Below are 144,179 nucleotides of genomic sequence, written 5' to 3'. Positions count from 1 at the left end.
AAAATGGGTATGTTTGAAGGAATAGTGGTTCCAACAATGTTATATGGTTGCGAGACATGGGCTTTAGAGTTGTGCGGAGGAGGGTGGATGTGTTGGAAATGAAATGTTTGAGGACAATATGTGGTGCGAGGTGGTTTGATCGAGTAAGTAATGAAAGGTTGAGAGAGGTGTGTGGTAATAAAAAGAGTGTGGTTAAGAGAGAGCAAAAGAGGGTGTGTTGAAATGGTTTGGTCATATGGAAAGAATGAGTGAGGAAAGACTGACAAAGAGGATATATGTGTGTCAGAAGTGGAGTGGCGACAGGAATGGATGAAGGCAGCAAGTATGAATATGTACATGTGTATATATGCATATATCTGTGTATGTATATGTTGAAATGTATAGGTATGTATATGTGCATGTGTGGGCGTTTATGTAAGTACGTGTGTATGAGGATGGGTTGGGCCATTCTTTCATGTGTTTCCTTGCACTACCTTACTGATGCAGATGGCAAATAAGTATAATATAAAAAATAAATATATTACTTATTCATTTATTATACTTAATCGCCGTTTCCCTTATCAGCGAGGTAGTGCCAGGAAACAGACAAAGAATGGCCCATCCACTCATACACATATGTATACATACATGCACATTTCCATACATGTACATATCCACACATACACATATACATAAATGTCCATACACATGCACAGACATATATACACATGTACATATTCATACTTGCCTTCATCCATTCCTGGTGCTGCCCCGCTCCACAAGAAACAGCATTGCTACCCCCTGCTTCAGCGAGGTAGTGCCAGGAAAACAGACAAAAAAGGCCTTATTCGTTCACACTCAGTCTCTAGCTATCATGTGAAATGCATCGAAACCACAGCTCTCTATCCACATCCAAGCCCCAAAGACCTTGGAAAGTCTCTAGTTGTCATGTGTAATGCACCGAAACCACAGCTCCCTATCCACATCCAAGCCCCACAGACCTTTCCAAGGTTTACCCCAGACATTTCACATGCCCTGGTTCAGTCTATTGACAGTAGGTCGATCCCAGTATACCGCACCGTTCCAATGCACTCTATTCCTTGCACACCTCTCACCCTCCTGTATGTTCAGGCCCCAATCACTCAAAATCTTTTTCACTTTTTGCACGGGAAAGAGTAAATTTGAAAGATGTGTTATACTGGAGTCAACATGCTGTCAATGGACTGAACCAGAGCAGCTGAGGCATCTGGGATAACCATGAAAAGTTCTATTTGGTCTGGTTGTGGATAGAGAATGTACGTAAGCAGGTGTGGCCTTTTTTCTTCTGTTCCTGATGCTACCTCGCTGATGTGGGGAAAGTGATTAAGTATGAAAAAATTATTTATATATACTTGTCTGCCATTTACCACATCAGAAGTAGTGCCAAGAATTGAGAAAGAAAGCCCACATTCACTTACATCCATTCTCTAGTTGTCATGTGCAATGCACTGAAACCATAGCACCCTATCCACAACCTGGCCCCACAGACCATCCTAAGCCATAATATTCTCTGGCCACATCACATGCCCTGGTTCAGTTCATTGACTGAACATCATTCTCTGTATGCCACATCATTTCAATTCACTCTCATTCCATCCATGCCTTTAACCCTCTCGCATGTTCAGACCTTGATCACTCAAAATAGTTTTCACGCCATCCTTCTATTTCCAGTTTGGTGTCCCTCTTCTCCTTGTCCCCTTCACTTCTGATACATATGTCCTTTTTGTCAACCTTTCCTTATTCATTCTCTTTATATATCCAAACCATTTCAGCACATCCCCTTCAGCTATCTCAATGACATTCATCTTATTACCACACACCTCTTATACTTTTATTACTTAAGTCAAACCACCTCACACCACATACGGTCCTCAAACTCTTAATATCTGCACATCCACATCTATAGCCCATGTCTTACATCCATACATTATTGGGACTATTATACCTTCAAACACATCCATACCTGTCCCCCTTCCCCATTAAGACCTCTTTCCACACATCCCTCAATGATCTAAAAACCTTTGCCCTCTTACCCTATGATTAACTTCTCCCTCCATGATTCCATTCACTGCCATGTCCATTCCCGGGTATCTAAAACACTTTACTTCTCCAAATATTCTCCATTCAGAAAAACACCTCAACTGATTTGTTCCTCTGCTGTATCAAATCCGATAACCTTGCTTTTCTTCATTTCCACCCTTCAAATACTCTCCCAAATTCAGACACCAGCTGCGGTTTCTCACTTACATCTGCCACCACTGCTGTCTCATCAGTAAACATCTGAGTCACTTCCCAGGCACCCCCTCACCCCAAACAGATTGCACGCTCCCCTCTATCTCCCAGATCCTTGCTTTTATTTACAACACTCCGACCATAAACTTACGGTGACATTACATACCCCTGCCACAAACCTGGAAACTCTCTCTCCTCTACCTTTTCACACACGCTGTAAACTCGATAAAAACTTAACTTCTCATTGTTTCTTGTAGCTTTCCCCCAACGTCATATATTCATAAGACCTCCCTCAAGGCATTGCTATCAACACTATCACATGCTTTCACCTAATCCATAAAAGCCACATATAAATCCTATAAATCATTCGGTCTCTTTGCTCCTCACACACATTCTTTAAAGCAAACACCAGATCCACACATTCTCAACCACTCATGAATCAACACTGTTACTCCCCAGTCTGATGCTCTGTTCATGCCTTCATCCTTTCAATCACCACTCTCCTATACAACTTATCAGGTACATTCAAAAAACTTATACGTTTATTCTGTAGTTTGAACACTCACCTTTGTTCTTGCCTATATAAAATGGCACTATACACGCAATCCTCAGGCACCTCATCATGATTCATGCATATGTTGAAATACCTAACTAACCAATCAACAACACATTCACTGCCATTCATAAGAAATTCAACTGCAGTACGCAAGGCTTTCACCACCTCTTCTCACCTCTACAAACCACTTCCCATGACTTGCTCACCCTATATTTACCATCCTATCATCAAACACATTCAATAGTCCTTCAAAATACTACATCTTTTCACCTCATCACTATGTTACTGTTTCTTCGTTTGCCCCTTCACCGATTGTCCCATTTGTTCTATTTTTTCATCTTATTTACCTTCTAAAACTCTTATTCTCCCTGATATTTTACAGATACTCATCCCAATTCTCATCTGACCCCTTTTTCAGCCTGTGCACCTTCCTCTTGACCTCCTGCCACTTCCCCTTGTACATCTCACAATCTAAGAAACTGGTAGTCCTGTTTAGATGTAGAAACTTCTCTTCTCTTCTGCTTATACAGAGATTGATTTGTTTGGAGTATTGCTCTTACATTTGGGGTGGTTCTAGATCTGCATCTTTACTTGACGAGTTGAGTCAAAAGCAATCAGCCTTATAAACTTTTCCAGGCTAACTTCCAAACTTGACCTCCTTACCATGTACCGCAATGTTAGTTCACTTTCTCTCTTCTAAAGTAATTACTTTGGTTTGTGCTCCCGAGAACTGGCCATCAGCAACTCAGGGGTAGGCCGTTTTGATACCTGCTTCTTTTCTTGCAGGTCGAAGCTCTGGAACTCTCTACCATCTCATGTCTTTCCAGTAATTGTGACCTAACACATTTCAAGACTAAGTTTTTCACTTTCTCACAAATTCATAAATACTTTCCCTTGTCTTTTCTTTTTCTGTTTCATAATTCTCTCTGTATTTCAATTACGGCCTTGGCCTTGATGTGGACTTTTGTCCATTACTGGAGCCTTCACCATAAAAAAAATGACATGATTCACTTAAACTTCATTTCAGACATCAAGTTATCAAACCTAGACAGCTGGTGCTACATACCAAGTAATATTACTGCTTGAAAAAAAGGGGGAGGGGCTTAAAGCAGGGAAATAAGTTGCGACTGTTGCTGCAAGGTACTTGCAAACATATCATCAAAAGACATAACTTACAATGCATAACTCTACTACACTTAATAAAAACAAGATTATGAAGATTCAACTTTATTAGCAAAAAACTAGCAAAAAGATTTCTTCATAAAAGTGTATATAACACAGGTTACACTTGATAAATATATATCCAACCCAACAAAATGAAGAACTATAAAGTATAAGTTCTCAAGTAGTACCATCATACACTGAACTTGTCTTAAATCACATGAATTTTATCAAAAAGAGAAGATTAGTGTGGAGTGTTAATCTGTGTTCACGTAAAATTTCTTTTAATAGGGCCCAAAATTTCTTTACAGAAACCTTCTTACTTTCTCTTCAGCATATTTGTAATGGTCATTATTCTCACTTTCTCTAATCAAAGGAAAATCAATTAATGTGGCTTCCTTGTTTTCTCCTCAGCATATTTGTAATGAAGGTCCTTACTGTCCTGTTCTGTGATCTTAGTCCAGCCATCCTCCTTGATGTGGTAAACTGGAAATATACATAAAAAGATGTTAAAAAAAATGCTTTTTGGTGCTTCAGGAAACAATTGACAAACTTATCAAATATCAAAGAGAAGCATCATAGATGTTATCCAACACAATAAAAACTATACAACACTGATTATAAACACAACACAGTAACAGCCTTGAATAACAGGCACTTGATCACAACTTGATGTTAACTAGCCAGATAATTCTCGTTATTGATTTAACCCTACCATTAAAGAGAAGAAAACAAACATGGTTGGTTTAGCAAATATATGACTACAGATTGTATACAGTTCATATTACGAAAGTCTCTTGTGAAAAACTGATTTTCTGTATTCAATGATGACCAACTTAAATACATTCCAATAACTGAAAGATAGGAGGAGGTACAGTTGTCTACATAGTTTGGCTCCAATATGTAGATGACGTACTTTGCTTTCAGCCTAATAATCTACCCACCGAGGACTTTCTGCATAAGTTAAACTCATTAGCTCCCTCCAAACATTCTTCATTGCTCCCAGAACTTTTGATGAAATAAGGATATCATAGGTTGATTTCCTACTCTGAAAGCCACACTATACTGATAATCATAATCAGAGAGAAGATGAGATGACCATGAGATTCAAGAAGCTAAAGAAATGAGAACTGACGAGAGATGGAGAGACTGGAGATAAAGGATCATAAAAGAGAATGACTAATGAAGGCACTAAGTACATGGAGAAGAGGAAGACTGAAAAAGATGGAGAAAGACAGTGAATGAATTGTTGCATGAGGTAGGGTGATACAGCTGAAAGCAAAGGGTTTATTGGAGGCATTTTGTATGCAACTGTTTGAACCAATGCCCAATGCATGTTTTCAGGAAGAAAAAATTTTGTTTTTCAAACAGAAACTAAACAGTAAGCATGGGCATAAGTTCAAAAGCAAATTGATGACGAATGCCAACTGGTCCTCATGCCTTGTTAACGTCCATAAAGAACATCACTTTTTGGACCACATGAAAAGAGATTACAGAAAGAGGCATAGGAATGACTGATATCCTAAATATATAAACTACATCAATGGCAACAGGTACACAGTAAGAGATGTATTAAGGGTACTGGAATGTTAAAGTAGCACAAAACTCTGCAATGTTAATAACTCTAGGTATTCCATTCTTTCATTTTAGACCGGTATTCCACTTACCCCGAACAACACCACCAGAGTAAGCATCACGATGTGTAGCATGGTAAATGGCCCGGCGACCTAATTCCTGTGCTTCTGCATCAGTCAAATCCCAGCGATACCCAGAGTCTAATACACCATAAGCATAAATAGACCCAGAGCCAACACTGAAGACATTCCCTGGCATCCGGTTTCCATCATTATCAACATAATACAATCCTGGACCCTGCAGAAGTTTCAATACAGAATTTTTCAGTATACTTACACTGAGGCAACTTATTCTTTTCATTCAGGTACATCAAATAAATTAGGATATCTACATGGCACAAGATATTTGATAAGTAGGAAACTCACCTTTTTGTCCCAACCAGCAATCATGACACCCATAGAAAGCCCATACCCCTTGTACTGATACACCATATTGGCTAGCAGCTTTGATGCAGCTGCAACAGAGATGCGCTCACGGTTCCTAGAATACACAAAAGCAATGACCCTTTAATAATGATAAAGATATGATGATAGATGGAAAAATATTTCCTGCAGTGGAATGGTACATCAACTACAACTTGTTCACTGCTTTGCTAGCAGTGAAGCCATATTCAGACTATAGAATCCACCACTCTTGATATATCATTTCATATCCCTAATATCCTTCCTAATTTCCATGACAAAATTATAACCAATCCTAACACTATGCTGCAACAGTCATTAAGACCACCTAAACCATATTATGCATTATGAAAAATACACACTAATCAGAACTAACAAATCATTACAAGAGATTGATATGGACTAAAGCTGTGATACAGGTGATATCTTTTTTCATACATATTCGCCATTTCCCACATTAGCGAGGTAGCATTAAGAACAGAGGACTGAGCCTTAGAGGGAATAGCCTCACTTGGCCCCCTTCTCTGTTCCTTCTTTTGGAAGATAAAAAATGGGAGGGGAGGATTTCCAACTCCTGCTCCCTCCCCTTTTAGTCACCTTCTACAACACGTAGGAATACGTGGGAAGTATTCTTTCTCCCCTATCCCCAGGGATAACTGGTGATATATCAAACCAAATATTACATGTATTTTAAACAAGTAAAATTTACCGAAACCCACCTTGAAGATATATAAACTGTGGTTTACATCAGAACTGGAGATACTTCTCTACATGAACTTTTGCATGAGAGATAACATGTTACATTACAGTACTCCAGGTCAGGATAATAGGGGAGATTATGATGAGGTCTGTCTAGTGCACCAGCACACATCTTCAGGACACATGAAATTTCATCTGGATCATGCACTTTGTATGAGACAAGACCTTTCAGTATTCAGTTAACAGCTTTTCTAGATATCTCTATATTTTCAAAAGCCTCCTCCTCATTCTATCTCACTAGTAATGGGTTTAAAGTGTCTTCCACCGTGAAATCATTTTCGAACTTGTTATTCAATTCCATATATATCCTTAAAACATCCTCAGCTATTTTTTCCTCCGAATCCCTTAATCTGCTTAGCTGAAAATCTGCTTCAGATGACTTTATATAAAAGTTTTGGGTTTTCACCAGCCTTATCCACAATATTCTTTTCAAAATTTCTCTGTTCCTCTTTTCTTATTCTGCAATACCCATTCCTTGCTCTTTTCTACCTAGCATAAGCTGTCTGGCTGAAGTGTGCGCATCTCAAAACTCTTGTTTTTTTGATAGCTCTGATTAAACCATTTTTCCCCTTTTCTTAACCTTCCCTCTGTAGTTCAGGCTAACAGTACACATTTCCCAAAGCTGTCATTGCAAATTTCACAGAACTATGTGCCAGAATACCCTAGCTCCTGGCTATCAAACTATATCTAAGGTACCACAGAAATAGTCAAGTTCTGTACAGTTTCCATGATCACATCTCTTACTCAAGCCCTGACTCATCTCTGATCCTTTAGCTTCCTCGTTTACCAAATAATCAAATTTAAGCATTACATGATCACTTTTTCCAAGTGGCATATCATGTATGATACTTTCAACATCCATGCTAGTCTGTGAGAAGATAGGATTTACAAATAAGGGTGAGAGTCCATAACATCCTAATGCATCCACTAACAAGCTGGTACAGGAAATTTTCCTGTACACACCCCTACAGACTTGTCTACAAGATTCCCTCACACCATGAGAATCCAACTCCTTATAACTGAAATTCCCCAACATCAGTACCCTACCTTCTTTGAGAAGTGCATGTTTTACTGCTTCATGTACCATGCTGATTGTTGCTTCACTGTTGTCATTGTCTATTTGTTGTGGAGTATTAAAATAATTTGGAGGATTACATATCATCAACACCACTATGCACTTTCTTCATATATTTACCCTTCTCATTATGTACTGTCTGAATGGGCCATTTACTACTGTTTCCTGATACTTCAGGGTTATCTCTTATCAGGAGGGCTATACCTCCTCCTCCTTTGTCTTCCTTTCTTTCCTTCGTACCAAGTACCCCTCTGAACAGAAAAGGTGAGTTTTATCTATTTAGTAAGCTTTGTTTCCATAACTCCAACAATATCAGCTGGTTTCTCTCTTACTTTTAGTCCCTCATACCATAACTATAAACTTATACTAACCAATGGAATTGGAAACTAATGGAAAAAGTAATGCCACAAACTAAAAAGAAAAGGATAAAATTTGAAACACTTTCTTGATATTCTGTTTTTTCAGTTCATCAGCCTTAGTATTACTCATATCAAATTTATGATTTCACCAATGTAAAGCTTATAAATGACATATTTTTTGCTATATAACACTTACTTTGCTTATTTGTTTTTTGTTGGCAAAAACTTGAGTTGACTATTGAAAACTAAAATGCATGACTTCACACAGCCAAAAATATTTCTTTTCTTTTTTGTTTTTTCTGGCCTTATGTGAAATATCAACCAAGTGTACAAAGAATGTAGTTGCTTTCATATGAAATAAATGGATCAGTTGCTCTAACCAAAGAAAAAAGTACTGCACAAATCTCCTGTGCCAGGTCACAACTAACTCCATGCCTGGAAGGGGACAATGTTATTCACAAGTCAGTTCATGAAGGTGTTAATAGTACAAGAGGCCAAATGTTAATGGAACACTGTCACCAGGCAGAGGAAAAAATGTAGATTTTGAGTTGGCCACCCTCATAAATGAGACAGAATAATTCCTTTACATTAAAGCACTTACCTTACCAACAATTCAGTATTTTCAGGCTTTGTAATTTACAATATAAAATAAAAACCTTAAACTACGTCAGTTTGAGGTCCTACCTGAGTTCATATATGCGGCACTGCTTGGCAAGGACACGCTCCCAGTATGTACAGTCAGCAGCACCACCTGCCATTGTTCCCAGAAGGTACGGATTGATCTCAATAATTTTCTTCACATTACCAGATCCTGGGGAAGCAAAAAATTCAATGCATTAAACTTAGATCATCCTACTATCTAGAAAATTAACCATCCAATGCAGTAGATGCATTTCATCAGAGAAATAATGCTTCATGCAATCATAAAAGACTTCATGTGTATAGGGATACACATCAAACTGAAGAAGAGTGGTGGATAATACAAACAGGAAGGTGTAACTCATACATGCCTAGGAGTGTAATCTTAGAAGGGGGAGCAATGTGTCTAGCTGAGTGTTTATGTTTGGGTTGGTGTGGATGGGTGGGGGATGTTTAGTGATTACTACATCATTACAGTGTGAACAAGTTCCATCACTTTTGGAGAGAGAGAGAGAGAGAGAGAGAGAGAGAGAGAGAGAGAGAGAGAGAGAGAGAGAGAGAGAGAGGGGGGGGGGGGGGGAATGTTCCCCCTTCTTTTTTCTAACCTTGTGCTGAGTGAATTTTGTTACGTGCACCAACATTAAAGCAGTGAGGATGTGTGTCATCAGTAGAAATAAAAGCAATATATATCTTTTTAAAAATAAGTATGCAAGAAGTAAGAAGAATATATAAAAAGGATAATCAACAATGTGCACTGCTTGTTTTACGTGAAATAAGCAAAAAAAAAGCAACATGCAAAACTTTCAGTGGCCTTTACGAATCTCACAAGAATCTACTCCCTTGAGGTATAAGAACTATCCATTTTCTTGATATTAACAACATACTTTCTTGATACCGTTCCATGAAATACCTTTAATATACTTTTTGCACTTTATGCATGAATTAAAGGATGATACCTCTTGACTTGACTTATAAAACACTATTTATCGACTGTCTTTATGTCTGCCAGGGAAAAAAATATATATCCTCTCTTCTGGAGCATAATGTTAACATTATGTCTTTTGTTTTAAAATATAAAATACACAATTTTCTGTATTTAGAAGACCAGTAATCATTCTCACTAGAAAGGAAGCCAAAGCAAGTAGGTGGCCATCTTGATGGCATAGATGTGTTTCCCTGGTCAAGAGCTTTTCCTCTTCCAACTTTTCCACTCTTCCAGTGTTTATATACTGTCTAAGTTTACTTCACCACTTGAGATGTGAAATCTAATTCTCAACAGCATATCAAAAAGACTTCTTTGAATGTTTTGTGATTGTTTTGATATTCATATGGCTAAAACCATCTTCAAAATCATCACTGGATGCTTGAAAGGTTGCACACATATACATCAGTATTTTCTGCATTTTGTAGACTGAAAGTTACTATTTCCTGCAATTTTTGTATGAACTGTGATTCATACTTTCTGAAATTATGCATCTATAATCACTGTACTAGCTCACAATTAATATCCTTCTCCAAGGTGTTTTGGGCAGATGACTTCAGTCGAATAAGGTCCAAATTTTTTTCTTTTTCTGAACAAGCCTGCTGATGTTTTCAATGCTGACTTGCCGTGATGAAAGAGAGCTAGGGTAATAAGCTGTCCATTCATTTATGGGAAACATTTCATTCAGATAAGGACAGAAAAGATATGAAACTTAGAATGGTTTCACTGGCAAATACCTATATTTTGCACATGATGGAACTGAATTTTCCTTTAATTTCTCAAAATACTAACTTTTCATTTTGTGGATCTTGACCCTTGCTAAGTGTACAACTTAAACTGTTGTTAAACAACTCTTCTAAAATTGTTTCATTAGTGCAGTTAATTCACACAAAATATCGATGACACAGTAGTCAGCATCAGAGGACTTCTTCAAGCAGTAATTTGCTATCAGGTCATTATTTTCTGAGGTATCATGTTCGAAGTATTTAAGAAGGGTCTCAATACTGTAAACCTAAGTACTTACATGAAAAAGTTTATACAGCCAAGTCATTTGCTATTTCCTCAAATTGTCCTATGCAGACTGAAAATCTGCAGAGGCCTATAAATGCTCTCCATAAGTGTCTTTATTTCCTTCATCACTAATACTTCTTTCCACGCATCGACTATTCCCAAACATTCTTTGTTTTTCTTTGTTTTTCATCTCTGTTTTTCATAGCATGAAAGAAGCATTGTCTGAATTGAACATCACAATTTTCCCATATTCAGTTTATCTGGAGTATAGACATCTTTGATAGCAGCTGTACTTGTTTGAGCACTGTAAGCAGATAAATAAAAAAATCCTTCAAATATTGTCTTATGCACTAGACTCTTATGTCAGAGTAAACCATGAAACTTATTAACAGATCTATCTGTCCTTTCAAGTATAATTACGGTATGATAAGAAGACAGCCAATTCTCCAGCGTCATTTTATGCATAGACAACACTAATGACTGACAATGTTAGTGGTGTGGGGAGTGACTGTCATGTGTATAATACATAATATTTAGTATGGGCGAAGTTTTGTGCAGTGAAAGCAGTTGGTCATTAGGGTTATATGAGGCGAGAAGTTTGATTCATATCTGTCATGAGCTAGGTGGCTAACGGTGGATTTTTGTGGGGATTCAAACACTGTTTTCAGCATTACACTATTCTGTGATGCAGTGCTACATGTCTTTTGTAGCCTGTATTACCAGACATGCTAGGATGGGAACATAAGGTCTCCTGCACAAGAGAATACTTTTCCATTGTGGTTTGTAGGGGATACTGGAAGGTCATACAAGAAGTGACTGAAGAAAGTTGGAGAAAGTATTACTAACTAGGGGACTCCACTGTGCAGTTTGAGGATGTGGGGTAAGAGAAATAAGCTATGGTAATTTTCCTGACACAGTTAGTGTAAACAAATACGATCTGGAAAAAAAAGTCACCTAAAACAACACAGTAGAAGCACATTGTCATAAAGCTATAATGTCACTAATTCATTCTTCCAGCCTTTGTTATTAATGAGAACTATAAATATGAAATACTATATACGGTGCTCTGTTAATTCATTCTTATAACCCTCTTTACCATGGTTACAGTGAATGTAGGCAACTGTGCTTGCAAGCTTCTACTGGATACAAAGCTATGAACTATATACTGAAATTATGTGATTGATCTAACACTGTTGTACGTTGAGGCCCCAAGGTATGTTAGAGAAATTTAAGTTCCTGGACACCCTGAAACCATCATTAGTTAAATCATTGATATTCATGTTAAAAGAAGTGGATACATTCCTCACCAGTGATTACAATGTATCTGAAACTCGCTTTACTACCCATGTACAGTACCACACTTTGTCATTATATGTCAGAATATACCAAATTAAAACTCACCAAAAAAATGTATTGTACTTAAACATGGTAATGAGGACTTTACATGCAGCTGGAGTGAGAAAGGATGGAATGAAAGTTACTGGGGGGAAGGGGAGAAGCATTAGGGTTATCTGCATCATCAATGTTTCTAAGGTTATCTACATCACCCCATGATGGTCTATCACAGGCAATGCAAATGATATTTTATAGACTTACTGAAACATACTGTGATGAGAGCTTCAAGTGATGCTTAAGCAGATAATATGAGGGGTAATATGAGAGCTACTGGGAAAGAGAACATGAGTTTGTCATATTCAACTACAACACCCTGTAAATCAACAAAAGTTTCTGACCATTATCAAACCTCTTAAGCATCTCTAATTTAACCCCATGACTGATAGCCCTATGTTGTGTACTCCTATGAATATCTTTCACATTCCTTCCAGACATACCGAAATGCCTACACTTACTGTAGATGCTATAAAAAAAAAAATGGGTTGCAATGAACACAAACAAACATATTTTCTCAGCTCCGAAATACAAACTGAGTGGTATCTTGCTGTGATATTATCAAAATATGGACAATAAGTAAAACAAAAAAGAAGTATTGGCAGGTTAAGGAACAGAGTTTCATTTAACATAAATTTTGAATTTGGGATTAACTTACCAATATACTGTCCAGATGTTGCTCTCGAGTCAACAGCCATGACAACTCCACCATTGAATTTAAAACCAAGAGTCGTAGTACCATGAGCATAGTTAAGCTTGATCTTGCGACCAGTTTCATCAATCAAAAACTCTCCAATCTGGCACTGATCCTGTAAAATGAATTCATACATTCATTGTATGTGAAGAACTAGAAAATCTGTGAAATGCAAGGATATTCATCTTTCTATGCTACATCTGCTAGCATTCAGAGTTCACTATCATTATACTCCTCATATCTAATCTCTCGGTGTAAGATCAAATGGCTTTCAACACACTGACAGTATTTCAAATCAAGAACGTCCCAATGTAAATTTTTTATAAATGAAACAAAAATTAAACTTAGCTTTCATTTCCTTTCCATCATATATCACTGCTCTGGCAAAATCCATCACAGTGCTCTTACAAAGAGGCAAAGGGAACAATGGTAAATGTTTAAATTATAGAGAAATAAGTCTGCTGGGTATACCTGGAAAGGTGAGAGTAATGAATGAGAGGGTTGTGGTATTTACAAAACACCAGACTGAGCAGAAGCACTATGTTTCAGAATAAGTACTGGATGTATAGACGAGATGTTTTCTTTGAAAACTTTGAGCCAAAATACCTAGAGGAAGAGACTGAATCACAAGTGGAAATTGTGGATCAGGAGAAAGTATTACAAATTTATGGGGTGACATAATTGCTATACAGGGTGAAGGGTTTTTACTAAGACATTAGAGCATGTGTACAAGCTGGAAGGGACGGGGGTGAATGCTTCTTGGTAAAGGTGTGTGTGGACATGTGATGGATGTGTGGTGTCACCATGGTTATTCAATCTGTTTATGGATAGTGTGGTAAAAAAGATGAATGCAAGGGGTCTTCCAGCAAGAGGCAGTTTTACACTATATCTAAGGTTGAGGAGTATGGGACGTAAATCAGCTGCTGTTTACAAAAAAAACATGAATCTAGCGGCCAACAACAGAGAGAAACTCCAGACGTTGAGAGTTTGGAAGAGTGTGAGAGAGGAGAAAGGTTCAATGTACATTTAACTGGGGGAAACCTGAATGTAGTCAAGTGATTTAGGCATCTAGGAGTTGACACGGCAGCAGACAGAACCATGATAGCTTAAGGGAGTCAAAGGGTGGGAGGGAGGCTAAGGTCATGGGTGCACTGAGGAATGTGTGAAAGTAGAATATGAATGTGCGTCCTGGGCCAAGAAGGAGGACATATTGGAAATGAAAAACCAGAGGGCAACATGTAGAGTAAGGGGAGATCTCACAAACAAAGATGATGTAAGAGAAAGGTGCAGAGGTAAGCAGTCTAAATGAGGGAAAAGACCAAAATGCAATGCAACTGTTCACACATATGGACAGCAAAAGCAAAGAGTGATTGACTTTGAGGGCCTACATTTTAGGAATAAGGTTACATCACAAGTAAAAAGTAATTTTTGGCAAGGCTGTACCACAGAGATCACAATTTCGTCGAAGAACTTCTCACTTCAAAGGAGTTTACTTTTCCCTGCTACTGGTAGTAGCACTACCTGGGCTGCAGTTGCCTCTGGAGAGACTTCATGGGAAAATTATTTATATTCATACATTTTTTCACACATGCTCACCATTTCTTATGTAAGCAAGGGAGTGAAAAAAACAAATGACTGAACATTAAAGAGAAAATTCCTCACTTAACTCCTTGCTCTGTTCCTTCTTTAGGAAAGAAATACAGGAAGGGAGGATTTACAGCCACTGAGCTCCCACCTCTCTTGGACACCTACAACATGCAAGGAATACCAGGGCAACATTCTTTCTCCCCACTGCCTATGGATAGTAAATATATTACTGAACACATGAGAACAAATGGGAACATCAGTGAAGGGGGTTAATGGGGAGGTAATAAGTAGTGGTGATGTCAGAAGGAGATGGAGTGAGTATCTTGAAGGTTTCTTGAATGTGTTAGATGACAGAGTGGCAGATATAGGGTGTTTTGGTCGAGGTGGTGTGCGAAGTGAGAGGGTTAGGGAGAATGATTTGGTAAACACAGAAGAGGTAGTAAAAGCTTTGCAGAAGATGAAAGCTGGCAAGGCAGCTGGTTTGGATGGTATTGCAGTGGAATTTATCAAAAAAGGGGGTGACTGTGTTGTTGATTGGTTGGTAAGGATATTTAATGTATGTAAGACTAATGGTGAGGTGCCTGAGGACTGGCAGAATGCATGCATAGTGCCATTGTACAAAGGCAAATGGGATAAAGGTGAGTGCTCAAATTACAGAGGTATAAGCTTGTTGAGTATTCCTGGGAAACTATATGGGAGGGTATTGATTGAGAGGGTGAAAGCATGTACAGAGCGTCAGATTGGGGAATAATATATATGTTTAATATTCTTGTCATGCCTATGACTAAGTACATATAAATGGTAACAGATGACAACTAACAGATGTATTGGCAAGCAGATATGCCTCTCCAGCAACAATTAAATTCAATACTGGTATTGTATATCTCTACTGGTAAAGTTCCAGTTTAGGGACACCACAAATACAACTTCCTGATTTTGATAAAACACATATGAATGGGCTCATTTTAAGGAAGCTAATTAGTGTACATGATTTAGAAGGGATAAGATTGATTTGTAAAATTAAGTTCCATCCTATGAGGAAAAGACTATGATTTTCAGAGAAATTCCGTGGATAAAGAAATAACATTTCTTATTGTCTATGTAAGAATTATCGAAGCGTAACAAATAAGTCTCATATTTGTAAGTTATAAAATAAGACAATAAATTTCCAACTTTATACCATCTCGTCATTTGTATACACTGTCCACAGGATGTTGATGTCCACTGGATGGCTTCAAACCATATACAGATTTATTAACTCAGGCAATACAGTGCTGTACGACAATGTAAGATTCCTGCTTTGTGAACTTGGTGTATTTCAACGTTCTCCCTAGATGTACAATCTTCTCATTTACCAAAACGTTTATATGTATTTGATATAATGATGAATGGATTTCATTAGTATCAAATGGGATTTATCAAAGCCTTTTTATAATGGTGTCAAAAACATATTATTCATATGACTGATTAAACACACTGTCCTGAGAAAGTCATGCAATACAGTTTTAAAACATTTCTTTGGTGCAATTATATGCATCTCTAACCATGGAGCAAGTGTATTACAGGTGTGACCAGAAAAGTTAGAAATTTTATAGCAAAACTAAGATAAAATGGCTGGATTTCTTGTTGTTGAACTTTACTGTTCCAACATCCACTCATGCCTAATGTCATTTTTTGACTCCTTTACTTAGTATATCTCAGTGTAATTTTGCAGGAACAAAAGAGCGACTGAGCTGAGAGGCACATGCACTATTGATACATCACGTTGTGCTGTAAAAACAGATGTTCGAATGCTCTTTTCTCAAAAAATCTCATCTAAGCAATGAAAAGTTCTCAACTTATCGTTTCTTGTTCTAAAAATATGATATTCTACAAATTCGGAAGGACTCCTTTAGTTTCCTCAGCTAAGTTACCATAAATCAAGTTTGGTTTGACTACATCAATTACATGTATTTTACTTGATTTTACCTCATAAAAGTCCTACCCATTTTCTGAGCTCTTAACCTTGCTAAATCCAGACTAGAAATACATCAGCTCCCTAATTCTAAGGACTCCACTTATATGTGTTTATCAAAATCCATATTTTAATTATGTAGTGAACTGGAATCTACACCTTTCTCTCCCCATTTCTATTCCTGAGGTGAGTTAGGTGAAGACTCCATTAGTTTTTCTAATCATGACAAGCGTTTTTCCCAACACCTACAACCCAATAACTCTACATCTTCCATGATATTCGTAAACCTCATTACAAACCACCTTACTTAATGTCGTTCAGTAATATATACTTACATTCGTGCTCCACAAGCATTACAACAGTCTTCAAATGCTACATTTGCATATGAGATCAAATTATCTAACATCAAAAGGCAGATAACAATGCGGAGCTAAACTTGATTTTCATCCCATTTATAACTGAAAAAAAATACTAAATCTAGACAAACTCATTACGCATATGCTAGAAAAGGATATAGATCAGGCTGGCCCTACTATACAAAGCCATTAACCCTTAAGTGCAACAGTACTTAATGAAACACCAACCTTTGGGAAGGGTGGCATGCACAGCTGATACTGATTTGTTAAATTCCCAATATTAGGGATTTCAGCCTCCTCCTCCAGCGCCTCCCTCCTGCTGTGGTACCGGCTCACCCCGTGCAATGCCTCAAGCGCCATTATTATCAATAAAATGTAGAGATATCACCTTCACCGACACTAGTCTGACCAATGGATGGAATGACTGTTTATTTTAGCTGGTCGACAACTCTCCAGGTCCGACTGATAGTAAGACTGGACTATGGCGGGACCGGGTGTGCCACAACGTGAATGCCGTCAGTGCCAGATGTCGCCGGTGGTAACGACATCTGGTGTTGGGAAAGGTAACTATGTTGGAGAGGATGGTATGAGGGGTAACTATGTTGGAGATGATGGTGGGAGAGGTATCTATGTTGGGCAAAGGTAACTATGTCATAAAGAACGGTAGGAGGTAACTATGTTGGAGAGGATGGTAGGAGGTAACTATGTTGAAGAGGATGGTAGGAGGATTATTTATCTTCTGGAGGATAGTGGGAGATAAATGTGCCTTCGAAGATAGCAGAAGGCATTGGCACTTTGATATTTATTGCATTCAATTCTTAAACGCCAAAGGAATAATTAAATATTTTTGCAACGGTATATGTGCATAACTGTTCATTTCACTAATTTTAGAGCAGCATTTTCTAAAGTTTATAATGTATATCAAATATATTTTCTTAGGAAATTAAGTATGAATGTATATGCATTTTATCTGTAAGCTTATCACTAATGTACTCATACAGGAAATCTGTCTTCCCATTTGGTGGCTACACTGAAAGAGAAGAGGAGGAAGGGGGAGTTGCAGATGAAGAAGAAAAGTGCAAGAAGAACACAGCTGCCATCAATATCCTGTGATATTTTTTTTTTCTAAATTACATGAATTGCATGGGGGGGGATTACACTTAGGTCACTCCTGAGTTGTACACGACGGTGGGAGGGTTAGCCATCTCGTACGGAATAGTGAAAGGGTCAAGTATGTTGTGGTGGATGGTGGGAGAGTTAACTATGTTGTATAGGATGGTGAAAGGGTTAGCTATGTTGAATATGTTGGTGGGAGGGTTGACTATGTTGTACAGGATGGTGGGAGGGTTGACTATGTTGTACTGGATGGTGTGAGACTTGATTGTATTATCCAGGATGGTGGAAGGGTTGACTATATTGCACAGGAAGGTGGGAGGGTTGACTATGTTGTCCAGGATGGTGGATGGATTGACTACGTTGTCCAGGATGATGGAAGGTTTGACTATATTGCAGAGGATGGTGGGAGGGTTAACTATGTTGTCTAGGATGGCGAGAGGGTTGACTTATGTTGCAGAGGATGGTGGGAGGGTTGACCACATTGTACAGGATGGTGGGAGGGTTAACTTAGCTGTACAAGAAAGTAGGAGGGTTGACTGTGTTGTAGAATATGGTGGAGGACTTAACTATGTTGCAGAGGATGGTGGGAGGGTTGCCTATGTTGTACAAGTTGTTGGGGGGTTGACTATGTTGTAGAGGATGGTGGGAGGGTTATCTGTGTTGTGCAAGTTAGTGGGAGGGTTGACTATCTTGTACAGAATGCATCATCTGAAACTGATGGCTGTAATCACTTAGTACTGTACCTGTTTCATGATATTCCAGATTCATCAAATTGCTAAATATCATGGTGTTTTGTATATTCCATTAACTTTCTTCCTTTTATTTTTGGGTGCTTGTTGTATTCATTTGTATTTTTTTTATTAAAAAAAAAAATTCTATGGGCTAATGTATATGAAAATGATATTTGTTGTCCCTGTGTTTTATGAATTCTAATAATGTAAATGAATGAAGTATATCTATACTTTGTTTCTTTTCCTTAAATATACAATAATTGAATACTCTTAGTGTTGACAAAATTCAACCGAATGATACAAAACAAAATTTTTCATACTTGTCAATTTCCCAGCGCCTGGAGTAGATGAAGAAGGATTGCATTTGCCTACTTCCATTCTCAAACTCCGCATACCACATCACACCAACTTTATCCCATGTATATCATACACCTTCCTGCATGTTCAGCCACAAACTACTTAATATATTTTTCACTCCATCCTTTCATCTATAGTGTGGTCTACCCCATCTTTTTTCCTCCAGTTCTGACATATATTGTCTCTGTCAACCTCTCCTTAAGTCCAAACCATTTCAGCAACACTCTCCTTACTACCTCAACTTTCTACCCTTTCATTACTTACTTGATCAAACCATCTTACATCACATACTGTACTCATTTAATTTCTAACACCTCTACACATCTATAGACCATGCCTTGCATACATACACCATCATTGAAACTAATATATCTTTAAGCATACCCATTTTTCCTTCCCAGAAAATGACCTTTTTGCACATTCCTTGATGCTCCAAAAACTTTTAACCCCAACTCACCCACCCTATGATTCACTTCCACTTCCATGGCTTCATTCACTGCCATGTCCACTCCCAGGCATCTGGAACATTTCATTTCTTCCAGATATTCTCCATTCAGTGTCATACCCAATTAACCTGTCCCTTTGCCCTGCTAAACCTAATAACCTTGCTTTTACTTGCATTCTCTCAACTTTCTCCTTACACACACTCTCCCTAAATCAACTACTGCAATTTCTCACTTGAATCTGCCACCAATGCTAAGTCATCAACTGACAAATGACTCGCTTCCCAAACTCCTTTACCCTCTACATACTGAATACTTGCCTCTTCTCCAGGATCCTTGTATTTACCTCCCTCACCAGTCCATTCATAAAGAAAACAAATGTCCATGATAACGTCACACACCCCTGATGCAGGCATATTGCTAACTCACTTCTCTTATTCAAATACATCTTACATTCTCTGATAAAAACTCATTGCTCCTAGTATCTTTCCTCTCACACCAAACATTCATTAGACCTACCACATGGAATCCTTACAAAAATCTATATACATATAAATATAAGCAGTGTGTTTCTAATAGATGATGTGAATATGATTTGTTTCATTCATACCTATAGATTCCAAACTCATCTTTTTGCTAATGACAATTAAATGGCTCTAATGAATGTTTGGTATAAATTCAACATAAACACAATCTATTTCTTTTTAAGAAGTGGCAAAATGCATGGGGAAAGTACATGAAAACAGGGAAGGAGAAGGGGGCCATACATCTTGTTTGTTTAGGACCAAGCCTGTGTCTTAGTTGAACCTCAATTAATGCAATTAAGTACTTTTTACCACAAATATACAATTATTCCCCATTTTCATTATCATATCAATTGTAATGTTTTAACTTATCTTGTAATCATGAAATTAAGAAAAGTTAGCTTAAAAGAAATTTATATTTATTCATTCATTTATTATACTTGATCATCATTTCCCATGTCAATGAGGTAGTGCCAAGAAACAGACAAAGAATGGGCCACCCATTCATATGCACATACTTATGTTAAGATGAGAAAAGTATTATTATTGTCATCATTATCATACTTAATTGCTGTCTCCTGGGTTACTGAGGTAATGCAAGGAAACAGACTTAGAATGGCCCCACCCACCCACTCACATACATATGTATATACAAAAATGCCCACACACACATATACATACCTACACATTTCAATGTATACATACATATACATACACAGACATATACATATATATTTTTTTTTTTTTTTTTTTTTTTTTTTTTTTTTTTATATACTTTGTCGCTGTCTCCCGCGTTTGCGAGGTAGCGCAAGGAAACAGACGAAAGAAATGGCCCAACCCCCCCCATACACATGTACATACGTCCACACACGCAAATATACATACCTACACAGCTTTCCATGGTTTACCCCAGACGCTTCACATGCCTTGATTCAATCCACTGACAGCACGTCAACCCCTGTATACCACATCGCTCCAATTCACTCTATTCCTTGCCCTCCTTTCACCCTCCTGCATGTTCAGGCCCCGATCACACAAAATCTTTTTCACTCCATCTTTCCACCTCCAATTTGGTCTCCCTCTTCTCCTCGTTCCCTCCACCTCCGACACATATATCCTCTTGGTCAATCTTTCCTCACTCATTCTCTCCATGTGCCCAAACCATTTCAAAACACCCTCTTCTGCTCTCTCAACCACGCTCTTTTTATTTCCACACATCTCTCTTACCCTTACGTTACTTACTCGATCAAACCACCTCACACCACACATTGTCCTCAAACATCTCATTTCCAGCACATCCATCCTCCTGCACACAACTCTATCCATAGCCCACGCCTCGCAACCATACAACATTGTTGGAACCACTATTCCTTCAAACATACCCATTTTTGCTTTCCGAGATAATGTTCTCGACTTCCACACATTTTTCAAGGCTCCCAAAATTTTCGCCCCCTCCCCCACCCTATGATCCACTTCCGCTTCCATGGTTCCATCCGCTGACAGATCCACTCCCAGATATCTAAAACACTTCACTTCCTCCAGTTTTTCTCCATTCAAACTCACCTCCCAATTGACTTGACCCTCACCCCTACTGTACCTAATAACCTTGCTCTTATTCACATTTACTCTTGACTTTCTTCTTCCACACACTTTACCAAACTCAGTCACCAGCTTCTGCAGTTTCTCACATGAATCAGCCACCAGCGCTGTATCATCAGCGAACAACAACTGACTCACTTCCCAAGCTCTCTCATCCCCAACAGACTTCATACTTGCCCCTCTTTCCAGGACTCTTGCATTTACCTCCCTAACAACCCCATCCATAAACAAATTAAACAACCATGGAGACATCACACACCCCTGCCGCAAACCTACATTCACTGAGAACCAATCACTTTCCTCTCTTCCTACACGTACACATGCCTTACATCCTCGATAAAAACTTTTCACTGCTTCTAACAACTTGCCTCCCACAGGAGACCTGTGTGGGGAAGTACCAGGAGAGACTGTGTACAGAATGGAAAAAGGTGAGAACAATGGAAGTAAGGGGAGTGGGGGAGGAATGGGATGTATTTAGGGAATCAGTGATGGATTGCGCAAAAGATGCTTGTGGCATGAGAAGAGTGGGAGGTGGGCTGTTTAGAAAGGGTAGTGAGTGGTGGGATGAAGAAGTAAGAGTATTAGTGAAAGAGAAGAGAGAGGCATTTGGACGATTTTTGCAGGGAAAAAATGCAATTGAGTGGGAGAAGTATAAAAGAAAGAGACAGGAGGTCAAGAGAAAGGTGCAAGAGGTGAAAAAAAGGGCAAATGAGAGTTGGGGTGAGAGACTATCAGTAAATTTTAGGGAGAATAAAAAGATGTTCTGGAAGGAGGTAAATAGGGTGCGTAAGACAAGGGAGCAAATGGGAACTTCAGTGAAGGGCGTAAATGGGGAGGTGATAACAAGTAGCGGTGATGTGAGAAGGAGATGGAATGAGTATTTTGAAGGTTTGTTGAATGTGTCTGATGACAGAGTGGCAGATATAGGGTGTTTTGGTCGAGGTGGTGTGCAAAGTGAGAGGGTTAGGGAAAATGATTTGGTAAACAGAGAAGAGGTAGTAAAAGCTTTGCGGAAGATGAAAGCCGGCAAGGCAGCAGGTTTGGATGGTATTGCAGTGGAATTTATTAAAAAGGGGGGTGACTGTATTGTTGACTGGTTGGTAAGGTTATTTAATGTATGTATGACTCATGGTGAGGTGCCTGAGGATTGGCGGAATGCGTGCATAGTGCCATTGTACAAAGGCAAAGGGGATAAGAGTGAGTGCTCAAATTACAGAGGTATAAGTTTGTTGAGTATTCCTGGTAAATTATATGGGAGGGTATTGATTGAGAGGGTGAAGGCATGTACAGAGCATCAGATTGGGGAAGAGCAGTGCGGTTTCAGAAGTGGTAGAGGATGTGTGGATCAGGTGTTTGCTTTGAAGAATGTATGTGAGAAATACTTAGAAAAGCAAATGGATTTGTATGTAGCATTTATGGATCTGGAGAAGGCATATGATAGAGTTGATAGAGATGCTCTGTGGAAGGTATTAAGAATATACATATATACACGTACATATTCATACTTGCTGCCTTCATCCATTCCTGTCACCACTCCGCCACACATCTCTCTTACCCTTTCATTACTTACTTGATCAAACCACCTCATTGAATACAAGGGAAAGTATGTATATCTTTCAAAACTATAAGCCAAATACCATAATATGCCTAAAAACAAATCTCGTATAGTAAGGGTTAGCTCAAAGCATGGCACAGTTAATCAGGTCTAAAACTCAAGTTTTTTGTTTTTTGTGTGTCTATATAGTATGTACCTTTCTGTCTTTCGTACACAGTCTTTGGCTTATATTGTAAAAGATGAAATTCCATGCTTCTATGAATCATTTGGAATAACAACATATTCTCAATTGCTTACTTAAATTTTATTCTGCAGACCTATACATTTATTTATATATATATATATATATATTTACATTACACATTCCATAAACTCTGCCTCTAAAAGCTGTGTGTGCCAACACAATACCGATTTACAATTCCAATACTTAATTATAATTAGGTAGGCTGAGCACTCCTTAAAGAAGTTAATGTAAATGTTTGGATCCCCTACACAAAAGTGTGATTAAAATTTTAAAGCTTTGCTAACAATTAAGACTGTTACAATGCCTAACCAACATCAGTCATCTGGTTACCTTTTGCAAAATAGTCAAGATATCACCTAAACATAAACATCACAGTATTTTTTTCTTATTTTCAACTCATTTGCTCTAATGTTTACCTTTAGGTGTCTAACTTTATGCACCTTCCTTCAAATCCCACCATCAAATAATAAACCAGTAATCAAAACAACAAATCTATGATAGAGCATACAATCAATGTTTACCACTAGTTTTCCCCAAATTAACCTTCAGGTGTCTACTTTTGTATCACTTCCTTCAGCTATCAACCTCAAATTATTCAGCACTTTCAAAATATTCTCAGATTTATGTTTATAATACTAAACATACCTGAGGTCCAGACTATCCTTGAGCCCAGATACATGAAGGCAAGTAGTTTTTGTTACAGCCAACCCTAACTTACAAACGGGCTACCTGTATCTGCTGGCCTAGCAAAAGATCAATCTAAGCTGTCATATCTGGTATGCACACTAAGCCCTTGGTCACCCAGGTGAGAATGGATAATTAAAGAAAAAATCTATAATGTGAAGCATTATGTCCACACCTAAAAATATCCCCTTTCATAGTGCTTCCATTTCCTACAGAGAAGCTTTCACTTGTTTTCCCACTTTTACGCTGACACCTGATCTGAAAGACTTTCCTTGATTTATCTAAAACATCCAATATTAAAGTGGGTAAAAAAAAAAAAAAAAAAAAAATTCAACACGTGTGATACTCCTAAAAAATCATAAATTTCATTTGCCTGAGTTTATTAGGAACCTTGACCTTTCAATCTGTTCAAATAAATTTAAAAATCCCACATTTCAAATAAACATTTCATGTTGAGATTCCACTGAACATTTTCTTAAAAAGATACATTTCAGAACAAAACATGGTTATCAATACAAGACTGGGTGTATGCTTTTAAAGTTAAAACAAAAATATTAATTACACCACTGTTAAATAAAAATGTCTTGGCTAATGAGGCGAATTAAAATCTTTTATAATTCTATCAGCCTGACTGACAATGCTTGAAAATTCAATTTTCATTGTCTTGCTTTTTATTTATGACTTAAAAAAATAATCCTTTCCCACACACATTTGAAGGCCACCTAAAATGACAGATACTTGAAGACTGGATGAAGTCTTGCAATTCTTTGAGCCAGGTGAAATAAAGTTTCATTGTATACAGCCTGAAGCTTAGCAAAAAAAGTTCATCTTTCAAGTGTTTCACTGTTCCCTCTTCATCTTTTCCTTAGAAGACTGCTTGATACGATAATCACTCAAAGCAGCTTTGATTGCATCCTCTGCAAGCACTGTAAATATGGAAAGAAAAACTTTCAACACACATTTAAGTAATGTGTATTACTTAATACTGAAAGAAAAAGTATTCTGGAGTAACACTGCTAGAGAAAAAATACATACTTGGAAATTTAGTCACATTGGTAGGCCTAACACAAAATGCTCACAGCAAAGGTATCCTTAACAAATAAGATTAATATTCTCAGCAGCCATGTGCAAAGCAAAATTATCTAATTTTGGTTTGTGTGGTAATGATTTCAACTACATGTCAAGTATTCTTTTAAATGTTTCTGTAGTTCTTCAGTGCATGTTTCTTATTCCTCCTGAAAGTATGATGAATATTCATTCTAGCTTCCTGGTTGCACTGTCATATATTTCAGTCTAACTTACTTTCAGTATGTTCATTGGTATTCTTGAAGATTTAATAACTTTATCCACCTTGAATGAAACTTTCAGGTTTAACATTTTCTTTGATGCCTTAAATATGGTGCCATCAACAGATTATCACATATCTTTCTCATATTTCTTCAAAGCTATATAGCTGTAGTTCTTTCAGCCTTTCATGGTAGTTCAAGTGTTCCATCCCTTTAATTTTGCCCAGGAAGTGCTTTTGAATTCACTCTGATCTATTTCTACTCAATTCACTAGTGAAAACACAATACAGAATTCAAATTTGCTACTTGTACATACATTGAATACTCTCACTGACAGATTTCCTTCTCTTTCATGAAAGTTCTTAGATTCACACCACTAATAATTTGACAGTGTTATCTTCTCAATGTGCCTTCTTAAATTTTGTTTCTCATTCATAACAACACCCAAATCTTTTACATTTCTTGCCCTTTCTATCACCTTCTCTGTTGGGCCTTTAATATGGTACCATTCCCACATTAGCAAGGTAGCGCTAGAGCAAAAGAAAAAACCGCCATATCCACTTACATACATTCTCTAGCCATCATGTGTAATGCACTAAATTCCACCAGATTCACTTTTCTCATTGTAAATTGTGTCCAAGTTTTTCCCACCTCCTGATAAATTTCTGATGCAATCTTTTTGCATACTCCATTGTTATCAGAAAAGCTGTCAATGTATGATACCATTATCATGTCTGCTTCACTGCCAGTGTCTGACATCATTATCATATATACTTCACTGATAATACCTGATATCATTACATCTCCTTCACTGTCAATGCATGATATTATTATGTATACTTCACTATCAATACCTGATATCATTATTATACCTATTTCACTGCCAATGGCCTGATGATATCATCATACCTACTTCATTGTGGTTTCAGTGCATTATACATGACAGCTAAAGACCGAGTGTGAACGAATGGCCTTTGTTGTCCTTTCCTAGCACTATCTCACGCACGTGAGGGGGGAGGGGGGTGTCATTTCACGTGTGGCGGGGTGGCGAAGGGAATGAATAAAGGCAGCAAATATGAAGGGGGCCAGGTGAGGGTATTCCCTCAAAGGCCCAGTCCTCTGTTCTTAACGCTACCTCGCTATCGCGGGAAATGGCGAATAGTATGAAAAAAAAAGAAAAAAAAAAGTATATATGTGTATACGTTGAAATGTATAGGTATGTATACGTGCATGTATATACATGTGTATGTGGGTGGGTTGGGCCATTCTTTGTCTGTTTCCTTGCGCTACCTCGCTAACATGGGAGACAGTGACAAAGTATAATAAATAAAAATAATAAATACTTCACTGTCAGTGTCTGATATCATATCTACTTCACTGTCAATATCTAATAATATATCTACTTCACTGTCAATGTCTGGTATCAATTATATCTACTTTGCTGTGAATGTCTAATATCATTATCTGATATCATTATTATATCTTCTTCGTTATCAATGTCTGATATTATCATATCTACTTCACTGTCAATGTCTAATATTGTTATCATAAAGAGTCTTGAGACTAAAACTATTTCTTGTGGTACCCCACATAGGTCATCTACCTCCTCACACACCATTCTGTTTGATACCACCTTCAACTTTCTGTCAGACACACTGTAATCCATCTTCCTACCTTACCTTTAATGTTTAATTCTTGTTTAATTCTTTCTCTTGCAAAATTCTGTAGCAGTCAAAAACCTAATCCATGTCAGTAAACCCTGATGTTTTCCCTTGCTACTTTCTCTTGGATATTTTTGTAGGTTACTTCATCAAATGTTTATCAAGAAAAAAGTGCATGCTTCTTCCTTGAATCAAAACTTTTATATATAATGTAATATACTAAAAAATTGGTTCTGCATACTTTTCCCAGGCACAAGTCCATTGCAGCCTTCTTTCATGAAGCTGTTCTTGATTTTTTGGCTTACTATGTCCTTTTAACACCCTTTCAAAGACTTTCATTACATGCAAAATCCACATAACTTATCTGCTTGGACCCTCCTTTGTGTACTAATGCTACATATGCCAATTCTTGAAGTTTTTTTCAAACACATTTGCTATTTCCCAAATTAGCAAGGTAGTGCCAAGAGCAGATGACTAAGCCTCAGAGGGAAAAATTCTTCCTTGGCTGGCCTCCTGCTTTGTTCCTTCTCTTAAAAAAGTATAACAGAGCAGAAGGATATCCAGCCTTCAACTCCCACCCATTTCAGTCACCTTCTATGACACACAGGGAAATTTGTGGGCAGTATTCTTTCTCCTATATCATCAGGGATAAATTCATGAATGTTTCAAGTTTTGCTTTCATCCAGACTTTGCCCCACTAATAATATCAGAGGTTTTTCTATTACTGATTTTATCTTTCTGAGGAATTTAGCTGGGATTTCATATGGTCTTGGGAGATGAATTTTCTCTTCAGCTGATCAATGGCTCTAATTATATCACACTCTAATAATTCAGTATATATGAATGTACTTTCATTATACAGTGAAAAGATTTTAGTTCGGCATGGTCAGGACCAAACAAGTACCAAACTATCAATTTTTCTAAAGCAGAGATACTGAACATTTCCCAAGGATTCTGGAAATGGAAGTTAATTCTATTCATAAAATCCAGTCATCTAATTCACAGTACTCATATATTACAGCAGCTTCTTGTTTTACATACTCAATGTGTTCTTGAAAACTTATCGAGAGTGAAATCACTTGAAGTGAATTTAACAAGGACTAAAATGTATAAAATATTTCCTCAAACATGCTGTTTTGTGTTACTTATATACATTAAAGGTTAATATGATACAGCAAAATAAAGAGCTTTACTGATATTGATGGGGGCATTTTCCACTATCAAATCACTTTATCATATTACTGTCATCTACTATTGTATTACATATCACTTTAACACATCCACAACTACTGCACTAAATGGTATGTGCTTTTAACACATTTTATTAGGGCTATGATACAATTATGAAGAAAAACTTCAATACTTAGAAGAAATGCTCATCCTCGAATACACGTGTTATATGATGCTAAAAAAAATTTCAGTATAATATCTTTGTAATATCACCTCCAGCAGTAGATCCTTAGTCCAGCAGATGCTGAATACTGTAATAAAACATTTACTGAGCATTCTAGATTGCACACATTACTTGTTTCATCACATAAGATAATATAAAAAAATACTTACTAGAACAGTGAAGCTTGACAGGTGGCAACTTCAGCTCCTTTGCAATGTCAACATTCTTTATCTTCAAAGCTTCATCCAGCTAGAATAGATGGATAAATTAATCAATAACAACACTAGCTATCACTATAACAGTTTCACTGATAACAGATACAGTTACTGAATAATCTTTCCCCTACAGACCTTGTATTCTTGTGTTACAAGAGTAATGCTGCATCAGTCCTTCCACAGGTCTGCAAACATCCAAACCTGCATTTTTCTCAATGCATTTCTATGTGCACTAAATAATTACCGATCTCTCCTTCAGAACTGTGTCTCTGTCTCAAGCTTCCTTTGTTAGGAGATAAATCAGCAACAGAAACTTCAAACTGCCACTAACAAACTGATGGACTGGGCTCAAAGTTGGTAAATGAACATTAACACTCACAAGTGAAAACTTTTACATACTGGCTGTTAAAACACGAAGGCAAGCTACTGAATGAATTTCACTGAGTTACAAATAACAAATGAGGAAAAAGACTTGGGCATAATAATTCATGGTGACAAAGCAAAGTAAGCAGTGCAAAAGGTAAACAATCATTGGTAGGGCTTTTGAATTTATGTTTAGGGAAATTACCTTCACTCTCTACTCTCTACAATTCATTGGTGTGTTCCCATTTTGAATATCTAGTTCAGTTCAGTCATTCTACTTTGGGAAAAAAAAAAATGGAGAGAGCACAGTGTTCCCCTACCATGATGATTCCTGGACTAAGAAACAAATCCAATGAAAGCTGACTAAATGACTTCACTCAGCTTGGAAAAGAAGAGGTTAAAAGGTGATTTAATACAGGTATTCAGGGATAAAAAAGGCTTTAATATCCATGATCTAACAAAACTGATTAAGGCTTGATTCATATGATTTCACTTATAGTATTGGAGGCAAACTCATAGGCCATTGTTTTACCGAAAAGAAGTGAAGTTCTTTTTCTTCAATAAAGAATCATATACCAATCAGAGTATATGAAAGTAGTACAATAAATAGTTTAACAATAGACTTAATATTTAGCTTCAAGTCCATGGACAACATTATTTGTGTCTCAGCTTAGGTGTTTTGAATTCACAGTGAACTTACTGTTGTTGACTTCTTGAGTACTGCTGAAATTAGACTAAGTTCAAACAGCAATCTAGGTGTGAAAACAAGGTCAACATACTGAACATCTTAACAAGAAAATATTGGGGACTGAAGGGAAGGAATGCTGATTGAAGGAGATTATCAAGGGGCCTGGAAACAAATGTTATGTTGGGATATGACTGCAAACCCACTCAGCTTCAAGCACATTCTTGAAAATGGTGCTCATGCATAGGGAAAATGATTGTAAGTATTCAGCAAAATTTAAAGTAAATTAGTCATCTAACCAGCCAAACGCTTTTAAATCCATCACAGCACATTTAAAAACTGTTGGGATGGTGGGTACTGAAAATTTGGTACGTTGCCATTATTTCTAAACCTAACACACACCCAGCGACCTACTGCATCAACCTCTGTTTTCTCTTTCCTTTACTGTGTTTACAGGTAGAGTCTTCTTATCAAACAATGTTAAATCATGAAAAGAGTAATGCAGAAAAAATAATCATCAAAGCTTTCCTGGCCACAGTAAAGTTATGGGAAGTTGGTGCACCTGCTTATATCCTAACTTCTCAATGAAAATACATTCATAAACCAGTAAATAAATCACTGCAGACATTAGCAAACCACTTATACAGCTTAATTCTCAAATGCACAATGTGCATAACTCAGAAATACCTTTCTGAAGAAAACCCCTTATAATGGATCTTAATCTAACAGATAAAAAAAATTCATTTCATAAAGTATATTCAGCGTCCACAAAAAGCCTTGTCCACCCCCACATATTTTAGAAGGCAGGACATCTCTATTCTATAGTGCCACTTCATTAGGGGAATTTCACCTCCGGGCACTGTAATTCTTCCACCTGTGCCTCAAAATTGTTGGCTTTTACTTTTCTACAAAGAAGAAAGCAGGAAATTCCTCGACTCACTGGCACTCAGAAAACACGATCAGGTAGCTGCCTCCAGCAACACCTCATCAGTGCTTCCTCATTCATATCATCAGGATCCTATGGAACCAAAACATGGAACAAAATACTTCAGAAACCTTGCCCATCCCATGCCCAGACATCTGCTGAAGCAATCAAGGCCAAGGAAGAGATGACAGTGATAAAATGTAACTTTGACATTGCTTTTGAAAATGTACAGGAAGGCAAAAAAGTTTTTTCTGCAGACACTGCCCAAGTCAATTAACAAACAAATTGAAATAAAATCTATCAAACAAAGAAGAAAAAACAAAAAATATATCTATCAACATCTTTGTTCGCAAACTCAAACCCAGTTGTGTACAGCCAGCCATAATTCAGAATTAGTTTCTCTCACTTTAGCTATCTACGTTGTATGTTTAGAGATCATTCTAAACCCATTATATCTTGAAAACAGCCAGGAAGTGAGAGTATAGGTACAGTACCCAAGGTGCCTAGGAAAGTGATTAATATAGACTTAAAGATGAAAGTGATATGCAGATTTGAGACAGGTAATCATCAGGCAATTGGTCTACCATCAAAATGATACTTCATAGCAATGAGGGGATAAAGAGAACTAGCCAATCCACATTTCCTTAGTTCCAATGAAGTTTTCCCACAAAAAAAATAAACCACTGAAGACAAAGGCAAGCAGGTCAGGAAGGTGTAAGCACACATTCAAAGTGCTGAGGAAGTGAAGAGCACTGCAACCTCTGACATGCCTGTGAATGTTATTTAATCTAATTTCATATGGTATTCATATTAACAATGCCTTTGTTTTATCTATGAAACACCAAATTAAGATCTGCAGATCTATTTTTGTTAAAGTTAGCCATTCTACAGCACTTACTTTTGTAAAAATTGACAGTCAGGAATGCATTTCCATATACACCTTGTTATAACAACCCCTTTTAACGAATTCCTTAAAAATGCATCTTGACCGTAATAGGAATTCTATATGTATGTGCACACATATATTATCGTGATCATTATGTTACTACTTATTCAATATGCGTGTTGAATTGTGGAAATGAGCTACATGCTAATTAGGATGGCAGGTGAAATGTGGTATTTACACAGGCCTCAGGAAAACATGGACCAATTGTGGCTAGAATATATAAGAAAAAAAAAATTATGTATATCACCTTAGGGTTTGTATGTACACTAATACCAATTAAAAGGCTAAATTAACAAATTACCCATTGTTCATTAACATCCCCACACCTTTGACTGTCAACTACTTTTATCATTTTATCAGTGTGGTGTCACACCCTTCAATCCATTCCAGTTAAATATCCCAACATTCCTTAACCTTTTCACATACACCCTTCCTTAAGGGTGTTTATGACTTACACCCACTTGTATGCATCCATTACTTTCCCACCATCAACACAAATCTGTACTGCTTGTTGAAGGCAGGTGATCATATTGCTCTTATTCATGTCCTCATTTGCAGAAATCAATTTGCAAAACTGGGGTTCCCAACTACATCTCTGTTGGCTAGAAAGAATGGTAGGATCTCCAGCTTCCTAGGATAAGCCTAATACCTCAAACCCACAACTCACCGTCTTGCCCTTGACCCATTCTGTTGCTAGGGATGACGAGGCAATGGCTGAACCACAGCCAAATGTCTTGAACTTTGCATCAACAATCTTGCCATCACTGTCTACCTTAACTTGGAGTTTCATGACATCACCACAGGCTGGGGCTCCTACCAAGCCTGTTCCAACTGTTTTGTCATTCTTATCAAGAGATCCAACATTGCGTGGGTTTTCATAATGGTCTATCACCTGGAATTTATGAGAGCAGTATTTGTTAGATTCATAGAATTTTATTACCTACAAATGCACCCAACTGCATATAACAGGTAACCTTTCAAGAGAATTTTTACTAAAGCATATTTTGCTTAACAAAATTAGAAAGTTTTACAGTATATAATGCACACAACATCAAGCACTATCTTAAATGTCACAATGTGTAATCAAAATCATAATTTACCACATACAATCATTGCAAACTAAAATCTCCTGTAGAAGTGGAGGATGATTCAATCTCTCTGGGGACTTTAAGTGAAAAGTGATTAAATTAACTAAGTAGTCAAATTCTGTGATATAACTACCTTGTTAAACAATAAAGCTGAAGTGCATATAACTGATGACCCTAAGGAATGGTCAAAATACTCATTACAAATTCAGAAGTGAGAGTGCTCAAATACTGGTGTTAAGTGTGTGTGTCCAATCCAAATAGTTTTCAACATTTTCAATACTATGGGCCAGCATAGGGAGGGATAATAATACAATGACTGAAGACATGGTTCATACAGACAACATACAGAAATTTAAAGTTGCTTGATATGGACTGTTCAAGAGTTGGGGCCCTGTGAGCATAAAACTCCCTCTCCATACAGTATCTATCATCTATATCTCTGATGCCTGTTCCCACCGGGAACTTCCATCAAGGGGTGGCCATGGCAAAAGTGTCTCTACTTGTGCCTGTCCTTACACACCTCACTTGCACACACCATTCCTCGCATTCTTCCACTATTTCTCTCCCTCAAGTACTCCTCCAACCTATTTGCCCATGTCACAGGTGGTCTTCCACTCACATCAACCCCTCTACTTCTATCATACACTCTCCTTGTAAACTCCCAGTCTCGCACTCTTTCCACATGCCCATACCACCTTAAAGTATTATGTTTCACCCATTCTACCACCCTACAATTCACTCCCCTTGCATTCCCTGCCATAACACATCTCTCATACACCCTTTCATTTCTTTCTTCATCTAGTCTATCTATCTTGCTATCATAACTACCCTACGACCTATTATTAAGGTGTCCTGGTGTTGCCAAGGACCTCTTTCTAAGAGGCTCAGGCAGCAGGGAAATTTAGGCTCCTTTGAAGTGAGTTCTTTGATGAAACCCTATTCACAATAATGCAGCACTGCCAAAGGTGACTTTCTACTCGGCCAAGCTGAGTTCAGTAAGATCTCCCTATAAGTATATTTAGGTAACAACAGTATCATCTTAAATAAAGTGGCTGAACATGTTCTGGGAGCAGCTCAAATTCAATCAAATGATTCATCTAGGGTTAAAGTGCAGCAAAACAAACAAGGCAGACATGATTTACTTGCCCTCTCCCACATTCCTAACTAATCAATTATCAAACCATGATTAAGAAATCACAAAACATGTCCAAATCTATCACTGTCTCCACTCACCCAAACTTGTATGTCTTCTTCTTTAACATCAGTAACAAAAACAGTGGCCCTGGGCTTTTAGTAGCATGTATAAATAGTATCACATAATTTTGTATTTCTTGTTTTACATTAACCCTTTAACTAACCGCTTATCAAAACCTAACAGAATACTACCAGGATGCCGATTTTTGAAGAGTCCATAAGAAAAAAATGGGTATACATAACCACAACACTGACATAATGTTAGAATAATGACACTTGCATAGTTGACTTCCAACAGAACTCAACTGGTATATCACTAATATACTAGCCTGATGAATTTTCTGAAATTAGGATAAGCAATACTTATACCTGTACACCCTAGAGCTCAGGGATAAGAGGGATCTTCACAAGATCATCGCAATATACTAAGAACTTTGGGTTACATGTACTGTAAGTTACCTGACTAGGTACCTAAAGAACTTAGTGAAAATCCAACTAATAAGTGAAAAAGCATTTCAAAAATTCTGTTGACATTTTACAAAAGTTTCACCTATGTCTACATTAGATAAGGCCCATAATTGTCCTTAACATTCATCAACCTCACCATTATCACCTCATGTAATATCGACGATGGAAAAGCAAGGAATTATACCACAGTCCATAAATTTCATTATCGTAACACTATGCTACCACAACAACCCAATCAACATCCTATGCTGGTTTTGATGTATTGGTATAACTAGAGAGTAGCTGGATATGGGGATGAAATGCTACCCCTGTCTCGAAAATATTCGCCATACAGGACTGTGTGCAAAACCAGCAAATCCAGTCCAATGTTCACCCTAACCTGAAGGCGAGGGTGAGTTTCAAGGGTAGCCTAGGGGTGAACACTGGCCTGGTCTGCTTTTACACACTAGTGTGGCGGCGACTCGTCCTCTGAGGTGCCGGGAGCACTTCGGATCCTACTGAATGACTGATGGAAAAAAAATAGATGATTACAGATATTTCCATGAATTTCTGACTGCATCAACTTCTGTACATAATTCAATGAATACTGTGGTGCAAGGAAGGCAAGTGATCACCATAGAACTACCAGCCGGTAACAATGAATGCACAGTTCATATGGTTCATAAATGACAAGTGATGTTGAAGGGTGTCAACCACCCGTCACCATACTCTTACTAGGAAAACCTGGACTGCCGTTCAAAGGTCAGCTCGAGGTCCCCCCTCTATGGCTGGTGTATGACCAACAACCTCATTAATCCACCAACCAATATTTACCTTTTCGTGGTATTCAGCCGAGACAGTGATTCGAATAGTCTTGTTAGCCAGGTAAGGTAAAGATCGTGACATTATACGATTCAGTGCCATGGTAGATGTCACTGGCAAGTCACGACGCAATTGTAGGTGCAGAGTGTGCAACTTGTCGCTGCTTAAGCCTGACGTAACTACCTGGCTGGCTGGCTGGGAGCAAGTGCCTCTCCCTCCGCCCAGAAATCAGGACATGGCATCGCATTACGTCACGGTTGTATTAATGATTTTTTTCTATTATACAAACATTATCATTATTATCATGATCATGTGCTTAATCTTTCACTTATGTGTTATATAAACTACATCGTTTCAAAAGTATTAGTACATCACATGGGTGGGATGATGATGCAGCATTTCTAAATTAACTTAGTAATGCACATTGCATGTACCGTACAGAAAAATTGCTTCATGATGAACATCACGAACAAAATGAAATGATTTGGGCATTGAAAAAATATTCAAAAATAATATGTGACGTTCATTGATTAAGCATACAGACCAGACCCATTACTGCGGTCAAACTATGGCTTGACCTCTGACAATCAAGGTCAAGTTATCACATCCAAATACGACTTTGATAATGAGAGAATTGGTACCCTCTATTGTGAATTTAGCACTAAATTACTATTGCTATTTTAGAGTTACGACGCATTCAAGTCGGTATCACGAAAATGTAACACTTGGCAACCAAAAAGCAAATTGTATGTTACTATATAAATGTAATTTATATAGTAATTGTCCGTAGCCAATTACATTGAGTTCCTGCAAGAGACCTCCTTTGCTACCATTACTGCAAATTTAATGTCATTTCACGGTAGAATTTTCCTTTTCTGACATACTTAAAATGGACAGCTTAACAATAAAATGTCACATGTAGAACTTGGTGCATCGTATGTACTTATCATATTAATATCCCACATTGTCATCCACATATCATACAGAATTCGTACACTAAACGTCTAGAGTTTCCATTAATATAGTAAATCTTATCAAATCCTAATGGATTTTCCAGTCGTGACGTCACCAAGTGGGACAATGAAAGATCTAGAATACTCTAATCTGGATTTTAGGGTCATTCATTTCCACATCCCGTAATTTTACAGAGTTAACTCCAAACCTGCTCATAAGACCAAGAATCTTTTAGTTTGGCAATTTGATCATGATGATTTGGTTTGAGTTCCCCACCAACTAAAAAGCCCTAACTATGGATGTTGCTTCTAGCAATATCAGTATTATGAGGCATATTTTACCCAAAATTCATCAGAAAATCCTAAGGGCTGCGTTTACAGAAAATATACATATTTTTTTTATGGAAAACTATAAGGTTCTCTCTCAGCCCAAGTAACATAATCCATAAATGGTTCCAAACCCCATTGATTACCAGGAGCCACACGCATGACATTTCCGCCTCACACACACACACACACACACACCACTGGAAAGAGGAAAATAAAAGCAGTGGGGGAGATACAAGTTTTGAGGTCATTAAAAGCACAAAAGTAGAAGTGAGCCGGGGTTTCATAATCCCCCATGGAGTGCTGGTAGGCACCACTTATGTGACCTGACATCTGACCTTCCTCACCTGACATGGTGTGTGGACAAGGTTATTCTGGTGGATACTTCTTAATCATTATTTCATTTAACAGTTTGTCACATTTAAAATGGCCAAAGGATATAGGTACATTATAATCAAATGTTCCAGAGATCAAACATGATTCACTTACATTTCTTTCACTAAAACAATTTGATTTATCTATGGTCTTAGTTGCAGCCTAGTCGATATGGTGATCAAAGGCAATTCATATTAAAATAATGCCGTTAACTTTATATTAAAATAAGCCGTTGCTCTGCTGGTCTACCCTAACACCATACTTAGGTTGTGAGAACCAAGCCTCCAATTCTTTCCCCGATTGTCCAATATGAAATTAGTTACAATCTGTACTTGGAACTTTAAAGGCAATATCTTTATTACTTGGTGGGCTACTTTTGATAAGGGCTTTCTTGATGTTGTAGTTATATTTGAATACTACTTGTACATAAAGATTTTTGAGATTGTGAAAACATTCGAGAAAATTCTCATGGAAGGGAAGAACAAGGGTTCTTTGGTGACTTTTACTTTCTGGTTTATTATATTGGCCACTATAGAAACGTTTCCTTGCTGTGTTCTGACACTGGTTAAGTATATTTATTGGATATCTTAGATTCTGTCCAATGTACTGAATAATTTTCAGTTCATCATCTAAAAATCCAGGATCTGAAATCCTATATTCTCTCAGGGATATAGATATGAAAACCGACCTTTTTATATTAATATGATGGCTTGAATAATAATAGACATAAGACCGTATATTTATTGGTTTTCTGTAAAGCTTAGTTTTCAAGATAGCTTTACACCAGATGACTATACCAGATGACCTCTACATCCAAAAAAGGTAACTTATTACTCATCTCGACTACATGAGGAAATTTCATGGAGCTATTGAGTTTAATTAACATATGCAGAAAGTCCTCAGTGGATAGAATATTAGGCCCAGAGCAAAATACGTCGTCTACATGTCTGAGCCAAACTTTTTTTTTTCATCTATAGCGTTTAGCAAATGGCTTTCAAAATACTCCATGTAAATATTTGCCAACATATCGAATTTTGTATAATGTTTGCCCTCCAACGCAAAAGATGAATTTTCTTCACACAATCTTATTAGTTTAATTATATTTTTATTGGGAATGTCATCAATGTTGTCTCCCAAGATGTTTGGGAGGAAGGATAACACATCACTTACCGGCACTTTGATAAACAGCGATTTCACATTAAAACTATTATCCTTCTTAATGCTGTTTCTAGAGTATACTTTATTTCCCTTATATTTACACATATACGGTATTTTGGAATATGTCCATTGAAGTTTTTGTAAAATATATCTGGTGCATAAAATATTTTTTGGTGTGGCTATGCCTCTTTTTTTTTTTTTTAGTATACATTTCCAATTAAAACTTTATTTCAACTTTGTGCAATGACCGGGTGTACCATCTTTTTTTTTTTCCACATAGGACAGACAACAGGAAGCCTGATTGCCTCACGACTGGGTTGTCTGGTAAAAAAAAAAATAACTTCACAAGAAACTGTAATTTCGTTCACAAGTTTTCTATCACCGACCACCCGCTTCTACATAATCTCTCTCTTATGTCCCTGTTAGCGCTGTCGTTTATAAGGTTATTTTTAGCGTTTTACTCAAGAGTATACCTGACTTTATGAAATATTTGTCTATAATACTTTTGAAGGTAGTTTTAGCATTCAATACATGGCGGTAACGTATTTCAGTGTTCAACACACCTATAGGAAGAGAAACTTTTTCATGAATAAAATAAGCTCCATGTTTATATTTCTTTATAATTCTAAGATTGCTCACAAACAATGTCAAACGATTCATTTTTACTCCCAAATTATCACGTTCATGTTACTTTGGCGCTCATATGTCCGGCTCTTTTTTCATGCTAATAATGTTTGTAATACTCTTAAGTCTAATCTGCATTTATTCAGGCTATTTTGTCAATATCATTCCTTAAGCCTACTCTATGTTTTCTTGCACGTGACACTCCATCATCTGCACAGAAAGTGAGCTTTTATAATACACCCTCAAACCCCTTCCCTAGAAACGTAGAGGACCCTTCCCTAGGTGAAGTAGTACATCTTTGCATTATACAAAAACGATTATAAACGAAATTTAAATGACTGAATAAAAGATTGAAATGAAAATATAAAACAAAATCTTTCTTAAAACAAATATTCATTTAATTCTATTATCATTTTTATAGCAAAGACCTAAAAGTGTTTGGGAAGCATCCATGATCAGCTGGGAAGTGCAATATAAACAAAGACGGGATGACTAGTAAGCAAGGAAAGAGAAGGAAAATTAACATTGACGTGAAGCTAGAAAGGAATTTGACGAGATCCTCATGCATCAAAATTATCGAAGACCTGCTGAAATACATATTGTACCAACGACGTCAGATCCCACTCCAATATGACTTACTAGTGCGTGAAGTGGCTAAAGAGGAGCACCTGGCTACATCGGCAACAGAACAAGAGAAAAATGAGAGTCAGGTTGGGAAGCATTATAATCTGACATTATTCATCATACTGAAAGCATTTATGTACTGACATTGACAAAACATGTCAGTGGTTATTGATAGTTTCATTTTACCTAAGCATTTAGTAGGAGCCTGCCAGAGAACAGTCGCCCTACAGTCTTAATATGTAGAGAGAGCAGTCCAGGGTAATCTTCACCTTAATTTAACCCTCAGAATCACATACTACCTTATTCTCTACCTTTCAAAGTTACAAGGGATGTCTAATGAATAAGGTAAAAATTGATTTAAATTTCGAATAACTTCAGTTTGAAGGCAGTGGCCTCCTGTTTTGGGTGCCTTATTCATATCTTTGAGATTATAGATATATTTGTAGAGCATGAAGTGGAATATTTTGTTATTTGATATGCCAATATGGGGTATCTAGCTGTATCAAGCAAAATTTGAGGTAACATTCCAAAATAGGAATGCACAATTTTTCATGTTAGAATTTAGTAAATTTGGTACCAATGGATTTTTATAATGTGTAAATTTGATATAAAGGGATGGGATTTTAGTTGCAATTCCTCTAGCTCCATCAATTTTAAGGTCTCATAAAGTGGGCAGGGCTATTTTGTCAAAGGTAATTGTCTAATAAAAACTCAAAATGAATAGTCGAGTGAATATATACATTATTTGTTCAACTCTAGCCAGTGGAAAATGATATCAGGATGCTTGTGGCATCCTGACATCATTTACCCTGTGCATTAGAAAACTAAACATCATGTGCCAGCTGAAAGAAAACACCTGACACTTGTTTGTTTGGATTCTGTAGAGCTTTGTTTGGTTTGCATGTTGATATAAAAACTGAATGAAGCTGTAATAAATGTAAACTTGTCTTTAGGGTCTTTAAATGTGTAGTTTCCTTTATCATTAATGCATTTCCCTCTCGTTTTTAATTTTCCAAAAGAAGGAACGGAGAAGGGGGCCTAATGAGGATATTCCCTCAAAGGTTCAGTCCTCTGTTCTAAATGCTACTTCACTAATGCGGGAAATGGCGAATAGTATAAAAGATATAAGGATCTAATTGATGTATGTATGTACCACACAGGGTCAGATTTATATCTCTAAAGACATCTGAACTCACTTTTTACCTTTCATATCAAATTAATCATGGCACAGCTAAGTGGAATACTGATTTTGATAATGAAATTTCACATGCTGTAGAAGCATAAGATATCTGAAGTCATCTCTACTCTTTTATATCAGTACATTAACATGTTTATTATCTGACCCTACATTATCCCTCTCCCTCATAATCGGTAGCACCAATGACTTATGTAATATCAAAAGATTGGCTTCAAGAGTGAAAGAGGAAAATCCCACACTCGTAAATCACTCTGCAGTGGCCACAACAGTGCCATAGACCAGAAAAAAAAATTAGAAAACATAGATATGTATTGTGGAAGGTTACTGTTTATGCATGACTTTTATGTCGATGACTGTGTACCTATATTGGTGACTGTAGGGGTACTGATTTGATCAGAATTTTTTCTCATGCATTTCTGGCAATAAAGGAGACCTCTAGAGGATCCTAACTGTATGATAAGTCAGCTGGATATTTAATCAGTGGTGAGAAAAGTTAAAATATCCATGGATATTGGCCATCATTTTGTAAGAGATCATCCATGGATGTCATCCACTGCATGAAGGTCAAGCTGCTCCTCCTATGCAATCAGATGCTCTTAGGACTCCTTCATTGGATAAAAAAAATGTCATGTTTTGAAGAATGGAAAAAATTTCCTCTAAGTAGAGCCCTCTGAGCATCCATTTGCATAGTTTCCTTTCCCTTTCTTACCCTCTTTTCTTTTTGAAAACCATATCTTGATTCTTGGCTGTGAATGGATGGTGGTGGCTAGTTATGCTTGACGAAGTAACCTCTTTGATATGAAGTCATAGGCTTGAGTGGGTTACTGTAGGTCCATTTGGCCACTGAACAAGCATCTGATGATCTTGCAAGTTATTATGGTGGTACAAAGGAGTAAATGCTCATGAATTCATCCCATTTTGCTCGGACCCCCATGAGTAAGTGCTTTCTCTTAGATATTTGTAGAACTATCTTTAGTAGAGAAATGATTTTCCATTCTTCAAAACTTTTTTATTCTTCTTCCTCTTCTTTTAAGCACTAAATGTTATTACACTGTGATATTTCAGGTTTACAGTAGAAAGGAAGAAATTGTGAGACAAAATCTGGAAAGAAAAAGACAACGATGGCTGAGAAAGGTTAAGAACTTCATTGAAAATTTCAAGGCAGTGATGCAGGTAAAAACATACATTAATGATACAGTATACTCTAATTAGATTAATTAGTGATACAGGTAAGTAAAGTACATTACTGATACAGAATAATCTTAGATTAATCGGTTTCAAGACTTTACCTTATGCTGGTTTATGGTGCTGTCCTTTATCACTAAAGCTTAGTGTTCAAATGAGCCTCAGTAGTTGGTTTGGTCTAGCTGTATATAGACCCCAATCTAGTATGTGTACACGTCTGGGCTGGTACTCCATCATAACATCAAAACTCTTTCTCCAATGTATTTCAAGTTGTTTTATCAGAGGATAGCTTAGAGAGTTTGATTTTTCTTGGAGTCAGAGGTATGCTGTAAATAACTTTCCGAAGATGGATAAAAGAAATTGATTTCTGAAATGTTATTTTTGGAAGTACTGTATTAAAAAAAAATGAAACTTTTTTCAGAGATTACGCACTGAATTTGAAGAAGGTGATGTCGTAGCAGTTAATATAAGTTTAGGCTGCTCCATACTATCCAGCCGTGAGCTTTTCAACATAAGTCTCCCTCATAACTACAAAACAGTACGGGAGCTTGAGAGCTTAGATGGTCGACACAATACTATGCAGTTTTTTAGGTAAGATACATGCTCCCTCTTGGCACTTTGACCAGCCAAATGGCTATATCATTGCCTTTTTGAAATTTTTCTCCATGAAGGTATATTACCAGTACTAGCCACGATTAGTGATGGCTGTGTAGTCAGCTGGTACTTCAGTGGTTGTCAAGTTGCGCTCCTCTGATCCAGATAGCTGTTTTTTCTTTCTGCCTTACCCATATGTTGACCACTAGCACTCTGTCCACTAACATACAACCTCTCCTTGTGGTACATAACACTTGACAGCACTTAACTGACACAGCTCATTCTTTGTACAAAAACTCTAGATTTTCCTGTGGTTAGCACAATGTGCTAGCCCTGCTTTTTGGCAAGATGGAGGAAGCAGTAGATAGAAGTAGTAGGTAGGAGCATTAGGTAGAAGCCTATGCAAACACAAATTAGTTGCCCTCTGCTAGTGGGCTATCAAGAATGAGGCACTAAAGGCTGAGAAGTGGCATTGGAGTTCACTAGATATAAAGACTATTGCTGTGGCCACCCCCATGAGGGAGTTCCAGGTGGGAACAGACTTCAGAGATACAGATCAACAGAAAACAGTAAAAGTCCCAGCAAACACCAATAGAGGGCTGAAGAAGCAAAAGGCTGGCTAGAACCAAGATCACATTTACTGCATATACTCACCATGCCAAACAAACAAAAGCAGCATTACAGATGATTAGTCTACAGTGAAAGAGACAACCCTTAAACAATATTTTCACTTTACTTGAAAAACAGTAATCAGAAATGGTTATAAAGATTTTCTTTAAATCCAATGGAGAAGCCACTGAAACAGTTGGTTATCAGGTTGTCAGATTTAGGGTCATCTACCTGTAATAATAATGATAATAATCAGAATCATTCTATTCATTGTACTTGGATGGCCAAGACATTCCATAGCTGCAATAGAAGTATGAATACAGAGTCATCATTGACAAAATTTTGAATTACAACATATAATTAAAATTCACATATACCCAAAACAATCAGATGTATGGCCAGAAACCTTCATAAAGATACCAAACAAGCATACATAAAATGTATCAACTTATCCATCTTTCTTCTGTAATTTCTCTAGTGATATCTCAACACCTTTTCACTGTATGAAGTCAGTTCAAACACAGATCAGTAGCATGTATCCAGATGTACATTTTGGTATCACATTTGCAGATTGTCAGTTTTGGGTGGAATTTAACAGGGAGTACTGTAGCCTGGCCTGACCTGGTGAGATGGTGGTAAGGCAAGGAGACCAGTACATACATACAACAAGTGCTGTTTTTCAGGCATAGAAGAATGCAGTTTTTGTGCATTTCTTTCTTACCTACTTGGTAAAGTCTAATGTGTTGAGGGGCAATTTAGTTGGGATGTGAGTTTGAGAGGAGGAAAATTGGAGGAAGTGAAGTGTTTTAGATATCTGGGAGTGGACTTAGTAGTAAATGGAACCGTGGAAGTGAGTCATAGGGTGGGGGAGGGGGCAAAAGTTGTGGGAGTGAAGAAGAATGTGTGGAGAAAGAGAACGTTATCTCGGAGAGCAAAAATGGATATGTTTGAAGGAATAGTGGTTCAAACAATGTTATATGGTTGCGAGGCATGGGCTATAGATAGGGCTGTGTGGAGGAGGGTGGATATGTTGGAAATGAAGTGTTTGAGGACAATATGTGGTGTGAGGTGATTTGATCAGGTAAGTAATGAAAGGGTAAGAGAGATGTGTTGTAATAAAAAGAGTATGATTGAGAGAGTGGAAGAGAGTGTGTTGAAATGGTTTGAACACATGGAGAGAATGAGTGAGGGAAGATTGATGAAGATATATGTGTCAGAGGTGGAGGAAAGAAGAAGTGGAAGACCAAATTGGAGGTGGAAGGATGGGGTAAAAAAGATTTTGAGCGATCATGGCCTGAACATACAGTATGGTGATAGGTGTGCAAGGAATAGAGTGAATTGGAACGATGTGGTATACTGAAGTGGATGTGCTGTCAGTGGATTGAACCAGGCATGTGAAGTGTCTAGGGTAAACCATGGAAAGGTCTGTTGATTTATACATGGTCAGGGTTCAACTAATGAATGATCCAGCAAGGGAGGACAGGCTTTGAATATATGACAAAGCATGTCATATTAAATTCGTGACTTCTTAAGCTTTTATGCAAAACAGCTGATCTATGAGTTGGTAAACAGAGGTACTTTATCAGCCTTTGAAAAGCATTATTAACAATATAATGACATAACTATGTGTATTGTATTTTACAGAACTCTCATAACAAATGAGGACTTGCTGAATCTTGTGAATCGACCTTGTGGTATCCAGAAAGTATGGGTAATGTTACAGAAGCACTCTCCTTCCACATTCAAGACATTCAGTACTTTGCAAAATCGAACTATATCATCAATACCTGATATAATTACTTCTGGTCTTGTACCTCGTCCTGGATATGCTCCAAATTCCTGTGCACAAATAATACACATTAATGTGCACAATCCTCCACAAGTTGGAAACTCTATGGACCTTACTCCTTGTGTTGGTTCTGGGATCATTCAGTGCTCTAGTCCTTCCTCGAGAAAAACTGCAGCAAAAAGGTCACTAGGTTTTGACTTGTCGAGTGTATCAAAGCGATACTCTTTTTCTAGTGACATTAATAGCCACAGCAATTTGCATTGCAAAAGTGACTCTTCTGATGGAGGAAATAGATTAAGTACATCTGAAAAAAGTGTAGAAACCTTAAATGGAATTCAAACTCATAACCAAAATTTTCATGATGGCCCTTGTTTAAGTAACCAAAGATCTGTTTATAGAAGACAAGGCTTAGAAACTCCCACGAATCACTCAAAAGGAATAGCACCAGTTATACAAACTCCAATATCCTCTTCATTTACTGTGGATAACCAATCTACTCCAAGTAAACTCTTAACAACCCAGCTGGGAAACTTTACACTCTCAGATAGTTGCCAAGATAATAGTGATACTTGTGATAATGCAATGTGGTATCAGATAGATCATGCTATTTGTGGATTTAAAGATGTGTGTCTTAAATAGTTATATTGCATAAGTGTTGTATCAAGGGATTTATTATGTATCAGGGTTTGGTACAGTAGATACAGTATACCAAAGAGTTAGTGTGCAGTGTGTGTGAAAGCCATGGTGTGCAGTTAAACATCTTATGACCAACAGTGGGTCTCTGGTTTGCTAACTGCATCCTTATCTTACTGGCTTCAAACTCTACACTAAGGATGAAATGAAAATTAGCTGATACAAAAAGAAAAAGTGAGCAAGTGAAAATATAGCAAGTGTGATCTAAAAATATTATGGCTATGTAATACCAGAATTTTTTTTTATTTGCCATTTCCTGCATTAGCAAGGTAGTGCCTGGAACAAAGAGAGGCCTCATTCACTCACTTTTGTTCTCTTGTTGTCATGTGCAATGCATCAAAACCACAGATTCATAAATGCCACATGCAAATCCTTCTGTTTCTCTACTTCTCACGGACTTTTCAGAGCAAACACTTAATCCACAAATACTCTACCACTTATAAAACCACATTTGTTCCTCCCAATCTGATGTACCATGCATGCCACCACTCTCCCATACAGCTTATCATGTACACTAACAAACATACCTCAGTAATTTCAACATTCACATTTATTCCCTTTGCCTGTATACAAAGGCACTTAGGGAAATTTTTCCAAATCCTCAGGCTTCTCACCCTATATAAATACATTGATAAACCTTACATATTAATCAACAACAACAGTCACCCACTTTCAAAAGAAATTAAACTGCAATACCATTTACTCTAGCAACCTTACCACATTTCATATTATGCATAGCTTTCACCAAAACATTTCCCACGAGTCTCTCACTTCAAATACCTCCCTGACCTACACACCCTATATCTACCACCCAATTTATCAAACATATTCAACAATCCCATAAAGTACTCACTTCATCTCCTTTCACCTCACTTCTCCCTGCTGCCATTTCCCCATTTGCCCCCTTCACTGATGTTCCCATCTGCTATCTTGTTTTTCTCACATGATTAACCTTTTTTCAAAGCATCTTATAATCCTTTTTTCAAAACATCTCTCTCTCTTGCCTTCTTTCACAGCCCCTGCACCCTCCTCTTCACCTCCTGCTGCTTTCCCTTATACATCTCTGTCACTCGCATTACTTCCCAGTAAAGAACACCTAAACACTTCCCTTTTGTATTTTATTATCAACTCAACTTCATCTTCCCATCATTCATTGCACTTTCTCCCCTGCCCACCTTCTGCATGCCACACACTTCTCTCACACGTCAGCACTGCCTTTCTAAAGACCTCTCATTCCTTGTCCACTCCCTTAGATGCATTTACTCTCACCTTATGCCTTTTCCAGCCTCCCTTACTTTCACCATTTTCTCACCCATATCATTTCCTCCTTTCCTGAAGCCTTTACAAATCTATGCCCTTACCTCTATTATGTGATAATTGGACATCCCCCTAGCTACCCCTCTCAACATATTCAAATCCAATGGTCTCTATTGCATTTCCATATCATTATTATGTAATCCAGTAATTCCTGCTTTCCATCTCTCCTCACCCATGTATACATATGTATGTATTGAAAGATAGGAAAGGTTGACAAATCGGTTTCAAAACCATTTTTTAGAATGTATATCCATTTCAAATGAATGTATTTTTACTCTATGTATTACTAATCTAGTTTTTACATTAGATTTGAAAGAACTTTAAATCTTATTTTCATTTATTGAAACATCCTTGGGTGTCAGGTACAATTTAATTCTCTACTTCCATCTCATCTGATTCACTACCAAGCAACTTGGTCATAACAGCCCAAAAAACCTTACTGACAGAAGAATTAGCAAATTTCTCAAGGTAACTTACTCCTTCCTCAGTACAATGGGCTAAGCTAGGATCAATAGGCACTCGACCCAAGAAGGGTACATTAGTCCTTTCCGCTAACTGCTCTCCACCACCAGTAGCCAGTATGTTGCTGCACTCCTGAAAGAAAATGGGTCTTTTATTCTTTTGTGTCACAGGATATTACACTAAATGAAAATCAGCTGCAAAATGTCACCATTAAACAGACCTCACCCTTAAATTGGAAAGTTAGGAAAAACCTAAATGAAATTTATCCAGAAACAACTGCCTACTCTTCCTTCACTCCAACAGCAACATGTGTTGCAATCAAAACAGAGAACTCTCTAGCAACATGTCCTGACAACATATCAAAGCAATTACAGATATCTTCAAACACTTCTGCCTACACAACAAAATCCTAACATCTGGAAGCTTGCCAACATAATACAGGTAGTACCTCTTCAATCCGGCGATCTGTGGTTCAGTAACTCCCAGGGTCTAACACATTTTGAATTTGTTGCCATGAGTTTGAGGATATGCCACTAGGGTGGTGCTGTTAGCAGCACTAAGGCACCAAAATCTGTTTACACTGTAGCCAAGCTAGTTAACTGTCCTGTTAATTTCTTATATTCATTTTTTACTGAAAATGAAAGCCAGAAAAGTTTAGTTTTGGAAAACTTTGAAAGGTGCCAGGAGTACAGAATTAGACAGTGCACTTATAAAGTGTTTTAAGCTCCCAAGTAATAAAGGTGTGAGCATAGTAATGACACGGAAATTTGTAGTGTAAGGTCGTATTAAAAGAAACGATAAAAACTCCAATTCTCTATTAAACAACCAACTGCAATATGTATAGGGTGATAGTGTGTATGAGCTGGCTGCCTGGCTGGAACAGACACAGTCCAGGCTGGCTGCCTTGATGATAACAATAAAACAACAATAGTAACAAGGGTTGAGCAACGCCAACTACCAACCAATGGTCGTTCGTTACATTAACTACTCATCACAAAGATTCGACAAAGTTTGTTGATGAATTTCCACAGTTAGTGGCAGCAGAAAACTTAGCCCAGAACAAGTGTATAATGATGACAAATCTACCCTGTAATGGCGTCATATGCCACAAAAAACCCTTGCCCAAGATACTGCGGTTTCTATCTGGGGGTATTTCTAATGTAACAATAAAAACTTGTGTGGAAGCATTAATAGTTGTATTATCTCCAGTTTTAAGCTTTGTTCTGCCTTTAATAACACAACAATATGTATGTGGAATGAGCCGGCAAGATTTGGGGTTGGGCATATATTTTTAAACGGGGTTCCCTTACAGGTCAATTTCTATTTCTGCCATTTTCTGTGGTTTGGTAATGGCCAGGTCTCAATGTTACTGGATTAAAGAGGTCCAACTTGTAACAACCCTAAAACCCTCAATCAACCTACCCCATCTACCTCAGTATCTAAACTCAGAGAAAAACTGATCCACTACAGCACCAAGCAAAATATCCTACTCTCACCCACACAACAAAGTTTCAGACCCAACCACTTGACCACCAGCACAGGCTACACATGGCATATCCTAGATAGCTTCAACCAACTACAACCCCAATCCCACACAATACTAGTGACAACAGACATCACCAAAACATTTGACACTTTCCCCACATAATAAATACTTGACACCAGCCTTCACAACTATGACAAATGATGGCATGTCAGTTTTATAGCTCGCTACCATGCCAAAATCATGCAAAACAGCTTCACCTGAAAACTCAACTTGACAATGGAGTTCCTCTAACACCAGTTCCTTCATATCCTTCTACATAACCTCCAATTACCTCCAGCAAACCACAACATGAATGGCTTCTCATATGCAGATAACCTCACAATCACAGCACCCTGACACCAAAGAAGCAACAAATAAGCATGCAGCACAATTGTAACAATGGCTCACCCATAACAGAGTGTCTGCCTTATCAAAGAAGCCTTCAAACATTTTTTTAACCCTCAACAGACAAATGTGACTCACCCTTCAGTCACTCTGAAAGGAGAGTCGCTCCCACTGATCCAACGGCTAAACATTTGGGCATCGCATATAATACACTCCCCACACCAAAAATATCAACAGCAAAGCAATTATTTTTATTTTTTTATTATACTTTGTCGCTGTCTCCCACGTTTGCGAGGTAGCGCAAGGAAACAGACGAAAGAAATGGCCCAACCCCCCCCCCATACACATGTATATACATACGTCCACACACGCAAATATACACACCTACACAGCTTTCCATATACTAACTAAATGCCCAAGAACATTACCTAGCCCCTTAGCATCCCCAACAAACAATTCATCAGCTCCACACTAAACAAGCCTAACCTGCCTGGTATTCCACCACACTCAAAACCCAATATAATAATGCTGCAAGCCACACAAAAGAGAGTATTCATATCAATCACTAGCTGCTCAGCAACCAAAAAAGTTCAACACTTACACATTGAAGCAAAGATCTAACTAATACAATCCCACCTAAACATGCTCAGGAATCAACTCTATGCAACAGCCTGAGACCCCCTCCCATCCAAGTCCTCTACAACTAACCACCAACCCCTAAGTAGAAGTAAAAAGTTTACTCCTGCCTTACAATTCAACAACCTCTACTTAGATCCCCCAACATATGGAACACAGACAAAAGACATGCATACTGAAACAACCTGACAAACACTAAAGTACCACTCTACCAATACAGCTGTAAATGACACCCAACCAGACATATATCCATTTGAAACCACTCTCCTCAGACAAGCACGAGTCACACATTGTTACAAATGTAGATTCAACATATCTAAAGACCCCTTATGCCCTGATGCAACTACCACAGTGAAGACACCAAACACCTACTTCTTATTTGCCTTGCACCCTCTCCACATAATCACACAAGTAGTGAGCTAGATTATGGTTGGGATGGGTTCTCTCTTACATTCCTGAGGCTTGAATAAAATGTTTGGGGTACAGGTATAATTATGAAACTCTTTTCACATGGAAATACTTCCATTTTCTAATTAAACTAGTAAATCTGAACAGACAACATATTGTTGAGTACCTATTAACTTATTAACACTTCATCCATAAAACAAATATAACACTGATCATTCTAAAGGTGGAGTAATTCAGTAAAGTTCTTTCACATCTTACTACATGAAAATGAGAAGAGTCTCGCTGACATTCTGCAAATCCAAGAACTGATTATTGAATCACATCCACTCTATATGTTGTGCAATGCGCTAAAACAACAGCTCCCTATCGACAACCAGGCCCCACAGACCTTTCCATGATTTTCCTTAACCACTTCACATGACTTGGCTGAGATAATTGCTAGCACACACTCTCCACCTCAATTCATATTCACTCTTATCCCTTACATTCTTTACAGCCTCCTGCATGTTCAGGCCCTGAACACTCAAAACCTTTTTCACCCCATTCTACCATCTCCAGTTTGGTCTACCCCTTCTCCTTGTCCCTTTCACTTCTGACCTCTCCTCACTCATTCTCCACATATGTCTAAATCAAATCAGCTCACTTTCTTCAGCTATCCTAACTACATTCTCCATATTACCATCCCTCCCTCTCATGCTATTACTCCTATATAGATTAACCCTGTTCGAACCTCATACTGTCCTTATCATTTCAATTCTAACAGTCATCCTGCACTGTACATACTCATCTAAACTTTGCCCATGCCTCACACCCACACAGCACCATTTGGACTACTAAACCTTCATACATGCCCATCTTTGCCCTTCCAGATAATGATCTCACCTTCAACACATTCCTCAAGTATCCCAAGACCATTATCTCCCTATCACCCCTATGACTCACTTCAGATCATGGTTGCATTCACTGCCATGTCCCTGGTATCTGAACCATTCCACTTCATCCAACTTTTCTCCATCATACTCACACTGTCTCTTAGCACTACTAAACCTAATAACCTTGCTTTTAATCTCATGAACTCTCAAATTTCTCCTTTCACACACTCTCCCAAACTCAGAAACCAGTTTCTGCAGCTTTTCACTTGAATCAGCCTCCAGCGCTGTGTCATCAACAAAATTGTAACTGGCTCACCTCCCAATCCCCTCAACTCCCCACCCACAACACACTACAGATCTATCCCTCTCCAAAACCTCACCCATGCTATCACTCATCACTTCTGCTTCCATGGTTCCATCTGCTGTCATGTACACTCCCAGGTATTTAAAACTTCATTTTCTCCAATTTTTCTCCATTCAAATTCACACCCCCAACTAATACGTCCTTTAACCCTGTTAAACCTAATAACCTTGCTTTTATTCACAATCAATCTCAACTTTTTCCTTTCCCACACTCATGCAAACTCAGTCACCAACCTCTCCTCATCATCCATCAAGAGGTCTTTCTGGTCTTTGGCTAAGGGCATCGCTAGCACCTTCTGTCGCCCTACATTTCCTTCACTTTTTGGTTCTGACCCATACTATAGATGTCTCTCTCATAAACAAAGCACCTCTTTTTTGAACAGGATTTTTACGGAAGGACTGTACACTGAAAAATAATGAATACAGTTCTCAGCATTGGTAGGCTTCCTGTAGATCTTGAAGGATAAGTGATCAGATTCCCTAATTATTAACACATCAAGAAATGGCAATTTGCCTTCTTTTTCCCATTCAATCTTGAATTTAATTTATAAAAGAAAAAATCATAATCTTGGAAAGATGGCCAGAAGGACCACACACAAACATATCTACGCCAGATATTTGGATGAGTATTGATTGAAGTTAGAATCTCAAAGTATTCCGTGAATAAGTAATTGAGAATGGGACTAGGAGAATTTCCCAAGGCAAGGCCAAATTTCTGCTTATAAAAATTATCTTCATCTTGGAAAACATTATTGGGAACACAGCTTATTAAGTCCATGAAAAGTTTTATGGGCAGGAGTAAGGCAAGACTGAAACTGAATAATTTCCCTTTAGGTATGTGATGGTTTGATGAATGGGGACTTTAGTGAATAGAGAATTAACATCAAAACTAATGAGTTTATGTTCAGGCAAATTAATGTCCCTAGCCTTGTTTACAAAATCTAACATGCAATGGAGAGATTTTTCCTTAACCTGGCTAAGATGTTTAGCCAACCATTTGGATAATTTATAATCAGAAGAATGTGTGGAGGATAGATGTGCTGGGTAGACATGTTTGAGAACAATATGTTGGGGGTTGGTCTGATGAATAAGAAATAAAAGGGTAAGAGATTTTTTTCACACATTCGCCATTTCCCACGTCATAAAGGTATCGATAAGAGATAGATGTGGTAATAAGAAGTGTGTGGTTGAGAGCTGAAGAGGAAGTGCTGATATAGTTTGGACATATGGAGAGAATGAGTGAGGAGAGACTGACAAAGAGGATACATGTGTCAAAAGAGGAGAAAACAAGAAGGAGAAGACTGAACTGGAGATAGAAGGATAAAGTGAAAAAGATTTTATGTGCTCAGGACGTGAACTTGCAAGAGGGTGAAAGGCGCATGAGATAGAGCCAACTTGAGTGATATGGTATATAGGGAGTGTTGAAATGGACTGAACAAGGGCACATGATGCAGCCAGAGGTCTCAGAGGTCTAGTTGTGGATGGGGCCATGGTCGTTGTGCTTCACACAACAGCTTGAGAATGTATATAAGAATAAATGAGGCCATTTCTTTATTCCTGGTGCAACCTTGTTAATGTGGGAAAGAGAAACCAAGTATGAAAAAATAATAATGTAAACAAATAATGTGTAGCAGTACAAAAATGAAAAATATAACCTACTTACAGAGCAGTTAGGACAGACAAAGCCAGACATATTCTCAATAATTCCAAGTACGTTGATTCCTGTTCGTCTACAAAATGTTAGCTCTCTGGCAACATCAGCAACTGCTACCATCTGTGGTGTTGTTACCAGAACAGCACCAAGAACAGGTACACCTCTGGAAAAAAATCCTTTGTATTCAGAATATACATACTGTATGTATATGCATACTGTGAATAGTTCTCTTATTTCTATCACCATTACATCCTTTCCTTATTCCAAGAGGTGAAGCAACTACATACAGCTTCTCAGAGCATTTATGCATAACCAAAACTTACACCCACTGTGTTAAGGTGAAACAAAAACTTTCACACTAATATGTAATAAGTGCTTCTACTTTTTCACTGCAAAATGGAGGGTTTCATCAAAAGAGACAAACACTGCCATTCACATCAACTCTACAGACAGGTCAGTCAGAGTGCAAATCAATTATGCTGGTAGTGATAATTATGAATAAAGTTAATATCCTGAAATAAAAATGAGAAATATTTTACATAATAAATGAACAAATTAGGCATACATTCTTTAAAAATGGTAAACAATTGATTCAAATGTTTGACACATTCAAAACTAAAATACTCATTAAAGATTTAATTCTCAAATTCTTTTGCATGGTTATGAGTTCACACAAAAGCAGATAAGTATGTTACAAGTCAAAGATTAAGGGCGAATCAGTTATAAGGATTACATCATCATGAATGTGGTTGGTCAGACACGTGTACTAGTGATCCATAGAAATGGAAGTGAGTCACAGGGTGGGGGAGGGGGCGAAGGATCTGAGAGCGTTGAAAAATGTGTGGAAGGCGAGAACATTATCTCAGAAAGCAAAAATGGACCGTGGTGTTTCGATGTTTCTATGAAGACAGTGATTCCAAGAAGCAAATGATAGTTAGAAGAACCATGAAAGAAGGTATGAGTACTGAGCATGATCGAGTGATGACGGAATGGTTTTGACAGCGTTGGAATGATGGAGTGGACTTGTCAGGTAGCATGATAATGGACCAGGCTAAGTTGTTCCATAAAGAACTTGAATTACAAAATGAGCTTGACTATAGTGAAGGATGGCTTCAAAGATTCAAGAAGCGTTATGGAATTTCCATGAATAAAGTGTGTGGAAAGAAGTGGTCTTCATACCACAAAGGAGCTGCCTAGTAGTGAACGAATTTGCAAAACTCGTAGCAGATGAGCACCTCAGTTCTGAGCAGGTGTGTAATGCAGACGAATACTTTAGACACATGGGAGATGTACAATTAATGGGTTAGAGGTAAGCTGATGAGTTATTATTATGTGACTAAAGTTGGTCTGGCAAAATGGTTAATCCGACAAGGCTTTGGAACCAAGAGTACCGAAATATCAGTGGTGTACCTGTATAAAAGGTTCCCAATAAATTATCAATCTTTCATTAAGTAAGACTCCTATATATCATGATCAACAATGTCTGAAACAGACAACACCATGTATTATTTTGCTATCAAGGAAGAACCATCACATGACAGGGTCATTTTTTGGTTTTTTTGTTTTTATTTGCTTTGTCGCCGTCTCCCGCATTTGCGAGGTAGCGCAAGGAAACAGACAAAAGAAATGGCCCAACCCACCCCCATACACATGTATATACATATGTCCACACACGCAAATATACATACCTACACAGCTTTCCATGGTTTACCCCAGACGCTTCACATGCCTTGATTCAATCCACTGACAGCACGTCAACCCCGGTATACCACATCGATCCAATTCACTCTATTCCTTGCCCTCCTTTCACCCTCCTGCATGTTCAGGCCCCGATCACACAAAATCTTTTTCACTCCATCTTTCCACCTCCAATTTGGTCTCCCACTTCTCCTCGTTCCCTCCACCTCCGACACATATATCCTCTTGGTCAATCTTTCCTCACTCATTCTCTCCATGTGCCCAAACCATTTCAAAACACCCTCTTCTGCTCTCTCAACCACACTCTTTTTATTTCCACACATCTCTCTTACCCTTACGTTACTTACTCGATCAAACCACCTCACACCACACATTGTCCTCAAACATCTCATTTCCAGCACATCCATCCTCCTGCGCACAACTCTATCCATAGCCCACACCTTGCAACCATACAACATTGTTGGAACCACTATTCTTTCAAACATACCCATTTTTGCTTTCCGAGATAATGTTCTCGACTTCCACACATTCTTCAAGGCTCCCAGGATTTTCGCCCCCTCCCCTACCCTATGATCCACTTCCGCTTCCATGGTTCCATCCGCTGCCAGATCCACTCCCAGATATCTAAAACACTTTACTTCCTCAAGTTTTACTCCATTCAAACTTACCTCCCAATTGACTTGACCCTCAACCCTACTGTACCTAATAACCTTGCTCTTATTCACATTTACTCTTACGACAAGGTCGTATAAAAAGAAATATATACAAATACACATTTGGCACACAGCTCATTATCAGGTACTTTTAGATGGGTATTCTAAATTTACATACTGATATGGTAAATTCTGAAAGGGTATTTACCTTATATTTTCCATGACAGAAATATGCTCATCAGAAGTGCCTGGAGGTGTGTCAATGATCAAGTAGTCAACATCCCACAAAACACTTGTTAGTAACTGCTTAATCATGGCTGCAATATTGAATAAAATATCAGAATACAAAGATTATAATTCATGTATAAAAAGTATGTACTAATTCCTTAGAATAACTGGGATAGGTCAGTAGGTTTCACTATACTGACATTATCAACCTGAAATCATTAAGAAATGAACAAATAAACCTAATCCCTAAGCTAACTAAAATCTGAATCACAAGCCAGACCATGTAAAAACTATATTTTGTTTTAAACTGGAATTTTTTTTACAGCACACATTCAAATTAAATAAATGAAGACCCCAAGCTCTGAGAGCTTAGTTTCCCACATATCCAAAAGCTAAGATGTAACATGTGTCAAACTGTAAAAATGTAGTTCAATGAAAGAGGCATCATCTGGGTATACAAACAACCCAACAGTATAATGTGTTTTCTGGTTTGGTGATTTTAATTCTGTTATTTGTAAGTGACACTACTTCCTTTTTTCCTAATTTCCTACTATTCTTGTCTTTTCATTAAAATCTCAATGGGCACAAGGCAATTCACAAGAAAATGATCTACCAATTGTGTCACTTCCCAAAAACACCACAACCAACAATGGCTTTCCTTTGCAAAACCCCTTATTAATCTACATCACCCAATGAAAATCCTCGTTAGACACATATTCCTCAGGTAATGGGGTGAAGAACAAACATAAGGGACCCAGGCATGTTTTAGGAGTAAAGAGTAAATATCCATGGAGGCAGAGGTAAAATGGCTCATAACTTACAGTAACTGATAGGAGAGGCATTGACCAATGCACTTATGAAAGAAGGCGTAAAACTGGAATGGAAGCAAATAATCATGGAGCACAGAGACCCAGTAAGGAAAAACAATATTAAAAAGAGACTAGAAATGTTTATCTCAAACTGGCAACTGCAATGAGTCAGCTTTCATCTCAAGGTTTGAGGATTTTTCTTTCAAAATTTTCAGTCAAAAAATGGCATCTGAACTCTTCTTCCTAGCCATTTATGAGTGCTATAAAAGGCTGCTGGCTCTATTTACACCAAGTGAGGAGGGTATAGGAAACCAGAGTAGGAGAACAGATTTGTCAAATATATCAAGATAGGCTACACATTTTAGTCTAACCTCCAGAGAGTCTTTCTCTACATCTTGGAAGAAGAGAGAAAATTAAGGGATATTTCCAAGATATGCAGAGAAGAAATCAAACTTACATACTGTGGGACTCTGATTAAGGTAACTGACACAATCAGGATGATTAGTTAGGATCTGAAAGTTAGGAATGAGGATGCCAGTGGGAAGGAAAGCATGACAGTTGGAAGCACCTCAGTTATGACTACAGTGAGATTGTTTGTACTTAGAATATACCAACTTAAAGATATGGTATCCTGAAAAGTACTAGAATAGAGTAGGAAAATTCTGCGACTGAAAAACTCTATGGTAGAGCATGGTTACAAAATAATGAAATTCGATTATCCTTTTAATATGGTTATCCAAAATCATACAGTCTCCTAAGGAATACAAATGATAGATCAGGAAAGGTGTTTTCCCAGTATTAAATGAAGAATGAAGGAAATGTTTCTAAAGCTGAGAAGTAAAGACCCTTCTTGCCCTCAGTGCAACTGCCACAACTATGACAATGAAAACTTATTTCTTCATGGCCCTCCACTCTCTGCACACAGATGCACACATATCATGCACTTTACAATCTATGGTCCAACCCAGTGGACATGGCCAATTTCTCGGGTACTAAGGGAGCTTCATATGACTGCATAACATCATTAAGTTAGAAGGGACTCCTTGGGCAGGACATATATAGTATAAAGTGATTTTTCTTTTTCATTCATATTTATTCACCAATTCTGTATTAGTGAGGCAGTGCCAGAAACAAAGAAAAGGCCTCATTTGCTTGCATCCATTCTCTCACTGTTGTGTGTAATGCACCAAAACAGCAGCCCCGGTCCACAACCAGGCCCATGGACCTTTCTGTGTTTTCATCTGGCTGCTTCATATGTCCTGGTTCAGTCCTGGCATATAATAGGGTTGATAGAGAGGCTTTGTGGAAGGTCTTCAGGAATATATGGTGTGGGAGGTAAGCTGCTAGATGCAGTGAGAAGTTTTTATTAAAGGTGTAAGACATGTGTATGGGTAAGAAAAGAGGAGAGTGATTGGTTCCCAGTGAAGGTCGGTCTGCGGCAAGGGGTGTGTGATGTCTCCATGGTTGTTTAATTTGTTTATGGATGGGGTGGTTAGAAAGGTAAATGCAAGAGTTTTGGAGAGAGGGGTGAGTATGCAGTCTGTTGGGGATGAAAGGGCTTGGGAAGGGAGTCAATTGTTGTTCACCAATGATAAAGCATTGGTGGCTGATTCAGGTGAGAAACTGAAGAAGTTGGTGACTGAGTTTGGAAAAGTGTGTGAAAGGAGAAAGTCGAGAGTAAATGTCATAAGAGCAACATTATTAGGTTTAACAGGGTTGATGGACAAGTCAGTTGGGATGTAAGTTTGAATGGAGAAAAATTGGAGAAAGTGAAGTATTTTGGATATCTGGGAGTGGACTTGACAGCAAATGGGACCATGGAAGAAGTGATTCATAGGGTGTGGGGGGAGCAAAGGTTCTGGGAGCAATGAAGAATGTATGGAAAGAAAGATTGTTATCTTGGAAAGCAAAAATGGGTATGTTTGAGGGAAAAGTAGTTCCAACAATATCATAAGGTTGCAAGGAACAAGCTATAGATGGGGTTGTGCATAGGAGGGTGGATGTAGTGGAAATGAAATGTTTGAGGACAATATGTGCTGTGAGGTAGTTTGATCGAGTAAGTAGTGACAGGGTAAGAGAGAGGTGTGTTAATAAAAGAGTCTGGATGAGAGAGCAGAAAAGGGTGTGTTGAAATGGTTTGGACATATATAGAGAATGAGTGAGGAAAGGCTGACAAAGAGGATATATGTGTCAGAAGTGGAGGGAACAAGGAGAAGCAGGAGACCAAATTGGAGGTGGAAAGATGGAGTGAAAAAGATTTTGAGCAATTGAGGCCTGAACATGCAGTAGGGTGAGAGGTGTGCACAGAACAGAGTGAACTGGAACGATGTGGTATACTGGGGTCGACATGCTGTCAATGGACTGCACCAGGGCATATGAAATGTCTAGGGTAAACCATAGAAAGGTCTGTGGGGCCTGGATGCGAATAAGAAGCTGTGGCTTCGATACATTACATATGACACACACACACTCCTAAATATATAAAGAGTGAATTGAAATGATGTGGTATACCAGGGTCAATAAGCTGTCAAAGAACCGAATGAACCAGGGGATGCGAAGCGTCTGGGGAAAACCATGGAAAGGTCCATGGGGCCTGGATTTGGATAGGAAAGCTTTAGTTTCGGTGCATTACACATGACTGCTAGAGACTGAGTGTGAATGAATGTGGCCTTTTTTGTCTGTTTTCCTGGTGCTTCTTTGCTGATGCATGGGTTGGCAATGCTGTTTCCTGTGGGGCAGGGTGTCACCAGGAATGGATGAAGGCACGGAAGTATAAATAAGTATATGTGTACATGCTGACATGTATATTATGTACATGTAAGTGTATGGATGTGTATGTATATATGAGTGTTTATAAGTAGATGGGTCTTTCTTTGTCTGTTTCTTGGTGCTACTTCACTGACATGGGAAACAGCGAACAAGTATTATAATAAAATACAATAAATGTAAATATTCTTATGCATTGAAAAAATAAGAAATTTGCTTTATTATCTTACCATTTTTCTTTGGACCCCTCCAGATGACTGCATCATTCTTAGAATCCAAGAAAAATGCAATAGATATAACACTTAATCTTTTTTCTTCATCAACATAAACTGGAATCCACTTCCTGCAAAAATTAAGAGAGGGATGTCATACATTCTTTGAAAACTATGATGAAATTGTGTCATTCAAATTACCTACAGAAAGTAAAATAAAGCTTTGTAAAGAGAAACTTTTCCAAGCCACAATGAAGTGAGATGAAGGTACATTGTATTACAACTCTCATGTTTGTCCAAGTATGTCTCTGAACATTAATAATTCAACAAGCCCCTAAAAAATCATTGTGCAGTGGCTCTAAACCACCACAGATGACCACTTACAAATATCGAGCTCTTCTAAAACTATACAAAAATCAATCTTACCTCCAAGATGACCACTTACAAATATCGAGCTCTTCCAAAACTATACAAAAATCAATCTTACCTGTTAGGTAAACCTACAATACTTTAGACATTCTGCTTATTACAAACAATATCATGTGTTCACCAATAAACAAATGGGGTGAATAAGGAAATGATGATGCACATCTTCAGACCACTATGTTTAGGCCTATTAGGCAGACCAAAGATGGAACAGCTTAATCAAATGGTAAATCATTCTAAATATTAGACAATGGGCATTCACTTTACCTCTGCTTCAGTATATGATTCCCTCTTTCCTCAGGTCAATTAAGATAATATCATACTAGCAAAAAAAAGATTCTTTACTTTTTTAAATTCTCATGAGACTTTTCTGTGCTTTCCTTGTAAGCTATGGAAACAAGTTCTCAAAGGTTCTTTTATAATTCAGTTCAGCAAAACTTTTTAAGAAAACCATTTCCCACTCATATCTAGCAGTTCCATACTGCTAATGACACCCACCAACAGTCAGCAGACCATAAACACTGTAAACTATGTCACATCCAGCTAAGAGACATCATATAGCCACCCTGAGCTCTCTTTTTATCACCATATCAATACTGCAATTGTCCAGGCAGGATGAATCAACTGGAATGGTTAGCATCTCTAGATGTCATCTCTAAACTCAGAGGAGTCTCTCAGATACTAAAACAGATTTTCTGAGCCTGACAATGAGCTCTCCATAATATGGTGACTGATGGTGTAAAACTAATGAGTAAACAGTTATTCAACCTACTGCTATGCAAGTCTCTCTCAGATACTTGAAGGCACTGATCAAATCCATTACATACCGTAGCTGTAACCTAACAATGGATAAAATGGTCTTCCTGGAAATTTACAAAAAACTCTCAAGTCTGGGACAGTAAAAACGATCCTCTGGGAAATGAAGTCTTAAATCCTCTATTCTACATTAAGGCTAAACACTGTCCCAAACTGACATCAAAAGATATTCACAAAACTGGTGTACTGAAATTGTATGACTGATAAACTACTGAATTTCATTTAGATATAAAGTTATATATATAATTCCTGTAAGGGGTCATAAGGTCATAGAATCACATAATTTATGTCCAAGATCCTAAATGAAGGCACCTAGTCTAGTTTCTAAACTGCAAGCGAGCAATAACTGACCAGGTTTACTTTTGGAGTTGGAAAGCAAAAACTTGGAGATTATGGAGGGGCAAAACCAAGATCCTTCCTTTCAAGTATATGAACCCTTTTATGAGACATGTACATGCAGTGATTTGTTTGACAAATTTCTTTTGAAAAGGAAGACATTACTGATGAACCTGCTTATGAAAAGTAGTAATAAAACATGACTCTGAAGGTCTATGCTGTCTCACTAACCCATTCTCCGCTATATATTGTTAATCAAAACTTTTCCAAAAACTATTCAGAAAATACCATGACTCACCTCAATTAACCCTTAAACAGTGGTACTGCCTCCAAGATTCATCCCCATAAGCACAAAACATAAATAATGTAAAAATTCCTTTTCATTAAAGAGTATATCAATATCATAATTCATCAAAAAAATAGTTCATTCCACTGTGTTGATGTTGGAGGATGCTGAAGGGATGGACAGGATTTATGCTGGCAGTATGGATGCTCCTTATCTATGAGCAGATCACCACATATTAATGGTTTTATCTGTGATTGCATTCTAATCTTATCACATTACATGGTATATGATTTTTTTCAAGGCAAGATTTCACATTACACAAGTATTTTATAAGCATTTTACATACCTTTCACAAACTTACATAATTTTTACAAATATGCCATTGAATGTTTACATGTTATTTACAAAGAAAGAACTTTAATTACATGAACTTTGTGAGAGGACGACCACCTGTGAAATGGGGAAACAGAGTGGAACAGCATTGGAAGAAAAGAAATGGGGAAAGAATGCATGGAATTGTGTACACAAAGGAGGAATGTAAGGGTGCCCAAGATTTTTATAAGTCCCATACTGTATGAAGTACAGCATACATGCAACTGCCAGAGGCATCCCATACTGTATACAGCACATTGGTAGTCAATGGTTTAAAGATGGAAAGGCTTGTTTACATAGGAAGTCACCTTGTTAGTCTTGCCATGTCACTGCACTGAGCTGTAAAATGAACTTACCCAAAAGGTGCTTTAATCAACAAAGACACACCATACCTAGGTTCAGACTGCTGAAATAATTTTCAAAGCCCAAAACAACTCCCCTTGGAAGACAAAGAGAACTCATCCAAGTGCATTAACTATGCCTGGGCCAAGTAAATATCTGAATGGGAATCAACTGAGACTTTTCAGACTGATGGTACAAAAACATCATTCTGGAATTGTAATCCTTGCCTGGCACATCATTTTACTGAATCAGTAACTTATGGTAGTATGATCAGGAAGACAAATACAGAGGCCTACTGGGAGGCCATCAGAGGGGCATCACTTAAACTGCCACATTGGTTCCCAAACTTGAAAGCCAAACTCTCTCATTTTGTGTTGATTGGGGATGTGCCAAGAAGAGTTCTCTAATTCCCTAAGTGACTGTCCAATTGTTAGCCATAAGGTTAAAAATTTTCTCAAGTATGCTACACAATTAGCACACAGGAACCATGTAGGACATTTTTAATGCTAAAACCATTTTATGAATTACTATGAAATAAGATTCTACATATTCAGCAAAACACTCTACCCTTTTACAGGACTCAGTTAATCAGGGAAAAACAACTTGACCTGATGGCTGGAACTTCAATAATAGGTAAGCACAGGTCACTGTGGTAAATATACTAACATTACTTTCGGCATTTTCATAAACAACAATACCATTTTTACACAATGTTCCTCTGATAAAGATACCTGAGTTAAAAATTTAATGAGTTAAGTATGACTTGCAAAGTGATAAACCATCCAACATGTGTCCTAGGATCTTAAAAGTGTTTCTTAGTCTAGCAAGTTTATAATATAAACCCTGAGACTTTTCATGTGGAAGTGGCTGCCAATGAAACTCAGCTTAAGCCCTGCTGGATATCTACTTTGGGCAGACTAGTAAATATGTTTACAGAGTATAAAACTGGTGGATAATGAATGTGCTTTATGCTATTTTCACATACAGTAAACAATCCAAATGAAATTAAATTTTTTCTCTTTTTTGGAATATATATATATATATATATATATATATATATATATATGATGATACAGCGCTGGTGGCTGATTCATGTGAGAAACTGCAGAAGCTGGTGACTGAGTTTGGTAAAGTGTGTGGAAGAAGAAAGTTAAGAGTAAATGTGAATAAGAGCAAGGTTATTAGGTACAGTAGGGGTGAGGGTCAAGTCAATTGGGAGGTGAGTTTGAATGGAGAAAAACTGGAGGAAGTGAAGTGTTTTAGATATCTGGGAGTGGATCTGTCAGCGGATGGAACCATGGAAGCGGAAGTGGATCATAGGGTGGGGGAGGGGGCGAAAATTTTGGGAGCCTTGAAAAATGTGTGGAAGTCGAGAACATTATCTCGGAAAGCAAAAATGGGTATGTTTGAAGGAATAGTGGTTCCAACAATGTTGTATGGTTGCGAGGCGTGGGCTATGGATAGAGATGTGCGCAGGAGGATGGATGTGCTGGAAATGAGATGTTTGAGGAAAATGTGTGGTGTGAGGTGGTTTGATCGAGTAAGTAACGTAAGGGTAAGAGAGATGTGTGGAAATAAAAAGAGCGTGGTTGAGAGAGCAGAAGAGGGTGTTTTGAAATGGTTTGGGCACATGGAGAGAATGAGTGAGGAAAGATTGACCAAGAGGATATATGTGTCGGAGGTGGAGGGAACGAGTAGAAGAGGGAGACCAAATTGGAGGTGGAAAGATGGAGTGAAAAAGATTTTGTGTGATCGGGGCCTGAACATGCAGGAGGGTGAAAGGAGGGCAAGGAATAGAGTGAATTGGAGCGATGTGGTATACAGGGGTTGACGTGCTGTCAGTGGATTGAATCAAGGCATGTGAAGCGTCTGGGGTAAACCATGGAAAGCTGTGTAGGTATGTATATTTGCGTGTGTGGACGTGTGTATGTACATGTGTATGGGGGGGGGGGTTGGGCCATTTCTTTCGTCTGTTTCCTTGTGCTACCTCGCAAACGCGGGAGACAGCGACAAAGTATAAAAAAAAAAAAAAAAAAAAAAAAAAAATAATAAATAACTTTTATAATCAAATTTACTAACTAAAATTGCATAAAAATGTTGCAACACTATTACTTACCCATCAGGAGTAGTGAGAACATCCCTGTCTTCAACACCCATCATGCGAGGTATGGAGGGACCACAGAGGTCAATATCTAATATACCAACCCGATGACCAGCTGATTTAAGTGTGGCTGCAAGTTGAACTGCTGCAGTGCTCTTGCCTACACCACCCTTCCCTGAAAGCACTAACATGGTGTGGCCCACTCCTTGCAGAACTGGTTCTGTTAAAAGGAGTATAGGTTAAAAATCATAATATACACAAGAATTTGGGGTACTTATATGGTATAATATCTTTTGAAGAAGCTAAAAGCCACAAAGTAGCAGGTGCATAGTGAGTGGGGTGCAGGGAATGGCACTCCCCTGCATACCAGGTTCTGGGTGCGAAATTAACAACCATAAAACCAATTACTTATGAACATTTACCCTTTATCGTGTTACACAAGACAGTACAGCCAACTGAAGCAATAATCAAAGCCCTCTCATTAATGCTATATTTATCTATCTATCTATTTATTTATCATACTTATTAGCTGTCTCCCATGTTAGCAAGGTAGCGCAAGGAAACAGACTAAAGAATGGCCCAACCCACCCACATACACATGCATATAGATAAATGCACACACGCTCATATACATACCTATGCATTTCAATGTATACATGCATATATATATAGGGGATAGGGGAGAAAGAATACTTCCCACGTATTCCCTGCATGTTGTAGAAGGCGACTAAAAGGGAAGGGAGCGGGGGGCTGGAAATCCTCCCCTCTCGTTTTTTTTTAATTTTCCAAAAGAAGGGACAGAGAAGGGGGCCAGGTGAGGATATATATACATATACAGACATATACATATATGTACATGTATATATTCATACTTGCTGCCTTCATCCATTCGCCACATATGAAATAGCACCCTACTCCCCCAGCATGCGCATCAAGGTAGCGCTAGGAAAAGACAACAAAAGGCCACATTTGTTCACACTTAGTCTCTAGCTGTCATGTGTAATGCACAGAAACCACAGCTACCTTTCCACATCCAGGCCCCACAAAACTTTCCATGGTTTACCCAGCAGAAGAGGGTATATTGAAATGGTTTGGTCACATGGAGAGAATGAGTGAGGAAAGACTGACAAAGAGGATATATGTGTCAGAGGCGGAGGGAACGAGGAGAAGTGGGAGACCAAATTGGAGGTGGAAGGATACAATGAAAAAGATTTTGAGTGATCGGGGCCTGAACATACAGGAGGGTGAAAGGCGTGTAAGAAACAGAGTGAACTGGAAAGATGTGGTGTGCCGGGGTCGATGTGCTGTCAATGGATTAAACCAGGGCATGTGAAACGTCTGGGGTAAAATATGGAAAGTTTTGTGGGGCCTGGATGTGGAAAGGGGGCTGCAGTTTCGGTGCATTACACATGACAGCTAAAGACTGAGAGTGAACGAAATGAATGTGGCCTTTGTTGTCTTTTTCTAGCGCTACCTCGCATGCACGAGGGGGGAGGGGGGTGCCAAATCATGTGTGGCGGGGTGGGGACGGGAAGAGATGAAGGAAGCAAGTATGAATAATGTACATGCACATATATGTCTGTGTATGTAAGTATATGTATACACTGAAATGTATAGGTATGTATATGTGCTTGTGTGGGCATATATGTGTGTACATGTGTATGTGGATGGGTTGGGCCATTCTTTCATCTGTTTCCTTGCACTATCTTGCTAACATGGGAAACAGTGGTGTAATGCACCGAAACCACAGCTCCCTTTCCACATACAGGCCCCACGGACCTTTCCAATGGTTTACCCTAGATGCTTCACATGCCCTGGTTCAATCCATTGACAGCACGTCGACCCCATCATACCATATCATTCCAATTCTCTCTATTCCTTGCACGCCTTTCACCCTCCTGTATGTTCAGGCCCCAATCACTCAAAATCTTTTTCACTCCATCCTTCCTCCAATTTGGTCTCCCGCTTCTTCTTCCCTCCACCTCTGACACATATATCCTCTTTGTCAATCTTTCCTCACTCGTTCTCTCCATGTGACAAAACCATTTCAACACACCCTCTTCTGCTCTCTCAACCACACTCTTTTGAATATCGCACATCTCTCTTACCTTTTCATTACTTACTCGATCAAACCACCTCACATCACATATAGTCCTCAAACATTTCATTTCAAACACATCCACCCTCCTCCACACAACCCCATCTACAGCCCATGCCTTGCAACCATATAACATTGTTGGAACCACTATTCCTTCAAACATATCCATTATACTCTCCGAGATAATGTTCTCGCCTTTCACATATTCTTCAACATTCCCAGAACCTTCGCCCCCTTCCCCACCCTGTGACACCTCTGCTTCCATCTGCTGCCAATCCACTCCCAGATACCTAAAACAATTCACTTCCTCCAGTTCTTCTCCATTCAAACATACCTCCCAAATAACTTGTCCCTCAACCCTACTGAACCTAAAAACCTTGCTCTTATTCACATTTACTCTCAACTTTCTCCCTTCACACACTTTACCAAACTCAGACACCAACTTGTGCAGTTTCCCACCCAAATCAGCCACCAGCGCTATATCATCAGCAAACAACAACTAACTCGCTTCCCAAGCCCTCTCATCCACAGCAGACTGCATACTTGCCCCTCTCTGCAAAACTCTTGCTTTCACCTCCCTAACCATCCCATCCATAAACAAATTAAACAACTATGAATGGAGACAAACTGTAGGAAGTGAAGTGTTTTAGATAACTGGAAGTGGACTTAGCAGCAAATGGAACCATGGAAGCTGAAGTGAGTCACAGGGTAGGGTAGGGGGAAAAGGTTCTAGGAGCAATGAAGAATGTGTGGAAGGAGAGAAAATTATCTCAGAGCAAAAATCGGTGTGTACGAAGGAACAGTAGTTCCAACAATGCTATATGGTTGCAAGGCATGGGGTATAGAGAGGCTTGTATGGAAGAGGGTGAATGTGTTAGAAATGAAATGTTTGAGGACATGTATGAGGTGTCAGGTGGTTTGATCCAGTAAGCAACGAAAGGGTAAAAGAGATATGCGGAAATAAAAAGAGTGTGGTTGAGAGAACAGAAGAGGGTGTCTTGAAATGGTTTAGATTTATGGAGAGAATGAGTGAAGAAAGATTGACAAAGAGGATATATATGTGTCAGGTGTGGAGGAAACAAGAAGTGGGAGACCAAACTGGAGGTGGAAGGATGGAGTGAAAAAGATTTTGAACAATTGGGGCCTGAACATACAGGAGGGTAAGAGGTATGCAAGGAATAGAGTAAACTGCAATGATGTTGTATACCAGGGTCAACGTGCTGTCAATATACTGAACCAGGGCATGCGAAACATCTGGGGTAAACCATGGAAAGGTCTGTGGGGTCTGGATGTGGATAGGAAGCTGTGGTTTTGATGCATTACACATAAGAGCTAGAGACTGAGTGTGAACGAATGTGGTCTATTTTGTCTGATTTCCTGGCGTTACATCACCAAAGCTATGGGTAGCGATGCTGTTTCCTGTGGGGTGGGGTGGTGCTAGGAATGGAATGAAGGCAAGCAAGTTCCCATGATTATACCTCCTTTATGCCTTGTCTCATCTCTGCTCTTTTAATTTCCTTATTTTGAAACTTAAGCACTGCATAATTTTTTCAATTGGTTAACATATACAGTATAGTATGGTAATCTTCATATCCATGCTTATCTGTGAGAAGATTAGATGTAGTACTGATGTCAGATTCCCTTATTCTAGCCTATTGACTGACGTGGTAGCAAACAAAATTTTCCTGTATATACTCTAAAAGCTTGTTTCTAAGGCTCCCTGTCACCCTGAGAATCCACATTCCCTAAGTCAGTCACTTTATAATTGAAATCCCCCATTATCAGTACATTACCATCTCTGAGAAATGCCCATCTCAGATTGATATACATCAAAAATCTCTATTATTTAGGTGTAAGAACACATTTCAATTAAGGCCGCACCAAGGCTGGGTTAGGTTAGGTTTACTTTAGCTATGTTATTAAATGCTATGTCATAAATTATCCATATCTTAATCTAAAAGTCCTTCATCTTCAAAGCCCTGTCCACTTTGTTAACCCTAATATTGTGATAATTTGAGCAGTAATACACAAATTTCCATAGTCGAAACCAACTGTACCTACTCAAAGTAGTCCACTGATATGTTTCAACCAAATGCAAGTTACTTCTGTGGTGCACTTAAACAGGATCTTTTCATACCAATAGGTATATGCAACCACAAAGCGACAGCTCACCCTTAACCTAACTTAAAACCAACACTAAAATAATACCTAAACCAAATGAGTACATTAAATCCTAACCTTGAATAGTTGAATGTTATTTGAAGCTTTACTTTTCTTTCCTAATATAAACAATGATAGCGGGGAGGGCAAACATTTCTACACAACAAAACCTGTAAAAACCTCTCCAAACTGAATTTCCCCTATATATATATATATATATATATATATATATATATATATATATATATATATATATATACTTAAACCACATGCATTATATGTGGTAAAGGGAAGATGATGGCAATGGATATGGAATATTTCGAAGTGAAGTTTCCATAGGTTCTCTTGATGATTACAAGTGTTTCTCTGTCTTATATTCCACCTGATCATAGCTCGTACATCATTTTTCAAAAGGAAACAAATGCTTCAGATCATGCTCTCCAGGCTGAAATCAACTGGGTCAATCCATGCGAATTATACCCAAACTCGTAAATCATGTCTCTGGTGCCCCTAAACTACCGTTTACTCTTGTGTGGCGGCTCCCCTAATTGCGCTGGTAGCATTCTGGCCCCTTATCATAACTTGTAACATATTTTACTTTGTAAAAATGTCATGACAACTTCAACTAATGGTCGGTTTTGTTTGTGTCTTGTTCACATGCACAATCGTGACCAACAACTACTACATTATCTTCCCTAAGACCAGGGTCAACCATATGATACAACCACCACAACCATGCTCTACCCTGACTAGTATTATCTAACAACCTGTTTTCCAAAAAAAATTATTATTATGGTGCGCAACAAGTGTATCCCTAACAATGAGATACTGAATTAGTTAAAAGTATGAGGCTTACCTATACTCGATGTCATTATGGTCAGTTTCCCTTGAAGTTCTTCGTTAATCTCACTATCTTCACCCCAGAAAAGATGACCAAGGCAAGGCAGTAACTACACTACGATATTAAGGACGCAATGGCCTTATCACACATGAAGTAACACTACATTATCCTTCTGCCCTCCCCAGATAAGCCAGCACTAACGTCGTCGTGGACGTGGTCCCGGTAGAGGATAAATAGTCGGTAAAATAACGATTGGTCGTTTAGTAACGAGGAAGCAGCTGTACTCGTTACATACGGTAATATTTTTATGTAACAAGTAGTGTCATTTACGACACAGTCTTGACAGTAATGAATATTTTGCAACCGAAATAGTGTCAGTTTCAACACAGTCTTGACCTTAAGACAGTAATTAATATTTTGCAAAAAAAAAAAAAAATTAGTCTAGAAATGTATGGTTTTTCGTATAACGCAAACGATTACAGTACAGTGATAGTGTCGTGAATAATAATACCTCCACAGTACAGTAATTTGCTTTATACCGAAACAATTTTTTCGAAGTATGATTGCATGAATATTTAATGCTGTCTAGGCTCACGTAAACAGTAAATTCCATACATCATCTAAGAAAGGGATGTGCCGTTGCAAACGTTAGACCAGCTGAAAAACCTCAGCAATGAACTTATCAAAGTACAGCAGCCTATTTATTCATAAGCCGTCAACCATTATTTTACCAACTAGTTCCATATTTCCCCATGTCTTATTGGTTAGTTGGGTATCTGGGCTTTAGGCCTATAACCTGCTAGGATTATTAAATATGTCAATGTCAAGCTACATCCAACAACCAAAATGTCTTATTCATGTGTCAATAGATAATTTGTGGTGAAGGGGGTAACGGCCAAAGTTTTGGAGAGGGGCGAGTATTTAGTGTGTCGGGGATAAGAGGGTCTGGTCAGTGAGTCAGTTTGCTGATGATACAGCACTGTTGGCTGATTCGAGTGAGAAACTGCAGAAGTTGGCGACGTAATTTGGAAGAGCAGAGCTGAGGGACAGGTTAATGGGGCTTGGGTTTGAATAGAGGGCAAAAATGAAGGTATAGTATTCACAACAATATCATATAAATGCGAGGCATGGCTCTGCAGAACAGGATTCATTGGAAATGAAATGTTTGAGGACAATATCTGGTGTGAAGCGGTTTGATCGAGTAAGTAATGAAAAGGTAAGAGAGAGGTTTGGTAATAAAAAGTGTGTGTTTGAAAGGGCAGAAGAGGATGTGTTGAAATGGTTTGGTCACATGGAGAGAATGAGTGAGGAAAGATTGACAAAGAGGATATATATGTCAGTGGTGGAGGAAGCAAGGAGAACCGGGAGATCAAATTGGAGGTGAAAGGATGGAGAAAGATTTTGAGCGATTGGAAACTGGATATTCAGATTTAACGGTGTGCATGAGATAAAGTGAATTAGAACGATGTGGTATATTGGAATCGACGTGCTGTCAATGGAGTGGACCAAGGCATGTGAAACGTCCGGGGTAAACCATGGAAAGGTTTGTGGGGTCTGAATGTGAATAGGGAACTGAGGTTTTGGTGCATAACACATGACAGTTGAAGAATGGATGCGAGCTCACGTGGCAGTTTTTAGTCTGCTCCTGGCACTCTCTCGCTAACGCGGGAAATGGCGATCGTGTGTGTGTGTGCAATATATATATATATATATATATATATATATTGGGAGGTAAGTTTGAATGGAGAAAAACTGGAGGAAGTAAAGTGTTTTAGATATCTGGGAGTGGATCTGGCAGCGGATGGAACCATGGAAGCGGAAGTGGATCATAGGGTGGGGGAGGGGGCGAAAACCCTGGGAGCCTTGAAGAATGTGTGGAAGTCGAGAACATTATCTCAGAAAGCAAAAATGGGTATGTTTGAAGGAATAGTGGTTCCAACAATGTTGTATGGTTGCGAGGCGTGGGCTATGGATAAAGTTGTGCGCAGGAGGATGGATGTGCTGGAAATGAGATGTTTGAGGACAATGTGTGGTGTGAGGTAGTTTGATCGAGTAAGTAACGTAAGGGTAAGAGAGATGTGTGGAAATAAAAAGAGCGTGGTTGAGAGAGCAGAAGAGGGTGTTTTGAAATGGTTTGGGCACATGGAGAGAATGAGTGAGGAAAGATTGACCAAGAGGATATATGTGTCGGAGGTGGAGGAACGAGGAGAAGTGGGAGACCAAATTGGAGGTGGAAAGATGGAGTGAAAAAGATTTTGTGTGATCGGGGCCTGAACATGCAGGAGGGTGAAAGGAGGGCAAGGAATAGAGTGAATTGGATCGATGTGGTATACCGGGGTTGACGTGCTGTCAGTGGATTGAATCAGGGCATGTGAAGCGTCTGGGGTAAACCATGGAAAGCTGTGTAGGTATGTATCTTTGCGTGTGTGGACGTATGTATATACATGTGTATGGGGGTGGGTTGGGCCATTTCTTTCGTCTGTTTCCTTGCACTACCTCGCAAACGCGGGAGACAGCGACAAAAAAATAAATATATATATATATATATATATATATATATATATATATATATATATATATATATATATATATATATATATATATATATATATTTTAGCCGAATTTATTTTTAGATAAAAAAATTGGCTGCTGGTTTTATAAGAATCTTAATTTTCTTCAACAGCTGTAATCAGTTGTAACGAAAGTTTGGTAATAGTAACTAAAAATATTATCTAAATAAGCTTTCTGAGTTCTCTAAAATACAATGTTCTCTCACAGATCACTCTTGAAAATAAAAAAAATCCTATAAACGCGTTTTTCTTCCTCTAGGTTTCATACACGTAAAAAGATAGTATTCTAATTCGTATGTCATCTTTCTTCCCCTATTTTGTTTAGCCACTAAGCCATTACGTACTCTTTCCCCTCCTGTAGTATCACATTTCTGGTAACATACAGTGCTCTACCAAAGACATATACATAGTCCCTAGCTGTGCTGAATGAGAGCAGCAAAAGGAGTTACTTGACACATTCTGAACATTGGAATGTAATTCAACATTTCTCATACTGCATGTGTGACGGCTGCAATCTGACCATGCTAAATAACTTCATATTGTTTGATTTCGAAATTGTTGGTTCTTATTTTCTAAACAAAGAAGCTGCAAACTACACAAAATAGAGCAGATACTTCAGGTAAAATGAGGTATAAATAAAGTCAGGCTAAAATGTGAGATTGGGCAGAATGGACATCTCGCCAAGTTTTGCTTTTACCTTACATAAATACCTTCCTCTTTATCAGTTAGTGGGTCAGGTTGTACAAAAAAAAAAAAGTTTTGTTCCTTGTGATGTTTCATTTATTAAACTAACCTGGTTCTGTGTAATTTCTTCTGATGAGGTCGTGTAAATTGAGTGAATGTTAAGACAAATGTTCTACGTTTCCTCCATGTTACGAGGGTTCATTACTCCACAATACCTCTATGAATAAAGAATAAATTTACTTCTAATGTATTACTATAATACTAATATTTTGTAATTGTTTGTTCTTTAGACTATGTAGTTATGAATATTTCAGGTTTGTTTAAATACACACTTAGACCGTATCCAGGATTTGCTTCCGGAAGGGGAGGAAAAGGGGTTTCCGGGGGTCTCCTTTCCTCATACATACACATACACACACCTTCCTGCATACACCAAACTATGGCAACATTTACCACACTTCAATGGTACTAACTTTGGATTTTGACCGATCTAAAAATGGTCTTTTTTTTGTCACTTGGTAAAATCTTGGTAGAGAACCTCACAAGACACCATATGCCAGCTGTTAGTTAACAGGTTGTGCTTCACATGAATCATTGCAAACCCCCAGTATAGAAATCCTGCAAAACACATGATATTCATACTTAATAATTCAAGCGTGAACTACACCATTATAAGTTTTTAAGCTAATCCCTTCTTTTTACGTGGTATTGTTCTGTTACATTTAAGACAGTGTAATGAATTCAAAGGGCTACTAAAGAACAGCTAATCAGATACTTACTGTAGCCTCTATCAGTAAGGCCAACTTTTTCAAGTGTTTGAGCAGACAGACATGTGTTAATCTGGAAAGATTTGCTAGAGATGATCATCTTTAAGAGAGGAGTAACTAAAGATGTTCATTGTGTTGCTGGTTTCCTCACTTTTTTATTTCAAAATGGAGCCTATTCCCTCAGAGAGTAATACAGTACAACTACAAAAATACAATGGTGAAGGACAAAATAAGGGACTTTCTCAGAGGCAGCTTTAAGTTTATAAAATTCGTTTTTCTGCTAGTATCCTTACTTGCACTTCAAATAATGAATACCTTACCACTCTACCTCCAAAGATATTAGCTAACCTTTGAGGGTGCAAGAACAAAGGCACAGACAGCTGAGGTGGGGGAATATGCTGGGCATATAGACAGGGCTTCACCAGATTACAGCAATGTCATGGGTACTTTTGTGATCATCCTGAAGGGTGTAGATGAATGCAGTGTTGAGTTGCCATATGAGTGCATAGGATTATTTGTGTGGGAGAGGAAATTGTTGAAAAAAAGGCGAAAAAAATGTACGAAGCAGGGCAGAACTTTCAGGAACACTGCTGCTGATGGAGAAAGGGGGGAGGCTGATCCATCAACAACCACTGAAACAGGTCAGCCAGAGAGGAAGCTAGATATGAAAGAGCAAAGTGAGGGAGGGAAGCCAAAAGAGGGGAAGCTTAGATTTGAGATTCCGGTGTTACACCCTGTCAAATGCCTTAGTTATATCAAGGGTAGCTACATATGACTCCCCAAAATCTTTCAGAGATAATGACCAGACATTATATGTCTGCTCTTATATGTGGAGTAGTTCTAGCTCTGCACCCTTACTAGACAGAGTTGAGTTCAAAGTGGTCTAATCAATAAACTCTCTGATGCAAACTTCAAGATATGGCCCACCTGCTCTACACCACATTTTGGTTCACTCTCCCTCTCCTAAAGGTATTACTTTGATTTTTCCTCCTGAGAGCTGGCTGCTTGTGTGCCCCAACAAGCTAAACTATGCAATACTTGGCAAGCTGCTATATCACATGATTGTGTGACCATCAGCAACAAAGGTGGGGCACCTTGAAGCTCTGGAACTCTCTACCTTCTCATGTCTTTTCCAATAACTATGACAAGGCACTTTTTAAAAGACAAGGTTTTACACAGCCTCCAAAATTTGTACAATGCTTTCTTTTTTCTCTTCTTCCCTTTCATTAACCTCTCAATATTTCATTTATGGCCCAGCCTTGATGTGGACTTCCATCTGTGAACAAAGCCTCCAGCATAAAAAAATCATATCACTTACAGTAATGATAGTCAACAATCTAAGCCGTACTATAACTCTACACATGCCCATATCTTCTCCTGGGATGAAATAATACAGGTTTGTTACTTATGTTTTCTTGTTGAGGAGACACTTAATAAGTCTGTGGTTAGAATAAAAGCTTTCATTTAATTTATACTGATATCATATATGATTTTAAACATGAAGTAGTTATGACATATGAAGGAGTTGATCACTTTACTTACAACCAATCTTGGAGATGATTCATTTTGAGCCACCTTATAACTTGATCAATATTACACAAGCAGATATGTATGTATTGTACATCCAAGATTGGAGGTAGCAATAAGAGGTAGTCATTGTGAGGTATTAATATGAAAAAAATATTCTTTTTTCTTAAGAAGGTTCAGTTGTAACCTCTCAAGTTAGATGACAATGTTAATAATAATGAAATTGGTGACAAAAAATTCTTACTTTTATAGGGTAATTTTTTAAATATAATAAAACAACATCCTGAGATCCTTTTGTTGATAATAACACTGTTAAGTCACAGTAACATTATGCCAACTGATGAAGTCCAATACGTTTAAGGAAACTCTTAGCCCAGGTTGGATTCAACTTGACAGGTCCCCCATACTCTTCTAGAAGACTAGGTTCATACTGCATTAATACCTGCTTTGCTGTTGCAATGGCTAAAAATGATGAAACCTGAAGGGAAAAAATCAAATGGTAAATCATATTTATTCTAACTGTTAAAAATAGGGTAAGCTATAATTAAATCAAAATCATGTCATTACCATTTTGGGTAAATTCTTTCAGCATTCATATAACAGCATATTTCTAGTGTGATGTCCCTTCATTTAACTTTTTAAATGCTTTTCTCTAATTCACAGATTTCTCTAATTTGAGATAATTTCCATGTCAAATTTATTGGATACACTGCTTACCAGGAATTTCTTCACTACATGGCATGTTTTAGAGAACTGCAATTTTGTAGTTAGCATTGTGATATTTTTTCAGGTGGATATTCTACATGTATCTATATCACTCAGCTAAATTCCTACTCTATAAAGTCATAATTAGGTTAAATTCCTGCTCTATAGAGTAATTTTAGTGTGATATAACAATTACATTCCCACTCAAGTGATTTTAGTGTAAAATAAGGTCATTCTACAGATTGGAGAATATATAAATTCCTGATCTATAAAATGATTTTGCAGTGTGAGTTGGTAGGTTAATTTCCTTCTCAGTAATTTTATATTGAGATAAAGTAATTTCACAGAAGTGAGAATTATACCTCGCTGGAGGGGGGAACTGTATGGCAAGGTGACGACGGGAATGGATGAAGACGTGTATATATGTATATGTCTGTGTATGTATATGTATGTATACACTGAAATGTATATGTATGTATTTGTGCATGTATGGGCATTTATGTATATATATGTGTATGGGGGGGTTGGGCCATTCTTCATCTGTTTTCTTGCGCTACCTCGCTGACATGGGAAACAGCGATTTGTATAATAATAATAAAAACTATATATATATATATATATTTATTTATTTATTTATTTTGCTTTGTTGCTGTCTCCCGCGTTAGCAAGGTAGCGCAAGGAAACAGACGAAAGAAATGGCCTAACCCACCCCCACACACATGTACATACACACATGTCCACACACACAAATATACATACCTATACATCTCAATGTACACATATATATACACACACAGACACATACATATATACCCATGCACACAATTCACACTGTCTGCCTTTATTCATTCCCATCGCCACCTTGCCACACATGGAATACCATCCCCCTCCCCCCCTCATGTGTGCGAGGTAGCGCTAGGAAAAGACAACAAAGGCCCCATTCGTTCACACTCAGTCTCTAGCTGTCATGCAATAATGCCCGAAACCACAGCTCCCTTTCCACATCCAGGCCCCACACAACTTTCCATGGTTTACCCCAGACGCTTCACATGCCCTGATTCAATCCACTGACAGCACGTCAACCCTGGAATACCACATCGATCCAATTCATTCTATTCCTTGCCCGCCTTTCACCCTCCTGCATGTTCAGGCCCCAATCACTCAAAATCTTTTTCACTCCATCTTTCCACCTCTAATTTGGTCTCCCACTTCTCCTCGTTCCCTCCACCTCCGACACATATATCCTCTTGGTCAATCTTTCCTCACTCATTCTCTCCATGTGCCCAAACCATTTCAAAACACCCTCTTCTGCTCTCTCAACCACGCTCTTTTTATTTCCACACATCTCTCTTACCCTTACAATACTTACTCGATCAAACCACCTCACACCACACATTGTCCTCAAACATCTCATTTCCAGCACATCCACCCTCCTGCGCACAACTCTATCCATAGCCCACGCCTCGCAACCATACAACACTGTTGGAACCACTATTCCTTCAAACATACCCACTTTTGTGTGTTAAACATGGTATGGTTGGAGTTCTGTTAAATGGTAGTGCTTGACCACTGAGGGTCATGGGATGGTGTAATTTAGATTCATATTTGTCTGGGGTTAAGAGGGTGACAGTGATGAAGAGTAATGACTGACAGAATTAGAAAGTTAAGCTGGACGTGAAAGTGACAGGAGAAATGCATGGGCATTACCTCCAAGGAAGAAGAGCAAATAATTGGGAGATGCACAAGAAGAAAAGGCAGGAAGTAATGACGAAGGTGTAGGGGATTAAAAAGAGGGCAAATGAGAATTGGGGTAGAGTACCAGCTAACTTCAGAGAGAATAAGAAAATGTTTTGGAAGGAGGTAATTAGTGCAAAGAGAACATGAGAGCAAATGGGAGTATCAATGAAGGGAGAAGATAGGGAAGTGGTAACAAGCAATGAAGATATGAAGAGGAGATGGAGTGAGTATTTTGAAGGACGACAGAATCTGTCGCATGAAAAGGTGGTGTTTGAGGTTTCTATACTCTTACAGCTTGCAGGATGAACTAAACTTGAAGAGAAATGAAAGTTCATTAAAACTAGAATATATACTTACCTTTTCTTTACTTTTCTGAAGTTTACAAATGTTGCAATATATTCTTACCTTTTCTCCATCTTTAACCAGTTCTCTTATACAATCTTGAACAATTTCATCATATTTTCCTAATCTCATGGGTCTTCCTCGTTGAGCAAATCCAATTGAAATCACTTCCTTCTTGCCTCTGACACGCTTGATGAGATATTTGTCCTTCAATCCTCGAACAGTGCTTTCTGGTATCTCAAACCCTAGTTGGTGTTTGAAATGCTGAACAGCTGCCAGATTTCCTTGCTCTGCTGCATATTTGCCAATCTCAGCACGAAGTTCTGGGCTATAGGATGCATAATTTCCACGTTTACTGAGCCCTGTACTTCCTTTTCTTATTTTAGCACGATTTCTTTGTCTCTTTTTCCTTGGGGTGGGAGGATCACTATAGTCATCATCATCTTCTATACCAAGAATACTGTCTTGCTGGTCTGATGTACCAGGTTGTTCTCCCATGTGACCAAGACTTTGCTGAGGAGCAGGTCCATCTGTACCAGGACCATGAAGACTATCATCCCCCTGGCCTCCTAAACTAACTCCTGTGGGCTGCTCATGGGTTTCCTTCATAAGACTAAGGGGTTCATTGTTCAAATTAGCTTGTGTGTGGGCCTGCAAAGCAGCACCCTCAAAGCTAACAGAACCAGCTAGAGGTTGGTGGAATGACGTAATTAATTGGTGGTGAGGTGGATGCTGTGCTCCACTTGCAACGGTGTGAGGCACAGTGGGGGCTTGGGTGAGATGGGTTTGACTAACAGAAGGACCAACAGTGTGATGACTCAACTGTGATATATGTGTTGCTGGTGCACCACTCATGGTAAGTGGCAGCGGAGAATGGGCCATGCTGGTTGCTGCCACACTTGTATGGGTCATTGCAAGGGGTGCTATCTGTCCACCATGTGTTACTGAACCCCCTGCACCACCACCCTGAGAGAATCCACCAACATAGCCTTGCTGAAATCCAGTTGGGGCTTGATGAGTGAAGCTTTGGTTCATAATAACCGAAGACCCAGGAGGTGCTCCAGGCTGCTGGTATGAAAGTGATGCAGTCATCCCTTGGTTAATAACTCCACCTTGATGGAATGCAAGAGAATTGTGATTCATAGGAAGAACCGTATTTGCTTGAGGTCCTGGTGCCATGTTCAAGTGATATGGGTGCTGATATACAAAATTGTTGGCTGTGCTTACATTTACAGTACCAGAGACTGCAGGCGTATTTAATACAGAAAGAGAAGGGTGAAGAACATCAATTGTTTGGGGAGCTGTTGCCTGGTGGTCAGTTAATACAGTACCACCACCAACTACAGTTGCATTTTCACTGGCAGCACCACTTCCAGCAGCACCACTAACATTACTTCTCTCCATAAACTGTTTCTTAAATTTGCGTACTGTAGATTCCTTCACAGAAAACTGAAGCTTTTCAGAATAATGCTGAATGGCTGCAGTAATGCCATATTGAGAAGCATACCTCCCAATTTCATCTTTCATTTGAAGAGAAAAGGAGCGTTTTTGTCTTGCTGAGGTACTTGGTATATTCATACCCCGTTTTCCAGTTGCTCCTACTTGAAGATCCCCTCCCGCTTCACTAATCTGAGGGAACTTCTTTAAATAAATCTTTTTAAATTTTCGCACTAACCCTTTCCTTACTTCATGGCCTAATTTTAGAGAGAAGTGTTTTGAAGCCCCATCTATACCAAACTGGAATGCAAAGTTTCCTATTTCTTCCTTCACTTCAGCAGTATAACTTTTGTACGTCTTAATAAAGTTTCGAATAGTACTTTCACTAACTGTTCCACCAAGCCTGTGTGACCAGTAAACAGTAGCCTCATGATTACCATGTGCAAGAGCATACTGAGCAATCTCATCTCGTAACTCTGGTGTATACTTTATATATTTTCCCCGCTTGCTTCGTTCTTCTTTTGTAGCATTAAGGAGAGCCTTAACTGCTGCAACTGTGTTATGGGTTAATTGCTGCCGATTTTCATCGTTTGGAACACTCTCTTTTTGTTGATCTGACCAGTCAGATGAGGCTAGTGTCAGGAGTCGTTCAGGACCTGAGAAAAACAACACTAAGTTAAAGAGATTAAACTCTTGTAATGCCATATATTCAATAGATCATATTTGACCTATTCCTCTTCATCTAATAATTCATTGCTGTCATGAAAGCAGTGTGATCAGTATATCACACAATATCTTCATAACTTATTCACTAAATCTAGCATAATGAAATAAATGTGTCAGAATAATTAGCTCATTTAGAAATACTGTAACAACACATGAAACTTCTTGGTGAAACAAATACTGCATGATTCTAGAATGGTATGTTTGAAGAAAGTGTTTTACATCAGTAATTCTAAGATGATTTGTGACACCAAGGGAGCCTATCAGAACATCCATATATTGGCCTTGGTCATCATCAAGAAATACACATATGTCACAAGGCATAAGTTTCTCTTTATGGCCTTCTTTCTTCTAATGTATGTTCTTCACCTTGCTCACATATCTACCAAAGGCACTTAATGATCTATTACCCATTCACTATTATTCCATCATTATATAACCCAAAGACCCTTTTTATGGGACTTTGTGTCTTCAAGACTACACTCCATGTGGAAGCTGGGTAAAGTGGGTTTCCTTTGAGGTGAGGTCCTCAATCATGGTGTACTCTTTAATGTACACTGATGATTATAGAGCTTCATCAAAAGTTAGTCTGGGAACAGGCTGCTGTATCTGGGTATTGACTGTTGTAAAGATAGAAAAACAGAAAAACAAATGATAACCCTCCAATCAGCTGAGGTCCTAAAGAACCCTCCTTGTTCAGCCTGAATTAAATCTTACTGGCTACATCTGTCATATCACTGGCACTAAACTGCAACTTAAGTTGGTACCCAATAACCATCAAACTGGGCTATGCACAGTCTGCTTATGCCATAAAGGAATCCCAGTCAGATGGCAGAAGTCTGTCAATCTACTACCAAGAATACTTGGAGTGGTAAGATAGTTATCTTACCATTCAAATCAAATGGTAAAATGACAATCTTACCATCTGTTTCCATCACAGTCCTTTTTTTCTTCCTGGGTAAGTTGAGGACTATATTGCTTGTATCTTCATACTGTTTTATTCTTATATGGTGTAAGGAAGAATGGAGAGATAAAAGTATTGGCATGGGGAGAACAGGAATCAGAAAAAATTCATAGAAGAGTAAGAAAGAAGGGTGACAGAAATTTTAGATGAAAATGCAATAAATGTATGGATGCAGTCATATGTGAATGTTTTGAGAAAGACTGTAAAAGGTAGTAGATTAGTAGTGAGATACAAGGTTGTGAGACATAAGAATAAAAGTGAATATGCATGGTGGACAGACAACATTAGAAATGCTGTAAGAAAAAACAAAGGCATATGGTAGAATGCTCAAAAGGAATGTATCAGTGGAAGTTCAGCAAAGGAGGATTGGAGAATATAAAATGCTTAAGAGGAATTAATGTTAAGAGGCTGATAGAGGAAAGTAAAAAACAAAGGAAGACAAATTAAAAGTTTAAGAAAAATAAGAAACTCTACTGGAAGGTGAAAAAGAAAGAGGTGGATGTACAAGTGGAGGTGTAAATGTGAGAAGTAAAGAGAGGAGTTGCTGAATCAGAAGGAGGAAGTTAAAGGAAGATGGAAAGAGCACTTTGCAGGATTGACGATTGTGGAAGGTGAGGCATCAGCTTTTACATGCATGGGTATGGAGGACAGAAGGAAAAGGATACAAGTGCAAGGGACTATAGCAAGAAGGGAGGTAAGAAGGGTGTTAATGAGGTTGAAGGTAGAAAAGTCACCTGGCGTGGATGGGATTACAAGTGAAATGTTAAAGGATGGAGGAGAAAATGTGATAGAGTGGATGCATTTCGTATGTAATTTAGCACCGAAGGAGAAGGCTGTGTCTTAGGATTGGGTGAAAACTATTACCGTTCTTTTATGCAAAGAACAAGGTGCTTAGGCTGTATGTAGCAATTATTGGGGAATAAGTCTGTTAGGTACATCAGCAAAAGAGTATACACAAGTATTGATTTACAGAGTGATGGAAAAGACTGAATACAGAATGAGTAAAGAGCAAGGGGGCTTTAGGAAAGATAGTGAATGTGTGGATCAAATCTTTGCAATGAGAATGAGTGTAGAAAAGTATCTAGAGAAAGATATGAAGCTGTATGCAACTTTATTAGATCTGGAGAAAGCATATGACAGTCAAGTGGAATGCCTTGTGAGAGGAGTTATGGATATATGCCATAGTTAGGGCAACAACTGTTGGACAGTATGACAGCCTTCTACAGAGGAGCAAATACATGGTCAGAGTAGATGGTGAATTGAGCAAAAGTTTTGGTATACATGTGGGCTTGAGGCAGGTTTGTGTAACATCACTGTGCTTTTTAATATGTATATATATATGGATGGAGTGATAATACGAGATGAAAGCAAAACTAGGAAAAATGGGTGTAAAGATGGGAGTGTAGCAGTGAAGTATAGTGGCTAAAGTTAAGCCTATTTGCAGATGATGCTGTGTTGTTTGCTGAGGACAAAGAAGAGTTGCAGAGAGTTGTAAGTGTATTTCATAAAAGGTGTATGCGGAAGTCATTGAGGAGAAATACAACTGAAAGTCAACTGATGGCGTTTAAAAAGAAACAGAGTGAAAGTATATATTTTGCAAAGCCCTATAGACCCTCCACTTCTGACACATATCCCCTTTGTCAACCTTTCCTCGCTCATTCTATCCATACATCCAAACCATTTCAGCACACCCTCTTCTGCTTCCCCAACCACACTTTTTATTACCACAAATCTCTCTTACCTTTTATTTCTTACTCGATCATACTACCTCACCAAAAATTATCCTTAAACATTTCATTTCCAACAAATCCACCCTCCTCCATACAGCCTTATCTATCTATAGCCCATGCCTTGCAACCATACAATGTTGTTGGGACTACAATTCCTTCAAATGTAGCCATACAAGATGTATTTCAGTATCTGGGAGTCCAATCTGGCAAAAGTAACAATGTGAAATAATTGAGGTTTCTTTGATCAGTAAAATTTTTTTATCTCATCTTACAATATACATTGCTCTACAAGCTCTATTGAACACATCTAAGGAAATCTGGATGGCACACACTGTTATTCTGATTACTGTATCATATCATTATCATTATACATAATTGCTGTTTCCCATGTCAGAGAGGTAGTGCTAGGAAACATGCAAAGAACAGTCCATCCACTCATATTTATTTTTATTTATTTTGCTTTGTCGCTGTCTCCTGCATTTGCGAGGTAGCACAAGGAAACAGACAAATGAAATGGCACAACCCACCCCCATACACATGTATATACATACACATCCACACATGCAAATATACATACCCATACATCTCAATGTACACATATATATACACACACAGACACATACATATATACACATGCACACAATTCACACTGTCTGCCTTTATTCATTCCAATCGCCACCTCGCCACACATGGAATAACATCCCCGTCCCCCCTCATGTGTGCAAGGTAGCGCTAGGAAAAGACAACAAAGGCCCCATTCGTTCACTCTCAGTCTCTGGCTGTCATGCAATAATGCCCGAAACCACAGCTCCCTTTCCACATCCAGGCCCCACAGAACTTTCCATGGTTTACCCCAGATGCTTCACATGCCCTGATTCAATCCATTGACAACACGTCGACCCTGGTATACCACATCGATCCAATTCACTCTATTTCTTGCCCGCCTTTCACCCTCCTGCATGTTCAGGCCCCGATCACTCAAAATTTTTTTCACTCCATCTTTCCGCCTCCAATTTGGTCTTCCACTTCTCCTCGTTCCCTCCACCTCCGACACGTATATCCTCTTGGTCAATCTTTCCTCACTCATTCTCTCCATGTGCCTAAACCATTTCAAAACACCCTCTTCTGCTCTCTCAACCACGCTCTTTTTATTTCCACACATCTATCTTACCCTTACATTACTTACTCGATCAAACCACCTCACACCACATATTGTCCTCAAACATCTCATTTCCACTCATATACCTATATATATATACATAAATGCCCACATACGCAAATATACATACACAGACATCTACATATATATATACACTTGTACATACTCATAATTGCTTGCCCTCATCCATTCCTGGTGACACCCTGCCCCACTGGAAACAGCATTACTATCCCCTACTTCAGCAAGGTAGTGCCAGGAAAGCAGACAAAAATGGCCTCATTAGTTCACACTCTTTCTCTAGCTGTCATGAGTAATGTACTGAAACCACAGCTCCCTATCCACATCCAGGCCCCACAGACCTTTCCATGGTTTACCCCAGACATTTCACATGCCCCGGTTCAGTCCATTGACAGCACATCAACCCCGGTATACCACATCATTCCAATTCCCTCTATTCCTTGCACGCCTCTTACCTTCGTGTATGTTCAGGCCCTGATCACTCAAAATCTTTTTCACTCCATCCTTTCATCTCTAATTTGGTCTCCCACTTCTCCTTGCTCCCTCCACCTGTGACACATATATCCTCTTCGTCAATCTTTCCTCACTCATTCTCTCCACATGTCCAAAGTCCAAACCATTTCAACACATCCTCTTTTGCTCTCTCAACCACATTCTTTTTATTTCCACACATCTCTCTTACCCTTTCATTAATCACTCGATCAAACCACCTCACACTGCATATTGTCCTCAAACATTTCGTTTCCAACACATCCATCCTCCTCCGTACAACCCTATCTACAGCCCATGCCTCGCAACCACATAATATTGTAGGAATAACTATTCCTTCAAACATACCCATTTTTGGTCTCTGAGATAATGTTCTCTCCTTCCACACATTCTTCATTGCTCCCAAAACCTTCGCCCTTTCCCCCACACTGTGACTCACCTCCACTTCCATGGTTCCATTCGTCACTAAGTCCACTCCCAGATATCTTAAACACTTCACTTCCTCCAATGTTTCGGTCTTACATCCCAATTAACTTGGAAATGAAATGTTTGAGGATACACTATATGGTGTGAGGTGGTTTGATCAAGTAAGTAATGAAAGGGTAAGAGACGTGTGGAAATAAAGAGTGTGGTTGAGAGAGCAGAAGAGAGTGTTTTGAAATGGTTTAAACATATGGAGAAAATGAGTGAGGAAAGATTGACAAAGAGGATGTATGTGTCAGAGGTGGAGGGAACAAGGAGAAGCAGGAGACCAAACTGGAGGTGGAACGATGGAGTGAAAAAGATTATGAGCAACTGGGGCCTGAACATACAGGAGGGTGAGAGATATGCAAGGAATAGAGTGAATTGGAATGATGTGGTATTCCAGGGTCAATATGCTGTCAATGGACTGAACCAGGGCATTTGAAATGTCTGGAGGAAACCATGGAAAGGTGTGTGGGGCCTGGATGTGGATAAGGAGCTGTGATTTCGGTGCATTACACACGACAGCTAGAGACTGGTGGTTTCAGTGCATTACACATGACAGCTAGAGACTGTGAACAAATGTGGCCTTTTTTGTCTGTTTTCCTAGTGAAACCTAGCTGAAGCAGGGGGTAGCAATGTTGTTTCCTGTGGGGTGGGGTAGCACCTGGAATGGATGTAGCAGTTATGAATATGTACATGTGTATATATGTATATGTCTGTGTATGTATATGTATGTTTATGTTGATATGTGTATGTATGTACATGAGAATGTATGGGCATTTAAGTATATATATGTGTATATGAGTGGATGGGCTATTTTTCGTCTGTTTCCTGGCGCTACCTTGCTGATGTGGGAAACAGCAATCAAGTATAATAAATATAAATGTAAATATATATATATATAGGTAAGTTTGAATGGAGAAAAACTGGAGGAAGTAAAGTGTTTTAGATATCTGGGAGTGGATCAGGCAGCGGATGGAACCATGGAAGCGGAAGTGGATCATAGGGTGGGGGAGGGGGCGAAAATTCTGGGAGCCTTGAAGAATGTGTGGAAGTCGAGAACATTATCTCGGAAAGCAAAAATGGGTATGTTTGAAGGAATAGTGGTTCCAACGATGTTGTATGGTTGCGAGGCGTGGGCTATGGATAGAGTTGTGCGCAGGAGGATGGATGTGCTGGAAATGAGATGTTTGAGGACAATGTGTGGTGTGAGGTGGTTTGATCGAGTAAGTATTGTAAGGGTAAGAGAGATGTGTGGAAATAAAAAGAGCGTGGTTGAGAGAGCAGAAGAGGGTGTTTTGAAATGGTTTGGGCACATGGAGAGAATGAGTGAGGAAAGATTGACCAAGAGGATATATGTGTCGGAGGTGGAGGGAACGAGAAGTGGGAGACCAAATTGGAGGTGGAAAGATGGAGTGAAAAAGATTTTGTGTGATCGGGGCCTGAACATGCAGGAGGGTGAAAGGAGGGCAAGGAATAGAGTGAATTGGAGCGATGTGGTATACCGGGGTTGACGTGCTGTCAGTGGATTGAATCAGGGCATGTGAAGCGTCTGGGGTAAACCATGGAAAGCTGTGTAGGTATGTATATTTGCGTGTGTGGACGTATGTATATACATGTGTATGGGGGTGGGTTGGGCCATTTCTTTCGTCTGTTTCCTTGCGCTACCTCGCAAACGTGGGAGACAGCGACAAAAAAAAAAAAAAAAAAAAAAAATATATATATATATATATATATTGAGAGGGTGAAGGCATGTACAGAGCATCAGATTGGGGAAGAGCAGTGTGGTTTCAGAAGTGGTAGAGGATGTGTGGATCAGGTGTTTGCTTTGAAGAATGTATGTGAGAAATACTTAGAAAAGCAAATGGATTTGTATGTAGCATTTATGGATCTGGAGAAGGCATATGATAGAGTTGATAGAGATGCTCTGTGGAAGGTATTAAGAATATATGGTGTGGGAGGCAAGTTGTTAGAAGCAGTGAAAAGTTTTTATCGAGGATGTAAGGCATGTGTACGTGTAGGAAGAGAGGAAAGTGATTGGTTCTCAGTGAATGTAGGTTTGCGGCAGGGGTGTGTGATGTCTCCATGGTTGTTTAATTTGTTTATGGATGGGGTTGTTAGGGAGGTAAATGCAAGGGTTTTGGAAAGAGGGGCAAGTATGAAGTCTGTTGGGGATGAGAGAGCTTGGGAAGTGAGTCAGTTGTTGTTCGCTGATGATACAGCGCTGGTGGCTGATTCATGTGAGAAACTGCAGAAGCTGGTGACTGAGTTTGGAAAAGTGTGTGGAAGAAGAAAGTTAAGAGTAAATGTGAATAAGAGCAAGGTTATTAGGTACAGTAGGGTTGAGGGTCAAGTCAATTGGGAGGTGAGTTTGAATGGAGAAAAACTGGAGGAAGTGAAGTGTTTTAGATATCTGGGAGTGGATCTGGCAGCGGATGGAACCATTGAAGCGGAAGTGGATCATAGGGTGGGGGAGGGGGCGAAAATCCTGGGGGCCTTGAAGAATGTGTGGAAGTCGAGAACATTATCTCGGAAAGCAAAAATGGGTATGTTTGAAGGAATAGTGGTTCCAACAATGTTGTATGGTTGCGAGGCGTGGGCTATGGATAGAGTTGTGCGCAGGAGGATAGATGTGCTGGAAATGAGATGTTTGAGGACAATGTGTGGTGTGAGGTGGTTTGATCGAGTGAGTAACGTAAGGGTAAGAGAGATGTGTGGAAATAAAAAGAGCGTGGTTGAGAGAGCAGAAGAGGGTGTTTTGAAGTGGTTTGGGCACATGGAGAGGATGAGTGAGGAAAGATTGACCAAGAGGATATATGTGTCGGAGGTGGAGGGAACAAGGAGAAGAGGGAGACCAAATTGGAGGTGGAAAGATGGAGTGAAAAAGATTTTGTGTGATCGGGGCCTGAACATGCAGGAGGGTGAAAGGAGGGCAAGGAATAGAGTGAATTGGAGTGATGTGGTATACCGGGGTTGACGTGCTGTCAGTGGATTGAAGCAGGGCATGTGGAGCGTCTGGGGTAAACCATGGAAAGCTGTGTAGGTATGTATATTTGCGTGTGTGGACGTATGTATATACATGTGTATGGGGGGGGGGGGTTGGGCCATTTCTTTCGTCTGTTTCCTTGCACTACCTCGCAAACGCGGGAGACAGCGACAAAGTATAATATAAAATATAAAAATATATATATATATATATATATATATATATATAATATATATATATATATATATATATATATATATATATATATATATATATATATATATATATATATATATATACCACCTAAATTTCTACTTCCAAGAGCTAGCTACTTGAATGCTGCTGCTATCACCTAAACCATATAGAGGGTAATACTTAGCCAGCCACTGCATCACATGATTATTCTGAAGTCATTGTCAACTTAAGAGCGAGTCACTGTGAAATATAATTCTTACCCTGCACCATTAATCTACTAAGTCTTTAATCTCTCTTGTCTTTCCTAACTTCCTGACAACTAACATCCATCACTTTTCTTAAAGAACACTGTCAGATTAGTAATAATCTAAATATAATTACTTTTTTGTACTATATGGGGAGGGAGATTAACACTCATGGGGCCCAATCTCTTGAAAGTCATCTACTAACATACAACTTACTAAATTTATGTATGCTATCTGCATTAACAATGTCTTCAGTCATTCTGTTCTTTTCATCCACCACTAATATGCTATACAAGTACTTTTCTTTTATACATCTTTCTTAGAATTTTCTTGCTTAATTCCATATTAAATTCTCTTGTTGCTCTTTCATTATATATCTCAAAGAGCTGTGGCTTGTCTACATCACCAATGTATTTGAAAAACTTGAAAGGTTTTGAGCAGGTAACTTCTCATCTTCTGTCTCCTAAGGTGGGCTTATTTAGAACTCTGACTTTAACCTTAACATGATTAACAACAGGAGCCTCTAAAACTCAGTTTCTCCATGTTTCTTTTTAAAACCCTCTTTATAACTGTCCCTTCTTTTCAGATATATCTGCAATTCCTAAAGTCAGTGTATACATTTGGTATTAACATATCATGCAGTCTATGGTAGAAAAATTTAAAAATCTTGTTCAGGTGCCATCTTCCTAAAACTCTTACTAGATTCTTCTCATTCTTTTCTTCCTTTTCCCCAACCTGTTCATCCTTTTATTACATTTAGCCAAGGCCAAGCTTGACAAAGACTTCTGTCCATGACTACAGCCTCTGACAAAAGAATGCCACCTGAGACAAGGCCATGTCTTTTACACTATCAACTATTCACTCTAAGTTACATACTTTTTATGCAAAAAATCATGAAGAACTAAAACCATTTGTTACCTCTCCCAAAAGGTCTCCTTCTTTTGCGTGTTAAAATTTTTCGGGGTTGAGGTTTCTTTTCTTGAAGAACTGGTCGAAGTGGTTCTTCCCCATCCATTGTGCCTCGTTTTCGAGCCTCCTCAGTATGCTTACGCTGGTGAATACGAAAGCTAATCTTGCTGGTAAAGGTTTCATGGCAATGACGACACTGAAAGATATGTAAATACTACATATACACTCTCCTTAATAATCAACTTCAATTGTAAGTTAAGCAAGCTAAATAGCACCAACAGGATGCATAGAAACATGATTAAAGTGACTGGTTTAGTTTTCATTTTTATTTAATCATACCTATAGTGAATTTTTCTGAATTCAGGCTTTCTGTATTGTATGAGACATTATCAACCATAAAACAAGAAGGTTGAATTCTTGAACTTGGTTTTCCTAAAATTTCAGCTTCTCTATATATATAATCAATAGGTTTACAATATTACAAAATATGTGTAATGAGGTCATTAAACAGAATTTTCAATAATTTCTCAAAATGTCTTGAGAAAAATCAATATCAAACCTTGATAAAAAAAAAATATTTTCATTGAAATCTGTATAAACATATAGGGGAGAAAGACTACTTCCCACATATTCCGTGCGTGTCGCAGAAGGCGACTAAAAGGGGAGGGAGCGGGGTCACTGTCACTCCTCCCCTACCATTTTTTCTTTAACTTTCCAAAAGAAGGAACAGAGAGGGGGCCAAGTGAGGATATTCCCTTTAAGGCTTAGTCCTCTGTTCTTAACCCTACCTACCTAAAGAGGGAAATGGAGAATATGTATGAAAAAAATATACCTGGTTTAAAAAGAGATATACATAAATATACACATGTGAGTAGGTGAGATGGTCAAAGGGCATTATTGGATTACATGTTAATTGACTGGCATGTAAAGGGACTTTTGAATGTTGTGCTGAGAGGGGCAGCTGGAGGGATGTCTGACCACCACCTTGAGGAGGTGAGGGTAAAGATTTGTAGAGGTTTTCAAAAATGAAGAGAGAATGTTGGGGAGAAGAGAGTGGTGAGAGTAAGTGAGTTTGGAAAGAATACTTGTGTGAGGAAGTACCAGGAGAGGTTGAGTGCAGAATGGCAAAAAGTGACAGCAAATGATGTGAGGGGAGTTGCATGAGGAATGGTATGTACTTAGGGAAGCAGTGATGGCATGTGTCAAAGATGCCTGTGGCATGAGAAAGGTGGGAGGTGTGCAGATTAGAAAGGATAGTGAGTGGTGGAATCAAGAAGTAAAGTTGTTAGTGAAAGAGAAAAAAAGAGAGGCATTTGGATGATACAAGGAAGGAGTGCAAATGACTGAGAGATGTATAAATGAAAGCAACAGGAGGTCAAGAGAAAGGTGCAAGGGTTGAAAAAGAGGGCAAATGAGAGTTGGGGTTAGAAAGTATAACTAAATTTTAAGAATAAAAAAATGTTTTGGAAGAAGGTAAATAACGTGCGTAAGACAAGAGACCAAATGGGTACATCGGTGAAGTGGGCAAAGGGAAAGTAATAACAGGTAATGATGAAGTGAGAAGGAGATGGAGTGAGTGTTTTGAAGGTTTGTTGAATGTGTTTGATGATAGAGTGGCAGATATAAGGCATTTTGGTTGGGGTGGTGTGCAAAGTGAGAGGATCAGGGAGAATGGTTTGCTTAAGACATAGTGAAAGCTTTGCAGACGATGAAATCCGGCAAGGTTGCACGTTTGGATAGTATTGCAGTAGAATTTATTAAGAAAGGGGATGACTGTTGTTAATTGGTTGGTATAGATATTCAATGATTGTGAGGATCATGGTAAAGTGCCTGACAATTGGTGGAATGCAAGCATAATGCCACTGTACAAAGGCAAAGGGGATAAAGTGAGTGTTCAAATTACAGAGGCATAAATTTGTTGAGTATTCCAGGGAAATTATACGGGAGGGTACTGACTGAGAGGGTGAAGATATGTACAGAGCATCAGACTGGGGAAGAGCATTGTGATTTCTGAAGTGGTAGAGGATGTGTGGATCAGGTATTTGCTTTGAAGAATGTGTGTGAGAAATACTTAGAAAAACAGATGGATTTGTATGTAGCATTTATAAATCTGGAGAAGGCATATGATTGGGTTGATAGAGATCCTTTGTGGAAGGTAGTAAGAGTATATGGCATGAGAGGTAAGTTGCTAGAAGCAGTGAAAAGGTTTTACCAAGGATTTAAGGCATGTGTACGAGTAGGAAGAAAGGAGAGTGATTGGTTCCCAGTGAATGTCGGTCAGCAGCATGTGTGTGTGATGTCCCCATGGTTGTTTAATTTGTTTATTGAGGGGATGGTTAGGGAGGTAAATGCAAGAGTTTTGAAGACAGGGGCAAGTATGCAGTCTGTTGGGGATGAGAGGGCCTGGGAAGTGAGTCAGTTGTTGTTTGCAGATGATACAGCTCTAGTAGCTAATTTGAGTGAGAAAGTGCAGAAGTTGGTGACTGAGTTTGGAAAAGTGTGTCAAAGGAGAAAGTTGAGAGTAAATGTGAATAAGAACGAGGTTATTAGGTTCAGTAAGGTTGATGAACAAGTTAATTGGCATGTAAGTTTTAATGGAGAAAAATTCGAGGAAGTGAAGTGTTTTAGATATCTGGGAATGGACTTGGCATTGAATGGAACCATGGAAGCGAGTCATGGGTTGGGGATAGAGGGTGAAGGTTCTGGGAGCGATGAAGAATGTGTGGAAGGAGGGAATGTTATCTCGGAGAGCAAAAAGGGGTATGTTTGAAGGACTAGTAGTTCCAACAATGTTATATGGTTGTGAGGCAGGGGCTATAGATAGGGTTGTATCGAAGAGGGTGGATGTGTTGGAAATGAAATGTTTGAGGACAATATGTGGTGTGACATGGTTTGATTGAGTAAGTAATGAAAGGCTAAGAGAGATATGTGGAAATAAAAAGAGTGTGGCTGAGAGAGCAGAAGAGGATTTGGTTAACAGAGAAGAGGTAGTGAAAGCTTTGCGGAAGATGAAATCTGGCAAGGCAGTGGGTTTGGATGGGGAGAAGAGAGTGGTGAGAGTATGTGAGCTTGGAAAGGAGACTAGTGAGAGGTACCAGGAAAGATTAAGAGTAGAATGGCAAAAGGTGAGAACAAATGAAGTGAGGGGAGTGGGTGAGGTATGGGATGTATTTAGGGAAGCAGTTATGGTATGTGCAATAGATGCATGTGGCATAAGAAAGTGGGAAAAGAGCAGATCAGAAAAGGTAGTGAATGGTGGAACGAAGGAGTAAAGTTGTTAGTGAAAGAGAAAAGAGAGGCATTTGGATGGTACTTACGAGGAAGGAGTGCATAAGACTGGGAGATGTATAAGAGAAAGTGGCCAGGGGTCAAGAGGAAGGTGCAAGGGTTGAAAATGATGGCAAATGAGAGCTGGGGTGAGAGAATATTATTAAACTTTTGGGAGGATCAAAAGATGTTTTGGAAGGAGGTAAATAATAAGCAAAAGACAAGAGAAAATGGGAACATTGGTGAAGGGGGCAAGGGGACAAGTGATAACAGGTAGCAAGGAGAAGATGGAGTATTTTAAAGGATTGCTGAATGTGTTTGATGATAGAGTGGCAAATGTAGGGTGTTTTGATTTGGGTGGTGTGCAAAGTGAGAGTCAGGAATGATAACCAAACTATAGTAAGATAGGAAAGAATATCACCAGAGGATCTTGCCTTACAGAAGCCATCTTGGTAATGAGAGAGAAGACTACTGTGATTTGAGAGGTGTTTAAGGATGGGAGATGAGGAGGGATTCATATATTTTGGAAATGGGAGACGTCAAAGCAATACAACAACAGTCAGAGAAGTGACAATGGTCAACTTTCTTAGGGATGGGATGTATCAATGCATGCGTCCAAAGAGAGGGAAAGTTTTGGTTTTTAAACAGAAATGGAGCAAACGAGCGAGCACAGGTCCAAGTTCAGAGGCACACAGGGACGGATGCCATCAAGACCATAACCTTGCTTATGCCTAGAGAAAGAAGCGCTTTTCAGAAAAACACAAAAAGAGATTATGGGAAGGGGCACAGGATTAGTAAGAAGAGCATCAGGGGGTAAAGGAAACTTAGATTCATCCAAAGTAGAGTTAGAGGTGAAACAGGATCCAAAGAGAGTTGCCTTATCTATGGGAGTGACAGATACAGCAATGTCAGAGCAGAAAAGTGAAGGGAAGGCAGAGTGACAGAAGTTGTTACAGATGCCCTTAGCTAAAGACCAGAAAGACCTATCGGTGGATAATGAGAGATGTTATCTCTTCTGTAAAAAGGAATGCTTCTCCTCAAGGATAATGTGCTTGCTGTGATAAAAGCTGAATAGGACCCAGAAGAAGGAGAGTTTTTCCAACCTAATATGCCTGATCTCTTACATGAATGGCTTCAGAACAGGAATGGTTGAACAATGGAATAAAAGCTTCCATTCCAGCAAGCAAGAAAAACCTCTGCTATGCAACTGGCGGAGAGAGAAGCATCACCACATAAGAGGTAGTAATTCACCCAAGGAGAGTCAGAAAAGAAATTACTGTTCCCTCAACAAATATACTAAAAAAAGTAGGAGGAAATAATCTATCCTACTCAAACTTTAAATCAATCACTCCATGATATTTCTTACATATAATCTACACTCTTCATGAAACCCCTTAATTTACTCAAATAGTTCTCATTACATTTCATAATTCTTAATAAACTAAACACCTAACAGTATCAACTACCAAAAAATCTTGGATGCAGAACCTAATTCTCACCTAAAATCACTTAACGTATATTAATTTTGCCTGGTTGCTCTTCCCAAAGTAAAATGTCCAGTTATGCACGAAAATAAACAATTTGAAAGATCTCTGAACTTCAACTTGATATACCTGTAGTGTTGAACTTTGAAGCCTTCTCCTCTTTGATGGAACTTCAAGAGCTTTCTCCTCCTCAAGAATATTGATATTCTCTTTTTCTTCTTCACTTACATAACCTGCAATTAAGTTTCTTGGTAATACTTTCGAATCAGTTACAAGAAGTGATGCAAGTCATATCAATGATTGTAATGAGGAACAAGTGTAAGACAGTAAAAAATCCAACAAGTAAAAAGGAGCAAAAGATTATATGTGGGGAGTATGTAAGATTCTAAGAATGGCGAGGGAAAATAGGAAGGAAGTCTTATAAAGATACAAAATAATAAAACAGTAAGTCAATAAACAATCAGAAGTTGGTGTATAAGAAATAAATTTGATAATGAAACACTACCTACTTTCTACTATGAGATTTTGCCAATAAGCTGCATTAGTGTCAATGGCGTATCATATTAAGCTTGTTTATCAACACAGTTTCACTCTGCCATCACAAACAGTATATAACATGTGTACTTGTGTCCTAGTTACATTGAACTGCAGTATATCATGAGAATGGGAACAAGAATTACCATCATAAGGTGATTATTCAATTACACCCGTTATAGAAACAAAAAAAAAAAAATATATATTGTATTTCTCAAAGTACCAAAAAATATACTATAACTTGACACAGACTTAGTAATTAATACATAAAAGTGTGCCTCTGTACCTGCTCCTGTGCTTGCATGTATGTTCTATTTCTTTTTAAAAACCAGAACATTTCTTTCTTCTTGGAGGCATGTGTAGGTACATCCCATCCCTTGGACGGTGACCAATCTATGCCCTCCAAATATCTTCCTGTTGCTTTGATATCTAGTATCTCCGAAGTATTTGAACCCTTCAACTCCCATATCCTCAGACATCTTGAATCTCATATATTTTTGATCACCAGCATGGTTTCCATAGGGAGAGTTCCACTGGTGATATTCTTAACTATCTAACTAATGTCTGGCCATTATCCCAGATACTGGAGAATCCTTTATAGTTGCACTTGATACATCCATAGCTTTTAACAGGATGTGGCACTGGGGATCTCTTCTCTCCCTCATATCTAGCTTCCTCACTGGGTAATCTATCTCTGTACTTGTTGAAGGATCAGCCTCTCCCCCTCCATCTACAACAGTGTCCCTCAAGGTTCTGTCCCTTCCACACTTTTTAGCATGAGCTGAAATATCTACAAAACTTCCATACTTCATCAGAGTGAAAGAAGAGAACAAAATTTACTTCTGAAGTGATTTTTTTTTTCATTATTATGTGAATATCTTGAAAGGAGCCAAGCATGCATGTGAAGCCAAGCTAAAAAAAATGTATATTTATATATGAATATGACATCCCAAAAAAGGAAAGTCCATGTGATCTACTACTGATTCAGTGGCTAACAGGAAGTGGAGAACTGACCATGCAATTTTGTCAGAATGCTTTCTGTATCCCTAATGAAAGCAACTGGGTTTCCAGTTTAACAGTACAATGATATGATGTCACTTACTTCATTTTTCTTTAAGGCAATTGTTAAAGAAAAAGCAGTTCCAGGAAACCACAATCAATACAACCACCTATTTGGAAAGTGAGATGAAAAGTGGTATCTAGAAGGATAATTAGTTTTTCCCAAGATTTTTGGTTGCATACCTGTAGGGTTTCGAGCAAACATGACACTGAAGGGCGTTACTCCACCACTAGATGCAGACATAGTGCGAAACTGGAAAAGGTAACGACTAATTTCTTGGTCCCATGTAGTTACATTTTCCGCACAAAAATGATCCAGAATTTCACCTGTAAATATAAAAACATTCTTAAGTCAGTTTAAAGTATAATCATCAAGCTGTTCACATTGAATACCATATAATTAATATGATACTCTGTGGCAAAGGAAGGCATTACAGGACTATGTACTTTTGGTTACACCACAAGTGAAAAGTCACCTTCAGCATAGTCTTATAATTGGAGTACAAAGAAGTCCATCCTTTCTGTGCTACTTATGGCACAGAAGCCTTGAAGCTGCAGGAACCCCTGGAGAAGGGGTCATGGAGATATAAAAAAAATAATAATGATAATGGATCTAAATTTCTGACAAGTATAACATGAAATGTGATATCCATCCTACCACCTGTCTTTTCTAAATAGGTAATATCCCATCTATGGACATGATTCTGCACTCAAATACCGAGCCAATTACCCATAATCTGCTCCCATCACCAACTGTTGATCCTTAATGGACTGGTTCCAGCATAACATGATCATCTAAATTTTCACACCGCCATTTAGATATCCATTTAACCTTCTGTACAATTAATAGCTTACAGAGGTCTCTTCTGTCATCAGGAAGACGCAGGAAAAAAATTCTGATCTCCTCAGTACCCCTACAATCACCATTATATGTGTATGGGCATTGACCAGCAATTTGTGCACATACACTGACCCTGCAGAAAACATATTGTTGATCCAACAACAATCAGGATGAACATTTATCATATGTATCAGTTGGTGATGAAGAATGAAATAAGAAGAGTTATGAAATAAAGAGACTTAGTGAGTAATTACATAAGGAAATATACAGAGCAGAGTGGATATCATGGAAAGCAACATGCACTACCCTTGGATTGTCCTTTCTTCATATGGAATAATTACATAACGCCTGCATTTATTTTCTCTATGTGTAACCCTGGTGTGCTGAAGGATCCTGGGAACAAGTTTAATTGATAAGTAAAGAACTAGAATTTTTCAAAGTAAAGAACACCCACATTATCCTCTGCACAACTAGCTTGCCACTCTCATTCATTATACTACATTTTTATGGTGAGAAATGTAATATTTCTAAACATATTCAGGTTATTCACTACCAATGCTGTTTCTGCATATCAAATATGAGTAGACTGTGATAATATGAAAGAAACAAAACCTTTGAAACCCTCCAAAGTACTACCCACTTTTCACTCATCACACTACATTTTCAGCATGTGCACTGTAATGATTCTATATATATTTCACAAAGCTATACCTGTGTCAAAAAAGAACACAAACTGAAAACAAGTTCAACAGAAGAAAAGAAATAATGTTTCCCTGTCCTCGTTTCTTATCAGTTGTCAAACCTATCAAATACATCCTCCCCTATGCCCCTCTCACTCATTACACTACATTTCTAGCATGTGCAAAGTAATAAGTCTATATAGATTCCACTAAACTCTACCTGTATGTGATATATGAATACAGACTGAAACAAGTTCAACATTAAAAAAGAAATAATGTTTCCCTGTCCTTGTTTCTAATCAGTTGCCAAACCTATCAAACACATCCCACTTTGCCCCTCAGCAGCAGTGAGCCAGGCCAAAACAAAAGTATTAAAACTTTCAGAGTACTTTTTTGCTGTGTTTGTATTACAATCTAATCAAACAACTTTCAGAATATTCTTGGCTATGTTTGAATTATTATCTATCATTTCATAATGGACTCTTTTATGTGAGTGTACAAAATGATGATGATGACTGCAACAGCCAACAAGGGGATCTAGACAAACTCCAAAGTTGGTTAGATAAATGGATGATGAGATTCAGTCCAAGTAAGCATAAGATGATGAGGATAGGACAAGGTGAAAGAAGGCCTCAGTGTGATTATAACCTGGCGGAAAATGAATTATATGCACGTGAAAGAAATATATACTGTTGCCTGAGCTATATATTAGGAGAATTGGGAAAGAGGCAAATGTAAGTATCATATTCAAATATAAAGTATAGGACACTTCACTAAATTCAGGCAGCCATTTGGCTAAAATACACAGTTGAGAAAAAAGGGAGGTCAAATTGTTAAGTGATCATAAGAGAGCTTAAGATACAAGGTGGTGCATGAACATATTCATAAAATTATTCACTATATGTATCAGACGAACACTAGATAACGCCTCATAAGAAGCACAGAGATCTAAATGAAATGGTGCAGAGAAAAGCAACTAAGATGGTAACTTAATTAAGAAAGTTGAGCTGCAATGATAGGCTGAGTGCTATAAAGGTGTCTTGCATAGAGGATAGGACAGAGAAGAGTGATCAGATAACAGCCTTCAAGTTTCTAAATCAGCTGGATGATACTGACTGGAAAGAATTCAAGAGATACAGCACCAGAGTAACCAAAAGCCAAAACACAAAGCTAGGTAAACTTATTAGAAAGGATGTTAAAAAGTAATGGCTCAGTATTAAGGATGTGGATGGTTGAAAAAACCATCAAAAGAGGCATTTAGTTACAAGAAGTGATGCAACTCATATCAATGACTGTAATGAGGAACAGGTGTAAGACAGTAAAAAGTCCAACAAGTAAAAAGGCGCAAAAGATTATATGAGGGGAGTATGTAAGATTCTAAGAATGGCTAAGGAAAATAGGAAGTCTTATAAAGAGACAAAATAATGAAGCAGTAAGTCAATAAACAATCAGAAGTTGGTGTATAAGCAATAAATTTGATAATGAAACACTACCTACTTTCTGCTATGAGATTTTGCCAATAATCTGCATTAGTGTCAATGGCTTATCATATTAAGCTTGTTTATCAACACAGTTTCACTCTGCCATCACACACATGTGTGTACTTGTGTCCTAGTTACACTGAACTGCAGTATATCATGAGAATGGGATCAAGAATTACCACCATAAGGTGATTATCTAATTACACCGTTATAGAATTAAAAATATATATATATTGTATTTCTCAAAGTACCAAAAAATATACTACAACTTGACACAGACTTAGTAGTCAATACATAAAAGTGTGCCTCTGTACCTGCACCTATGCTTGCACATCTGTTCTATTTCTGTTTAAAACCAAAATGTTTCTTTCTTCTTAGAGGCATGTGTAGGTACATCCCATCTCTTGGACAGTGACCATTCTATGCCCTCCAAATATCTTCCTGTTGCTTTGATATCTAGTATCTCCAAAGTATTTGAACCCTTCAACTCCCATATCCTCAGACATCTTGAATCTCACATACTTTTGATCACCAGCATGATTTCCATAAGGAGAGATCCACTGGTGATATTCTTAACTATCTAACTAATGTCTGGCCATTATCCCAGAAAGATCTTGGAGAATCCTTTACAGTTGCACTTGATATATCCATAGCTTTTAACAGGGTGTGGCACTGGGGATCTCTTCTCTCCCTCACTTTGCTCCCTCACATCTATCCTCCTCACTGGTTGATCTATCTCTGTACTTGTTGAAGGATCAGCCTCTCCCCCTCCATCTACAACAGTGTCCCTCAAGGTTCTGTCCCTTCCACACGTTTTAGCATGAGCTGAAATATATACAAAACTTCTATACATCATCAGAGTGAAAGAAGAGAGCAAAATTTACTTCTGAAGTTATTTTTGTTCATTATTAAGAGAATATCTTGAAAGGAGCCAAGCATGAAGTGCTCATCGTGAGATGCATACAAGAAAGCAGCTTGGGTCAAGAAGTGGGGTAAGCCTGTATCAGTAAACTTTCGTAAGAATAAAAGGAGAGAGAGATAGAACATATGGGAACATCAGTGAAGGGGGCAAATGGGGAAATGGTAACAGGTAATAACGAAAAGAGCAAGAGATGAAGTGAGTACTTTGGAGGACTGTTTGGTGACAGGGTGTTTGGGTCAGGATGGTATGCAAAGTGAGAGAATCATGGAGAGTGGTTTCATAATAAAGGAAGAGGTGATGAAGGCCTTATGTAAGATGAAATCTGTCAAGGCAGTGGAGTGGATGTACTGCATTTGAATTTCATAAGTAATGGAGTGAATGTACTGTTAACTGGTTAGTTATGATTTTCAGTGTATCTATGGATCATGAAGAGGTACCTGAGGAATATCTGAATGCATGTATAAAAGCAAGAGGAACGAAGGTGACTGTTCAAACTACAGAGATGTCTTCTGAGTGTAGCTGGTAAGTTGTATGGGAAAGCAGTAACTGAGAGAGTGAAGACATGTACAGAACAACAGACTAGGGAGAAACAATGTGGTTTCAGAAGTGGTAGAGAATGTGAACCCAGTGTTTGCTTAAAAGAATATGAGTGACATATCCTAAGAAGAATAGGATCTATATATGGTATTTATGGCTCTGGAGAAAACATATGACAGGGTTAATTGAGATGCCTTGTGGAAGGTTTTAAGAATATATAGTTTTAGAGGAAAGCTGCTAGAAGCAATGAGAAGTTTTCATCAAGGGTGTAGGCATGAGTTCAACATGGAAAAGAGGAGAGTGGTTATGTGAAGACTGGTCTGTGGCAAGGGTGTGTGATGTCACCATGGATGTTAAATTTGTTTATGGATGAGGTGGTGAGGGAAGTAAATGCAGAGTCTTGGAAAAAAGGGTGAGTATGTAGTCTGTAAAGAATGAGGGGACCTGGGAAATGAGTCAGTTGTTGTTTGCTGCACATATGACACTGGTAGCAGATTCAAGTGAAACTGCAGAAGATGGTGGCTGAGTCTGGGAGAATATGTGAAAGGATGTAACCGAGAGTTATGCCACATCATTCCAATTCACTCTATTCCTTGCATGCCTTTCACCCTCCTGCATGATCAGGCCCCGATCGCTCAAAATCTTTTTCACTCCATCCTTCCACCTCCATTTTGGTCTCCCACTTCTCCTTGTTCCCTCCACCTCTGACACATATATCCTCTTTGTCAATCTTTCCTCACTCATTCTCTCTATGTGACCAAACCATTTCAATACACCCTCTTCTGCTCTCTCAACCACACTCTTTTTATTACCACACATCTCTCTTACCCTTTCATTACTTACTCGCTCAAATCACCTCACACCACATATTGTCCTCAAACATCTCATTTCCAACACATTAACCCTCCTCCGCACAACCCTATTTATAACCCATGCCTTGCAACCATATAACATTGTTGGAACCACTATTCCTTCAAACAACCCATTTTTGCAATCCGAGATAATGTTCTCACCTTCCACACATTTTTCAACGCTCCTAGAACTTTCGCCCCCTCCCCCCACCCTGTGACTCACTTCCACTTCCATGGTTCCATCTGCTGCCAAATCTACTCCCAGATATCTAAAACACTTCACTTCCTCCAGTTTTTCTCCATTCAAACTTACCTCCCAATTGACTTGTCCCTCAACCCTACTGCACCTATTAACCTTGCAATTATTCACATTTACTCTCAGCTTTCTTCTTTCACACACTTTACCAAACTCAGTCACCAACTTCTGCAATTTCTCACCCGAATCAGCCACCAGTGCTGTATCATCAGTGAACAACAACTGACTCACTTCCCAAGCCCTTTCATCCAGATCAGACTGCATATTAGCCCCTCTCTCCAAAACTCTTGCATTCACCTCCCTAACAACACCATCCATAAACAAATTAAACAACAATTCACTCTCTCCCATGCAAGACTTTTATCTTCCCGCATGCTCTGACCCTAAGCACTCAGAATTTTTTTTTTTTACTACAACCCTTTCATCTCCATTAGGTCTCATGAACCTGTTCATGCATAATCTTATTATCTTTACCTGCCCAAGAACACTCTCGAGATTCTTCCTGTAATGTGAAGAGAAAGCTCTGCTGGGCATCCTCAGAATCAAAGGGTACTAAGTTTCGCAAGACATCTTGAGCTCTATCAAACTTTTCTTTGTAACATGCCTGCATCTGTTCAAACATTTCAGAACTCATGCCAACAACCTGGAATAGAAACAGCAGTCAGCAATAATGCATAATCAATTACTAGCCACGGTATACTTTTAAATAACCCTAACCAGTTTATACTTATTCAATACTTTGCCAAATCAATTACTGGAGCACACTCGAGCATAATTATACCTCGAAGTCATAAAAGTAAAAATTACAAAGTTACAAAAAGTAATTCCTAAATACTTTCTTTACACTAGACTTATGAATGACATATGACTCTGTAATCATTACTAAAATAGGATAAAGAGACAACTTCAAATACTCTCAGTACAATAAATCATGCAATAAGTGGAAATAAAATACTTCTGTCAACAAACATGAAAATATATCTGTAAAACATATATGCTTCCTATGTACAGTATAGTAACCCCAAATGAATATCATCTTTTGACCTTGACCTATGAACTCCAAATCTTAATCAGAGGTGGAAATTTGACTGAATCAGTGGTATAAATTTGGTCAATATCCATTAACCAAGTCCTAAGACATTCTCACACAGCATACCTTAACCTCACATAATCTTACTTGACATTTTATTTGCCGCTGTCTAATCCCCTTTATCCTTCCCTTTCAATTTAGCTTTTCTTGTTTCCTTGTTTTCCACTCTGCTTTTGTCTTCTCTCAGCTGCCTCATCATTGTCTTACTCGTTTTCTTTTATCACATCACAGTCACTATCTTTGCTTCCAAATTCCTAAATCTCTGCCATATCACTGCTTTCATCTTCGAAACCATTTGCTGCCGGGTATACTTCATGTTTAGTACCTTGGGTTGCACAAATTGCATATCCACTCAAAGGCCCTTCTTTATTACAGCCTACGATTTTGAGGAAATCACGAATTAACTGTCGACAACCTACACCTCTAATCACAAAACTAAGTTTTCTTTGTATGCATACCACATGCTACACAATCTATATACATCAATTCAGGAAATATGTAGTTTGCTATACTTTCAGTTAAAGCACCTATTCATCAACCTACAAGTACCAATAATGAGACATTATCAGAAGGCAGGATTAACACATAGCACTCACCACATACCCTGGCTGTTTAATAAAGGTGTTTCTTTTTGCCATCATGCATTCTTGGGTATCTTGAAGACTGTTTTAATCATTAGGTTACTTTTAAATGTTTTTGTACTTGTACCATGCATGTTTCTTATTTCACTTGGCAGTGCACTGAATAATCACTTCATTTTTCCTCCTGGGATCTTGTAAATCTTTGTTCAGTAACTTTCTGGGATATTCCGGGATGTCACCGAAGACTTATTGTTTTTCCTTGCTGAGATACTTTACGGCTAAGAACATTAATCTTGAAACCCTCACTTTGCTGCTATGCATAGATTATCATGTGTATCTTTCCCTTCTTTCTAGGATGTACAGTTTGAGTTCTTTCAAATTCTCATGACAGTTAATATGTTGCAGTCCCTCACTTCTGCTTGTGAAGTGTTTCTGAATTCCCTCTAACTTGTTCATATCTAACTAAATGGTCTGTAATCATACAACAGGCCAGAGCTCAATTTTACTTCTCATTTTCCATATTGTACATTAACAAGTTCTAATTAGCATATCATGATGGGATGTATATGATGCAAGCTGGTAGTGCCACAAATGGATGAAGGCAAGCAAGTATGAATATGTAAATGTGCATATACATATATGTTTGTGTATGTGTACGCATATGAATGGATGTGTTTATATGTGTATGTACATGTATGTACATATGTACGTGTGTGTGCATGTATGTATATATATGTAAGTATAAGTGGATGGGGCTTTCTTCATCTGTTTCCTGGTGCTGCCTCACTGAAGCAGGAAACAGCAATGAAGTATAATAATAATGACTACTTAAAAAGACATGAGCATATACTGTATCTAATTTGAGTGTGGGGCAAAATACAACAATTCAAGGGGAGGGTGATATCACTTAAGAAATGAATTAGTAATTCATCATCTCAAAAATAGATTCTTCCAGGTGGTGTGCGAAGTGAGAGGGTCAGGGAGAATGATTTGGGAAACAGAGAAGAAGTGGTAAAAGCTTTGCGGAAGATGAAAGCCAGCAAGGCGGTGGGTTTGGATGGTATTGCAGTTAATTTATTAAAAAATGGGGTGACTGTGTTGTTGACTGGTTGGTAAGGATATTCAATGTATGTATGGCTGATGGTGAAGTGCCTGAGGATTGGCAGAATGCATGCATAGTGCCATTGTACAAAGGCAAAGGGGATAAAGGTGAGTGCTTAAATTAGAGGTACAAGTTTGTTGAGTATTCCTGGGAAATTATAAGGGAGGATATTGACTGAGAGGGTGAAGGCATGTAGAGAGCATCAGACTGGGGAAGAGGAGTGTGGTTTCAGAAGTGGTACAGAATGTGGGGATCAGGTGTTTGCTTTGAAGAATGTATGTGAGAAATACTTAGAAAAACAAATTGATTTGTATGTAGCATTTATGGATCTAGAGAAGGCACATGACAGTGTTGATAGAAATGCTCTGTGGAAGGTATTAAGAATATATGGTGTGGGAGGCAAGTTGCTAGGAGCAGTGAAAAGTTTTTATCGAGGATGTGAGGCATGTGTATGAGTAGGAAGAGAGGAAAGTGATTGGCTCTCAGTGAATGTCGGTTTGCGGCAGGGGTGCTTGATGTCACCATGGTTGTTTAATTTGTTCATGGATGGGGTTGTTAGGGAGGTGAATGCAAGAGTTTTGGAGAAGGGGCAAGTATGCAGTATGTTGTGGATGAGAGGGCTTGGGAAGTGAGTCAGATGTTGCTCGCTGATGATAAAGCAATCCTGGCTGATTCAGGTGAGAAACTGCAGAAGCTGGAGACTGATTTCGTAAAGTGTGTGAAAGAAGAAAGCTGAGAGTAAATGAGAATAATAAAATAGTAAATAATTTTATTCATTATACTTTGTCGCTGTCTCCTGCGTTAGTGAGGTAGCGCAAGGAAACAGATGAAAGAATGGCCCAACCCACCCACATACACGTATATACATACACGTCCACACACGCACATATACATACCTATACATTTCAATGTTTACATATATATACATACACAGACATATACATATATACACATGTATAAAACATACTTGCTGCCTTTATTCAATCCCATTGCCACCCCACCACACATGAAATGACACCCCCCTTCCCCTGCGTATCTCCCCTGATGATGTGATTATTACACGAAAGTGCACTTGGGAACTTATCGTGTTTCATTTTCCCAGTGGACTCATAGGAATTATACTGAAGTAATTTTATCCTCGTACTTGCACATCATAAATGACTAATCAGGATACAGAGGATGGAAATTGGACTCTGCAAATACTGTTTCACAAACCTCCAGGGCACTGTTACAGGACCTGCTGTTCTCAGGTTGTAGTCTAAAGGAGATATGGGGTAAACCACCTCCGGAGGCACAGTTCTCATATGAAGACTTTGAACAATGGTGTCTTGGTTATTCTGTATTTGCTACAATGGAGGCAGAAGTTCTGAAGAAGTGCTTCTGGTTTTCTCCAATTCACCAAGAATATATTGTCACAAAGAGCAGCAGCCACTCAGATGGAAGAAATGTCGACGACGAAGTAAGGATATGAGAGGAACTGGATAACAAGTCTAAAATAATTCTCACAGGTAAAAATACGACAGATCCAACACCAGTAAGATAGAATGGGAAGGAGGTTTTATAAAACAATGAGATATTTAGAATAGGGATTAACAAAATAACAGGTCTTGACCCATATAAGGCTCATTTTCCAATGAATTCAATTAAGTGCTGAAATGCAGATACACCAGAAAAACTTCTTGAAATATTGTTCAAAATGTTAATGAGAGTACCAAGGGAATGGAAAAGTGCATACGTCATAACTATCTATAGAAAAGGAGACCAAGAACAGACATTACAGATCTGTCTCTGATAAGTGTGGTCTGCAAAGTTCTGGAAAAGATAGTCAATAAGCAAATAGATTGCTTTCAACAGAGAACTTACCAAAGTAAGAGACAGTATGGGTTTAGGGAAAGGTCATTCATAACAAACCCTCTTAGATTTCTATGAGAAAGTGAGCTCTGTCTTGGACAAAAGGGAAGGCCAAATGGATTGCTTGTATCTGGACCACTAGAAAACATCTGACACTAAATTGCAAGGGGGGGGGGGGGGGATCAAGAGGGTGAATCATACCTATCTATCTGCATCTACGATGCCCATTCCCTCCAGAAACTTCCATCGAGGAGGTGGCCACAGCAAAAGTCTCTACTTATCCCTATCCTTACATGACTCCCTTGTATACACTATTCCATACAATGGACAGATGATGTCAGTGGTAGGAGAAAAAAGATGTATTTCAAAGGAGCCTTCTCTAAATGGGTAGAAGTAACCAACAAAGTACCACAGGGCTATTCTGTGGGACCATTACTCTTGTATGTAAAGCACTTGCCTGAAGGTACAGACCCCTCTTTGAAGAGGTTAGCAGGTGATTCAAAGGTCATACAGGAAATGAGAAGCAAGGATATTTAGGCATTCAAATCTTGGTGCATTGCTGTAATTTAAAACTGCTGTACAACCAATGACCCAAGACATCATCCTCCTAAGTTATCATCATCTAAACTCCACAGTCTTCCCTGTTTACAATGGGACAGCAGCGGAGTGTAGCCAGTGATTGGGTGGCTGACATACCCTATCATGGTTTTCCCAGGGTAAATGAGCCTTGTGGATATTTCTGTGGACTAGTTAAAGCTGGTTCCTTCAAATGCAGATGAGAATATTCAAAATGTGCAGCATACATAGTTAGGATGAGGCCATTAATTTCCAAAACATGCATATGACTGGAAGTTAAATGTTATCCATAAAGTAGACAGTAGATACTGTAATTTCACAAAGGGCATTCTTCATTTCAGTCAAAGGTGAAGACATACGTGCAGGGTGGGGTTACTAGGTACAGTACTAAATATTCCTCTTCAACAGGTATCCAATCAAATCACAAAACCACCTGTATACATGCATCATGGAAGCAGATAAAGTTGTAAATCAGAGTAATCATTCTCTTTACTCAGAACACATTAAAGAATGATTCCTTTGTATTCTGGTTGTATTATCATTTCATTTATTTTTTTACTTGTCTCCAAAAATTTAATAATAAATCCATCATACTCACTTGCATAGTTCTTCACTGTGTTCATGCTTCTTACCATCTATCTCCCAAATATTTCTTCTTGATTTACTTATTTCATCTCCAATCTTTACTGTAAGCTATCTATGCACTTTTTCTACCGAAAAGAAAATATAACTTACGTGGCACTGCGCAAATCCAAACTGGCAAAAGGCATCAAAGATAAAATTGGCACAGCGAACTTCCACCCCTGCCTCAGGACTGGCCTGGGCAAGTATCCACCTGGAGAAAGGGTCAACAATTGTGACTAGCACCTCATTGCCATACACAGTCCTGTTGTATGGACCATATATTTTTACTTGTACCTGTAGAGCATGAAGAATGTTATTTGCTAGGAATGTGAAATGAATGAGCACGAAAAAGTTTTTATCTCCATGATACGCACATATCTGCACTAAGTACAGCATTCATGACACAAAAAGTATGGTATCATTTTTTAGTTCCAAAGATATTTTTTACAACAGTCCTTTCAAAAACATTCAAGTACCATAATAAAGTAATAAGTGACATTTTTTTCATTTTGTAGGCATTGAACCTTTCTATAGAAATCTGGCTAAATCTGTTATACCTAATGCAGTAATATCAAAGATCATTATTGGAGATAAAATTAACAATAATGATTTCTAGCTTAAATCAATAGGCTACAATTACTTGCTTAGAACCCATAAAGAAATCAGAGATTATATAATCACTTACATATAGAACCTACTTAGGTTTGAAAAGAGACATATTAATAAAGGACATCTAAGTTTTAATACAAATATGAGTATTGATGGAAAGATGGAGTGAAAAAGATTTTGAGTGATCGGGGCCTGAACATGCAGGAGGGTAAAAGGCAGGCAAGGAATAGAGTAAATTGGATCGATGTGGTATACCAGGGTTGAGGTGTTGTCAATGGATTGAATCAGGGCATGTGAAGCGTCTGGGGTAAACCACGGAAAGTTCTGTGGGGCCTGGATGTGGAAAGGGAGCTGCGTTTTTGGGCATTATTGTATGACAGCTAGAGACTGAGTGTGAACGAATGGGGCCTTTGTAGTCTTTTCCTAGCGCTACCTCGCACACATGAGGGGGGAGGGGGATGTTATTCCATGTGTGGCGAGGTGGCGATGGGAATGAATAAAGGCGGACAGTGTGAATTGTGTGCACGTGTATATGTGTATATGTCTGTGTGTGTATATATATGTGTACATTGAGATGTATGGGTACGTATATTTGCGTGTGTGGACGTGTATGTATATACACGTGTTCTTTTAAGTATTTCTCACAACCATTCTTCAAAGCAAACATGTGATCCACACATCCTCTACCACTTCTGAAACCACACTGCTCTTCTCCAAACTTATGCTCTGTACATGCCTTCACCCTCTCAATCAATACCCTCCAATATAATTTCCCAGGGATACTCAACAAACTTATACCTCTGTAATTTGAGCACTCACTTTTATCCCCTTTGCCTTTGTACAATGGCACTATGCAAGCATTCAGCCAATCCTCAGGCAACTCACCATGAGTCAAACATACATTAAATAACCTTACCAACCAGTCAACAATACAGTCACCCCATTTTTTAATAAACTCCACTCTAATAACATCCAAACCCACTGCCTTGCCGGCTTTCATCTTCTGCAAAGCTTTTACTACCTCTTCTCTGTTTACAAAATCATTTTACCTAACCCTCTCACTTTGCACACCACCTCAACCAAAACAGCCTATATCTGCAACTCTATCATCAAACACATTCAACAAACCTTCAAGATACTCCATCTCCTTCTCACATCACCACTACTTGTTATCACCTCCCCATTAGCCCCCTTCACTGATGTTCCCATTTGTTCCCTTGTCTTATGCACACACATTTTTCTACATAATCATTTTGGCTACTGTTCTTGTGAGCTGTCTGTATGTGTTGTCTGGGGTAATGTAACAGGAAGTTGGTAGAGGTGTAAAATCTAATATGCAAGATGGACAACTGGTCAGAACTAGGTCTAAGGTAGATTTGATGGTAATACAAAGAAACAACACTTAACAAAATGAGCAAAGCAATTTGTGGGAAAACTGAAGATAAAAGAAAAGACAAGCATTATAACCAGCTGAGACATTATGATGTGGAGCAACTGGTTTAGGTACCTGCAACTGTTCTCATATATTCTCTTTTCTGCTTGAGATATGAGTGTTCATTATGAAATTCTATCACATATCATTTGACCAAGGATCACTGCTGTATAATCATATGGATTCTGTATGAACCAAATAATAACATACTCATATTTTCTATAAATGTTTAGCCAATGTTTAATACAAAATGCACCCTCAAACAGTGCTTTCGTTCACCCATAAATACACATGGTACAGACGCCCAAAATTCAGGGTAGACATGAGTACTGATAGGTTTGTTAAAAAAAGACAATATGAAGCCTACTTAAGTATCTCCTTAACAGTTATGAAAGATGGGCAAGGATAGCCTTAACAACAATCAAAAAATAAAAGGATTTTGCTATTACCTTTTTCCATACACGAATGATTCGGTCTGTGGGTAGTGTGGTGACTTTTTGGATATCCTCATCAACAGGATCATCTGCATCTCCAGGAATCAGGTCACGGAAGCTAGATACAGCAACTTCGGTACATTTTTCACATCGTCTGCAGTAGTTGCCAACATCAACATACATGGAACGCCAGTAGTACTTACTGAATATGCTACTGTACATCTTTTTCACACCAAAATGGACACCTGAGTTTGAGAATAAATTAAATACATTTCACATAACTTTATACATAATTAGCAATTTCTAATCATTTATGACCATTAATTCTATTCCTATCTATAGGGGATGGATAAAGTGCATACAGGAATGATTCTTTAGAATCAATTTTTCAAAACTAATGTTTCCAATTCCAAACCAAAGCAGATGCAATGGACAGGGAAGCCTAATTCCCTAAGTAGTAGTTGTCCTTGACTTTCTGATAATGTAACTTTGGAAAATGAAAAATTGTTTCTCTCCAAAGTGGTGTCCAGTGAGCTTTGTGAAATACTCTTGGGTCCCTGAGGGTTAGAAAACTTTAATCCCCCTACCTTCTGGGAGATGCAACAGTTTCTGTATACTGACGATATGACACTGATGGCAGATTAGAGTATGAAACCTTAGAAGTGGGTGTCTAAGGTTGTGAGAGCATGTGAAGGGAGAAAGTTAAGAGAAATTGTGAAAAAAAGCATGGTTATTAGGTTTAGCAGTTGAAAAAGACATGTCAATTGGAGTGTGATTTTGAATGGAATTATTTATATATCTGGGGGTGTATAAAGAAGTGAATGGAATCATGGAAGCTGAAATAAGCCATAAGATGGGTGAGGGGTCTAAGGTCCTAGGTGCAATGAGGGATGTCTCTAAGGGCAAGGATGGTGTTATATGGATATAAAGTGTGGGCCTTAGACATAAATGCAAAGTGGGTGGATGTCATGAAAATGAAATGTCTAAGGTCAATCTGTGGTGTGAGGGAGGCTGATCAAACAAGAAATGATAAGTAAGAGAGAGGTGTGGCAGTAAGAGGAGTATGTACGAGATAGCTGTAAAGGGTGTGCTTAAATGTTTAGATATATGGAGAGAATGAGTGAGGAAAGGATGACTAAAAGAGTATATATGTCAGAAATGGAGGGAAGAAGGAAAAGGGGGAAAATAAGGAGACGGTGTTATGATGGTGTGAAACATGAGATCTGAACTTAAAGGAAGGTGTGAGACGTGCAGAGATACAGAGAACTGGAAGACCAACTTCAAAAACATGTACCACTAAGCTTACTAACAATTCAGGCAAAGGCTAGAAGTCTTTTTGAGACTTTGAAAGAGCGAGGAGGTAAGGATTACATCGAGAACGTCACAAAAAGTCATGGTTGGTTCAACAGATTTAAAAGAAGATATAGCTTGTACAATGTTCGAGTCACAGGTGAAGCAGCAAGGGCTGACAAAGGAGATGCTGAATAGGTAAAAATAAAACAAAGATTTTTTTTTTAATATACCATAGAGTGATTAAAAATACGTTAAATCATAAAACTGGTTCAACAAAAATGAGATAATCATGATAGAACTTGCATAACGTAAAAATTAAAAATGATGAAATATGAACTAAGGAATCTTAAATAAAAGGTAAAAAGAAATGCCAGAATTGTATAATAAAGCTGGTTAATAAAAAATGAGATAATCATGACTGAAACTGAGTAGGATAAAAAAAATGCTGTACAGGTATATGAGTTCTATTTGCCAAGGTGACATATGTCCAACTTACATTCTTTTCAAGATCTGACCAGTCAGTCAGAGCGGAACTTGGACATATGTTAGGGATAGATAGTACGCATCATCCGGTGTTCTGTGGTGCAGTGATTGTTTACCATCTCCCATGTGCTCTCTGGCATAGTGTTGTGTACTTGTGCATATTTGTGTATTTTGAGCACCTCTGATTACTACTGTGGACAACGGCCCCTTTCAAGCACTGTCAGCAATTGCCTGACAGCTCCTCAAAGCTAAGTTAAACACGAAGCGCAAGAGGAATGTATTAAACCTTGAAAAGGAGATGGAGTAGTAAAAAAGGCTGACTAAGGGCAAGTCCAAGGTAGCACTTATGAAGGACTTCACAGTTGGCATGACAAATATCTATGACATCACCAAGCAGTAAACAAAGATTGAGGCATTTGGTAGTGCTTATTTGCTTACATGTATTAGCATTTCCTTCAAGTAAAATATTTACAAATAGGTAAAATATTTCAAAATGTGTATGCAATAAAAAGTGTGCCAAAACTTCTGTAGGGGCTGGCAGGTGGAGTAAGTGTGGGTCCTGAGTGGAGCATGTTCCTGCCAGCGGGTCAGTCTTGCAGTTACCACTGTTGTGTGCATATCTTTGCTACTTGTGTGATTTGGATATAACTCCTTATGTTATTTTCCTACAACTTGCTGTGTTTGTAAATGTGGCATTCAAACATCCAACAACATCTATCCCAGAATCAGCAGTTAAATGGAAGAGTACCTCTCTGACCTAAAAAAACAAAGCTAGAAATCTTATGACACACTGATGCAAGTGAGGAAGAATCAGCACGGTAGAAAGTATACCAAACCTTCAGTGAGGGGTGACGGGTGGAGCAAGTGTGGGTCCTGGGTGGAATTTGCTACATTCCTCTCAGCAAGTTAGTCTCACAGGTGTCACCATTATGTGTGGATGTGTTAATTATGCAATTTGGGCATACCAGTATATGTGATTCTCCTGCACCCCACTATTTTCGTTAATATAGCATCCGAACATCTAATATCTACTCCAGAGCCAGCAGTTAACAGGAAGAGAATCTCTTGGGCCTTAGAAGTTAAACTAGAAATCTTATGAAATGCTTATGCTGTTGAGGGAGTATCAGTGTTTGGGCCTGCTTACAGCCTTGGTGAATCTACAATCCACAACATAAAGAAGAATGCAGCAAAAATTTGAAGTGATGTAGTTCAATACTTCCCTATCTTATGGAGAAGATGGATGAAATGCTGTCATTATATACAGAGTATGAGATAAAGAAGAAAAGTGCTGTCATCATATACAGAGTATGAGACAAAGAAGACAAGTGTTTATATAAAGAACATAATGTAAATGAACCAAGCAGGTAAAGGACTGCTAGATAAGTTTTCTCCCTGTCAGAAGCTACATAATGTGAAGGTAACAGGACAATCCACCAGTGCTTTATGTGATTTCTCTTTAAGTGAGTTTTTCTCAAAATATAACCCCTCATAAAACAAGGATGGCAAATTTCTGAATGATTTATTATACTAAACAAAAAACTTGAATAACCAGTATTTCTTGTTATCCAAAATGGCCGATGTAAATCAATAAGATGTCATGTAGGACAAACATGTATCATCTTTATTTAATATTCTCACAAAGAATGACCAATATCACATGAGCCAGAAAGAACACTAAGAAAAAAATTTGTTCCACTGAATCTTAACAAACTGCAATTTACCTGATATCTGGTCAATATGTTCTGCTTCTATAATATGCCGCTGCTCTTCAGCACTAGTTATGACCTCTTTAGGCATCTTATGACCGTATGATAATCTTCCATCTTCATTTATCTGTAAATAACACACAGAGTTAAAAAATTACAACTATAAACAAAGTGAAAGACTATCATTTGCAGAAGTATTCTTTCCATTTACTGAACCTGGTTCACATATGGATTCTGCATTTCAATATTCAGCATGAGATGTTTTGTCCAAGTATGTATGGTAAATGTTGGCCTTTGATATTCTACTATTTGTTACTATACAGCAATCAATCACATTCCTTTACTATAAGGCATCACTCTTAAAAATAATAATGTTGTTAATGGTAAACATTCTTCCGTACACTATAATACCATAATAAAATATCAATCCAGAATATACTATTTGCTATATGCTAACACAAATAATATATACTGCTGTGTTGGGGTACAGTGAGTAATAAAAAGTAAAAACTGATTTAATAAAAACACATAGGTATACTTCAGCATCTGGCAATGCTACCTTTTTGACAACACCTAATTTTTTTGAACTACAAAACAGCTGTTTGGATGAATATTCTTAGACAAGTTATACATTTCTGTAATTAGAAGAAAGCACTATCTTCACTGTCAGGCAATTTTTTTTCCTTCTTTTACTTACTCCTAGGAAGGAGTGCTACGTTTTATGCCTGCTGCAGTGAAAAGGTAAACAGTTTCCCCTTACCCAGAAAAGCTTATGCTGTTGCATGAGCTAACCAGAGAGTGCCACAGTGTTATTTTGGCATAATCATGTTTTGTATTGTCAAGTTGAAGCTGTGAAAAAAATGTACAACTGTTCCACAAAATCACAGAATGCAAAAGGTGTGCAACAACAATCAACTGTACCCTGCCCAACCAGATCTGAGGAACAATTGTGTCCAAGACAAGAAACATATATAGCAAACGGATTTTCACCCATGATTGATAGTTTGCAGTCCATTACACCTAGCACTCAAAATACAAAGTGTCATTACACCATCTACTACAACAGGAAATGTCAGTGTCCACTTTCTCAAGAAACAGCATGAGGGAATCAACACTCCACATCCCTTAAGACCATCAATTTTGCAGAACTGGAGTTCCCTGCCGTGTCCTCACAGACTAGCAAATGGGCAAGGTCATTCAATCTGGCATACTCTTGCTACCCTTGTTCTCACAAAAAATATCTAAAGTATATGAGAATCTTCTTAAACAAACAAATTCACAATAATTTGTTTCATCAAATCAAAATAATTATCTTCAAACAGTTCTAAGAATGATTATCATTTAAGATACATCTATGTATATCCAAATTACATACTAACCAAATAATTAGTAGAACGTTTCTTGATTACTTTCTTGTATACATCAGTAGCACCCTCTGGGAATGTTCCAGAATTGAGGTAGTGGTAAACCTCATTACAAAACTTCACATCAGGATCATCAGGATGAAGAAATGGAGCAAGTGGCAATGGTTCCATGGGCACTGCTTTTTCCTGCATTGAAGGAAATTTTTCTGAGATTAAAAACATAGGTACGTACTTAAATAAATACATACAAAGGGAAAATGTAATGTTTACATTGTGATACAGGACACATCTTGATAAAAAGCACGATTTCAAACGACACCATTCTAGTCTAGGTACTTGTAAAATTGAGTTGGAATTGGCAAAGAACTGTGCACAAACTTAAAGCACAGAAAGTGATTCACTCACCTATGAAGATGTAAACAAATACAAAATAATGAATGAAATTTTTGACAGTAGTCTTAAAAACGAAGAAAAATAAACCTGGAACAGTCTGTATTAACAAGTGGGTTCCATTGTTTCTGCAATGCAGCTGAAAAGCCTGAAAAACAAGTACTTCAATAATGGTCAACTATACCTAAGACTAAAAGCATTATTTCTTCTAAGGGTTAGGAGAAAAGACTATGGATGACAGGAAAAGTAGATATCCAGGTAAGGCTGATTACCCACCTATATTCATGGAGTTTATAGGCAGACAGATCAAGATGATGCAAGACCTAAGGGAGGAAATAAATTGACTAAGGGAGGATATGAGATAAAATAAGACCAACTTCATTAGGGTACAGTCAAGGAGCAGAGTAATATGAAAGCCATGACTGAGATATAGTAAGATAAAAAAAAGTGCTCAAAATTAAGAAAACCAAAACTGAGACAAAGAGGAAATATAAGGTAGAAACCTCAAACATCAACATTTGCATGCAAATGCAATATGCCTTCTACATTAACAACCACTAACATGTTTGCTCACAGGTCAGTTTAAAACCTATGCTCACTGTTTCATTATAGATCAGGTCAAAAAGGTTATGTTCACCACACATTTAACATCAATGGTCACCGACCTGACCCTCACAGATCAGGTCAAAGGCAATCTTCCCTACATCCCCATCTCTTCTACCTTGACACCTCTAGCCTTATACCAGACCTTAATGTGTCAGGTCAAATGCCATCTTCACTAAACCCAGAAAACCTCTGGCCTTTGAAAAGACATTGCTGCCATCTTCACTGCAGCCTTGAAACCACTGGCCTGTCAGTTCAAGGCAATCTTCACCACACCCAAGTCTTCCTTACACCTACTTTTGTACAAAAAGAATCTTGAGTCTCCTAACTTTGATACCATCTTACTCAAAATCTCTCTACCCTCCATTACTTTGCTTTTGTGTTTCATCTATTTCCCCCTAACTCCACAAACTACACACACCTCTTTAGTTACTGACTTTTTGCAATAAAACTCCACTCTCTTCACATACATTCACTACAATCCTTTATGCAGGGAATTTCAATGTACATCACAAGGATTAGTTAGGCTCTAACCAGGATGGTCCTGGTAGAGTTCAGACTTTTTCTTTTCTCCTCTTTAACTATCTGGAACAAGTAATTAAACACCCTACTTCACCAAACATCATAAATACTCTTCAGACATGACCTCTTATCTACCTGAGCCCATCCACTATCTATGTGCCATTTCTGCCCCTTTAAGGTTTTATGACCAAAATCTTATTTCAGTTAATCCTAATTGGACATGCCCACCTTCTATCCCCCTTGAAATGCCAACTTTAGCTCTATGGGAGACCTGTACAGTTTTTTCTATGATATTCACTGGGATGAATCTGGTCAGGATGCCTTGTGTTTGCTGAACTCAAAGCAGAGGTTATCTTAGCTGGGATGGAATCCCATATCTTTTTCCCCTAAACCACAATCTGATCACTCCCTGCTCTCTTGTCTGTCACATCATGGATGTTGCAACTAGCCCTTGAAACTCTTTCCTACCCTTGAAACCAACTATGCTTTCATTTATGCTTGATATCACTGCAAAACTGTTTCATAAGCACACCTTCATTAAAAGAAAGTGTGCTAATTTGACCTCTACTGAAAAATCTTTCTAGTTCTTAACCAATTACTTCTCCAGCTTCTGTAATCCACCCCTTCTTCCTCTCTTTTGACCTAATCAATCTATTGCCAACACTCCAACTGATAAAGCTGCTCTTTTCGGTACATTGTTTTCCTTTAACCCAACTTTGAATGCTTCAGCTTCTAATCCTCCAAACCTGTTTATTCTCACTGAAACTATGCTCTCTCTGCTATCTACTATATTCTCCTCACACAGGGTTCTCCAGTACTCTCCCAGCTCCAGGTAGACAAGGAGTATGGCTCATGTGGCATACCTCCTTAAGTTCTGAATAGCTCTAATTCTTGCTTGCTTCTTTTGCTTGTCTAGACACCCAGACTTTTCCATCCACTTGGAAGCATACCCATCAGTTAGAGAGAAGACTGCTTTGATGCTTGCTTCTATCACCCAATCTCTCTCATTTCTGCTATCTCACATTTTTAATACTTCTACACTTCTTTCCTCGAACAATTAGAATCCCATGCCTTCTTTCTAGTCACTAGTACAGCTTTTTGTGGTTCTAATGGTGATATTTCCTGTGCAGCATACTCACCTCTGGTCCTCCTGTGAGATTTTGGTGATTTTTTTGTAATAGCCCTCAACATCTCCAAAGCATTTGAGAGGGTGCAGCTTGAGTCTTTGCTTTCTAAACTTTCTTTGTTTTTTGATCTGTTGCTTCCTTCTGTTCTCTACTGCATAGATTCTTCTCTAGCGGTTATAATGCAGTAGTTTTCAATGAAACAACTTCCCCTTCTCATCCTATCAACAATGGTGTTCCACTAGGTTTTGTCCTACTGCCTATTCTCTTTTCTCTCAATTAATGATCTCTTGTTTTTACCCCTATTCACTCCTATGTTGATAATTCCAGTTTACATAATTCAACTTACTTTCCCTCACTTCTTCTCTTTAACACTCATCCTCTTTCTTGTCCTGAACATATTTCCTCTCTCAAATCAGACATGTGCAGCATCTCCTTGAGGGGAAGTAGTGACCTTATCAAGTATGATTCTGCTAAAATGCAATTTCCCCCTTTATCTTTCCCTATGAATCATTTATTACCCTTCTAATAATTTCAAAAACACATCAGCCCTTTTAATCATTTCAAAAACACATCAGATCAACATTGTAATAACATATACATGTTGGGTATAACCATACTCTACCATGTCATGGAAATCACACATAATCAACACCACAAAGTCTGCTTCTCAACACTGGGAGTCGTGTAGGTGCCATAATTACTTTTTCTGTTAGCAACAATCTCATATCCATAATGGTTTTATTCATCCAAATACTGCTTACACATCTGGAGTGGCTCATCCTCCACCTCTCTGTTAACTTAGATAGAATCAAAAGCCTCTCATCAATTCTCCTGGCATCACCTCTCTTAAACCTTACCTTTCTATATGCCAAAATGATGCCACTCTTTCTGTATTCTACAAGTAACATTTTGACTGCTATCATCATGAGTTGTCTGCATGTGTTCCTGCCCTGCAGGCTTGGACCGGAGGTAGACTTTTGGCTACTGCTTCCCACAGTTTCTAAGCGGAAACTGGCCACTTGAGCATTGGCTGTTATGATACCTCCTTCTTCCCTTGAACAACTACACTGTGGAATTCTAGTCTACCTTTTGCCTTTTCCTCTTCATATAACCCTTCTTTCTTCTCTTCCTTTTACTGTAAAAATGCTTTTAATTGGGGAATATTTGCCTGTGACATGTTGGTACAGTCCATTGACAGCATGTCGACCCTGGTATACCACATCGTTCCAATTCATTTTATTCTTTGCACTCCTCTCATCCTCCAGTATGTTCAAGCCACGATCGCTCAAAATCTTTTTCATTCCATCCTTCCACTTTCAATTTGGTCTCCTGCTTCTCCTTGTTCTCTCCACCTCTGACACATGAGAACATTGGTGAAGGGGGCAAGGGGGGAAGTAACAACAAGAAGTGATGAAGTGAGAAGGAGGCGAAGTGAGTATTTTGAAGGTTTGTTGAATGTGTATAATGACAGAGTGGCAGATGTGGGTGTTTTGGTCGGGGTGGTGTGCGAAGTGAGAGGGTCAGAGTGAATGCCATATACAAATGCATCTGTTTTTCTAAATACTTCTCACACACATTCTTTAAAGCAAACACCTGATCCACACATCCTCTACCACTTCTGAAACCACACTGCTCCTCCCCAATCTGATGCTCTGTACATGCCTATGCCCTCTCAATCACTACCCTCCCATACAATTTTACGAGAATACTCAAAAACTTATGCCTCTGTACTTTGAACACTTACCTTTATCCCCTTTGCCTTTGTACAGTGGCATTATATATGCATTCCATCAATCCTCAGGCACTTCATCATGATCCACACATACACAGAATATCCTTACCAACCAATCAACAACACAGTCACCTCCTTTCTTAATAAATGCCACTGCAATACCATCCAAACCTGCCGCCTTGCCAGATTTCATCTTCAGCAAGGCTTTCACCACCTTTTCTCTCTTAACCAAACCATTCTCCCTAACCCTCTCACTTCACACACTACCCCAACCAAAACACTCTACATCTGCCACTCTATCATCAAATACATTCAACAAACCTTCAAAATACTCACTCTGCCTCCTTGTCACTTCATCACTCCTTGCTATTACTTCACCCCCTGCCCCCTTCATCGATGTTCTCATTTGTTCTCTTGTCTTACACGTTATTTACCTCCTTCCAAAACATATTTGCATTTCCCCTAAAATTCAATGATATTGTCTCACCCCAACTCTCACTTGACCTCTTTTTCAGCCCTTGCACCTTCCTCTTGACCTCCTCTTGCTTTCTTTTATACATTTCCCAGTCATTTGCACTCCTTCCTTGCAAGTATCATCCAAATGCCTCTCTCTTCTCTTTCACTTTTGTCAAAATCAACAGAACCTATGAAAACTTAAACTAACTTTCCCTAACAATCTAAACTGTACCCAGCCCAGGCAGAAGAGGTGAAGATCCCCAAAGATTTCAGCAGGCACTTAACAGGTATATCATATTTTCAATCCTATTTGATTTTAATTCTATTTGAAAACAGAGGAGTAAATGTCATGATGCCAATTGCTTCTGCCAGTCACATGCAACCAGCATGACAGAAGGAAGATGATGACAGTGTGCTTTACGTCTTCATGCTACAGTATTGAATATCAAAGTAAATCTTGACCCCAGGGTGAGTGAAGCGAGATGAGGTTTTCATATGATCAGTTTAATCAAATGGTGTTTTATTAGCTTTCATTTGCATTTCTCTTAATCGTCACTGACCTTCTGCCACCTCTCACAAGGAAATATTAATGCTATTAATCATACTCCTCTGGTATAAATCACTTCTTTTTAGTATATGGATTTCATTAATGTGTTTTGCATAAAACCCATAAGTTACCTCTGTGGTCTCCCCTTAAAATGGAACTTTACCTTTAGAAATACTACAAATCATATTACAATACAAATCGGTGTAAAGACAGGGAAGGGCTGGCATGTATTAGAAGGATATTGGAAGTTTTTCTTTTAGGGGTATATTTCAACTTATCATATATTGTCAGTTTCTGAAGTCAACCATCACCCTAGGAGTACACAGAGAGAAAATCATGCGCACTTGTTACATAATTTCTTCCACAAGAAGGAGGTCAAAGAGGGACATCTCCCATGTGGGCTTCCCTTCTTACATAATCTCAGTAAAATCACTCTATAAGTAATTCATTTCTCCACAGTTCTCCCTCACTCTCCTTAACTTTCCTTACATTTAGCAGGATATCTAAACAGAGGCAGAATAAGATATAATATCAAATGAAGTGAGCCTCCATTTCCTAAGAGAACATCAAATGATGGTAACTGCAGTGTAAGGGTTAAACTTTGTAAAATACGGTGTAATGACTTTACATGATTTGTTTGTTTTTACATTTCTTCCCTTATCTATATGCTGATAACTATATATCCTCTAATATTTGTGTGTAGTTCTAACATTCCCATTTTCACTGCCATCCCCACTTTTAATCTTTCTATAAAGTGGTCTTGTTATCATGTCCTGGATAGGTATTGATTCTTTGCATAATTTGTTCAACTTCTCATTCTCCTCCTACTCAAATATTTTTTCTGGATCCATCTTATAACTTTGTTCAGCTGCTCTTTCATTCATGTTTGTACTGTATGTCTCTGTTCACCACAATTCACTCTGCAGCTGGATCACTTTGGTTTCTTGTTTCTATGTCCATACAGTCCTGATATAGGCTGGTGTAAAAACTGATACTACTCATCCCACTTTTTTTTTAGTCTCCAACATTTGTCATTCTTGTCTCCTTTACCTCAGCTGAATGTAAATATTTGCAATATCTTTAATTATAATCATCAAATCTCGCACAGCATTAGCGTACATCTGAATGTCTGTACTTACAAACCAGTGTTTGCCTTTGGTAATGATGCTTCCAAGCTGGCACATGGCTTTGCACAGGATAGAATATTTTCACTGTACTTACAACACAGGTCTTGAGAGCTGAGGAATGTTCCAATCTTCATGATATATTACAAAACAACAGATGAGGGGAAGGAAGTCGAGTTTCTGTTAGCTTCACTTCACCTTTAAACTAACATCAGGTCCTGCAGATCCTAGAACATATACAAGAATAAGACTGATGAGAAATTAATAGCACTGGTCTTCTACGAGTGTCTAACCATTAAACGGCAGGCATGTCCAGAAATTCCATCATGGCGTGTCCAAAAATTAAAAAATCCTCTTATTAACTGATAGACAAGCATTCAAAAGTAAGAGAAAACTCAATAAGTACATTATTTTTTTAATCATTTCTTTTCTTTTGGCAAGCTGCTATGGTAAGTGAGCACCCAGAGGGTGTGTGAATAATGCAATTGACAATCTATCTATTCATCTATATCTCTGACACCCATTCCTCCAGGAACTCCCATCAAGTGGGTGGCCATGGGTAAAGAGTCTCCATTTACCGCTGTCCTTACATGCCCCCCTTGCATCCACCATTCCACACATTCTTACACCATTCTCTCCATACCAGTAATCTTCTCTTTTATTTCCCTATGTCAAAGGCTGATCTTCCTCTCACATCATCTCCTTTAATCATACTGTCATATACTCTCCATTTAAACTTCCCATTTTGCATTCTATTCACATGCCCAAACAACCTTAAAGTATTACATTTCACCCATTCTACCATTCCACAATTCATCCCCTTTGCATTCCTGCCAAACCAGATCTCTCAAACACCCTTTCATCTTTCTTCATTCTGTCTAGTCATACCACATGCTCCTCTCAAATACCTCATTTCCACAGCCTGGATTCCTTTCTTCACTTCCGCACTTATACCTCTACCCTCCATTATTCTATTAAGGGACCCAGTTACTCTTCCATCTAGTACTGCTCTCTCCCTTATCTCTCCTTCACATAAACAAACTTGCCCAAAACTGCTTCTAATAACATGGAATTACATTTCTTTCAATCTATTGAGAATGTTTTCAAGTGCACTCTTACTTGATACATAGAGTGAGAAGTGGAGGTATAGTGTAAGGAACAATGGAGAGATTAAATGTTGTCAAGTGAGAAAATGAATCAGAAGGAATGCAAGAAGTATGAAAGGAGGGTGACCAAAATATTAGATGGAAGTGCAGTAAATGTACAGATACAGTCATGTGTGAATGAGGTGCCTGAAATGTTTAGAAAAAGATGTAAACATTGAAGAATTAGTAGCTGAATACAAAGTCATGACATATAAGAATACAAAGGGAAATGTGTGGTGGACAGATGAGAACAGAAATGCTGTGGAACAGAAGAAAAAGGCATATGGTAGCTTGATCAAAATGAATAAACCACTGGAAGTTCAGCAAAGGAGGAGGGAATATGATATGCAAGAAGCTGGTGGAGGAAAACAAAGAAAGAGTAGATGAAGATATTGGAAAAAAGTTGAGTGAAAAGTTTAGGGAAAATAAGAAACTGTACTGGAAGGTGGTGAAATAGGAAAGAGGGAGATGTAGAAGTGGAGATGGAAAAGCGAGAAGTAAGGAAGGGGTGTTGCTCAGTCAAAAGGAGGAAGTGAAAGGAAGATGGAAAGAATATGGAGAAGATGAGGAAGCAGATATCACATCCATGGGTATGGAGGATGGAAGGAAGAGGATGCAAGAGTAAGGACCTAAAGGAAGGGAGTAAAAAGGGTGATAATGAGGTTGAAGGTAGGAAAGGCACTGGAGTGGATGGGATAACAACTGAAATGCTGAAGATTAGTACAAAAAGTATGATGATGAACTGGATGCATTTGATATGGTAAAAGACAGTTGTGTCTGAGGATTTGGTACGACCTACTATTGTTCTTTAATACAAAGGAAAAGGTGCTAAGGATAAATGTAGCAACCACAGGGGAATAAGTCTGTTAAGTATATCCAGAAATGTGTGTGCAAGCATTGATGGACCGAGTGATGAAAGAGACTGAATGCAGAATAAGTGAGAAGCAAGGAGGTTTTAAGGAAGGCTGAGGATTCATTGATCAGATTTTTGGGGTGAAAATTACAGTGGAAAAGCATCTAGAGAAAGGTAAGAAATTGTATACAGCTTTTATGGATTTGGAGAAAGCATATGACACTTGAGTGGGATGCTTTATGGGATGTGTTATGGATAAATAGGGTAGGGGTACAACTGGTGAATGGTGTGAAAGCTTTCTATTGAGTAGATAATGCATGTGTAAGAGTGCATAGAGAGTTGACCAAAAGTTCTGACACACATGTGGGTGTGAAACTGGGCTGTGTGATGTCACTGTGGCTTTTTAACATATATCTGGATGGAGTGATAAGAAAGGTGAAAGCAAAACTTGGGAAAGGGGTTGCAGAGATGGTGGTTAGTGACAAGCCTGCTTGTGGATGATACTGCATTATTTGCTGAGAGTGAAGAGACGCAAAAGTTTGTAAATGTATTTCATGATGTATGTAAGCATAGGCGACTGAAGGTAAATGCAGATAAAATTTAAGTAATGGCATTAGAAAGGAAACAGAGTGAAAGTACAGATTTTGCAAAATCATACAGAATGAAAGGAAAAATGCATTAATCTGTGTTATAGATATGGGGAAAAAGACTGGAAGAGGTGAGAGAATTTAAGTATTTACGAGCTATCTTGGCTAAGTTTGGCAATATGAAAGGAGAGATGAGTGAGAGCAGTACATGGTAGGAGAGTCTATGGGTCCGTCCCTTTTCAGAATTATGAAGGGTAGAGGTGTAAGTATGGAAGTGAAGAAAGGATTAAGGGACAGCATAGTCCTCCCAACCTTGACCTATACAGCTGAAACACAGAAACAGAATGAGTCACATATGGTCAAGAATCCAGGATAAGGAAATGAGCTATTTGTGAGGAACATGTAGTACAAGGATATGGAATGAAGAAAGGAATGAGGGGGTGTATGAGAGACGTGGTATGGCAGGAATGCAAAGGGAATGAATACTAGAGCAGAGGAGTAGGTGAAACAATACTTTGAGGAGGTTTGGGCATGTGGAAAGAATGCAAGATGAGAAGTTTACAAGGAATATATGATAGTACAATTAAAGGGGTTAGTGTGAGAGGAAGACTGCCTGAGACATGGGGAACTGGAGTGGAAGAGTACTGGAGGGAGAGAAATGGTGAAAAAATGCAATGAATAGAGTATATGTGGGAGAAATGTAAGGACAGGGATAAGAGAAAACCCTTTGGCCAGAGATACAGAATACAGATACAGTGTTGGTGGTAAATAACATAAACACATTTAGAAATATCACACCTTTCACATACATTCAAGGTGAAGGAGGTTGGTCAGCAGGTGTAGGAAGCATACTGAAGGATTTGTTTTTCTTTACACTAAAAACTTTATCATCACATATACTCATTTCATACACTGGCACAGCTTTGTCTGTGAATAACTTATATATCTATAGAAATGTTACATCTTTTGCGTTACCTGTGAATGTAAGGGGCCTGAGTGGTTGGCAGGTATGGAAAAGATATCGAAAGTGTTGTTTCTTTGGGAATGTTTTAGGGATTTATCTGTCATCTTTTACCAAAGTCCTTCAGTACCCCAGAATTACATAAACTAATTCATCAGGCACAAATGTTTCATAATTTCTTTGAAAAGTACAAGTTCACTGAAGATTCCTCCCTTTCCTTCTTATGTAATCCCCCACTAAAATCACTAAGCCACTTATTTCTTCACATTTCTCATGTTACTTTTCTTTACTAATCTCACTAACCAATGCTTATGAGTGTTCCTCTTAAAAACCTAGGTCATTCAACAAACAACGTATTTTCTAAGAGGTCACCACGTACTCACAGCCTTAAGGTGGACAGCTGTGCATTCATAATGTGGTTGTAAGGGTACTGAGGATAGCAGGTTTTTCCTTGTGCCTTATTATCAATGGAAGATATCTCTATAGGCTATGAATGGTACAAAAAAGTCAGCTAAATATTTAGACAGATGAGGGAAAAGACATAACATCAACTGATTGCAGCTGCTGTCTTGTAAGAGAACACCAATTGATGTCAGCCACTGCCATAGTTAAGGATGTTTGCCAATGTAGCCTGAGGGTCCTGCATTCCTTTTCCAAGGGTGAATGACAGAAGGCAAGTTAATAAAATCAGTTTCTCTCTGATAACAGTGGAAAATCTGTTCTTTTATTTTTAATCATGGAAGGCTTTGAGGTGGCATATGAATTTTACTTACAGTGATCTTCCCACTCCAAACAATACTGTACATGACAAAACAGCCAGAATAATCATCTCTGACTAGACCTGTTGCATCTGCAATTATGCATATATCAACAGTGGAGTACAAACTTTACGTGAGAGTACCATATACGAATATGAATCCCAGAAAATCCTTAAACCATGAAATGACACTGGACCAATTATAAAAATTAATTTTGATACTGGGTAACTGGCATATCATTACTGAATGACTAGGTCTAAAATTGGCATGGGGTATCTGACTAGGACAGAGAGATGAGATAAATTATACTATTTTCTTTTCTTCTTGGGAAAAAGTTTCCAGTTGTGGAGAGCAGTCCTAATCAAGACTAAGGCTTCAATGAAAAAAAAAAAAAAAGGTAAATAACATAAAAAAAAAGTCTAATTGTTGCAATTACAGTGAGGGCAACAATAAGAGTATGAAGACAAGAAAAAAAGAAGTGTATGGTATAAAGATAGAAAAGATAAAGTTTCATCCAGTAGTTGCATTGTAATGAGACAAAAAACCAGAACAACAATCCGACACAGATGGATGACAGGATAATGGGCATCACTTCAAAATTTTGAAGTCAAGTCAGGACATTAGCACTTCAGTGAGATAAACAGATGTATCCACATCTTTTCAGACTGTTACATGGTGTTACAAGTTATTTATGTCAGTTATCCTTAGATGCTTACCTCCATATGCAAATTGACCACTACCCCATGCTGCATCCCATCTGGATCATCTGCCATGACTGCCACACCTTGTTGCTCTGCACTTCCCATGTCACTTGCCAAATGACTGTACTTTGTTTCCTCCATCATATGCTCTACCTAATATGGAAGAAAAAATTATACTGCAAAACATATATAAAGACCTGGTAACAGCTATAAAACTAACTAAAGTAAAAACTGATATATATTTTTTTCACCTTGTTGTCTAGTGACCTAAGTGATGTAGTACATCAGAAACATATAACTGAGCCTTTGAGGAAAAATCCATAACCACCCTGTACTCCTTTTGGAGGGTAATAACACTGAAGAGAAGGATGTTCAGATCCCCACTCCTAACCCTCTTTGTCACTATTTTTGATTTGCAGGTAATATGTGAGTTGTATTCCTTCTCCCTGATCCCTATGGAAAATGATAATAATAATAATAATAATAACAATAATAATAATGGGGATAGGGGAGAAAGAATACTTCCCATGTATTCCCTGCATGTCGTAGAAGGTGACTAAAAGGGAAGGGAGTGGGGGGCTGGAAATCCTCCCCTCTCATTCTATTTTTTAATTTTCCAAAAGAAGGAACAAAGAAGGGGGCCAGGTGAGGATACTCCCTCAAAGGCCCAGTCCTCTGTTCTTAACACTACCTCGCTAATGTGGGAAATGGCAAGGATGAAAGAAAAGAAAAGAAAATAAGTATGCAGTTTGTTGTGGATGAGAGAGCTTGGGAAGTGAGTCAGTTGTTGTTCGCTGATGATACAGCGCTGGTGGCTGATTCGGGTGAGAAACTGCAGAAGTTGGTGACTGAGTTTGGTAAAGTGTGTGAAAGAAGAAAGCTGAGAGCAAGGTTATCAGGTTCAGTAGGGTTGAGGGACAAGTAAATTGGGAGGTAAGTCTGAAAGGAGAAAAACTGGAGGAAGTGAAGTGTTTTAGATATCTGGTAGTGGATTTGGCAGTGGATGGAACCATGGAAGCAGAAGTGAGTCACGGAGTGGGGGAGGGGGCAAAGTTCTGGGAGCGGTGAAAAATGTGTGAAAGGCGAGAACATTATCTCGGAGAGCAAAAATGGGTAGGTTTGAAGGAAAAGTGGTTCCAACACTGTTATATGGTTGTGAGGCATGGGCTATAGATAGGATTGTGCAGAGGAGGGTGGATGTGTTGGAAATGAGATGTTTAAGGACAATAAGTGGTATGAGGTGGTTTGATCGAGTAAGTAATGAAAGGGTAAGAGAGATGTGTGGTAATAATAAGAGTGTGGTTGAAAGAGCAGAAGAGGGTGTAATGAAATAGTTTGGTCACGTGGAGAGAATGAGTGAGGAAAGATTGACAAAGAGGATATATGTGTCAGAGGTAGAGGGAATGAGAAGTAGGAGACCAAATTGGAGGTGGAAGGATGAAGTGAAAAAGATTCTGAGTGATTGGGGCCTGAACATAAAGGAGGGTGAAAGGCTTGCAAGGAATAGAGTGAATTGGAATGATGTGGTATACTGGGGTCGACATACTGTCAATGGATTGAACCAGAGCATGTGAAGCATCTGGGGTAAACCATGGATATGGAAAGGGAGCTGTGGTTTTGGTGCATTACACATAACAGCTTGAGACTGAGTGTAAACGAATGTGGCCTTTGTTGTCTTTTCCTAGCAGTACCTCGCGCGCATGCAGGGGAGGAGGGTGCCATTTCATGAGTGGCAGGGTGGCGGTGAGGATGGATGAAGGCAGCATGTATGAATATGTACATGTGTATATATGTATATGTCTGTGTATGTATATGTATGTATACATTGAAATGTATAGGTATGTATATGTGCATGTGTGGGCGTTTATGTATATACATGTGTATGTGGGAGGGTTGGGCCATTCTTTCGTCTGTTTCCTTGCGCTACCTCGCTAACGCGGGAGACAGCGACAAAATATAATAAATAAATGAAAAATATAATAATAATAACAATAATAATAATCCCTGGGGATAAGGGATAAAGAATACTTCACACATACTCCTTGCGTGTCATAGTAGGCAAGGGAGCAGGGGGGCTGGAAATCCTCCCCTCCCATTTTTAATTTTCCAAAAGAAGGAACAGAGAACAGGGCCAAGTGAGGATATTCCCTCTAAGGCTTAGTCTTCTGTTCTTATTACAACCTCACTAACGCAGGAAATGTGATGTAAGAAAAAAATTATCATTATTGTTATAATCATTATACTTGATTGCTGTTTCCCACATCAGCAAGGTGGCACCAGGAAACACGAAAAATGACCCATCCATTCATACACATACATATACATATCAACATACACATGTACATATTCACATTTGCTTGCCTTCAATCCATTCCCAGCACCACCCCACCCCACAAGAAACAGCATTGCTGCCCTCTACTTCAGCAAGGTAGCACCTGAAAAACAGACAAAAAAAGCCACATTTGTTCACACTCAGTCTCTAGCTGTCATGTGTAATGCACAGAAACAACAGCTCCTTATCCATATCCAGGCCCCACAGACCTTTCCATGGTTTACTCCAGACATTTCACATGCCCTGGTTCAGTCCATTGACAGCACGTCAACCCTAGTATACAACATTGTTCCAATTCACTCTATTCCTTGCATGCCTCTCACTCTCCTGTATGTTCAGGCCCCAATCACTCAAAATCTTTTTCACTCCATCCTTCCACTTCCAATTTAGTCTCCTGCTTCTCCTTGTTCCCTCCACCTCTGACACATATGTATTCTTTGCCAACCTTTCCTCACTCATTCTCTCCATATGTTCAAACCATTTCAACACACCCTCTTCTGCTCTCTCAACCACACTCTTATTATCACCATGCATATTTTTTACGCTTTCGTTACTTAATCAAACCACCTCACACCACATATTGCCCTCAAATATTTCATTTCTAACACATCCACCCTCCTCTATATAACCCATGTATAGCCCATGCCTCGCAACCATGCAATATTCTTGAAACTACTATTCCTTAAAACAAACCCATTTTTGCTCTCTGAGATAACCTTCTCTCCTTCCACACATTCTTTATCACTTCTCTATCGCTTCCCTCATATTTCCATTCACTGCCAAGTCCACTCCATGATATCTAAAACACTTCACTTCCTCGAACCTTTCTCCAATCAAGTTTACATCCCAATTTACTTGTCCCTCCACCCTACTGAACCTAAAAACTTGCTCTTATTCACATTTACTCTCAACGTTCTCCTTTCACACACTTTTCCAAAATCAGAATGAACACACTTATGGGTGATGTTCTTATGTACTGGTTTGGTTGTGCATCTACTGAAAGATATCAAACATGTAAGTCATAAAGCACATTAAATTCACAGAGCAATTAAATCTTTATTTTTGCCAAACAGCAACTTTGGTGATTAACAGCTAACAGCAACCTGAAAAAAGAGACTAAAATTTGATGAGACAGCATTAAATTTTGTTCAACACTAACAATCAACATGGCACAAGCCCCTCAAGCACTGCATTAAAAAAAAGCAGTAACAAGAAAAAAAATGCTGATAATACGTTCAACCAATGTACAACTTAGCAATATTTGCTATTATTCAATGACGCAGGTAGAACCCTCCTTAACATTACCAATCTATTTTTCTATGAATATCTAATGATAATATGAACCACAGTTAGTTAATACTTCTTTTTGTCTAATATCTATTATAAGAAATGAGTCTTAGAATAAGAAGTTAAATCCATGTCATAAAGTACATAACACCATGGAAAGGGGTTCAACTTCACAATGATCAGACTGAAGTGAAGTTACATCCAGGCCAATAAGTACATAACAATCATAAACCATGGAAAGGGGTTTAACTTCACAATGATCAGACTGACAAATATGATACTATTTTATCATGAAAAGTTTAAACACATGCAAAACTTACAGCGGCAACATCATTTCGAACTTGGTCAAGTTCTGCAGCAGCTGCTAAGGCTGAGAGGGGGTCCTTCACTTGGGAGGGTCCAGCATCCTCATGCCCCACCAGCCCTCCACCATTAGCAACCTCATTAAGGGCTGTTGCCAGAGCATCATTTGGCTGACCTGAAAAGATGCTTAGTAATAATCTTTGAACAGTGGTTACAATTACTAGATCATCTAATTAGCAGTCACTCCTAACAAAATCTATTTCAATACATACTGTGAAAGTAAAGGGATATATGGGATGTATCTCTCTGTACCATGAATGCTTTTTTCCTCCATTCAAGGGAGAGTGGCATGTGTAAAACATTTCATTTACTAAATATTTTCACGTTTCAAAATAAGACATATAGCAAACCCTTAAAATCTTACTGAAGAATTTTGTGCACTGGCTGAAGTCCATGAAACAAGTGCCACTTACTCCTACTGAGACATGCATTAAGAGTAAGAGATACCACATATCCAACTCAACAAATATCATAAATACTACGTTGATCCTTACGCATGGAATCACTGTCTTACTGCATCACCTAAATCAATCTTTCATCAATCAATCCAGTATGCTATAAAAAGAGAAAATGACAAAGAAATTATCTACCTTTGAAGCATTTTTTCTGTCTTTAATGAGGGCATATTAAGTATACAGTAATTAGTGATACTGTAGTACCTTCCTTAAAAATAAAATAAAAAAAGAAGTTAACAGAAGAAAAGAAAGTGTTCAAATTTGATCATTTTTCGGTGTTAAATATCTTTTGGAACTCCTCTTCTTATGACTCAGTAGTGATAGCTGTCAATTCCAATTATCCATCTGGGATAAGGAGTTTGTAAGACAGTAAAAATCTGCACTTAACATCTTGTAAATATTCTACAAGGTCCAGCTCTTTCTTTATGTTCTAAAAAAGCCATTAATCAGAACTGAGCAATAGACATATGAAACAGTGATAAGATTCTGCATTCTAATATTGCCCAGTCTACCCATGCACCCTTCATAAATGTAAAACTTTTCTTATGGCATTTGTCCAGTTATAGTAAAACACAATATGTCCTCCATGATAACTACTGAAGTACTTAGTACAAATAAATCCTACAGAAAAAGAATTTCCTTCCATATTAGATGCTAAAAGAAAGAACAGAAAGCCTATGAACTGAGTTAGACCCTACGTTTAGGAGAAACTTGAAATTACATGACTGGCCAGACGATCTTCTAATTTTGCAATGCATGTCTTGAACTGAATCCAGCAAATTTGTTACCTGTACCATAGGATGTATCATGTTGCTTACCAACCATACATAAAAAATGGTTCATTATGCACACAACTGTCTTAAAAACAGCCAGTAATTCTTCAAAAAAAAAAAAAAATCTGACCAGGTATTGGCTCAAAAGCTGACTCCTATAACACAAATGTGTTTTGGCTTAACTTTATACTTTAGAGAAGAAATCATGAATTTCTGGTTGTGCGTATTAGAGGTTCTTCATTTGTGGTATTTTTGTGAGAATGTTGTACGCAAGAAAGCTTCAACTTGAAAGTTAGTAGTGTCATATATAATGATGAAAATGGTATTACTGTACTAAACTTTATCCATCTTTATCTAAATTTCATATAAAATGCCTAGACAATTGATTTTGGTGATAGACAATGCATCTTTCCTGATAATACTTTCTTACCACAGAAAGGCTTCTAGGAAGAACTTAACAAGAAAATATGCTAAATTTGGGATACAACTTCATTCTACATGCCTATGTAAAGGATATGGATTATCATATATGATATTTCAGCCTGAACTATAAAACAGGAAATGTGATGCAAGTTGTAATATATTTACTTGTAGTAAACTAACATACTGATGTAATGCTGAGAACTACTATCACTGCAACAATAGCAAATTAGCTGGAAATAAAAGATATCAAAGACTGAATGAAATATTTAAAGAAGGACATAACAGTTATTTGATAATCCTATTGGAGGGTATATGGAAGTCATTTTGCTTTCAAAAATTGAAAATAGATTTTTTTTCCTTTTGTAACATGAAAAACCACAAAATTTCCATTTCTAGCAGTACAATTCCTCATAAACAATTCTAAATGATGAAAAGTTACTTCATCGAGAAAGTTGTGGAAATGTGGAAACTAAAAGGAGATTCCTTTTGAAGGCCAATGACAAACAAACGTTGGAGCTCTATATTTTTTTTTTTTTTTTTTATACTTTGTCGCTGTCTCCCGTGTTTGCGAGGTAGCGCAAGGAAACAGACGAAAGAAATGGCCCAACCCCCCCCATACACATGTATATACATACGTCCACACACGCAAATATACATACCTACACAGCTTTCCATGGTTTACCCCAGACGCTTCACATGCCTTGATTCAATCCACTGACAGCACGTCAACCCCGGTATACCACATCGCTCCAATTCACTCTATTCCTTGCCCTCCTTTCACCCTCCTGCATGTTCAGGCCCCGATCACACAAAATCTTTTTCACTCCATCTTTCCACCTCCAATTTGGTCTCCCTCTTCTCCTCGTTCCCTCCACCTCCGACACATATATCCTCTTGGTCAATCTTTCCTCACTCATTCTCTCCATGTGCCCAAACCACTTCAAAACACCCTCTTCTGCTCTCTCAACCACGCTCTTTTTATTTCCACACATCTCTCTTACCCTTACGTTACTCACTCGATCAAACCACCTCACACCACACATTGTCCTCAAACATCTCATTTCCAGCACATCCATCCTCCTGCGCACAACTCTATCCATAGCCCATGCCTCGCAACCATACAACATTGTTGGAACCACTATTCCTTCAAACATACCCATTTTTGCTTTCCGAGATAATGTTCTCGACTTACACACATTCTTCAAGGCCCCCAGAATTTTCGCCCCCTCCCCCACCCTATGATCCACTTCCGCTTCCATGGTTCCATCCGCTGCCAGATCCACTCCCAGATATCTAAAACACTTCACTTCCTCCAGTTTTTCTCCATTCAAACTCACCTCCCAATTGACTTGACCCTCAACCCTACTGTACCTAATAACCTTGCTCTTATTCACATTTACTCTTAACTTTCTTCTTCCACACACTTTACCAAACTCAGTCACCAGCTTCTGCAGTTTCTCACATGAATCAGCCACCAGCGCTGTATCATCAGCGAACAACAACTGACTCACTTCCCAAGCTCTCTCATCCCCAACAGACTTCATACTTGCCCCTCTTTCCAAAACTCTTGCATTTACCTCCCTAACAACCCCATCCATAAACAAATTAAACAACCATGGAGACATCACACACCCCTGCCGCAAACCTACATTCACTGAGAACCAATCACTTTCCTCTCTTCCTACACGTACACATGCCTTACATCCTCGATAAAAACTTTTCACTGCTTCTAACAACTTTCCTCCCACACCATATATTCTTAATACCTTCCACAGAGCATCTCTATCAACTCTATCATATGCCTTCTCCAGATCCATAAATGCTACATACAAATCCATTTGCTTTTCTAAGTATTTCTCACATACATTCTTCAAAGCAAACACCTGATCCACACATCCTCTACCACTTCTGAAACCACACTGCTCTTCCCCAATCTGATGCTCTGTACATGCCTTCACCCTCTCAATCAATACCCTCCCATATAATTTACCAGGAATACTCAACAAACTTATACCTCTGTAATTTGAGCACTCACTCTTATCCCCTTTGCCTTTGTACAATGGCACTATGCACGCATTCCGCCAATCCTCAGGCACCTCACCATGAGTCATACATACATTAAATAACCTTACCAACCAGTCAACAATACAGTCACCCCCTTTTTTAATAAATTCCACTGCAATACCATCCAAACCTGCTGCCTTGCCAGCTTTCATCTTCCACAAAGCTTTCACTACCTCTTCTCTGTTTACCAAATCATTTTCCCTAACCCTCTCACTTTGCACACCACCTCGACCAAAACACCCTCTATATATTAACCTTATTAAAATGAACTTGAATGTCACAGGAAAAGTGTTAAAGATCCACTAAAAACAGATCAAAAGTGTCTTACTATAGTATGACTTTCTTATGCACACTGTCAAGGAGCTTTTACTCAGACAAAGGTTAAGTTTCTCCTCCCCCCCTTTTTTTTTCTTTTTTTACAAAAGACATTAGGAGGGGAATTCCTTTGACAAAGGTTACATGTGCTTCCCATTTTTTTTCAAAACACATTGGGTGGAAACACATTTTACAGTGCAAGCGAGGAAACTTATCTCTCACTGATAAAAACCTGCACCCTAGACAGAGCAACTATGAATAACACTTAGTATGTGAACAGACTTTCAATGCAAAGTTAGATTTTTATGTTTTCCAACTCATTATCAAAATACTTCAGAATAAGGTAAGAGGGGGCCCTATACTCTTATCATCTAAAAGCAGCACAGTCTTTATAATCTTCATCTTCCCTGTAAAAACTGGCTACAATTCTCAGAGAAAATACACAGGAGGATAACAGCAAAGCACATGGTTGTTACATTCATAATTAGCGTAACTGAAACAAAGTCAAGTATGCATTTTTACCATACTTGTTCATTATATCTATCATCAGAGGTAGCACTTTCAACAGGTGAACAATGGCCTCATTTGCTCTCATCCATTCTTTAGCTGTCAGGTAAAATGCATTGAATCTAGAGCCCCCATCCACAACCAATTACCACAGATCTCTATGGTTTCCTTTGACGGCTTCATTTATTGGAACAAGCACATTTATGTTCTAAGCCCTATTCATTTTAAGTACAAACCAAGTCAAACAAATAAGTAACTGTCAAACATTTTTCACAATAAGGGAAAGGGAAGGAATAAACCACATCATCCCAATCTCCACTTCAGTTTGCCTTTGAATACAAATAAAATTATCAAAAAATTAATTTTTTCTTTACTCTTGGATGATATACATATTATACTCTGTAAAGGAAAGAAAAAATTGCACACACAAGGAGGAGGTGTAATTCTCTTAAAATGCAAAGTTTAAGGATTATTGGTCCACTGAAGATCTAAGCCAGTCATTCTATTGCAAATGAAGTAATACAGAATAATTGGCTTAAGGCTTAAATATCAGGCATGTGGTAAACAATGATTCACAAAAGAAAAAAAATACTGTGGTGCACCAATCCACTAAATGATGCTTGATATTGTACGATTATATGGTTCCAAAAGGAACTGCCTAGAGTAAGTGATGACAAGTTGAGTCAACATTATATAATTACTTTGAGGTATGCAGGTGAGGTCGGGAACGATGATATGCACAACACTGCTCAGTTCCTGAGTTTGGTAGGTAGCAGTGGTCCAAGCCCCAGCTGCAGCACTGAGACCTTCCTCTCCAGCATCACCTTCACCATCCATGATATGGCACCTTGTATTTGATTAAAAAATAGACATAGAAGATTAATGCAGAAATGAATGTTGGAATCTAACTTTAAGGGTCCTAGAGAAATGAGCCCCTTTCTGACTGTCACTATTTCTAACTAAAATAGTTTGCTGTGTTTACATAATAGCCTGATTCCAAAACATGTCCTGTAAATTACTTATCTGATAAGAACCAAGATAAACCCTTTGAATGACGAGCTCTCCTGGAAAGCAGAAAATGAAAGTACTGTAAGAGAGATCTGTGTAGGAAGTGAAAGAGCACAGTTTTCAGGCAAGCTAGGAAGAGTACCATTAATGAAAGCTGAGCTAGTAAGATAAAGACAGAACAATTTAAAGAAGTGTGTGAAAGTGATAGAGTTAAAAGACATATCTAATGGTACACTTAACAATAGAGGGAAAGAGAGTGAGAATGATAGAAATGGGAGTGTGGGAATGGAAGACATTAAAGAGGAGGAAGTAAGCAAAGCAATAAAGATCCTGTATGGAGAAGGAGAGGGGGGAACAAATTAAGTGGTGATCATGATGGTGAAGAGCTGAGGTGAAACTCAGTGGAAATATTCTGAAAAGTGTGAGCTTATGGAAGCATGGAAAAGTGGTCATGAAGAGGAAAAAGAGATTAAGAATCATTGAGGAATAAGCCTCCTTAGCAAGCCTGGTGAGATGGGTGGCACAAGTGACATCATGTTAAAAAATCTAGTGAACTATTCACTAATGAAGAACAAGGGCAGCTTAAGGAACTGGATATGTAGATCGGAGTTTTGCACATAGACAAGTAGCAAGGAAGGATTTAAAAGAAAAATTGTGCAACATTTTCAGATTTAGAAAAGGTATATGATAAAGTAAATAGTAAGATCTCCATTTTGTGATTCTATATGACATGCAAGGAAGATTTCTGAGAGCTCTTACAAGCTTTTAGAATGGAAGCAGTGCATACGTCTGACTAAGTAAGGGTTCCAAATAAATCTAGAAAGCATCAAGGACACCTGATGTCACCACGGTAACTTAATGTTTTACAGATAAGGCACTGTATGAGAAGAGTGTGAGATGGGGGTGATTGCTATATGCTACTAACCCATGGAAACACAGAATGGATGTTGCCTCAGTTTTTCTATGCCAATGATAATGTACTCTTTGTTAAATCAGAAGAACAGTTAGATAAAAAGTTGGGACAGTTCGATAGGATTGTGAGAGAGGGATGCTATAAGTGAATGTGAATTAATAAAAGGTACTAGTAATGATTACGAAAGGTCAACATATGTAGGATAGAGATGAAAAGAAGATCAACCAAATAAGTACTTCTCCCAATGGCAGTGAAGCCCATATGTAAGAGGTCAGGACAAATAAAATATAAAAGCAAAGGAGACGGATAATTTGCAAAGTACAGTTGGAAGTAGCTGGACAGATAGAATGAGAATGAAGTTGTAAGATTATGAGGTGTAAATGTATATTTGGATGAAAGTCATGTAGACATATAGGGTGGAGGAGACTGAATCTGTAGAAGAGATGGACAGACAAAGAGAAAATTAATCTTGTTTAGACTTGAGTGAAGATGTAAAGAGCAATGACTGGGTATTGGAAGCATAGAAGCATCTGATAAATAGAGCTGGTATGAATAATGACATTGGTTTCACTTGAAGCATTAACTAGAACTGAAGTAAATAAGTAAAAAAATATCATGAGTCAAGGATGTAGGTGAGAAATGTTTACAAGCTAATAACTCCTGAAGCATCCAATTAAATTGGGAACAGAGCGTTGATAACATATCTACACCAAGATACATAAATATAAAGGTGCACTTTGCTTGCATATTGCTAGGATACACATATGTCAGGGTCATTTGTTTTCCACATGATTCACAAGTGAAATCATTTGTCTTGCACATGAACCATCTCTCTACTACTCTCTGAGATCCTGGTTACCTCCCTGTTTCATGGCATTCACATTTCCTAAGATTGTTCTTTAACACAAACTCTGTTGACATAAGATGTGAAACAAAAGCCACCTACTAACAGTTGGTATATGTAAAACCAAATTCTAGGAAATAATCTGTGACTATTACCTGAATTAAGTATAGGTCATAAGTGTAGTGGCATGGATAACAAGGAAAAACTACTGTACTTTTGAAAAGTTACCAGTGAATACACCATAACTTATATAATGGATATTTCAAATATTCTATGTGAATCTAAATTACATGTGGAGTGTGTGCAATAACAGACATTTTGACCTAGTTAGCATCTTCATTAAGCCATACAAAGGAAAACATGGGTGTTGGAAAGGGGGAATGAAGAACAGATGAGGAAATTAAAGACTAAATGAGAATAACTTAAGTAGAAGGCATCATATCAAAATAAACTGACATGAATGATTCTTCTGTTACAATGGACAATCGACAAGTCAAAACCAAAGCAATGACTTAAGTTATCACGGTTGTCAATATAAGCTGTTTCAACATTACAAATGGCATGAAGACTTGCATCAAGAAAACCTCTTACAGAAAGAAGCCTATCAACTCAGGAAATTTTGTCATTACTGCCACCACTTGCACCAGATGCCTTAATCTGACATTTTGGCTTTGCCTGTCTCTATTTTCCATATTGCTAACAAAATACATAATGATGCTTAGGGACATGATTATGCATGTGTATATCTCTTCTATCATTCAATGATCCTAGTTTGGCCATTTGTGGAATTCTGTATCATTATTTCATGTCATCTACTGCCTTTGCCTGTATTATATTCAGTGTTTTAATAATACTTCAATTTCCTTCCAATGAACTTATGCTTTTTCTCTTTGAAGCTGGAATATAATAATTCACTTGATATGATAAAACAGTGTGTGGGGAAAGTACAATAATAACAATGCCTACATGAAAATGTTTCTATTCTTACACTGCTTTCTTTCTCTTACTGAAAATTATGTCTTTATTGCACTTTTCTGGCCCTACAGCTTTGAGGGAACCTTGGTTAAAGCATTAACTTCCAGAGAGAATTCCTGGATATGCTGCTGCATAAATGTATACAAATATAAAAATAATTCCACTGTTGTAGTCTAAAGTTCATATACTGCACTTCTATCTTTTTTAAATAAAAATGCAAACTGGTTTTTGCAATTCCTCACACAAGAACTGGCTAAATCTAAAGGTTCAATAAATTGGTGGTCTTTCTGAACTTATATCATCTTAAATCTTATATGTGAATTATGTGGATATCTTATATATATATATATATATATATATATATATATATATATATATATATATATATATATATATATATATATATATATATATGTTCTCCCCGCAATATCCACACATAATGACCTGGTTCAGCTACAGGGAAATAATGGAGTCGTCAAGATTTCTGAGAAATTGCATCATAAGAGAAAGCAATGCTGTTACTAAGCAAGCCTCAGGTGAAATACATTTTATAAAGGCCAAATGATAACTACAAAGGCTGACTAAACATTACAATCTAGAAACTACTCTACTGGATATCATAGGGGGTAATAATTTCCTTTTCTTGTTCTCTACATGATTTTCATTTGCTTAATACGGTACGTCCCTAAATGGTGAGGGTGTAAATTAATCCTGATTCCTGATATACTCCTAATGCTTTATACGTTTTATGATTACATTACACACACTCATATATATATATATATATATATATATATATATATATATATATATATATATATATATATATATGTGTGTGTGTGTGTGTGTGTGTGTGTGTGTGTGTGTGATCATAAAACATATGAAGCATTATCTATATCTATCTATATATATATATATATATATATATATATATATATATATATATATATATATATATATATATATATATATATATATACTGAAACTTGGTTTGTAACAACTGCTTTGAGCAGTAGTTCAGAGCAAAGTTAAACTAATGAACTGTGAAGTGAGCAACATTTTTCGTCAGGCTAATTAATGTTCACAGTTGAGACGATCAGTTGAACGGTATGGTAAGAGGCCATATTCGTCCCTTCCCTGTATATCTTAATATATTACCCTACAACTTACACTGGTCTGTCATAAATCTATTCTTTAGTATCCAGTCTAGTTAAAATTAGACGGAGCATTCCCTTAAACTCCATAATCTATTGTTTTTCCCTATATCCGTCTCAAAGAGACAGTTCGCCTATTATCCGATTTGGGTTGGCTTCTTCACAATTTAATGAGTCCGTCCATTTTTCATACTCTAACTACGAGATTTCGTCCCTAATTTCACGGAGCCATTACGGACTTAATGCTAAGGACTCTCTATGACTTATGTTTCTATAAATTGTCGTAAAAAAATACTACGACTCCCGTGAAAAGTGTATGCCACTGGCCTGGCATAGTCTGTACCCTACTATAGGTGCTAATGGCCGACCTACCTCGGCTTGGTGCTAGTGCCACCTGCCCTATCACCTAGAGTAGGCCTACCTAATTTAGTGCAAATACCCCCTTCTCTTGGGTTAGCCGAGATGGCCTAGTTTAAGGGCAGTGTAGTTTTGGCTCCCCTTGCCTATGGTAGGTAGGCACCTAACCCACTATAGGTTCCTCTTGCCCTATGCAAACGTCTCTTGGTCTAATGTAAAAGTGTGACCCTCGGTCCAATAATGGCTTCCCTTGCCTAGGCCAAGATTTCCTAACCTATAAATTAAGTGTGAGCGAACCTCGCCGGGTCATATGCACCTGCCGTGTAGGTTACCTTGACCTGGTATAAGCGCCCCTGTGCTAAGTGTTAAGCGCCCAACTAACTTAGTATGGGCTTCTGTGGACTAGTTCGAGCGCCTGGTATGGGGCCCATAGTCGAAGTGTCGGCATTCTGGCCTAGTGGAAAGCGATCACGGATGGCATCGGTCAGGTGCCGCCCTACAGCCTCAGCTGCCGCGACTGCTGTAATAACCCTCCACCAAGTTGTACTCACATTAGCGAATTTCACGATATTCGTTGTACTATCTTAATTACATGTTTAAAACACTCTAAATCACATCCAATTCCTCTCGAAACGGCATAATTTTGCCAAATTCGCCGGCAGCTGTTGAGAGATGTTTTACAATTGTCAAGTTGTGAGAGATATTTAAAAGCGAAAATAATTTCCCTGTGCAGAAGTTCAATATTCGCGACCAGGACAAAGCACAAAGTCTCCATTTCACGAGAATATTTTGTTCGCTCGTACACAATTTTTCCGTTGTTATGGGCAAGTGTAGCAATGTTCAGACACCAGTTTTTCCCAAGGAATTTAATGAATCACTGTAAATAAATAAATACTACCTCTGAGTATTATACTGCTTTAACATGAAGACCGCTTTAGAAAATCACAGGTAAAGCTTTGGCCGTTCCGTCGCCATTTTGAGCCAAAATAAGATCCCTTCAATACATTATCTTTTTCTGCAAATACTTGACTACTTAAACCCTACCCACCGGTAAGACATCTGTAAATCATACCGGCATTCACAGTTCTTAAAAACAAGGGACATCTTACCTTTCCTTCCTGTTACAGTCAATCACAACTCCGTAAAATCGTACAACTCTTTTAGCGAGAACAAATGTTCACCCGACGCCACTGTGGACAGACATGTGTGACGTCATAGCGAGTCACCGATCGCTCTGGTTAGACTTTCTATATACTGTCTATCAACAACTTGTCATATCTTCCATTATCGTATTCACTTTGTGAGGAAAAGTTAAATATAGGTTCATTTTATATTCATTTTTATACAATGAAATCCATTTCGGAGGTGCAAATTGCTACACATGACTGAAGCCAAAGCCACCACACGTGTCGTTGTGTTCTTTGGGGTGTGGTTGTCCCAACTAAATAATATTAATCCTAGAATTAACAATATAATTATCAAACAGTCCGATATCATAACCATAAGAATTTCTTATATTATTTTTAGTATAATTGCAAACTAACAGCCATGACTCGTTAGGTTCTACGAATCAGGGAGTATGTTAAAGTGTTTTCCTGAGGATGTTGAACGAGTGCAATTACCCGAACACCACAGATGGAAGGCTACCATCTCCGTTGACATGACTGTGGGTGCCAGTTTACAAAGATTATTGACCTCTTTCCCTCATTTTTTTGTAATTACTCATTAAATTATCGTATTGAATTAAGAGTTACCTATGCAATAAAATGTTTCAGCGGGTTAATCATGTTTATGTAACCTTTTAATCAACTTATTTCAGAAAGGAAAGTGAAGTAATGAAGGAAGTGTACTGTTTTCAACCACAATCGAGGATTCTTCAGGCCGTATGAAAATGCGCTGCTGAAACCTCGATACCAGTACAATCTGTCAAGTCAAAGTCTTGTACCATAGACGGCTGGTTCATGGAAGTGTCAGCCAGCAGCTAGGGCCTGTAGCGTACCAGTTCATAATACGTTACAGCTCTACTGTGTTGGTACAAATCTTTCCAGATAAGTCACCATTCCATCCACCTGACCATATGTCACCATTCCATCCACCTGACCATATGTCACCATTCCACCTGATCAATGCGCGAATGATTCCTAGACAAACTTATTTCGAATTCATCCTTTGTTTAGCAAATATAACTCGTTTCTTTGCAGACTACAGTAGCATCAGATTTACTGCAGATGCACAGTTTTGATCTTTTATGAGATGACAACATCGTGGATTGAGTATTAGAAATAACAGAGGACATAAGGACAGATGAACAATTCAAGAATTAACTTAAAAACATGGCAACTAGACGTTCGTCATATTTAGCCTGATCTAGTGTTGAGAACCTTCTACAATGACCTATTCTGTCTTTCCCAGACTCTTACCGTATGTGGGTTAAATTTTGTTATCTAGTTTAAAATATGTTCCTGTCATTCCACTTATGAATAGCATTTCTCGACTCTTTTTTTTTTTTTCCCTTCTAATAAAATTAGTCCCAGTCTGAACAAAGTCTCATGATTGCCCCCCCAACCAACAAGAAGCAAATCTTAAGAAGGGATTTATGAAAGAATCTTTATCCAAGGAATGCAGCTTCCTAATGAGCACCAAGAGCATTCCTCTAAGAAAGAAAGCAGACAACCATACCTCTTCTCCCAACTCATCTTGACTCATCTTCTCCCAACCATCTTGACCAAGAATGGACCACAGCAATATACTCCGATGTCCGTAAACGCAGTCTCGCCCACAATGACTCAATCATCTGGTAAATTGGCCATCAACTCATCTCCAGAAGAAGCCCAAAGCCTCTCACAAGTCAGACACATCTTGAAAACCCTGTTGATCAAGAGACGAACCTGAGGGAACCTGAGGAATCCAGTAGGTTTGTCAGACAAGCCACATTACATATCCCCAGCCTCAGCGTTTCAACTTTGCCTGAATGTTTCACAATCATCTGGACAATGTGACAGTCTCGTTAGAATCAAGGTTGTTTTGTCTCCTTGGAGATGGTGGCTATTGAAAGTCATCTTCTGATCCTAAAAGGACCACTCACAGACCTTAATGGCTCATCTTTACAAGCTGGACTATTCTTGGTGAAAACCTTATACTCTTTATTTAGGTAATCCAGATCCTGTAGGAAACTCATTCTTTAATAGGTGCCTGATGATAACTGCTTCTGCTTGCTGAAGTTCACCGACTTCAAGGTGCATCCTTACCAAATGCCATGCTTTCTCAGCAGAAGTAGCAGGAACAACCTGACTACAAATTTACAAATCCGAGCCACCGCTTTCCTGAGGCTGAACCATCAAGAATACCTCTCAAGTAATCTATTCACAGAGCTAATCTGAACATCTGACATTGGTGCAAGCAAACTGGATTCTTGTTTAACTTCCTTATCATCTTCCAACACATTCAGAACTTCACCTGGCTGTATGGGCCAATCTTCTTCATCCATCTGTAAGAACTGCGGCCCCTGTTTCCGTCTCATATTAGACATCTCAGCATCTAAACCTCGGGATGCATCATCTGCTGGACTGGACTTGGTATCTAAATACCTCCACTGCCTAAGAGAAGAACCATCATGGATTGTCACAACTGTTTGGAAACCTTTGATTCAATTTTCGATGTACTGTAATGTACAATCATATAGTCACTCAACAAGACTCTTGAAATTACAATTTCAGCTTCATGCACAGCAGGCCATCCAATTTGACTGACATTACTGCTGCTGACAGCTCTAGTTGTAATGGGCTTAATATAGGCCAGTCTACATTTAGCAATCACTGAGCCAGAGAGAACTCTCAGTTGCAGTTACAATCCTAAGGCAGGAAACTGTGCTACAAGCATCCTGGGAGGTATCATTAGTGATGCAACTGAAGTACCTTTACCGGATTCAATTAACAGTTCTTTACACAGCACTGGACCCTAAAACATTCAAACTTTGACAAAACTGACAGCCATCTCTCATATTATTGTTGATCTTCATCAGTTATATCACCATCCAAGCTTCTACATGACCTGCATTCATCCTGGAAGATTTTCTTAGCCTTCAAAACATATGGGCACACAGATCCCAGAGAATCATAGATTGGGCAGATAATGTTAAGTAAACTTCTGGTATTTTCTCAAAGCTTGCCTCTTATTGTAATCCTGAGCACGTAATCGTGAATGTTCCACTCAATCCAAAGACCATACTCGACGGGAAGCCGATCCAAACCTTTAATCTATCCCCAACTGGAACCGAGTCCAAGACCTTCTTGCTGCTAACACAATTGTTAAGATGCAAACCTCCCTCTGACAGTGACTAAGCCACATGGGTAACTATTCTGATACCCTTGTTCATGCTACCAACAAACTTTCGAGCCATCAACATAAAGATTCTCCCTCACAGTCCTTGCCACTCTGGATCAAACTCACTACCATAATCCTGGGTATATGGTAGAGAACAAAGGTTGCAGATTTCATACACCTTCAAAGAGATGTACAGCCATCCTGTATACCTCTGGGTATCACACACTAAGCTCAGATATCATTATAGTGTATTACACACTAAACTCAGTTCCTCTCATGATGGTGTATTACATACTAAACTTGATTCACCTCATGATGTATTACACGCTAAATTTAGTTTCCCTCCACTATCTCCTGGAGGCCACCATGGAGACCGAGAGCATTTTGTTGTAGTCACCTTTACTTGGTAGAGTATTGCCTCTATATCCCCCATCACAGCAATTTAATGCTACCTGAAACTTAATTGTATGCCTGTCACCCTGTTCCCCAGGTCTGGCCCTTGAAAAGCACTTTTGTGTTATGAAGTTCCTCTATATTAGACTGCATGATCAATACAAAGCAGAACTTTTCTGGCATGTGTAATGGTCAGTTTATGGTGTACGTCAGTAGTGATGTTGTTTGTTGCTTTAGGAAGGATATTGGCAGAGCTAAACTAAGAATTGTCCATTCTTAATATCATTTGGATTCTCCACATTGTGGTGTGGAAGATATGCAAGTCCTCCTCATGAGTGATGCAGTTTCATATTCTAGAGCTGGCCCTGCATATTCTTCAGCTAAAAGATCTTCCATGTACTGATGAGGTAGCTCAGTATTTTTTGTTCAATGATTTCCCAAAGAACAACCAATTCTTGGCCATGGTTCAGTTTCCTGGTAATCTAAGTGGATTACACTGAATCAGTATATCCAGTTGATAATGCTCCTTAACCCCGA

The 144,179-nt window shown here is 38.4% G+C and overlaps 5 protein-coding genes across 13 annotated transcripts; 1 reads left to right on the top strand and 4 right to left on the bottom strand.

The window, feature by feature from the left end:
* Positions 1-4,017: 4,017 nt before the first annotated feature.
* On the bottom strand, positions 4,018-17,286 carry Prosbeta5 (Proteasome beta5 subunit). Its single transcript, XM_071673937.1, has 6 exons — positions 17,037-17,286; positions 12,876-13,026; positions 8,881-9,007; positions 5,968-6,082; positions 5,635-5,839; positions 4,018-4,453 (listed from the first exon to the last, which is right to left on the bottom strand). The coding sequence occupies exons 1-6, from the start codon at positions 17,166-17,168 to the stop codon at positions 4,353-4,355; spliced, it is 831 nt and encodes a 276-aa protein (XP_071530038.1). The 5' UTR covers positions 17,169-17,286; the 3' UTR covers positions 4,018-4,352.
* A 6,136-nt stretch (positions 17,287-23,422) lies between these two features.
* IscU (Iron-sulfur cluster assembly enzyme) lies at positions 23,423-35,304 on the bottom strand. Its single transcript, XM_071673936.1, has 4 exons — positions 35,099-35,304; positions 32,203-32,427; positions 28,572-28,650; positions 23,423-24,987 (listed from the first exon to the last, which is right to left on the bottom strand). The coding sequence occupies exons 1-4, from the start codon at positions 35,186-35,188 to the stop codon at positions 24,902-24,904; spliced, it is 480 nt and encodes a 159-aa protein (XP_071530037.1). The 5' UTR covers positions 35,189-35,304; the 3' UTR covers positions 23,423-24,901.
* A 3,402-nt stretch (positions 35,305-38,706) lies between these two features.
* On the top strand, positions 38,707-46,857 carry LOC139755528 (uncharacterized). The gene is made up of 5 exons (XM_071673934.1): positions 38,707-38,805; positions 38,945-39,233; positions 41,411-41,518; positions 41,952-42,121; positions 44,378-46,857. The coding sequence occupies exons 2-5, from the start codon at positions 39,012-39,014 to the stop codon at positions 45,159-45,161; spliced, it is 1,284 nt and encodes a 427-aa protein (XP_071530035.1). The 5' UTR covers positions 38,707-38,805; positions 38,945-39,011; the 3' UTR covers positions 45,162-46,857.
* Positions 46,852-69,377, bottom strand: Nubp2 (NUBP iron-sulfur cluster assembly factor 2). Its single transcript, XM_071673935.1, has 6 exons — positions 68,957-69,377; positions 63,858-64,062; positions 59,182-59,294; positions 55,357-55,465; positions 52,807-52,960; positions 46,852-47,126 (listed from the first exon to the last, which is right to left on the bottom strand). Exons 1-6 carry the CDS (start codon positions 68,970-68,972, stop codon positions 46,902-46,904), a joined length of 822 nt encoding a protein of 273 aa, XP_071530036.1. The 5' UTR covers positions 68,973-69,377; the 3' UTR covers positions 46,852-46,901.
* Positions 69,378-74,359: 4,982 nt separating this feature from the next.
* LOC139755527 (uncharacterized) lies at positions 74,360-140,167 on the bottom strand. Of its 9 annotated transcripts, none has more exons than XM_071673925.1 (14): positions 140,036-140,167; positions 134,377-134,522; positions 129,096-129,253; positions 125,172-125,309; positions 113,666-113,836; positions 112,302-112,413; positions 108,820-109,049; positions 106,441-106,623; positions 100,980-101,148; positions 95,121-95,264; positions 93,474-93,577; positions 88,603-88,789; positions 77,337-79,366; positions 74,360-74,967 (listed from the first exon to the last, which is right to left on the bottom strand). In XM_071673925.1, the coding sequence occupies exons 2-14, from the start codon at positions 134,510-134,512 to the stop codon at positions 74,818-74,820; spliced, it is 3,912 nt and encodes a 1,303-aa protein (XP_071530026.1). In that variant the 5' UTR covers positions 134,513-134,522; positions 140,036-140,167; the 3' UTR covers positions 74,360-74,817. The 9 variants fall into 9 exon arrangements, with proteins under 9 accessions (XP_071530026.1, XP_071530024.1, XP_071530025.1 ...); XM_071673923.1 differs by lacking the exon at positions 140,036-140,167 and adding an exon at positions 139,825-139,920; XM_071673924.1 differs by lacking the exon at positions 140,036-140,167 and adding an exon at positions 139,478-139,609.
* Between the last annotated feature and the right edge of the window lie 4,012 nt (positions 140,168-144,179).

The sequence above is a fragment of the Panulirus ornatus genome, chromosome 19, assembly GCF_036320965.1.
Source record: "Panulirus ornatus isolate Po-2019 chromosome 19, ASM3632096v1, whole genome shotgun sequence".
Classification (NCBI taxonomy): Eukaryota; Metazoa; Arthropoda; class Malacostraca; order Decapoda; family Palinuridae; genus Panulirus; species Panulirus ornatus.
This window is presented reverse-complemented; position numbering and strand designations above follow the sequence as displayed.

Bases quoted from the DNA above. Each gene is read 5' to 3' on its own strand.
- Prosbeta5 (XM_071673937.1), bottom strand. From the start codon at position 17,168: ATGGCGCTTGAGGCATTGCACGGGGTGAGCCGGTACCACAGCAGGAGG. The intron at 6,083-8,880 runs GTAGGACCTCAA...TGTGTATTCTAG, and splicing joins TGCCGCATATATGAACTCAG to GAACCGTGAGCGCATCTCTG. The intron at 4,454-5,634 runs GTAAGTGGAATA...GTATATTTCCAG, and splicing joins CTCTGGTGGTGTTGTTCGGG to TTTACCACATCAAGGAGGAT.
- IscU (XM_071673936.1), bottom strand. From the start codon at position 35,188: ATGGCACTGAATCGTATAATGTCACGATCTTTACCTTACCTGGCTAAC. The intron at 32,428-35,098 runs GTAAATATTGGT...CATAAATTCCAG, and splicing joins CGGCTGAATACCACGAAAAG to GTGATAGACCATTATGAAAA. The intron at 28,651-32,202 runs GTGAGTTGTGGG...CATCTATTCTAG, and splicing joins AATGGGTCAAGGGCAAGACG to CTGGATGAAGCTTTGAAGAT.
- LOC139755528 (XM_071673934.1), top strand. From the start codon at position 39,012: ATGACTAGTAAGCAAGGAAAGAGAAGGAAAATTAACATTGACGTGAAG. The intron at 41,519-41,951 runs GTAAAAACATAC...AACTTTTTTCAG, and splicing joins ATTTCAAGGCAGTGATGCAG to AGATTACGCACTGAATTTGA. The intron at 42,122-44,377 runs GTAAGATACATG...TGTATTTTACAG, and splicing joins AATACTATGCAGTTTTTTAG to AACTCTCATAACAAATGAGG.
- Nubp2 (XM_071673935.1), bottom strand. The intron at 59,295-63,857 runs GTAAGTAATAGT...TAATTTTTGCAG, and splicing joins GTTCTCACTACTCCTGATGG to GAAGTGGATTCCAGTTTATG. The intron at 52,961-55,356 runs GTAAATACCCTT...ATTTTTTTCCAG, and splicing joins TCTGTCATGGAAAATATAAG to AGGTGTACCTGTTCTTGGTG.
- LOC139755527 (XM_071673923.1), bottom strand. From the start codon at position 139,850: ATGTTAAAGCAGTATAATACTCAGAG. The intron at 95,265-100,979 runs GTAAAGATAATA...TTATATTTACAG, and splicing joins TCGAGAGTGTTCTTGGGCAG to GTGAAATTCTGGATCATTTT. The intron at 93,578-95,120 runs GTATGCAACCAA...ACTTAATTGCAG, and splicing joins GTTTGCTCGAAACCCTACAG to GTTATGTAAGTGAAGAAGAA.